Source organism: Ranitomeya variabilis, chromosome 3 (genome assembly GCF_051348905.1).
Source record: "Ranitomeya variabilis isolate aRanVar5 chromosome 3, aRanVar5.hap1, whole genome shotgun sequence".
Taxonomy (NCBI): Eukaryota; Metazoa; Chordata; class Amphibia; order Anura; family Dendrobatidae; genus Ranitomeya; species Ranitomeya variabilis.
In genome coordinates, this window is record NC_135234.1 from 635,665,141 (window position 1) to 635,809,319 (window position 144,179).

A 144,179-nucleotide genomic window follows, 5' to 3' on the forward strand; every position below is an offset into this window, starting at 1 on the left:
ACCAAAGGCACCCATATACATTATGCAATGCAGCTCTACCCACCTAAAGTGGCGGATGTTAAATTAACCGCTGTGGCAACAGAAGCACCAGAGGTGGAAATAAACTGGGTGAGAATGTGGTTTAACTCGTCGCCTGTCGAGGTCTCCTGGGTCTCCACCAAGAAGTCTGTGGCGGTGATGATCGGCCGAGATGGAAGATGTGGGTTGAAGAGAGAAGGTTGGCTGATATCTACTCAAGAGCCTGGTTGAAAGGTTCGAATGTTTTGCCACAGAGGATGCACAGACTATGAGGCGTGTCCTAGAATTTCATATGGAATGGGGGTCCGGGTTCCTGGAGGGAAAGGGGACTACAGATCGGGTATATGTGAACCGCAGTATGATAAAGAGGAAGTAACTTCCGCCATGGCCTCACAGTTTGAATCCCGGAGAGGTGGTAGACTTTATAACACTATGGTGCCGCAAGGGACCACCGGGGCTGGTGTGGCCCATCACGACCAGCGAAGTTGAGAGCTGGGAAGAAGAGATCGCCCAGAATAAATGGCTGTAAGCATAATTCGACCCAGGAACTGAGCTACTCTTCCAAACTCCCAATACCAGGCATTATGGGGCACAAGGGGGTTAATTGATTATTGTACACTTTTGGAAGTGAATGATATATCGGGATAATAGGAAATTGGACAATTAAATCCTTCGATAAAATGGTTGCTATTACACAAAAATTAACACCCTCTTTAAGAAGAGCTTTTAATTTGATTTGAAATTTGAGAGTGGGATCGAAGCTCAGTTCCTTGTATACAGTATGGTCCTGCAACATAGTATAATAAAACTGTTTATATAATCCCGAATTAAAGAGAACCAGTCAGCAGGATTTTGCTAAGTAACCTGCATGCATTGTAATGTTGCTGCTGTTATAGTGATTAAAATGATACCTGGGGTGAAGAAATCCGTCATAGAAGTTTTCAGTTAATGAGATGCCCATGGTCCATGGCAGGACTGTAGGCAGAGTCTTATCTTCCTACTCTAATCCAGAGAAACCAAGTCATGAACTGCCCACAGGCCGCCCCAAAACAAAAGCATGTTCCTCTTCATAGAGAGAGACAGACATAGGCAAAGAGAGACAGACACAGAGACAGACACAGAGAGAGAAATGTTTTTAGAACATTTTTGAAGGTTGATTTTTCTTCTATCGATTAATTTTCATGCTGCACTGCTGTGTCTCGTGCTTTGGACTTTTGAGTGGCTGAGCTGACTTTTTTTCCTGCATTTTCCATCACCATCTATAACTGAACTCTAATCACTTGTATGTTCTGCAGGACTGGTATCAACCACTATATGGTCACCGTATGGTGGTAATATCAGTCTTGGTTTTAGTATAGATTTATTTTCGGTAGCTGTGCAGTCATCTGCTGATGTTCCCCTGTATCCACAATTAGGCTCTGCCACTGTAGTTGCAATCAGAGTTACTGATTAGGGTCCCATTCAGATGTTTCTCCCACCCCTGAACTGAACCCCTAGCTATGCCTCTGGGAGGAAGCCACTCTCCCCGGCAACCTGGGAGAAATTAATGAAGGCCCGCAAAAGTCCTTCTGGGAGGCTGTAAAGAATAAGAGGAGCCAAGTGTTTTGGGAAGAAGCCCCCAACTTTCAGCCTGTTTCCTAAAGTGGTTGATAGGCCATTTTTGAAAAAAAAAAGGGAGGAACCCCCCTTACAAGAAGGCTGGAGACTAGATATGAGCAAATATCATTGCATCCCTCCTTATTCAGCTCGCTAATAGAGTTTACCCAATAGTTGCAGTGTGAACCTGGATACTGGATCACTCCCGATATCAGGTGTCCGGCGCCTCAGCTGCATGTGTAGCGGCTGTGTGACAGTCACAACACACAGGCTCTCCATGCATGTGTTGTGACTGTCACACAGCCTTGACACATGCAGCTGCAGCGCCGGACACCTGATTATCGGGAGCGATCCAGGTATCCGGGTTCAAGCTGCAGCTATTCGGTAAGCTCTATTAGTGATCCAAAAAAGGAGAGAGCCGAAGATATTCGCTCATGTCTACTGGAGACCAGTTGGGTCTCAGGGAAGTAAGATTGGGGCATCATGCCTTCCTTTGTTTGAAAAAAAAAAAAAAATAAGGAATGTACAACCCTCACTGGCTGGTAGGCCGGTGTTTTGTTTTTGAAAGGACTCTTGAAGGACTGTTTGAAAAAAATAAAAATAAAAATCTCATGGTCTGATACCCTCAATAAAAGAGACTGTGAGTTTTGTGGACTCTTATGTTTCCGGGTTCCTTATCCAGAAGGACTAGACTGTGTTTCTATCTTACCGGGGCCTTTAACCTAGATGTTCAGTGAATATTGTCACTGAGATATCCATATTGTATGCACTAACTTTTTTCTTATAGGTCTAAGGTGGCCAAGGGCGACCATCATTAAGAAATGGAGAAATGTGGTGGTGGAGAGGGTAACGTTGCACCTCTATGAAAACTCCTGTTACTTTTAATGTATGGACAATGTACTGTTTTTATGTGTTGTCCTCCTGTAGGCTGTAGATCCTGCTAGTCAGGCATGTGGCGGTTAACTGTAGGGCCAGCCCACGGTTGGGGAGTAGTATTAAGGATCTGTGGGTTAGTTTCAGGTCTTGGGTAGTCTGAGTAGGGAAGAAGGAAGAAGAAAGGACACTCAGAAAAAGGTGAATCATCACTGGGTGTTTTTTTTGTGGGTGAAGAAAGCAATAAACAGGAGAAAGAGCAAGAAAATCTCAACAGTGGCAGTGTTCTTCTGCAAACAGACACTTGAGGGGGTTGAGCATATAGCCAGGAATTTTAGAAGGGTCCCCAAGGGGACTTTAGGGAACTAACTTGTTTTGGCCAGGCGGCCTTGGGAGCTGTGAACAAAGAGAGACATAGTCAGCAAGACTTGGGCATACTCAGTAAGGTGACAGCCAGAGGTGCGTCTTTACGTGATTCCCAAGAACTGGGCTGAAGTGTAGTGGCCACTGGGAAAAGCACAGCTTTAAGTGGTGATATACTGAGTAAGGATAGAGGTCCCCGACTTAATTTGCAATGCACCAACTGTGACACTGTTCATGTCTACTGCAAGTGTACCACTGTATTGTACAGAACATGATAACTGCATATCCTATTAGATGTATGCAAGCCGGATTGTTACTAAAAAGGACTTTATTTTTATGAACTAGTGTGGTTTCCTTATCTTGGGGTCGAAGGGAAATGATGCCACTCAAATCGTGGCAGGGCTGAACTGGCAGCTTAATTCCTTTATTTGGCCAGCTGAAAGAGATTATCAAAGACTATTTTTTTTACTATAGGCAAAAGACCTAACAAGTAGGTAGTTGCTATCTACCTGCCCATTATGCCTGCCACCGATCTCTGCTAGCACAGAGGGGTCACAGACCGCTGCTGCTGGTGATTCAACAGCTTACGCTTCTCTTCGGCTCTGCTCTGTTGATGGGGTATGACTGCTGATGTCATGTTCATTGACAGCCGCCTTCCCATTGCCTAACTGCATAGAGCCAGCTGTCAATCAGCATGACATTGGCAGTCAAGCCCCATTGACAGAGCAGAACAGAAGAGGAAGAGCTGCTTTGTCGCCGTGAAGTAGCTGAATCGCCAGCAGGAGCACTCAATGACCGCTTTGTGCCAACGCTGCCTAGAACGGGTAGGCAGTTAGTAACTACTTTCCGGTTAGTTTTTAGGCACATGGTGAAAAAAAAAATATTCCCAGATAACCACTTTACATGAGTTGTCAAGTTAGGAGAACCCTTTTCAAATGATGTCAAATACTTGGTTGGAGCAGCGACAGTGTTTCTTGCTCCCGCAACAGGTGAGTGACTTTGATGACATTTCATCCACAAGTGCCTGCTAGCATACAAGCATAGCTGGAAAGTATCATGTACCTGTTTCTGCAACTCATCAGTGCTTTGTGTAAGGGAGAGATAGCTGTGTAACTCATTTAAATACTCAAGCCATCTCCTTCTCTGTTACAGTCAATGCATAGAAAAGATGAAAAGATGGGGGCTGGCTAAGCTTTTCAAATTAGCCGGTCAGCCAGCCCCCTTCAGAGAGGAAGAGGACTAGAACTCCAGCGCCTCCTATTGGATGTAGCAATTCTAAATATCAATATCAACCCTATACCAAGGCCTCATCAATTAGGATAAAAAGCTAAGCCTGACACTCCAATTTAGACACATTTCAGGGAGTTTGATAGTAGAGAAGTTCAGCTCTATGGCAGGAGAGACAGTCTGGGAGGCCTATGGTCAGAATTGGTAACCATATCTACAGGTTAGCAAAAATAACACAAAGTCAATGAAGAATGACCTACAGCCATTCAGAAGTTTAGAAGGGGGTAGGAATGATTTGTAAGCGGTATAAAATGTAGAGTGACACGTTCAATTTCAGCACTTCTTTCCCCAGTAAACTAAAGATTGAGTGTTTGATACCAGGGGTACAAGCATAATCAGACTTCTTATGCCAATTTATGTCTGGGGCATCACCAAATCTCATCATGGACTTAACTGCTGATGGCACACAGATCTACATCTATGGACCAGATATCACCTCCCTACTAACCAGAATCCCTCAATGTCTGTCCACTATTTCATCCTTCTTCTCCGCTAGATTTCTGAAACTTAACATGGACAAAACAGAATTCATCATCTTTCCCCGTCTCACGCAACCCCCCCAACGAACCTAACCATTACAGTAAATGGCTGCCCACTCTCCCCAGTCCCACAAGCTCGCTGCCTCGGGGTAATCCTTGACGCTGATCTCTCCTTCAAACCACATATCCAAGCCCTTTCCACTTCCTGCCGACTTCAACTCAAAAATATTTCACGAATCCGTACATTCCTCAACCAAGAATCTGCAAAAACCCTAGTCCATGCCCTCATCATCTCTCGCCTTGACTACTGCAACCTCCTGCTCTGTGGCCTCCCCTCAAACACTCTCGCACCCCTCCAATCTATTCTAAACTCTGCTGCCCGACTAATCCACCTGTCCCCCCGCTATTCCCCGGCCTCTCCCCTCTGTCAATCCCTTCACTGGCTCCCCATTGCCCAGAGACTCCACTACAAAAGCCTAACCATGACGTACAAAGCCATCCACAACCTGTCTCCTCCATACATCTGTGACCTCGTCTCCTGGTACTTACCTACACGCAACCTCCGATCCTCACAAGATCTCCTTCTCTACTCCCCTCTTATCTCCTCTTCCCACAATCATATACAAGATTTCTCTCGCGTATCACCCCTACTCTGGAACCCTCTACCACAACACATCAGACTCTCGCCTACCATCGAAATCTTCAAAAGGAACCTGAAGACCCACCTCTTCCGACAAGCCTACTACCTGCAGTAACCACCGATCGACCAAACCGGTCATGCACCAAACCGCTGCATGACCAGCTCTATCCTCACCTACTGTATTCTCACCCATCCCTTGTAGATTGTGAGCCTTCGCGGGCAGGGTCCTCACTCCTCCTGTACCAGTTATGACTTGTATTGTTTAAGATTATTGTACTTGTTTTTATTATGTATACCCCTCCTCACATGTAAAGCGCCATGGAATAAATGGCGCTATAACAATAAATAATAATAATAATAACTGCAGTTGTTGAGGTTACATGAATGGTGGAAACCAAGATTCAGTTATGTGTGCATCCTTGTAAACAGTTCAATTATTTTACAAGTTCACTCCACCACAGTCATGTAATTCATCTTGTCTTTCTTTCTATTAGCTATTAGGAAACACCCTTCCTTTCGCACCTCAGATAATTACTATGAAATGCACACGTCCTCCCACGGATATCAGTTTATTAGCAGAAATGAAAAATAATTATTTACAGCCAGGCTGGACAACCAGTACGCTCTTGAAATGGTGACACCTCCACTGCTGCTCCATTAACATGACAAAGGAGAATCCTGGAGCTGGCACCCACCTTAAAGGGAATCTGCAGTGAGATCAGTGCGGCCATCACAAATCACACTGGTAACTCCTTCATGTAAAATATTCTCTGGGGGAAGAGTTATCTTCCTGGCACCATCTTCCCCAGAGCCTGGAAAAGGTCCTAGTGATAAAAGACGGTTTATTAACAAGGCATCTGATATGAGGCATATAGTGAAGACTTTTTTGAACAGTGTATAACCTGTTTGCTCATAATAATAGTTTAGGAAAGGTCAAATATGGTGACAGATTTCAATTAATTTCAGTGCCAAAAGGAGTCCTGCTTCTGGTTTTGAGCCTTATTTACAATACTTTCAAAGTCCAAAAAATGCTGTTTCTTATTGTAGATCTACAAGGGTTTTAAATGCAGCAAATATTCTAGGTGCAAAATTCATTGTGTCTTATATTACCAAAATTGTAGATGCGGTTTTGCAAAATCTCATCAACACAATGCGGAGAAAACTTGTAGCCTAAACAAATTAAACATGTGTTCGTTAATTATATGAATTACAGTGGCATGTAAACTTTGGGCACCCTTGGTCAAAATTACTGTTATTGTAAACAGTTAAAGGGAACCTGTCACCCCCAAAATCGATGGTGAGGTAAGCTCACCTTCATCAGGGGCTTATCTACAGCATTCTGTAATGCTGTAGATAAGCCCCCGATGTTACCTGAAAGAGGAGAAAAAGAGGTTATAATATACTCACCCAGGGGCGGTCCCGCTGCGGTCCCCCGCCAAATGGGTGTCTCAGGTCCGGTACAGCGCCTCCCATCTTCATTCCATAACGTCCTCTTCTCGTCTCCGTGCCGTGGCTTCGGCGCAGGCGTACTTTGTCTGCCCGGTTGAGGGCAGAGCAAAGTACTGCAGTGCGCAGGCGCCGGGCCTCTCTGACCTTACCGGCGCCTGTGCACTGCAGTACTTTGCTCTGCCCTCAACAGGACAGACAAAGTACGCCTGCGCCTGAGCAGCAGCGTGAAGACCAGAAGAGGACATCATGGAATGAAGATGGGAGGCGCTGTACCGGACCTGAGACGCCCATCGGAGCGTATAATCTAACGTCTTTTTCTCCTCTTTCAGGTAACATCGGCGGCTTATCTACAGCATTCTGTAATGCTGTAGAAAAGCCCCTCATAGAAAAAATTACCGCACACTCAATATTGGTATAATACAGAAAAAGGTTTATGCCAATTTTATTCAGGAAAAACAAAATGATAGTTCGCCACAGTGATAGAGTAGAACCCGACGTTTCGACCCTCCCGGGTCTTATTCATGGGGTTACTCTAGTCCTTAGGAATGTATGTATACAAGGTGGCAGTAGTAGACGAGGACCAAACGATCCCTGATACAGAGAGCAAAACCTTAGAAAAAGGCCAGTTAGGGCTGTTATCCCAAAGAACTTGTTCAGAAGGGGTCGCAAGCCTCCCCTCTGGAACGTGCAGCAAGGCGCGGGATGCGCCGCTTACCCCACATAGGACCCACACCAGGTCCATGAAATATACGACTCCTTCTGAACAAGTTCTTTGGGATAACAGCCCTAACTGGCCTTTTTCTAAGGTTTTGCTCTCTGTATCAGGGATCGTTTGGTCCTCGTCTACTACTGCCACCTTGTATACATACATTCCTAAGGACTAGAGTAACCCCATGAATAAGACCCGGGAGGGTCGAAACGTCGGGTTCTACTCTATCACTGTGGCGAACTATCATTTTGTTTTTCCTGAATAAAATTGGCATAAACCTTTTTCTGCATCATACCAATATTGAGTGTGCGGTAATTTTTTCTATGTTAGACTTGACCACATGGTCAGTTTACCAGCACCTCACTATCCCACGACCTGAGTGCACACCATTTTCCCTATTCTCAGTAGAAAAGCCCCTGACGCCGGTGAGCTTACCTCACCATCGATTTTGGGGGTGACAGGTTCGCTTTAAGCTGTTGAAAATTAAATGATCTCTCAAAGGCCTAAAGTTAAAGATGACACATTTCCTTTTTATTTTGGGCAAAAAAATGTCATTTTTTACATTTTAAAAATTACAAAAAAGAAAATGGGCATATGCAAAAGTTTGGGCACCCCTTCAGATTTGTGTGCTCCAATAACTTTGACCAAGGTTCCAGACATTACTTAGCGTGTTTGGGTTATAGCTTGTTAACTACCATCATTAGGAAAGGCCAGCTGATGTAAATTTCCCAGCCTTATATAAAACCCAGTCTCCTTTAACCTTGTCCCAAAACCAGCAGCCATGGGTTCTTCCAAGCAACTGCACAGCACTCTGAAAATGGTGCAGGAGAAGGCTATAAGAAGATAGCAAAGCATTTTCAAGTTGCCCTTTCCTCAGTTCGAAATGTAATTAAGAAATTGCAGTAAACAGAAACAGTGGAGGTCAAGATAAGGTCTGGAAGACCAAGCAAAATTTCAGTGAGAACTGCTTGTAGGATAACTAGAGAGGCAAATCAGAACCCCTGCTTGACTGCAAAAGACCTTCAGAAAGATTTAGCAGACTTGGGAGTTGCGGTACATTGTTCTACTGTTCAGAGACACCTGCACAAATATGGCCTTCATGGAAGAGTCATCAGAAGAAAGCCTCTCCTGCGTCCTCACTATAAAATTCAAAGTCAGAAGTATGCAAAAGAACATCTAAACAAGCCTGATGCATTTTGGAAATAAGTCCTGTGGACCGATAAGGTTAAAAAAGAATTCTTTGGCCACAATGATCAAAAGGTATCTGTGGAGAAAAAAGGGCACAGAATTTCAGGAAAAGAACAGCTCGCCGACAAGTATGGGGATGGATCAATCATGAATTGGGATTGTATTGCAGCGAATGGCACAGGGAACATTTCACGGGTAGACGGAAGAATGGATTCAATGAAATTTCAATAGTGATGAGCGAATATACTCGTTACTCCAGATTTCCCGAGCACGCTCGGGTGACCTCTGAGTATTTTTTAGCGCTCGGAGATTTAGTTTTCATCGCCGCAGCTGAATGATTTACATCTGTTAGCCAGCTTGATTACATGTGGGGGTTCCCTAGCAACCAGGCAACCCCCACATGTACTTATGCTGGCTAACAGATGTAAATCATTCAGCTGCAGCGATGAAAACTAAATTTCCGAGCACTAAAAAATATTCGGAGGACCCCCGAGCGTGCCCGGGAAATCTGGAGTAACGAGTATATTCGCTCATCACTAAATTTCAACAAATTCTTGATGAAAACATAACACCATCTGTAAAAAAGTTGAAGTTGAAAAGAGGATGGCTTCAAAAATGGAAAATGATCCTAAACACGTCACAATCTACAATAGACAACCTCAAAAGGCGCAAGCTGAAGGTTTTACAATGGCCCTCCCAGTCCCCTGATGTGAACATCATTGAAAATATGTGGTCAGACCCCAAAATAGCTGTGCATGTAGGATAGCCCAGGAGTCTCACAGAACTGGAAGAATTTTCCAAGGAAGAATGGATGAAAATCCCTCAAAACAAGAATTGAAAGACTCTTATCTGGCTACAAAAAAAGAGTTTACAAGCTGTGATACCTGCAAAAGGGGGAGCTACTAGGTACTAAAATACAGAAAAATCTTTAAATGAGAAGGTGTGTCCAAACTTTTGGTCTGTACTGTATATAGTACAGACCAAAAGTTTGGACACACCTTCTCATTTAAAGATTTTTCTGCATTTTCATGACTATGAGAATTGTACATTCACTCTGAAAGCATCAAAACTATGAAGCAACACATGTGGAATTATATACTTAACAAAAAAGTGTGAAACAACTGAAATTATGTCTTATATTCTAGGTTCTTCAAAGTAGCCACCTTTTGCTTTGATGACTGCTTTGCATACTCTTGGCATTCTCTTGATGAGCTTCAAGAGGTAGTCACTGAGAATGGTTTTCACTTCACAGGAGTGCCCTGTCAGGTTTAATAAGTGGGATTTCTTGCCTTATAAATGGTGTTGGGACCATCAGTTGTGTTGAGCAGAAGTCTGGTGGATACACAGCTGATAGTCCTACTGAATAGACTGTTAGAATTTGTATTATGGCAAGAAAAAAGCAGCTAAGTAAAGAAAAATGAGTGGCCATCTGTTGTGAACTCTATTTTTAGGCTCCCTCTAGTGGTCACAAGCGGTACTGTGTAGTGTTGTCTTTCTGCAGGTTGGCTGCATCAGCTGGTTCGTTATCCTTGGTTGGTTTCCTATTTAACTCACCTGGATACTCAGTTCCTTGCCTGCTCTCAATGTATTCAGTGCTCTTCAGATTCCTTGTGATTACCTTGCTCCCAGCCTCTCCAAGACAAGCTAAGTTTTTGTCTGCTCATTTTTTGATTATCAGCATTCATCATGTTTTTTGTCCAGCTTGCTAAGATGTGATCTCCTCGCTTGCTGGTTGCTCTAGGGGACTGAGTTTCTCCCCCCACACCGTTAGTTGGTGCGGGGGTTCTTGAAATCTCAGTGTGGATATTTTGTAAGGGTTTTTTGCTGACCGCACAGACCCCTTTACTATTTTCTGCTATCTAGTATTAGTGGGCCTCATTTGCTGAATCTGTTTTCACCCCTGTGTATGTGCCTTCCTCTTACCTCACTGTTATTATTTGTTGGGGGCTTCTATATCTTTGGGGATTATTTCTCTGGAGGCAAGAGAGGTCTTCCTTTCTCTCTAGGGGTAGTTAGTTCCTCAGGCTGGCTCGAGACGTCTAGGATTTTTTAGGCACGTTCACCGGCTACTTCTAGTGTGTTTGGATAGGTTCAGATTTGCGGTCAGTCCAGTTTGCCACCTCCCTAGAGCTTGTCCTATGTTTGTTACTTAGCTGGAGTAATTCGTGATCCTCAACCACTAAGGATCATAACAGCCATCATTACTTTAAGAAATGAAGGTCAGTCAGTCCGAAAAATTGGGAAAACTTTGAAAGTGTCCCCAAGTGCAGTGGCAAAAACCATCAAGCGCTACAAAGAAACTGGCTCACATGAGGACTGCCCCAGGAAAGGAAGACCAAGAGTCACCTCTGCTTCTGAAGATAAGTGTATTCGAGTCACCGGCCTCAGAAATCGCAGGTTAACAGCAGCTCAGATTAGAGACCAGGTGAATGCCACACAGAGTTCTAGCAGCAGACACATCTCTACAACAACTGTTTAGAGAAGACTTTGTGCAGCCGGCCTTCATGGTAAAATAGCTGCTAGGAAACCACTGTTAAGGACAGGCAACAAGCAGAAGAGACTTGTTTGGGCTAAAGAACACAAGGAACGGACATTAGACCAGTGGAAATCTGTGCTTTGGTCTGATGAGTCCAAATTTGAGATCTTTGGTTCCAACCACCGTGTCTTTGTGCGACGCAGAAAAGGTGAATGGATGGACTCTACATGCCTGGCTCCAGCCGCGAAGCATGGAGGAGGAGATGTGATGGTGTGGGGGTGCTTTGCTGGTGACACTGTTGGGGATTTATTCAAAATTGAAGGCATACTGAACCAGCATGGCTGCCACAGCATCTTGCAGTGGCATGCTATTCCATCCGGTTTGCGTTTAGTTGGACCATCAGTTATTTTTCAACAGGACAATGACCCCAAACACACCTCCAGGCTGTGTAAGGGCTATTTGACCAAGAAGGAGAGTGATGGGGTGCTACGCCAGATGACCTGGCCTCCACAGGTCACCAGACCTGAACCCAATCGAGATGGTTTGGGGTGAGCTGGACCGCAGAGTGAAGGCAAAAGGGCCAACAAGTGCTAAGCATCTCTGGGAAATCCTTCAAGATTGTTGGAAGACCATTCCCGGTGACTACCTCTTGAAGCTCATCAAGAGAATGCCTAGAGTGTGCAAAAGCACTCATCAAAGCAAAAGGTGGCTACTTTGAAGAACCTAGAATATAAGACATAATTTCAGTTGTTTCACACTTTTTTTAAGCATATAATTCCACATGTGTTAATTCATAGTTTTGATGCCTTCAGTGTGAATGTACAATTTTCATAGTCATGAAAATACAGAAAAATCTTTAAAGGGAGGGTGCCGTGATTTTAGTTTTTGTATTAATAATTATTGATTATACAATCAATTATTTTTAATACAAAAGTAAATGTACCTCTTTCATACTTTTTTATTCACTTTTACATTCACCACTGGAGGCCGCCATTTTCATTAGTGTGGGTGTAAGTGTCTGGGCACGACACTTGCACACCTCACTTATGGCAGCCATGGACATAGGAGCCAACGGTCAGGCTCCGACCGCATCTCCTGCCTCTCAGCTGTGACTTGGCCACGCCCACTGAGCTGCCACGTCACAGCTGTGAGAGGAGATCGCGGCCATTTTGTTTATTTCCCTCTGCCATCGCACACACAGCTCAGTGCGTGCGATGGCAGAAGCTGCTGCTGGTAGAAGCTGCTGCCGAGGGTCCAGGGTAAATATCTGCAGCGAGGAGCTGTGATTGCAGCCTGTACTTAGTATTACATTACAGGCTGCAATCACTGCCGACCTGTTCAGAGCAGAGCAGGGAGATCGTCACACTGCTCTGCCCTGAACATGACTCAGCACTTCCTGGTAGAGGAAAGAAGGTAAGTACAGCGATTTTATTTTCTTATGCATCTACCACTGCTACCAGCCCCTATATACCACCTAGCACTGCCTGCCCCTATATACCACTGCCTGCCTCTGTATACCACTGCCTGCCTGCCTCTGTATACCACTGCCTGCCTGCCTCTGTATACCACTACCTGCCTGCCTGCCTCTGTATACCACTGTCTGCCTGCCTCTGTATACCACTGCCTGCCTCTGTATACCACTGCCTGCCTCTGTATACCACTGCCTGCCTGCCTCTGTATACCACTGCTACCTGCCTGCCTGCCTCTGTATACCACTGTCTGCCTGCCTCTGTATACCACTGCCTGCCTCTGTATACCACTGTCTGCCTGCCTCTGTATACCACTGTCTGCCTGCCTCTGTATACCACTGCCTGCCTGCCTCTGTATACCACTGCTACCTGCCTGCCTGCCTCTGTATACCACTGCCTGCCTCTGTATACCACTGTCTGCCTGCCTCTGTATACCACTGCCTGCCTCTGTATACCACTGCCTGCCTCTGTATACCACTGTCTGCCTGCCTCTGTATACCACTGCCTGCCTCTGTATACCACTGCCTGCCTGCCTCTGTATACCACTGCCTGCCTCTGTATACCACTCTCTGCCTGCCTCTGTATACCACTCTCTGCCTGCCTCTGTATACCACTGCCTGCCTGCCTCTGTATAGCACTGCCTGCCTGCCTCTGTATACCACTGCCTGCCTGCCTCTGTATACCACTGCCTGCCTGCCTCTGTATACCACTGCCTGCCTGCCTCTGTATACCACTGCCTGCCTGCCTCTGTATACCACTGCCTGCCTGCCTTCTGTATACCACTATCTGCCTCTATATACCACTGCTACCTGCCTCTATATACACCTACCACTGCTACCTCTGTCCTGGGTAGCTAATCCTGTCCCGTGTACTGTGTCCTCAGCAGTCAGTATCACACAGGACAGGATTAGATACACGGCTCAGCAGTCGGTATCACATAGGACAGGATTAGATACACGGCTCAGCAGTCGGTATCACACATGACAGGATTAGATACACGGCTCAGCAGTCGGTGTCACACATGACAGGATTAGATACACGGCTCAGCAGTCGGTATCACACAGGACAGGATTAGATACACGGCTCAGCAGTCGGTATCACACAGGACAGGATTAGATACACGGCTCAGTAGTCGGTATCACAGGACAGGATTAGATACACGGCTCAGTAGTCGGTATCCCACAGGACAGGATTAGATACACGGCTCAGTAGTCGGTATCACACAGGACAGGATTAGATACACGGCTCAGTAGTCGGTATCACAGGACAGGATTAGATACACGGCTCAGCAGTCGGTATCACAGGACAGGATTAGATACACGGCTCAGCAGTCGGTATCACAGGACAGGATTAGATACACGGCTCAGCTGTCGGTATCACACAGGACAGGATTAGATATACAGCTCAGCTGTCGGTATCACACAGGCCAGGATTAGATACACGGCTCAGCAGTCAGTATCTAATCCTCTCCTATGCACTCCTCTCCCCCCTGCGTGTCTTTCCTCAATGTGGTTTATTATTTTTGTTGTGGGAGATGAGGGAGTCGAGGATTATGCGTTCGGTATGGTTTAAAAAAGATTAATAAAGGACTTTATTCTGGCCGAGTCTTTATTTACAATACAACTATAGGATTAGTAATGGATGGGTGCCTTATAGACGCCTCTCCATTACTAAGCCGTGGGCTTGATGTCACCGGACAATATGGAGGTGACATTAACCCCACAAATATGAACCCCACTTGCTACCGCTACAGGGTAAGTGGAAATTGCCAGGCAAAGCGCCAGAAAAGGCGCATGTAAAAGGCGGCTGAGAGATGATGTTTTTAGCCTGGGGGGGGGGGGGGACAGTATCCATGGCCCCTTCCTAGGCTATTAATGTCAGCCCGCAGCTGTCTGCATAATATTTGATGGTTATTAATTATAAGGGGGCCCCACGTCTTTTTTGGGGGGGGTGTCCTCCATTTTAATAGCCAGTAAAGGCTATAAGTATACAGTTGCGAGCGTGTGAGTGTGAGCACACCCTCCCACCCACAGACCAGTACACTGCTGTCCTGAAATACTGTGCTCCTGTCACCCTGCTCCTTCCACCATACGTCTCTCACCTCCCTAGAGCAGCACAATACCATATGGATGACGTATAATGCCGATATATATATATATATATATATATATATATATATATATATATATATATATCACATATACTCCCATAAAGACCACACATTATGCCGGGATATTATAATACATACACTCACCGGCCACTTTATTAGGTACACCTGTCCAACTTCTTGTTAACACTTAATTTCTAATCAGCCAATCACATGGCGGCAACTCAGTGCATTTAGGCATGTAGACATGGTCAAGACAATCTCCTGCAGTTCAAACCGAGCATCAGTATGGGGAAGAAAGGTGATTTGAGTGCCTTTGAACGTGGCATGGTTGTTGGTGCCAGAAGGGCTGGTCTGAGTATTTCAGAAACTGCTGATCTACTGGGATTTTCACGCACAACCATCTCTAGGGTTTACAGAGAATGGTCCGAAAAAGAAAAAAAATCCAGTGAGCGGCAGTTCTGTGGGCGGAAATGCCTTGTTGATGCCAGAGGTCAGAGGAGAATGGGCAGACTGGTTCGAGCTGATAGAAAGGCAACAGTGACTCAAATCGCCACCCGTTACAACCAAGGTAGGCCTAAGAGCATCTCTGAACGCACAGTGCGTCGAACTTTGAGGCAGATGGGCTACAGCAGCAGAAGACCACACCGGGTACCACTCCTTTCAGCTAAGAACAGGAAACTGAGGCTACAATTTGTACAAGCTCATCGAAATTGGACAGTAGAAGATTGGAAAAACGTTGCTTGGTCTGATGAGTCTCGATTTCTGCTGCGACATTCGGATGGTAGGGTCAGAATTTGGCGTAAACAACATGAAAGCATGGATCCATCCTGCCTTGTATGGAGCATCTTTGGGATGTGCAGCCGACAAATCTGCGGCAACTGTGTGATGCCATCATGTCAATATGGACCAAAATCTCTGAGGAATGCTTCCAGCACCTTGTTGAATCTATGCCACGAAGAATTGAGGCAGTTCTGAAGGCAAAAGGGGGTCCAACCCGTTACTAGCATGGTGTACCTAATAAAGTGGCCGGTGAGTGTATATAATATCACACATTATGCCGCCACGTATTGTGTGATCTATGTGACGGTATTATATGTGATCTATATGGCAATATTATGTTTGCTCAGTGTTGTGGAATGATGTAAAAACTATATGACGGTGGTATATGAGAACTATATTGTGGGATTATGTGTGATCTATGTGGAAGTACTAGGTGAGAATTATATGGCGGTATTATTTGTGATCTATATGGTGGTATGTGAGAACTGTATGACAGTATTGTGTGATCTATTTGATAGTATTGTGTGTGATGTATATGGCGGTATTATGTGTGATCACTATGGCAGTATTATCTTCAGAAAGCGGACCCATTCTATGGTGGTTCTGGCTGAGCACCTGCACACGGGTCTGGGGTAATTGAGGGGCAGCATGACCTCCAGTTAGGTGCAGTCAGGGCTGGTGAGGTAGCTGAAGAGAGGGGTCTCATTTTTATCATTACTCTATGGCTACATTTCCTTCCCAGCGTCACCCCGGACTGCTCCTGTCGTCTCACTTTCACACATCGCCAGGACAGGATGGAGAAGACAGGATCTGAGGAGGGGAATGGGGTCTGCATGCAAAGTCTGGATCAGAACAGGCCATCAATCCACAGAAATGTTTCCTGGATTTCTGTGGAGCAGATGGTCCATCCATGTGTATAAAAGACAGCGCTCTATGTACAATCCCTGGCTGCTCTGCGCACTGAACATGGTGCCCCCTCCATAGACCAGCACACTGCTCTCCTGAAATACTCTGTGCTGCTGTCACCCTGCTCCCTCCACCACATATCTCCCAGAATCCTTGCTGCCTGCCATCCTCGGTGACAGTCTACTTGTCAGTACAAGGCTGCCGTCACACATTCAGTATTTGGTCAGTATTTTACCTCAGTATTTGTAAGCAAAAACCAGGAGTGGGTGATAAATGCAGAAGTGATGCATATGTTTCTATTATACTTTTCCTCTATTTGTTCCACTCCTGGTTTTGGCTTACAAATACTGATGTAAAATAGTGACCAAATACTGATAGTGTGACGGCAGCCTTACTCTGCAGTCACCAACAAAATGGCTGCTCACTGTGTTCCTGAATCCTCTCATCCCTTAGCAAACACATAGAAGGGAAGAAGAGGAGACATCACACACGTCAGCAGACTCCGCCCATAATTACTGCAGTGCTGTACTGTGAGCTAGTTGTACACTAGGTTTTTCTGAAATTTCAGCAGCTGCTCCCCCTAGTGTTTAAAAGTGGAAATTCCAAAACTTTTCAAATTATTTTTCATATTTTACTAAATTATAAACAAATGAAAATATTTTTTAAGAAAATTTAAACATTAATTCTTTACATTTTTACAATTGCTGTAAAAAAATTTTTTTTTATGGCACCTTCCCTTTAAATGAGGTGTGTCCAAACTTTTGGTCTGTACTGTGTGTATATATATATATATATATATATATATATATATATATATATATATATAATTTGCCCAAAATGTGTAATCTTTGACTTTAGGCCTTTTAGAAATCATTTAATCTTCAACTTGCTTAACTGTTCACAACAGCAATTTTTACATGCCACGGTATGTGTCTTCCTAACTAGTGATGAGTGAGTATACTCGTTGCTTGAGATTTCCCGAGCACGCTTGGGTGACCTCCGGGTATTTTTTAGTGCTCGGAGATTGTTTTCTTTGTTGCAGCTGAATGATTTACATCTGTTAGCCAGCATAAGTACATGTGGGGGTTGCCTGGTTGCTAGGAAATCCCCACATGTACTTATGCTGGCTAACAGATGTAAATCATTCAGCTGCGGTGAAGAAAACGAAATCTCCGAGCACTAAAAAATACTCGGAGGACACCCGAGCGTGCTCGAGAAATCTGGAGTAACGAGTATATTCGCTCATCACTATTCTTAACTACTTATACGAAGTGCTCCTCACCACCAATATTAAACTGTAGTTAAAGCACCAGGTCAAGTCTGTGATCATGGGTCTATATCGCCACCTAGTGATAATAATACGCAAGAACTATCAACACAACCATCCTGGCCTGGGTAGTTAGGCTGAGGCGCTGATTGTGCCATTAACTCCTTTACCCCCAAGGGTGGTTTGCACGTTAATGACTGGGCCAATTTTTACAATTCTGACCACTGTCCCTTTATGAGGATATAACTCTGGAACGCTTCAACGGATCCTGATGATTCTGACATTGTTTTCTTATGACATATTGTACTTCATGATAGTGGTAAAATTTATTTGATATTACCTGCGTTTATTTGTGAAAAAAATGGAAATTTGACGAAAATTTTGAAAATTTCGCAATTTTCCCACTTTGAATTTTTATGCAATAAAATCACAGAGATATGTCACACAAAATACTTAATAAGTAACATTTCCCACATGTCTACTTTACATCAGCACAATTTTGGAACCAAAATTTTTTTTTGTTAGGGAGTTATAAGGGTTAAAAGTTGACCAGCAATTTCTCATTTTTACAACACCATTTTTTTTTTTAGGGACCACATCTCATTTGAAGTCATTTTGAGGGGTCTATATGACAGAAAATACCCAAGTGTGACACCATTCTAAAAACTGCACCCTTCAAGGTGCTCAAAACCACATTCAAGAAGTTTATTAACCCTTCAGGTGTTTCACAGGAATTTTTGGAATGTTTAAAAACAATTAACGTTTAACTTTTTTTCACAAAAAATTTACTTCAGCTCCAATTTGTTTTATTTTACCAAGGGTAACAGGAGAAATTGGACCCCAAAAGTTGTTGACCAATTTGTCTTGAGTACGCTGATACCCCATATGTGGGGGTAAACCACTGTTTGGGCGCATGGCAGAGCTCGGAAGGGAAGGAGCGCCATTTGACTTTTCAATGCAAAATTGGCTGGAATTGAGATCGGACGCCATGTCGCGTTTGGAGAGCCCCTGATGTGCCTAAACAATGGAAACCTCCCAATTCTAACTGAAACCCTAAGCCAAACACACCCCTAACCCTAATCCCAACCATAACCCTAACCACACCCCCAACCCTATTCACAACCGTAAATGTAATCCAAACCCTAACTTTAGCCCCAACCCTAACCCTAATGGGAAAATGAAAATAAATACATTTTTTAACATTTTATTATGTTTCCCTAACTAAGGAGATGATGAAGGGGGGTTTGATTTACTTTTATAGCGGATTTTTATGATTGGCAGCCGTCACACACAAACTCTTTTTATTGCAAAATAATTATTTTTTAGTATAAAAAATAATTATTTTTGCATCGCTTTATTCTGAGGACTGTAACTTTTTTACTTTTTTGTTGATGATGCTGTATGGCGGCTCTCTTTTTGCGGGACAATGGTACCATGGTTATTTATATCCGTCTTTTTGATCGCGTGTTATTCTACTCTTTGTTTGGCGGTATGATAAAGCGTTGTTTTTTGCTTTTTTTTTTTTTTACAGTGTTCACTGAAGGGGTTAACTAGTGGGACAGTTTTATAGGTCGCGTCGCTACGGACGTGGCGATACTAAATATGTGTACTTTTATTGTTTATTTATTAAAATAAATTTATTGGAACAATATTTTTTTTTTTTTTCCTTTATTTAGGTTTTTTTTTTTTTTTTTGTTACATTTTCACATTGCCCCGGGGGGGGGGGGGGGGGGGGGGCATCACAGTAAAGTGACAGATCGCTGATCTGACACTTTGCAGTGCACTGTGTCAGATCAGCGATCACACAGGCACTGCAGGGAGGCTTCCTGGCTCCTGCTCTGAGCAGGCGCTTGAAAGCCACCTACCTGCAGGACACGGAAGGCCCCCCGTGGCCATTTTGGATCCGGGCCTGCAGGGAGGACGGGGTAGGAGACCCTCGGAGCAACGCGATCACATCGCGTTGCTCCGAGGGTCTCAGGGAAGCACGCAGTGAGCCCTCTCCCTGTGCGATGCTTCCCTATGCCGCCGGAACGCTGCGATCATCTTTGAACGCAGTGTGCTGGGGGTTAATGTGCCATGAGCGGTCCGTGACCGCTCCTGGCACATAGTGCCAGATGTCAGCTGCGATAGTCAGCTGACACCCGGCCCCGATCGGCCGTGAGCGCGTCTGATCGGTGATGACACACTATCCCGTCAGTGGTCATACGGGCCTATACCACCTCGACGGGATAGTACGTCAGATGTCAGAAAGGGGTTATAATGCACTTGGGGCCGCGATGTATTTTCCAGATGGAAAAATGGCTGCATGTTACAGTTGCAGAGCCGTATATTAGGTTTTTAGACTATTTACTCACTACTGTGCTTTGTTGCTGAAGCTGAGATGTGCGGTTTGCACATAGCGCTTTTGTTGAGTCTGCATCCCAAGAGCCATAATGTGTTTAAGTTTTCAGCCAATGTAGCTAACACAATAAGGATTATGAGATGTAGTTTTTATTGGTAACATTTTGGGATTCATATTTATACAATTTCCATAAAATTTTTGTGAGTTGGGAAATAAAAGAGAAACAGCAAATGTAGCTGGTGGAGATACGAAAACGCAGTCCTGCATAAAAGTGTAGCTTTTTTCTGTGGGTTGTGATGATTGCAGCAGTATCAAATATGTTTAGGCCAGTGTTATGGTTACCCCAATGACCAGGGGAATAAAAATACAAAACGGACTAGCTCTCGGGTGATGGAAACTAAGGTCGACCGTGACCTGAACCTGACCCAACACTTACAGTAGCCGGGGGATGTACCTACGATGCCCTAGACACCACGCGCCAGCCGGAGATCTAACTACCCCTATAAGAGGAATATACAGGCCTGCCTTACCTCCAGTGAGGAACCCCAAAAGATGATAGTAGGCCCCCACAGATATTGACGGTGAGTTCAGAGGAAATGACATACGTAGGATGAACAGCAGATTTAGCACAGTGAGGTCCGCTTACTAGATAGCAGAAGGACAGGAAAGTGTTACTTCACGGTCGACCTAAAAATCACTATTCAAAAACACCATCCAGAAATTACTTTAAACTCCAGTGACAACTCATGCCACTGGAGTAGTAATTTTCTGTCCACAAGAGCTTCCAGCACTGAAGAGTCACATTGCAGATAGCTGGACAAAAATAGCAAAAACAAGAAACAAAATTCAACTTAGCTGAACTGGAACTTGAGGCAGGTGAAAGCAACAGAATGCTACTAGCACATTGTTGGCCGGCATATGACTAACAGCCAAGCAGCCTTAAATAGGAAACTCCCCTAGAGGGTGGCGACAGGTAATCAGAGATGGAGGAAGGCAATTAGGAGGCACTACCATAACAGACCACCGGGGGAGCCCACAAACCGAATTCACAACAGTACCCCCCCTTAAGGAGGGGGCACCGAACCCTCACCAGAACCACCAGGGCGATCTGGATGAGCACCATGAAATGCACGAACCAAATCAGGAGCATGAACATCGGATGCTGTCACCCAAGAATTATCCTCCTGGCCATAACCTTTCCACTTAACCAGATACTGAAGTCTCCGTCTGGAAACACGGGAGTCCAAGATCTTTTCCACCACATACTCCAATTCACCCTCAACCAACACAGGAGCAGGTGGATCAGCAGAAGGAACAACCGGTACCTCATACCTCCGCAATAATGACCGATGGAAAACATTATGGATATTAAAAGATGCTGGGAGGTCCAAACGAAAGGACACAGGATTAAGAACCTCCAGAATCCTATAAGGGCCGATAAACCGAGGCTTAAACTTAGGAGACGAGACCTTCATAGGAACAAATCGAGAAGACAGCCACACCAGGTCCCCAACACAAAGACGAGGACCAATACGCCGATGACGATTAGTGAACTGTTGAGTCTTCTCCTGGGACAACTTCAGATTGTCCACAACCTGTCCCCAAATCCGATGCATCCTATCAACCACAGCATCCACTCCAGGACAATCCGAAGACTCCAATTGACCGGACGAAAACCGAGGGTGAAACCCTGAATTACAAAAAAATGGAGAAACCAAAGTGGCAGAACTGGCCCGATTGTTAAGGGCAAACTCTGCCAAAGGCAAAAAGTCAAGCCAATCATCCTGATCAGCGGACACAAAACACCTCAAGTAAGTCTCCAAGGTCTGATTAGTACGCTCAGTCTGGCCATTAGTCTGAGGATGGAATGCAGACGAAAAAGACAAATCGATACCCATCCTGGCACAGAACGTCCGCCAAAATCTAGACACAAACTGAGTACCCCTGTCAGACACTATATTCTCAGGAATACCATGCAAACGCACCACATTCTGAAAAAATAGAGGAACCAACTCAGAGGAGGAGGGCAATTTGGGTAAAGGTACCAAATGAACCATCTTGGAAAAACGGTCACAAATCACCCAGATGACAGACATCCTACGAGAAACCGGAAGGTCAGAAATAAAGTCCATAGAGATGTGCGTCCAAGGCCTCTTAGGAATAGGCAAGGGCAACAACAACCCACTGGCCCTAGAACAGCAGGGCTTGGCCCGAGCACAAACATCACAAGACTGCACAAACATGCGCACATCTCGAGACAAAGAAGGCCACCAGAAGGACCTAGACACCAAATCCCTGGTGCCAAAAATTCCAGGATGACCTGTCAACGCGGAAGAATGAACCTCCGAGATAACTCTACTGGTCCAATCATCAGGAACAAACAGTCTACCAGGCGGACAGCGATCAGGCCTATCCACCTGAAACTCCTGCAAAGAACGCCGCAGGTCTGGGGAGACAGCTGACAAAATCACCCCATCCTTCAGGATGCCGGTAGGTTCGGAATCACCAGGCGAGTCAGGCTCAAAACTCCTAGAGAGGGCATCCGCCTTCACATTCTTGGACCCAGGCAGATATGACACCACAAAGTTAAATCGGGAGAAAAACAACGACCAGCGCGCCTGTCTAGGATTCAGACGCCTGGCCGACTCAAGATAAATTAGATTCTTGTGGTCAGTGAGGACCACCACCTGGTGTCTAGCACCCTCAAGCCAATGACGCCACTCCTCAAACGCCCACTTCATGGCCAGAAGTTCCCGATTTCCCACATCATAATTTCGCTCAGCGGGCGAAAACTTTCGGGAGAAAAACGCACATGGTCTCATTACTGAGCAGTCAGGATCTTTCTGAGACAAAACTGCACCTGCTCCGATCTCCGAAGCATCCACCTCAACCTGGAACGGAAGTAACACATCAGGTTGGCGCAACACAGGAGCGGAAGAAAAGCGGCGCTTAAGCTCTTGAAAGGCCTCCACAGCCGCAGAGGACCAATTAGCAACATCAGCACCCTTTTTGGTCAAATCAGTCAAAGGTTTAGCAATGGCAGAAAAACCCGCTATAAATCGGCGATAGAAATTAGCAAAACCCAAGAACTTTTGCAGACTCTTCAAAGAAGTAGGTTGCATCCAATCACAAATGGCCTGGACCTTGACAGGGTCCATCTCCATAGATGAAGGGGAAAAAATATATCCCAAAAAGGAAATTCTCTGAACTCCAAAACTACACTTTGAGCCCTTTACAAAAAGAGAATTAGCTCGCAAAACCTGAAAAACTCTCCTGACCTGTTGAACGTGAGATTCCCAGTCCTCCGAAAAAACAAGAATATCATCCAAATACACAATCATAAACTTATCCAGATATTCACGGAAAATATCGTGCATAAAGGACTGAAAAACGGAAGGGGCATTTGCGAGACCGAAAGGCATTACCAAATACTCAAAATGGCCTTCAGGCGTATTAAATGCGGTCTTCCACTCATCCCCCTGCCTAATCCGCACCAAATTATACGCACCACGTAGATCGATCTTAGTGAACCACTTAGCCCCCTTTATACGAGCAAACAGATCAGTCAGTAAAGGTAACGGGTACTGGTATTTAACTGTAATCTTATTCAAAAGTCGATAGTCGATACAAGGTCTCAATGAACCATCCTTTTTACCTACAAAGAAAAATCCTGCCCCTAGTGGAGACAACGAGGGGCGAATATGACCCTTTTCCAAGGATTCTCTGATATACTCCCGCATAGCAGTATGTTCGGGCACAGACAAATTAAACAAGCGACCCTTAGGAAACTTACTACCGGGGATCAATTCAATAGCGCAGTCACACTCTCTGTGAGGAGGAAGAGAATCAACTTTAGGCTCTTGAAAGACATCATAAAATTCTGACAGAAATGCTGGGATCTCAGAGGGAGTAGATGAAGAAATAGGAACCAAAGGTGCATCCCCATGAATACCCCGACATCCCCAGCTCAACACAGACATAGATTTCCAGTCCAAGACGGGATTATGAATCTGTAACCATGGTAATCCAAGCACTAAGACATCATGTAGGTTATATAATACAAGGAAACGAATAATCTCCTGATGGTCTGGGGTAAGACGCATAGTCACTTGTGTCCAATATTGTGGTTTATTGCTAGCCAAAGGTGTAGAACCAATACCCTTCAGGGGAATAGAAACCTCCAATGGCTCCAAATCAAACCCACAACGCTTGGCAAAGGACCAATCCATGAGACTCAGAGCGGCGCCAGAATCCACATAAGCATTCACAGTCACAGATGATAAGGTACAAATCAATGTCACGGACAAAAGAAATTTTGACTGCAAGGTACCTGTAGAAAAAGATTTATCAACCTTTTTATCAACCTTATTTATACGTTTAGAGCATTCTGAGATAACATGAGCTGGATCTCCACAGTAGAAGCACAATCCATTTTTGCGCCTGTAATTTTGACGTTCGCCTCTAGACAAAACACGATCGCATTGCATATGCTCCAATGCCTTTTCAGAGGTCACCGCCAAATGGTGCACAGGTCTTTGCTCAGAAGACACCGCCATATGGTGCACAGGTTTTTGCTCAGAAGATACCGCCATATGGTGCACAGATTTTTCCTCAGAAGACCCCGCCATATGGTGCACAGATTTGCGCTCCCGCAAACGCCGATCAATCTGGATAGCCAATTTCATGGCATCATTCAGACCTGCAGGCACAGGGAACCCCACCATGACATCCTTCACGGCATCAGAGAGACCTTCTCTGAAATTAGCTGCTAAAGCGCACTCATTCCATCTAGTAAGCACCGACCATTTACGGAATTTCTGGCAGTATATCTCAGCTTCATCTTGCCCTTGGGAAAGAGCTATCAAGGCTTTCTCAGCCAAAATCTCCAAATTAGGCTCTTCATAAAGCAACCCCAAAGCCTGAAAAAACGCATCTACATTTAACAACGCAGGATCCCCTGGCGATAATGCAAATGCCCAACTTTGTGGGTCGCCGCGCAGTAGAGAGATAACAATTTTAACTTGTTGAGTCTGATCACCAGCAGAGTGAGATCTCAGAGACAAAAACAATTTGCAATTTTCTCTGAAACTCAAAAACCGGGATCTGTCTCCGGTAAAGTATTCAGGCAGAGGAATCTTAGGTTCAGACATTGGAGCACGTATAACAAAATCTTGTAGGTTCTGTACTTTTGTCGCAAGGTTATTCAACCCTGCAACTAAACTCTGTGGATCCATATTCAAATGGGTGTAACCCAAGCATTCAGAGGTTAAGAGGAGAGGAAAAAAAAAGGCTGAAGACTGCAGTTTAAGCAAGGAATACAAATGATCAAACTAAGGTGCACTTTCAAACACAGAAAAAAAAAAAAAACCTTTTCTCCTCCTTCCTGCTTTAGTGCATATTTTAACACATAGATTTTTTACGGGCCGGCCAAACTGTTATGGTTACCCCAATGACCAGGGGAATAAAAATACAAAACGGACTAGCTCTCGGGTGATGGAAACTAAGGTCGACCGTGACCTGAACCTGACCCAACACTTACAGTAGCCGGGGGATGTACCTACGATGCCCTAGACACCACGCGCCAGCCGGAGATCTAACTACCCCTATAAGAGGAATATACAGGCCTGCCTTACCTCCAGTGAGGAACCCCAAAAGATGATAGTAGGCCCCCACAGATATTGACGGTGAGTTCAGAGGAAATGACATACGTAGGATGAACAGCAGATTTAGCACAGTGAGGTCCGCTTACTAGATAGCAGAAGGACAGGAAAGTGTTACTTCACGGTCGACCTAAAAATCACTATTCAAAAACACCATCCAGAAATTACTTTAAACTCCAGTGACAACTCATGCCACTGGAGTAGTAATTTTCTGTCCACAAGAGCTTCCAGCACTGAAGAGTCACATTGCAGATAGCTGGACAAAAATAGCAAAAACAAGAAACAAAATTCAACTTAGCTGAACTGGAACTTGAGGCAGGTGAAAGCAACAGAATGCTACTAGCACATTGTTGGCCGGCATATGACTAACAGCCAAGCAGCCTTAAATAGGAAACTCCCCTAGAGGGTGGCGACAGGTAATCAGAGATGGAGGAAGGCAATTAGGAGGCACTACCATAACAGACCACCGGGGGAGCCCACAAACCGAATTCACAACAGGCCAGGCCTACAGCCAGCTACGGATGCTAGTCCTAAGGAAGACTGTTAGGACACGTTCACACGTGGAGTATTTGAGTTTTTTACCTCAGTGTTTGCCAGAACCAGGAGTGGAACAATCATAGGAAAAGTATAATAGAAACACGTCACCACTTCTGTATTTATCACCCACTCCTGGCTTTGGCTTACACATACTGAGGTAAAAATCTCACCAACATTTGATCCCTAATAATTATAGATCTCTTAAGAGGAAAATCAGGCTCTCGACTCCCTTCAGAAACTTGCCAATTTACTCCTTGGTGTACAAAAACAGATGTATGAGCAAGAACAAGATTAGCTCACTCACTAAAAACCTTCTCTTGAAAGATGAGGAAATTCAAACTCTACAAGAAGTAACAAAACTTTATCTCCCAGACATTTCTACCTCAGCACCTGATCCGCCAATCCTTAAACTATTTCTGAACACAAAAGGAAAGGAAAACATGATAGCCAAAATAAATAAGAACCTTACCCAAACACAGGAGATCCCAGATTTCATAAAAAAATGTGAATTAGAACTAAATTATTATTATTATTTATTGTTATAGCGCCATTTATTCCATGGCGCTTTACATGTAAGGAGGGGTGTACAAAATAAAAACAAGTACAATAATCTAAACAATACAAGTATAACTGGTACAGGAGGAGAGAGGACCCTGCCCGCGAAGGCTCACAATCTACAAGGGATGGGTGAGAATACAGTAGGCGAGGATAGAGCTGATCGTGCAGCGGTTTGGTCGATCGGTGGTTACTGCAGGTTGTAGGCTTGTCGGAAGAGGTAGGTCTTCAGGTTCTTTTTGATGGTTTCGATGGTAGGTGAGAGTCTGATGTGTTGTGGTAGAGGGTTCCAGAGTAGGGGTGATACGCGAGAGAAATCTTGTATACGATTGTGGGAAGAGGAGATAAGAGGGGAGTAGAGAAGGAGATCTTGTGAGGATCGGAGGTTGCGTGTAGGAAAGTACCGGGAGACGAGGTCACAGATGTATGGAGGAGACAGGTTGTGGATGGCTTTGTACGTCATGGTTAGGGTTTTGTATTGGAGTCTCTGAGTAATGGGGAGCCAGTGAAGGGATTGACAGAGGGGAGAGGCCGGGGAATAGTGGGGGGACAGGTGGATTAGTCGGGCAGCAGAGTTTAGAATAGATTGGAGGGGTGTGAGAGTGTTAGGGGGAGGCCACAGAGCAGGAGGTTACAGTAGTCAAGGCGAGAGATGATGAGGGCATGGACTAGGGTTTTTGCAGATTCTTGGTTGAGGAATGTACGGATCCTTGAAATATTTTTGAGTTGAAGTCGGCAGGAAGTGGAAAGGGCTTGGATATGTGGTTTGAAGGAGAGATCAGCGTCAAGGATTACCCCGAGGCAGCGAGCTTGTGGGACTGGGGAGAGTGGGCAGCCATGTACTGTAATGGATAGGTTCGTTGGGGGGGTCGCGTGAGATGGGGGAAAGATAATGAATTCTGTTTTGTCCATGTTAAGTTTCAGAAATCTAGCAGAGAAGAAGGATGAAATAGCGGATAGACATTGAGGGATTCTGGTTAGTAGGGAGGTGATATCTGGTCCAGAGATGTAGATCTGTAAATACAACATTTCTCCCAGAAGAAATTCATACAATCTTCAAAAACATCAACTTCTTAACATCTTCAGTGAGATTCCAAGAGCTTAACTATAAACTCATATCAAGATGGTATAAAACACCTGACATATTGAATAAAATAGACAACTCAATCTCCCTTCTTTGCTGGAGATGCAAATTTTCTGGGAGAGAGTTAGAGAGCATATAAAGAAAACCTTAAACATAGACATCCCATTAACGTCAAGTTTCATTCTATTTAATCTGGATCCTTCACATTTACACTTTGAAAAAGGCTCACTGATACCTCACCTGCTGAACGCAGCTAAAATAATTATCGCAAGACATTGGAAAGATGTAGAAACCCCTACTTGCAAAGAATGGATAAAAGAATCCAACCAAATCGGTATATATGAGAAAATTAGACTTTCAGGATCTAAAAACCTAAAGACTCTAAACGCATGGATAGCCTGGTTGAACTCCTCAGAGGATCAACAAATAAGCAAAACTGGTAATCCTTGATTTCTGTCTCCCTACAAATTTCTTTTGTTATTCCCTTTTTTCTTTACATATAGTCTGTTCTGGAATGTTGATGCCTCGATTTGAGTTTGATCTCCCAAATCGCTTAGTTAATCTCTATATTTTAAGCATGATTTCTGACTCCCTACCCTTCCCTTTCCTTCCCATGTCCCTCCCCACAACTGCCCCTGGTTTTTTTTTTTAATAAATTCTACTTACAACCATTTTGGTTCGTAAATCCGCAGCCTTGTAGCGTTATCGTTGTGGTTTATTACGATTGTATTTATGTTTGTTTGTTTTTATATACTGTTACTATTTCTGAAAATATTTACCCTTTTTTTTTCCTTTCCTGTTATATTATTCAAATTTTCTAAATAGTGTATAAAAAAAAATCTCACCAACTACTGAACGTGGCCTTAGATTTCCATAGTAATCATCTTTGTCAAACACCTTACATGTCACAGTCACTACTGACCCTTGGATGTATGGGACTGTACCTTTTGAGAAGAGGTATTATATCCGGGCAAACACAATGGCCAGTTCCCAAAAATTCATTATGCTGGATATATTTGTCATGGTGCAGTGCTAACACCCTGGTCGTGATCGATATGTCACTCAGAATATTATGAGGTTATTGGTTTTTCACCCCAGCGCTACCTTTTGTGTGACGGGGAGTGCATGGTACGGCGAGTGGGCCACTGGTTTGAGCATTTCAGCTGTCTCGGTTGAAGAGCTGGAACAGCTAGAGCGCCGGATGTGGCCCGTGGGCCGCACTTTGCCCACGCCTGTTCTAAATAGGCATACAGTTCACAAATAAATATACTGTTACTGAACAAGTCTACAATACCAAAGCTAACATACCAATAATAAACCACATAAAGGGGATAAATACTGTCACACAAAGACCATAACATTGTCATCACATAGTCTGAATACAGGCTCCACCTGTGACAGGCATGTCGATTTGAACTGCCGGCCTCCTATAGGCCAGTGGCTTGTATAGCTATTGCGGTGCAGAGGGCTGGTGGCTCCCTGCTCCACAATATATTTCAAATAAATGTGCCTCAGATTATACACATCCATCTGAAAAAGGCACCGACAACGGTGGGCCGTTTTCCTCCACACTGCTAGTCACAAAGTCCGCCTGACCTAATAATGGAGATACCAGGTGAACTACGGTAATAAGAGGCTGCTCATACTGATGTCCTCCCAACTTTCTGGATGCTTAGTAGCTGCTATAACTGACTGTAGCTTCACAGCAGGACTGTACTGGCCAGTGGGCAATCCTAGCAAATGCCAGATGGGCCAATCTAGCAGTGAGCAGCATTGTCTACCACACTTCCTCAGGACACCGGTACACCTAACAGATGAGGCAGAGAACACACTCTGCGCTCCATGACTTAATACAACAGAACACAGGCTGCTTCTGACTGGCTGGAGGTTGGCGCCATGCTGGGGACATTAGGTGGTGCAATGGCATCACTGCATCCCACCACAAGCAACCACTATAGACAAGATAAAAAAGGCGACAGACACTACGACGATGGAAAGCTTGACTGTTTTTTTTGAGGGGGTAGGGATTTTCTTGGGAGGGGCTGTGGTGGACCATTGTACAGCATGCGAGGCTGTGTGGGGACCAATCCAGTGTGGGGACCATCACACTGTGTAGGGTGGTTGTGGTTGATCATCAGTATGTGGTAGGGTCACTTTGCTGAAGCATCACACGGTCTGGGGGGGGCTGTGTTGGACCTTCATATTGTATGGAAAGCTGGGGGGGGGGGCATCATAGTGTATATGGGTGGCTGTGTTGGACCATCATACTTGCAGCATGCCAAAGATATGTGTGTTATATTTAGCAGGGAGAGTTATGGATGCAAGTAGTGATCATGGTGATCTGGGCCAAATGGAAAAATTAATGACAACAATCATCAAGAACACCACTGGTGAGAACCTGTACCATATACACATATGGTCTGCAGTGCACTGGTGTAATACCGATGGCATCATTACATGGTCAATCTATGGTTGTCAGTATGGTGAAAGTTACAGTATACGCTGAGAATATTGTCTCTTGGTATTTGCTATACTGCAATATTATTGAGGGATTATATATAGCAGTAGGATTAGAAATATTAGTACTAAACCTTGATCTCCTCCTGGCAGCTAATTAGGAATTGAGACCCTCAGAGTCAGCATGAGCCCATGTTTTCAAATGCCAGGACTGAATTTTACTCCCAATCCATAGTATAGGTTATCTCCATGTGACAGCAGAAGAGGCTTCCTACTGGTCCCCAGGTCTATTACCATTTTAGGACGGGTTTCTGACAATATCCATGAGCGGGTGTCAAAAGAGGCAGATGGCTAAATAACTCGATCGACAGATGAGGACTCAGCTTCTGAGCAGGCATCAAAGTCAGAGAGCCGGCGTATGAGGTACCCGTACATCACATGTTGGTAAGGGGGTCAGGTGCTCACATACCTTTAGAAGCAAGCTGCAGGGGTCTGACCGCTCTCAACACAGGATGGCTGTGTATGGGGGGGGGGAAGCTGGAGAGAGCTGTCTACCAGATAATCATCTGAACTATCACGCAGCCAACAGCGAGAAGAATTGGAGGGCTTAATATTTTATTGCAATAAAATCGATCACACTGTGTATGTCACCACCATTGAGAAGTTACATAGTTATTAAGGTTGAAGGAAGACTATAAGTCCATCTAGTTCAACCCTAGCCTAACCCAGTGTACCCCAAGTCCGGTCCTCAAGAGCCACCAACAGGTCATGTTTTCAGGATTTCCTTAGTATTGCCCAGGTGATAATTGCAACACCTGGACAGGCAAGCATTCAATGACCTGCAATACTAAGGAAATCCTCAAAACGACCTGTTGGTGGCTCTTGAGGACCGGATTTGGGGAACACTAACCTAACCTAACATGCCCTAACATGTTGATCCAGAGGAAGGCAAAAAAAAACATGTGGCAAAGAGTAAGCTCCACACATTGGGGAAAAAAAATTCCTCCCCGACTCCACATACGGCAATCAGACTAATTCCCTGGATCAACGCCCTATCAAGGAATCTAGTGTATATACCCTGTAACATTATACTTTTCCAGAAAGGTATCCAGTCCCCTCTTAAATGTAAGTAATGAATCACTCATTACAACATCATGCGGCAGAGAGTTCCATAGTCTCACTGCTCTTACAGTAAAGAATCCGCGTCTGTTATTATGCTTAAACCTTCTTTCCTCCAGACGTAGAGGATGCCCCCTTGTCCCCGTCTCAAGTCTATGATTAAAAAGATCATCAGAAAGGTCTTTGTACTGTCCCCTCATATATTTATACATTAAAATAAGATCACCCCTTAGCCTTCGTTTTTCCAAACTAAATAGCCCCAAGTGTAATAACCTATCTTGGTATTGCAGACCCCCCAGTCCTCTAATAACCTTGGTCGCTCTTCTCTGCACCCGCTCCAGTTCAGCTATGCCTTTCTTATACACCGGAGACCAGAACTGTGCACAGTATTCTAAGTGTGGTTGAACTAGTGACTTGTATAGAGGTAAAATTATGTTCTCCTCATGAGCATCTATGCCTCTTTTAATGCATCCCATTATTTTATTTGCCTTTCTAGCAGCTGCCTGACACTGGCCACTGTATATGAGTTTGTCATCCACCCATACACCCAGGTCTTTTTCATTGACGGTTTTGCCCAGAGGTTTAGAATTAAGCATAGTTATACATCTTATTACTTCTACCCAAGTGCATGACCTTACATTTATCCCCATTAAAGCTCATTTGCCATTTATCAGCCCAAGCTTCTAGTTTAAATAAATCATCCTGTAATAAAAAATTGTCCTCCTCTGTATTGATTACCCTGCAGAGTTGTGTCGTCTGCAAATATTGAAATTCTACTCTGAATGCCCCCTACAAGGTCATTAATATGTTAAAAAGAAGAGGGCCCAATACTGACCCCTGTGGTACCCCACTGCTAACCGCAACCCAGTCCGAGTGTGCTCCATTAATAACCACTCTTTGTTTCCTATCCCTGAGCCAACTCTCAACCCACTTACACATATTTTCCCCTATCCCCATTATTCTCATTTTATGTATCAACCTTTTCTGTGGCACCGTATCAAAAGCTTTTTAAAAGTCCATATACACTACATCTACTGGGTTCCCTTGGTCCAGTCCGGAACTTACCTCTTCATAGAAGCTGATCAAATTAGTCTGACATGAACGGTCCCTAGTAAACCCATGCTGATACTGGGTCTGACTCATGAGGTTATTCCTCTTCAGATACTCCAGTATAGCATCCCTTAGAATGCCCTCCAGGATTTTACCCACAGTAGAGGTTAAGCTTACTGGCCTATAATTTCCGAGTTCAGTTTTTGTCCCCTTTTTGAATATTGGCACCACATTTGCTATACGCCAGTCCTGTGGTACAGACCCTGTTATTATGGACTCTTTAAAGATTAAAAATAATGGTCTATCAATGACTGTACTTAATTCCTGCAGTACTCTGGGGTGTATCCCATCTGGGCCCGGAGATTTGTCAATTTTAGTGGTTTTTAGATGCCGCCGTACTTCCTGCTCGGCTAAGCAGGTGACATTTAATGGGGAATTTTTGTTATCACTGATCGTATTGTCTGCCATGGGATTTTCTTTTGTAAATACTGATGAAAAAAAGTCATTTAGCATATTGGCTTTTTCCTCATCCTCATCCACCATTTCACCCAGACTATTTTTAAGGGGGCCAACACAATCATTTTTTAGTTTCTTACTATTTATGTAGTTATAAAATATTTTGGGATTATTTTTACTCTCTGGCAATGAGTCTCTGTCTCAATTTTTGCTGCCTTGATTTGCTTTTTACAGAATTTAATTTTTTGTATTTATTTAATGCCTCATCACTACCTACTTCCTTTAATTCTCTAAAGGTACCGTCACACTCAGCAACTTTGCAACGAGAACGACAACAATCCGTGACGTTGCAGCGTCCTGGATAGCGATCTCGTTGTGTTTGACACGCAGCAGCGATCAGGATCCCGCTGTGATATCGCTGGTCGGAGCTAGAAGTCCAGAACTTTATTTCGTCGTCAGGTCGGCGTGTATCGTCATGTTTGACATCAAAAGCAACGATGTCAGCAATGTTTAACATGGAGCTAACAACCAGCGAGAACGATAAGTGAGTCGCCGTTACTTCACTGGATCGCTCCTGCATCGTTCTGGAGCTGCTGTGTTTGACGTCTCTGCAGCGACCTAAACAGCGATCGGCTCGTTGTCTATATCGCTGCAGCGTCGCTGAGTGTGACGGTACCTTAAATGCTTTCTTTTTGTCCCTTATTGCGCCCCTTACAGCTCTATTTAGCCATGTTGGTTTCCTCCTATTTCTAGTATGTTTATTCCCATACGGTATATACTGTGCACAGCTCCTATCCAGGATGCTAATAAACGTCTCCCCTTTTCTTTGTGTATTTTTATGTCTCAAGATATCGTCCCAGTTAATTACACCAAGATCATCTCTCATCCGTTGGAAATTTGCCATCCTGAAGTTTAGTTTCCGTGTAACCCCTCTACTACACATCTTATTAAAGGATACATGGCATGTTAAGGTAAGGAGGCTTATTCGCCGTGCAATGCTCCTCTGGGAAACATAATATGCAAATTGCCTCTTCTGAGAAAAAGAGGACTTAACTCTATAGCGCCACCTATTGGAAGTAGCGATCCTACAAGTCACAATCAACCCTTTAACGAGTCGTGCAATATGACTTAGGATAAAAGCCAAATCAGTATCTCAATTCGCAGACACGGTGTTTCGGGCTGTTGGCCCTCGTCAGTGCGAAGCATGAGAACTGATTTGGCTAGGTGAGAGTCTCTGGACTGGGGTCTAAGGGGTAACGTTTCTCCTTATGGAGAGTGACATACCAGCTCTGGTACTCCGTGCTCAGCACTGACGAGGGCCAACAGCCCGAAACACCTTCTAGCCATTTTCTTCCCCAGCACAGCTGCACCTTCCCCATTGAGGTGCAGCCCGTCCCTAGCGTAGAGCCTGTAGCCCACTGAGAAGTCGGCCCAGTTCTGCAGGAACCCAAACCCTTCCTTCCTACACCAATTCTTGAGCTATTTATTAACCTCCCTAATCTCTCGTTGCCTCTCTGGCGTGGCACAGGCAGTATTTCGGAAAATACCACGCTGGAGGTCCTTGCTTTCAGCCTAATTCCCTGAAATCATCTTTAAGGACCTTCCACCTACCTCTAACTTTGTCATTTGTGCCAATGTGCACCATGACCGCTGGGTCCTCACCAGCTCCTCCCAGTAATCTGCCCACCCGATCAGCGATGTGTCGGACTCGAGCGCCAGGTAGGCAGCACACCGTTCAATGATCCCTGTCTTTGAAAGATTGCCCTATCTGTTCCCCTAATAATTGAGTCCCCCACTACCAGCACCTGTCTGGCCTGCCCTGCTCTCCCATTTCCCTCCTTACTGGAGCAGTTACTCCTCCAGCTTTCAGAGGACATGCCTGGCTGCAGCAGTGCTATCACTGTACTGGCATCCCCCTCATCTGCCAACTTAGCAAACTTATGGGGGTGAGCCAGATCAGGACTAGCCTCCCTGGCACTCTTCCCTCTACCCCGCTTTCTGAATGTCACCCAGCTAGCTACATCACTGTCCTGCAGCTCCATCCTACCATCCCCCCCTCATCTATCCCATTGAGCGTCTGCTCAGTGAGCAGAAGACTCCTCTCCATATTGTCTATGGATCTCAGTGTTGCCAGCTGCACATTTAGATCCAGTATCTGGCTTTCAAATGCTCAACGTGCTCACATCTCGCACAGCAGTATGCACCCTCGACCGGCTGATCAAGGATTGCATACATGTGGCAAGATGTGCACTGGATGGCATTAACAATAGTGGAGCACATTTCCTAATGGGGATTGCACCAGACAAGAGTGTTAAATAAAAATAAATACAAAGTATTAATAAAACACAGACCGCAATTCAGTAATTCCTCCCTTGGAAACTCCCTGAATGCAAAGGCACTGAATCACAAGTCACACTTACTGCCGTTCACACTTACGCTCAGGTTACACTCAGCTCGCTCACACTCGCTAAGCTGAAGATTTAAAGATTTGTTTTTTTTCTTTTTCCCCTCTGCAGCAATCCACCTTGCTGTTCAATGCACTTCCAAAAAAGTATGCGTTAATAAGATGCGATTCCAAACATGCTAACAAGAAGCCTAAACAATGGGAATCCTTAGTGGATTTACCATCCTTACTTAATTTGTAAGAGCATTGACAAAAAATATTTTTATTGCACATAGGTAAAACAGCCATAAGGCTAGAATAGTTATGTTATACCAGATTATAGGGCTATAGTATATAGACACAAATTCCATATGTAAAGAAATTACTAGATGCAGTGGGCAAATCCATGATACTTAGATCAAAAATTATAAAGATATATTTTGCAAATTGTCTCGAGAGGAAGACGACGAACTCTAGTGCCACCTATTGGAAGTAGCAATCCTAACCTAACAGTCAACGTCGACCCTTTAACGAACCTTGTCACATGACTTAGGATGAGCCAAACCAGAATCTCAATTTGCAGACACTGTTTTGGGGTACTGCCTGTCGTCAGTGCAAAGTGGAGATCTAGTTTGGCTGAGAGGCGTCTGACCAGGTTTCAAGAAGTGTCGTTTCTCCTTGCGTAGTGACATGTTAAGCATGTCGAGGTGAGGAGACTTAAAGCCGCAATGCTCCTCTGAGAAATATGCAAATTGTCTCTTCAGAGAGGTAGAGGACTACAACTCTAGTGCCACCTATTGGAAGTAGCAATCCTAACATAATATTTTAAGTGATTTGACCATTTTTCTTTGGATCTAGTAACTATATTCCATATATAGTGTATGTCATCTTAATTTGACCAGAGGGCTAAAATATTTACCGTATTTTCTGGCGTATAAGACGACTTTTTAACCCCTGAAAATCTTCTTAAAAGTCGGGGGTCGTCTTACACGCCGGGTATCGCCTTGTACGCCGGGTGTATGTGGTGGAGTGGTCCTGATGACGACGAGGGGGCGTCTCACAGGAAAGTGAGTATCCCCCATTACCTCATCATAGCGCTGCAGCGTGGGGTCTCTGTGCTGGGAGCGGCGGCTGCTGTGCTGTGGGGCGGCAGCTCCTCTTCTGCAGTGTGGGGCCTCTGGTGCTGTGGGGCGGCGGCGTATCTTCATGCAGTCGGGGCTCCTCTGGCATCTCCTTAAAGCTCGGAGGCCCCGCGACCTGGCAGCTCCATCGGTACAATGCGATGGCCTCCGGGAAAATGGTCGCTGCTCAGATTCAGATCTCGTGTCCCGAGATTTCGGGACGAGATCTGAATCTGAGCATGCGCCGCCCCCAGCGGCCATTTTCCCGGAGACCACCGCATCGCACCTATTGAGCTGCCTCCGGGAAAATGGCCGCTGCTCAGATTCAGATCTCGTCTCCCGAGATCTCGGGACGAGATCTGAATCTGAGCAGCGGCCATTTTCCCGGAGGCCACCGCATTGTACCGATGGAGCTGCCAGCGCCGCGGGGCCTCCGAGCTTTAAGGAGATGCCGGAGGAGCCCCGACTACATGAAGATACGCCGCCGCCCCACAGCACCAGAGGCCCCACACTGCAGAAGAGGAGCCGCCGCCCCACAGCACAGCAGCCGCCGCTCCCAGCACAGAGACCCCACGCTGCAGCGCTATGATGAGGTAATGGGGGATACTCACTTTCCTGTGAGACGCCCCCTCGTCGTCATCAGGACCACTCCCCCCCCCCAAAAGGCACATATTCACCGGCCCTATAAGACGACATAGGGTGTATAAGAAGACCCCCGACTTTTAAGATTTTATATTTTAACTGGTAAAGTTGGGGGGTCGTCTTATACGCCCAGTCGTCTTATACGCCGGAAAATACGGTAACTGTGCAATAAAAATTTCTTAATCAGGTCTGACTTTTTAGGTTTGTCAGTATGTTACTGTGGAGTAGCCAATAGTGATTATTGGAATGCTATTGCATAATTTTCTATATGCCTAGAGGTCAGATAGTTTTATTGTTTGTTAGGGTATGTTTCCACGGGCATATTGCTTGAGATTTTTGCTGCAGATTACACACTACGTACAGCCGCAGCATCCAATCCACAGCGGTCAGGTGTTACAGCATAGTGGAGGGCATTTTATGAAATCCGGTCTCCACTATGTGCGCACTAACACGCAGCTGGCAGACCTGCGTATATGCACATGCGGGGCGTCTTTCTAGATCGCAGCATGTCCATTTATCTTGCGGAGACTCTCAGTCTCTGCAACATCAATAACAGTCTATGTATAGGATGCGGTGATTCCGCATGTGTTTAAGGAATCACCGTGCGTACAATAGGAGGCAGGGCTTTGGATGGAGCGCGCTATCAATACGCCTCGTAGACACAGCCTACGAGAACCATGCAGCAGACAAAAACCTCTTGGCTTACTGAGCTTCCTCTCCTAGTGGGACAGGAATGTGACTGACAGCAGTAACCAACGCATCCCCGCTGCTTCCATACTGACAGTGGGGGGCATACAACCAAAACGGACGTACACAGCCCAGCAGAAACCCCTTTAAAGTCGGAGTAACATAGTAGCGTTTTTCTTCTACTCAAATCGGTGATGTGATTAATACAAAGCGAACTAGAAAGGGCACATTCACTGATTTATAAATGTAAGAAATTGACGCAGATTAACTTTTTTTTGGACAGTTTATTGGACAAGATACATCTTAGCCAGTCTTCCTACATTGGTTTTGGAGGAGCTCTTGGAGGTGCACCCTAAAAAGAACAAAAAAAAAAAAAGCGTTAGAGACATTTCAAAACAATGAAAAATGTCAAGTAACATAGCAGAAAACCCAACTGGATAGGGTTGTAAAGGTTAAACCTGAGCTGCATCAAGTAAATTGTAATTTGACCTGAATAATAGCTAGGTGAAGCCCTAGCTTAAAATGTTAGTGAAAAGCACAAATGGTTAATACGAATTACACAACTTGCCATTTGTCCTGGTCATAAACTACAATCCTAAAGTTGGCTCATTTTGATGTCTGCGCTGCACTCACCATTAGATCAATAACCCTGCAAACTGCAATAATGTATGAAAACCAATAAAGACTGCAATTCCCCTGATCCTAGGCTTTCATGGCAAGTCCTCCATACACTTAGGCTACTTTCACACTAGTCCGTTGGTACGGATCGATGCAAACAGTCGGCCCGATGTACAGTGTGTTAATAACGTGGGCAGCAGATGCAGTCTTACAACGCATCCGCTGCCCAGTGCGATGAGCGGGGAGGAGGGGGCGGAGTTCCAGACGCACATGCGCGTTCGGAAAAAGCAGAACCGACGGACAAAAAAAACGTTGCATGGAACGTTTTTTTTTGTCCCGACGGACTGCAAAAACACAACGCATCCGTCGCACGACAGATGCGACGTGTGGCAATCCGTCGCTAATAAAAGTCTATGGAGAAAAAAACGCATCCTGCGGGCAACTTTGCAGGATGCGTTTTTTCTCCACAATGACGCATTGCAACGACGTTGCCCGACGCTAGTGTGAAAGTAGCCTTACACGCACCAGGGGAAGAAAGCCAGACTTGGGACAAGCTCAGTAGCACACATCCAAAACTCAATAGTTCCTTCACAAATTTCCAGAAATCAGTAAATTAATTTGCCCAGTGTCCTGAACCCAACGTTGCCCACAGATCAGGCAATGTAAGCCGAAAGGTCTGTAATGAGCACCTCTAAGTTTGTACATACCCTAAAGAACTTACAAAGACGTACAGCCCAATGGGCTAATATTACCAGCAATACTATGTAGATGGAATAGGTCACGTACTATAAATATTAGAACAGTATGAAAGTCACTACTGCAATGATAATGGCCTATAGCACAACAGTAGTGAAATGAAGATCTGATCACACCAAGATCATTCATTTATCTTTAGCAGAGCAATAATGGATCTGTTCAGTAGTATCTGAAGCAATTCTTGCTGACTTACTGTAGTATTCCGGACAACAAACTACAAACAGGAGCAGACGAGATCATCAAGCCTAAGGGTAAGGTTCCACGTTCCGGAATGCTGGAAAACTCGCTCTGCCGAAAGCGCTGCCCCTTCTATATGTGTTCATTGCACACATTCAAATCTCCACACCCCATTCATAGGGCCCTGTGATTTACTGTGTGGCGACACAGCGTCCCCGCAAGGTAAACGGAAATGCTGAGTTCTAAAAAGACGTGCCGCACGCATGTCCAGAAACGCAGGGCCGCCTGGTGTGTGTTCGCACGCATAGTGGAGACGGGATTTCATAAAATCCCCTCCACTATGCTGGAACATCTGGATGCTGCGGATCGAACGCTGTGGTTGTACGCAGCTAATCCGGATGTAATCCGGACAGTGGACACGCACCCTTAGGCTCTGTTCACCTATCACTAGCATACGTCTGTGCTTGGATCTACCGCGGGTCTGAACCAACTGCCTTATAAGCTATGCCAGGTATTGCGGTCTGAGCACAGGCTATACACGACAGATGTGAGAATCCAGACAATTACTTGCCCTTCAGGGTTCACTGCCAGCTTTATGTCACTGCCTCGGCCTTTCTTAGCATTGCTGACTTCACGATGACAACACTGCAGCCAATCATGGTAACTCTGCCTGTGTTGACTGTGGGTAGCAATAGAAATCCAGCCTTGGACCAGGGAGGGTAAGTAATAAAGATTTGTCTATAGCTAATGAAACCTATGAAAACATTTACTCAAAAGGGACAAGCCCCATACAGATCAACAACTGGTTATTACAGTGGGTGACAACACTACAATGCCATAAACCTGCCGAGCATGTGTCTCGTTTATTAATCTGGGACACATCTTGGCAGGTGTATGGGGGTGTGAAGTAGTGAGGGACGCTGGATAACCCCCCCCCTCTAACTGCTAAGAAAGTTCTTGACAGATTGAAACTTATGAGAAGAACATACCGCAGGCCTGAACCTTGGAGGTGGCGTACGATCCTTACGAGCTTCGCGGGAACGGTTTCTGACCACCTTGCTGTGAATGGCGCAGCTGACGCAGTAGTGCAGCTTCACGTACAGTTTGGGCAGAGCATAGGCTGGAAGAAAGGGGAAATATCAGTCCGACTCATTGTATAAAACACCAGAAACGTACAAGAATCAGCCAGACACTTACAGTCAAAGACACTGGCATCAGAGATGTCCCTGACAGCCGCAGCCTCCACGATATTCCTGATCACAAATTTCTTGATGGCCTTGTCCTTGGGCACGCAGCGGGCACAGTTTGTGCAGCGGATTGGCTGGACATGTCCGCGGCCCTTCTTGGCACGGCCGTTATTCCTCCTTTTCTTGGTCTGTGTGGGGAAAAAAAAGTGATTATATAGAGGTTGGGGGAAATAAAAAGCTGCTAGGACCTGCAGGCGCCGTCTCGTACGGCAAACATGCGCCCGTCAGAGATTACACTGGCAAAATAAGGAGCAATGGCACAAACTGATGGTAGAAAGGGGGAGCTAATGGATTACTGATCGCTCATCATGTGACTTCCGAGCAGATCAGGCCCAGATATCTAATGCACCGCAGCAAACATGGTGGACGACAGACAGGACACCAGAAATGGAAGGGGCTGGCCCGCTCCGGCGTGTTAGAGGTTAATCCAGTACATGGAGGCCTATGGCCACCGGCGGAGATATACAGCTGTATATGCGAGTACTGCGGCCGGAGCACGGCACTAATCCAGTGCTAGGGCGGGAGGGACCGTGGCAGCGGCTTTCCTAAGATGTCAGCGTGCGGGCCGCGGCTCAGGGAGGATACGAGACAGGGAGGGAGGACACAACACACAACGGATAAAGCGGGCAGATAACACACAACCACGCGGCTCCCAGCCATGCCGGACACCGCCGCGCTGCCTCACCATCTTGGATTTCAAAGCCTGAAAAGAGGACCGGAAACCGCTGTGTATTCCTTATAAAGCCGATCCCTCCGCGGCGGACGTGATGTACTGTGCTGAGACGTGCTGTGATTTGTCAAGCATTATAAACCCCGCCCATTGAAGAGGAAGAATCAGGTTCTGGCCTGTGGTACTATATTCTGAGCTTCGCGGATGTATCAACTGATCTAGCGACTCGAAGGAACTAGCTGAAAGTTCATGGGTATGCGCATGCGTGCTAGTAGCCGCAGCACTCGGTGAGGTAGAGGCTGGGTGTTGTCGGAACAGCGCTGCCTTGGGAAATAAATGTCGCACAGTGTTACTGAAGCCTTGTACACTCAGTCAGTAGCTATACTCATTTTAGTTGGTATTTTCCACACTTTCCCACTGTGCACATGACTGCTGCTAAGGCTAAGTTCACATTTGCGTATATGTATATCATCTGCATACACAAATGCATGTTTACGCAGCTTTTTTTATGTGCATCAGCTTACGCATGATGGCAAAAAAACCACCGTGTGTGCATGTGTTTGTATGCTTGTTTTGCCTGCGTTTGCAACAATTCAAGTACTTTTATACCAGAAATCTGCTTAAATTGGCCCAAAAAAGGATCTAGAAGAGATTTTTTTTCTGTAGGAAGAAACTGGTCTATATTATTTCACTCAAGAGGTGGCAACATGGTAAACCAAGTCTAGCATGTGCCTATGAGGGCGCCGATCAAAATGGCGTGGCTCACGTGAAAGATTTGGTGCATTTTTTCACTTGCACATCTAGGTTTATGCTAATCGCTAGCCTGCAGTGGTAAACCCAGCCCGTTCGTTTTTAGTCATTAACCTCTTCCTCTGCAGCCAAGTTTGGTCACGTTCAATACTATCAGTATTTGGTCAGTATTTTACCTCAGTATGTGTAAGCCAAAACCAGGAGAGGAACAATCAGAGGAAAAGTATAATAGAAACACATCACCACTTCTGCATTTATCACCCACTCCTGGTTTTGGCTTACACATACTGATGTAAAATACTGACCAACTACTGATTGTAGTACTAGGCCACGGTCACACTTTTACTCTAGTAGAATTAGGGTATGTGCACACGCTGCGGATCCGCAGCAGTTTCCCATGAGTTTACAGTACCATGTAAACCTATGGGAAACGAAATCCGCAGTGCACATGCTGCAGAAAAAAACGCGTGGAAATTTTCCGCAGCATGTCAATTGTTTGTGCGGATTCCGCTGCGGGTTTCCACCTGCTCCAATAGAAATCTGCAGGTGAAAACCGCACTAGAAACCTGATAAATCCGCAGTAAAAACTTCCGCATTGTGGGCACATGGCCTTAGAGTTCCCAGTCACGCTTGTTCCCATTTGTCCGTCTGTGCAGGACCAGACACAGACGTCAGAGGGCCCCTGTGCACGAACATTATATGGGCCCTGTGCAGTCCAATAGCTCATCATAATGCACAAGAACACCTCCGTTGGAGCTGGATGTGACCCTTACCTTTGCAGCCACTGTCTGCATAGGTTGCAATAGTATGTCCGCCCTTGCAACTGTGTAAATGTGCAGTCGCTCACCCAACAAGCAAGCAAAATGTTCGATTATAGGGTAAGCAGATCACTTATGAAAAAAAACTACTGATATTTGCAGTACATCACCAGTATAAATAGGGAACGTGCTGCTGATAATGACAACATATGGAGACAGCTATAGTATTAACCCCTTAGTGACAGAGCCAATTTGGTACTTAATGACCGAGCCAATTTTTAGAATTCTGACCACTGTCACTTTATGAGGTTATAACTCTGGAACGCTTTAGCGGATCCCGCTGATTCTGAGATTTTTTTTTCGTGACATATTGTACTTCATGTTAGTGGTAACATTTCTTCGATATTACTTGAGATTATTTATGAAAAAAATGGAAATATGGTGAAAATTTTGCAATTTTCTGTTTGGGCACCCATCAGGGCTCGGAAGGGAAGGAGCGCCGCTTGGAATGCAGACTTTGATGGGATGGTCTGCGGGCGTCATGTTGCATTTGCAGAGCTCCTGATGTACCTAAACAGTAGAAACCCCCCACAAGTGACCCCATTTTGGAAACTAGACCCCCCAAAGAGCTTATCTAGATGTATGGTGAGCACTATGAACCCCCATCTGCTTCACAGAAGTTTATAATGTAGAGCCATGAAAATAAAAAAAAATCATTTTTTCCACAAAAATGATCTTTTCACCCCCAAATTTTTACTTTCATAAGGGTAACAGGAGAAATTGGACCCCATAAGTTGTCCAATTTATTCCAAGTACGCTGATTCCCCATATGTGGGGGTAAACCACTGTTTGGGTGCACGACAGAGCTCCGAAGGGAGGGAGCACCATTTGACTTTTTGAGTGCAAAATTGGCTGTGGCGTTTAGAGACCCCCTGATGTACCTAAACAGTGGAAACCCCCCCAATTCTAACTCCAACCCTAACCCCAACACACCCCTAACCCTAATCCCAACCCGATCCATAATCCTAATCACAACCCTAACCCCCAAAACACCCCTAACCCTAATCCCAAAGCTAACCATAACCCTAATCAAAACCCTAAACCCAACACACCCCTAATCCTAATCTCAACCCTAACCTCAAAACCTAACCCTAATCCCAATACACCCCTAACCCTAACCTTAACCCTAATCCCAAACCTAACCCTAATCCCAAATGTAACCCTAATCCAAACCCTAATCCCAACTCTAACCCTAACTTTAGCCCCAACCCTAACTTTAGCCCTAAACCTAGCCCCAACCCTAACCCTAGCTCTAACCGTAATCCTAGCTCTAACCCTAGCCCTAACCCAAAGGCTATGTGCACATGTTGCGGATTTTGCTGCGGATCCGTAGTGTTTCCGCAGCTGCGGGTCTGGAGCAGTTTCCCATGAGTTTACAGTACAATGTAAACTTATGGGAAACATAAAACGCTGTGCCCATGCTGCGGAAAAAAACGCACGGAAATGCAGCGGTTTACATTCCGCAGCATGTCAATTCTGCGGATTCCGCAGCGGTTTTACACCTGCTCCATAATAGAAAACCGCAGGTGTAAAACCGCAGGGGAATCCGCACAAAAACCGCGGTACTTCTGCGATAAATCCGCAGGAAAAATGCAGCGTTTTGGCCCTGCGGATTTATCAAATCAGCAGCTGAAAAATCCGCAGAGAACCATTCTACGTGTGCACATATCCTAACCCTACCCCTAATTGGAAAATAGAAATACATACATTTTTTTAATTTTATTATTTTTTCCTTGCTAAGGGGGTGATAAAGGAATGGGGGGGGGGTTATTTACTATTTTTTTTAAATTTTGATCACTGTGATAGGATCTCACAGTGACCAAAATAAAACAAGAGGAAGAATCTTCCTCTGCCGGCCGGCAGATCATGGCGGGCGCACTGCGCATGCGCCCGCCATTTTCTTACCAGAGCAAGAAGCCAGCGGCCAGCAGAAGAAGCAGGAGGACCCAGGGACACCGGTAAGTATAACAGGGTCCCCGAATCCCCTTATTTCTCGGTCCTCTGATGTGCGATCACATCAGAGGACAGAGAATGACATCGCTTTTTTTTTTTGCGGTCGCCGGTAAACAGTTAATTACCGGCGATCGCAAAACATCATGTTCTTTGGGGTCTCGGCTACCCCCGGCAGCCGAGACCCCAAAGATCTTCCGGGCGGCGGGCGCACTGCGCATGCGCCCGCCGTTTTTTTTCCCGGTAAAAGATGGTGGCGCCCATCGGGAGCCACGAGGAGAATCGGGGGAGATAGGTGAGTATCAGGGGGCGATCGGGGACCCCATTTCTCTGTCCTCCGATGTGCGATCACATCGGAGGACAGAGAAATTAAATGGCACATCGCGTGTTTTTTTTTTGTTGCGACCGCCGGTAAACGGTTAATTACTGGCGATCGCAACTCGGGGGTCGGTAAAAACCCCCCGAATCATGTTCTCTGGGGTCTCGGCTACCCCCGGCAACCGAGACCCCAGAGAAAATCCGACTCTGGGGGGCGCTATTCACTTTTTCCACAGCGCCGTTAATTAACGGCGCTGTGGTTTAAGTACCCTTAGCTGCCGCCGTTAAAAGGCGTATCGGCGGTCGTTAAGGGGTTAATGATGGCCTGCGCCTGTCAGTGCTCGCTGTTCTGTGTAAACAGCCTGGTAAAAGAGCGCCAATGGACTTGTTAGACGATCGGCGCTCGTTAACGGTGCATTATTAGGCAGAAATCTGCACCACTACATTCTGCAGTAAAATAGAAGAGTAAAGAAACAGAACATAATAAATTACATATGTTTTATTTATAACAGATCTTCAGCCAGAACAATACAAAACATACAGTATCTCCATTACACAAATGTTTACTTACACTATGTTACAGATACAAAAATGCTTTGCAGCAACTTTTTTTTATTTTTATTTTTTTAAGCAAGATTATCCTCACAAACAAAAGGGAAGAAAGTAAAAATCAAAGAGAACCCAGTGGCTGGAATAAGAATGAAAATTGGAAATATTGCACTAGCTTCTGAAATGGTTGGAACAAAGGAAGGACAATTTGGGAAACGTTATTCTATTAGTTATATGTAGTCACTGTTGATTTTGAGTTCAGCATTTTAGATTCTCATAGTTGCCCCTTAAAAAGCCCTTTTTCATTAAGTCACATTTTATTTGTCCCTTTTAGGCTAGGTTCACATTGCGTTAGGGCAATCCGTTTAGCGCTAGCGGATTGCGCTAACGCAATGTTTTTTTCGGGGCCGCGTTTAGGGGTCGCGTTAACGTCCCCGCTCTCGCAGATCCCCGATCTGCGAGAGCGGGGAACGGACTTCGGGCGCGCCGTGGACGCTGCAAGCAGCGTCCGCGCCGCGTCACAAAAGAACGGCACATCGCCAGCGCGAGTCGAAAAAGGCACGCGCTAGCGATGCGCTACAGGCGAAATTTACATTGCTGTCAATGGGTGCTCTAACGGACCCGTTGCACGGCGTTAATTGCGACATTTTCGCCGTGCAAAGCTGTCCGTTAGCGTGCACACATTAACGCAATGTGAACCTAGCCTTAGTTATGTTTAAAAGAATAAAGTGTTGGCAAAGGCACCTGACCAACTAGAAAAACAAAACCATATTTCAGTAGATGAAAAACACCCAGAATAAACTATATGCTGCCAAAAGTAGGATTGTAAAACTTCCATTTAAAGGTCTTCAATAGTGATGAGCGAATATACTCGTTACTCGAGATTTCTCGAGCACGCTCGGGGGTCCTCAGAGTATTTTTTAGTGCTCGGAGATTTAGTTTTTATTGCCGTAGCTGAATGATTTACATCTGTTAGCCAGCTTGATTACATGTGGGGATTCTCTAGCAACCAGGCAAACCCCACATGTACTTATGCTGGCTATCAGATTTAAATAATTCAGCTGCGGCAAGAAAAACTAAATCTCCGAGCACTAAAAAATACTGGGAGGACCCCCGAGCGTGCTCTAGAAATCTCGAGTAACGAGTATATTCGCTCATCACTAGTCTTCAGTCCTCATACTTGGGGTGCATTCAGAAGTCCGTGCAAATCAGTCTGAGATCAGACCACAATGCACGGACTGGAGTGACCACGGATCTCACAGAGCATGACACCTTCTTATATTTCTATGAAGTTGTGAAACTCGGGTCGGGAGACCCACAGCCAGTCTGTGCATTGTGGCTATGAAGTTGTTACGCTTGGGTTAGACCCACAGCCAGTCCACGATTTGCGGATATGAGGTTTTTACGCTTGGATCGGTAGACCCACAGCCAGTCCACGCATTGTGGTCCGATCTCACACCGATTTGCAAGAATGTCTGAATTAGAATAGATCACCAGTAACAGATCAGTGGTGGTCCGACTCTCTGCACCCCCACCAATCATCTTTGGACAGATGTAAACTGTGTACCGAGAGGAACAGCACAGCTTTGTGTACCTTTAGTGGCTGTTGGCAACAACTGTACCACAGGTCCATGTAGCCAAGCTGCAGATCCTGGCAGCGGTCACAGACAGTGTACAGAGCTGGGCTGTTGTGCTTCATACAATTTACATCCAGCCGCAGCGAATAATAGATCTGTGTGGATGACAAGTGTCAGACAGCCGCTGATCTGACAATAATGAACTATCCTAAAAATAGCTAATATCAAAGTAGTAGGCAACTCCTTTAAGATGTTATATGATTTTAACATGAAAATCCCCTGTAGCAGCCTCTGAAAACACCTGAACCTGAGGGTATGTTTCCACGTTCAAGAAACGCAGCGTGTTTGACGCTGCGCAGAGCCGCAGCGTCAAACACACAGCGTCCAGATGTTACAGCATAGTGGAGGGGATTTTATGAAATCCCGTCTCCACTATGCGTGGTAACATGCACCCGGCGGCCCTGCTATACCGGACATGCGGCGCGTCTTTTTAGATCGCAGCATGTCCGTTTACCTTGCGGCGACGCTGCACCGCCGCAAGGTAAATCACAGGGCCCTATGTGTGGGGTGCGATGATGCCGGATGTGTGCAATGAACACATCCGGCATCATCGCGTCACAGAAGGGGGCGGAGCAGGTTTGCCGCTCCGTCCAAACCGCCGGCCATCCTGAAGGTGGACACGTACCCTTAGTGTTTTTTTTTGACAAGTGTAGACTCCTCCTTTAATCGAAGGACTGAAATTTTATCCTAAAGCAACACTTATAGATTTACTTATATTTCCTTTGAAGAATCCAGATATATTTCAAAAACAAAGAACTTGAGCCAACTTCAAATTCACGATTTTTGCTCCCGACATCCTTCTGCAGAACACAAGCTTTCACTTACAGCAGCCAATAGTACAAACTGTAACCCAATAATGATTGGTCTGGTCTAGAAAACGGACCAGAAAACCACCTCTATAGTACTAACTGACCACTTTAAAAAGATTGGTTTGATAGAGGTATTAATTTAGGATAGTGTGGTACTGCTACAGATAAAAATGTGCATGACTAGTGGATTATCCTACAAGTAAGGTTAGAGCTTGAATCGGCCCTAGGCTGAATCATCCGAGATACAGTACTGGCTATATAAATAGTATTAACACTGCTGAGGTCAACTGCTGGTTGAAGTTGTGATTGAAAGGATGGAAGACTTCAATTGGAGGATCTACGGCTACATTAAAAAAAAGTTAATGAGCAGGACAGCATACTAATGCTGAATCCATTAATTATTGTAGCCAACCTAAGCTCAAGCCCTATGTGTCTGTGCTAATCGATGGGAATTCTTGATTGGTGTTAGGATAGGTAGGGCATCAGAATTAGGCTGGTGTCCCACTTGCAACTGCAGCACAAGTCTCTCGCCTCAATACCGGGCACTACCGCCAGCGGTTTGGACCGGAGCGTTCAGCTGCATAAAAATACATGCAGCCACACACTCCGGTCCCGAGTGCTGGCGGCAGCGTCGGGTATTGAGGCGAGTTTCTCACATTGCAGGTGCAAGTGTGACACCGGCCTTAAGATAATCCTCTGGGAGAATGAACCAAAACACCCCGACTTATTTTGTAAACATAATGCAAACCCTTTAATTTTAGAATGATTGATCAGCTATCTTACATGGATTGCGGAGTCTCAACCATTGCCTAATGGCAGAGGGGAAGACTTCGGCTATGTTAGACTTGAACATGCTTTATCTTTAGTGTTCACAGGACATAAGCAGATGCGCTGACTGAGCAAGTCTATGTAGAAGACAGTTGGGAATTGTTCTGTGAACAGTAATTGAAGGTGGATGGCCACCGTTATTACCTCACTATTAATAATATCAATATAGAGTGTCCAGATTATCATGAAAAATTATCATCTATCCACTGATCCCAAAAATGGCCTCTTAAATACCCCCATCAGAATGAAGCGGCAGCAGACATGGACGGTCATTGCTCCATTAGGACGGTCAATTCTTCATTACAGAGACTTACTCTCAGGATCAATGGAGGTCCCAGCAGTTGTACCCTCACCGATGAGCACATTAACACATACGCTTTAGAAAGATGATCACTTTAAATGTTGCAAATAACCATTTAAGGGTGGTTACACACAGATTTGAATAATGCTGTCTGAAAGCATCCTATGGATGGAGGCTACACAGCGCCTTTGGCTGCATGACCTGTGACACAGCCCAAGAATGCTATGTGGTGGAACCTGCTGAATTACATATGTGACTGGGTGATGAAACTAAAACAATTGTTTCAAACAGTTTTTTGGTTAGCAGCTAGATAAATGAATGAAAGAAAAATAAAACACAATCAGTAAAGCAAAATATCTGCAACGTTTTCTCCACTTTTTAAGTAGTTCTAAATAGTGAAATGTTGTCTGAAATTAGAATTACACTTCAACTTAAAGCGTACCTTACCATTCAGTAGTCTCCCATTCCTCGCTGACAGACTTACACTATAACATCTGTCAGCAGTAAGTAATGCAGTAGACAGAAGCCATGGAGGGGGGGAAATAAAACTGCAGCTTCTCTCTCTGGGAATCTTCATTCTGTAACAGGCGACGAATAGCAAAAGTGGGGAAACAGACTGGCTTAAGGTACCGTCACACTAAACGACTTACCAACGATCACAACCAGCGATAGGACCTGGCCGTGTTCGTTGGTAAGTCGTTGTGTGGTCGCTGGGGAGCTGTCAGACAGCTCTCTCCAGCGACCAACAATCAGGGGAACGACTTCGGCATCGTTGAAACTGTCTTCAACGATGCCGAAGTCCCCCTGCAGCACCCGGGTAACCAGGGTAAACATCGGGTTACTAAGTGCAGGGCCGCGCTTAGTAAGAGCTTCCCTGCACTGAATGTGTCAGCGCCGGCAGTAACAGCGGTGACGTCACCGCTGTGCTCTGCTTTACGGCCGGCGCTGACACAGTCAGTGCATGGAAGCTCTTGGCAGCAGCGCGTGCAATAGCAGCGCTCCTGCCGAAAGCAGTTTTAACCCTGTGGACGCCGGGGGACGTGACAGACATCAGAATGTGAGTATGTACTGTTTGTTTGTTTTTTAACTTTTACAATGGTAACCAGGGTAAATATCGGGTTACTAAGCGCGGCCCTGCGCTTAGTAACCCGATATTTACCCTGGTTACAAGTGAACACATCGCTGGATCGGCGTCACACACGCCGATCCAGCGATGACAGCGGGTGATCAGCGACCAAAAAATGGTCCTGATCCTTCCCCAACGACCAACAATCTCCCAGCAGGGGCCTGATCGTTGGTCGCTGTCACACATAACGAGATCGTTAGCGGGATCGTTGCTACGTCACCAAAAGCGTGACGTTGCAACGATATCGTTAACGATATCGTTATGTGTGACTCAGCCTTAAGGGCTTTTTCAGACGTGACTGTTTTTTTGTTGTACGGAGAAAAAAATGGCCCAAGTTTCATCAGTGTGCTTCATCAGAGTTTGGGCAGTTTGTTCAGAGTTTTCACACGGATGGCATTTGAGTGCTGTCCGAATTTTTCACAGATCCATAGACTTGCATTGTCGAGTTTGAGCTGACACTGGATCAATATTGGACAAGTCTCCATGCTTTCGTGCGGATGACTCGGTTCAAGGGAAAAAAACAAACAAAAACAATCGGACATGTGGCCTACTCCATAGACCATCCATAGGTACGAGTGCTATACATGAAAAACACAAATAGCACTTATATCAGAAAAACGGACGTATAAATGAGCCCTTAGAGTGACTGTGTACAGCATTAAACCATTTAAAAAAGGCAAGGAAAACCAAGCAAATTTGCAGATTGGAAACTACTGTGTATAATGTACTACTGCCGTCTGAGCTGTGGGTTTTGTAAAGAGGTGCGCTTTAAAAGTTGAAGTGCAATCTGATGGCATTTTGCTATTGGAAACCCCCCCCCTTCCTCTTAGCTGGACTCTAAAAGCTAATGGGAACGTCATTTTACATTATTACTAAGTCAGGTCAACTGACTGCCATTTACATGAGATAAAGACGATTATTCCAGAGGTGTTCTGTGTTATTTAATTTATTAAAACAAATATAAAAACATCCTTTGGTTTTAAAACTGGGAATGAACCCAGTGAAAGGAATTACCGTAGATTTATTCTTGGGAGGGATTTGTTGTTTGCACCATAGAGATCACTTAGCTGCTGGAGATTAGGTAACAGCATGTATCACAAAGTATAAAATACACAAGACTCAAGTTACATAACAAATTGAAAGAAAGTTATATGAAAGATAATGGGCAGGACAAACCAAAGAAGACAAACCAAAGAAGACTTTTAGTAGTCTCAGCCATGGCACGTGATGACAGATCCAACAGGACATCTTTAACGAAGAACAAAAAATGGTTTTAAAACACAGTTTTATATTTCACAACTTTGTTTGTTTTTTTTTTTTACTGATTCCGGATCACTGATGCATAAATCATATGGCGGTATGAAGCCCATGTTACCTGGGAACACTGTAAAGCTATCAAGACACACGTTTCAGATGGCAAACTAAACAAATGATGGATAAAAACAAGTGTGTGATGCTGTAGAGCAGTACAGAGAAACTATGGGTAGGAAGTCACAAGAAATAACTGTAAAATGGGAATTTTCTTAAAATGTTTAGTGCAAATTTCATCTAAGGGCTTCACTTTTGTTTCTTTTTCAGGCACCAGGCTTGATATACTACTTCCCCCCCCCCACACCAAAAAACCCCACAAAAACACATAGGTCATGTAAAAAGACTTACAGTCTAATACAAATGAACCAGAGTTATAATCACAGATTCTCAAATGATGGGTGGCTTCAAAGGGAACCTGTGAGCACGTTTTTGCATATGGAAGCAGAGGTGTGGCTATAAAGGCGCTTATCCCCCAATAAAAAGAAATCTAGCATAGACGCCATATGCAAAATAAAATGTAAGTGCACCGGCGGCATGTCAGCGCACTTGGGCAGATTCTTCCAGCTGCACTGACACACCCACAATGCACTTCCAGCTGATTTGCATATGGCTTCTACACTTGATTTCTCGTGACGGGCATATCGGATTCCAACAAAAAAAGGGGACCTTTTTTATTGGGGAACATGCACCATCACAGTGGTACCACTACTTCCCTATGTAAAAATATGCTGACAGGTTCCCTTTAAAGAGTAACTCCCCGCAATACACAATACTGTCCTGTTTAACCAAGTTTCTTCTATGTCTCAATAAAGTGAAAGACTTAATTTCTTAAAACTGGCCAGTGCTATGGTTCTCCAACTAGATTGCCAGAGTGCAGAAGGCACTTGTACGATATGATCATAAATAGATTGACTGGTAATAGTGGGAGATTTTGCAAAAAAAAAAAAAGGAATATACAAATCGAAATCCTGGAATCTAGCTGTCTATGAAATACTTGTGTATTTCTACAACCTTTTTGCACACCTTGTCAGACAAGCCGATAGACACTTTATGCAGCATAGCCCTTGCCAATGGCAGACCATAAACATATCCTGATACATGGACAAGTTAAAGGTTTCCAGCACAGGCTGTTTTGGCCATAAGGAGGTTGGTGTCTCATTGGTTATATAGAAATTCCACCTTTAGAGCCATTATCAAACCAAAATAATATAAAGAGGACAGCATAAATAAAAAACACCCCGTAGCCTACTAAAGCACCTCCTGTAAATACCTAGAGGGGATGAGCATGTGAACATCTCCGTACTTGCCCTTTAAATCATTTAGCAGAGTGCAGACTTCCATTTGTTGTAAAGCGGCCTGAGTCTGCTGATGATTCTGCAGGGCAGGTAGGATCGGGGCCGAACGCTCCAGAGAAAACTATTTAGCTTTATAAACTTTGTAAAAAGACTGAAATTCCCTAATGAACTCTGGAACGAGGACCTTTTAACACTTTTTTTTCTTTACTGAAAAAGTAGCCTGTCACCCGATTGTGGGCAGCACAAATCAGCTTGGCTGCAGGATAGCAGCCAGGTATATTTCACTGTGAAACACTCAGCATTTCATAGAAAGTATACTTTAAAGTTGCTGCTGCAGGCCACTACCAGGTCTCTCCCTTATGTACACACAACGAAGAGACCTGTCAATCACCTGCAGCAGTGCTGGGAAGAGCCTAGCGGGCATGGAGCAGGACTAGTCTGGTCTATGGCTATAGTCACCGGCAAGTATATTTTCTCTGAACAACGGAGCATTGCAGAAAAAAATATATATACCTTACTGCAATTGTGCAGCCAGGCTCCGATTCATGCTACCCATGGTTTGGGCACCATGAATCAAGTGACATGTACTCTTTAAACAAAAATATTGCCATTTTGTAATTCGTTTTTTGGGGAGTCAAGGGTTCTGAAGTCCTGTGTACAGGTGAAATTTAGCTTTAAGAGGCAAAATTGTGATTGGATGTTGTCAGGTTAAAGCACAAAACCTTTCCTTCTTGGTTTTGTTTGGCAAAATGCTTCCCTACTTTATCCTGAAGGGATTCAATTATTTTCTTGACCCTTATTATACAGGTCCCACCCGAACGTGGCCTTGCTTTTAGGTGCAGGTAAGCTGCAAACCGTCTATTTGCACTCATATGACATGAAATATTAAAATATTTATGGGGTAAGAATTGTTTTTTCCCCCCCATTTGTCTACAGTGAGTGACTATTTAAGTTATTAATTTATATATGTGAGAAATTATGTGCAGAACAAACCGGGTTCGTAAAGTAGAAAAGGAAAGTGCATGGAAGTTATAGTCTGGTACAGAACAAATTACCTACAAACATGGTGGTCAAAAAAGTAAACCATAAGAATACAAAAGGGGACATAACATAGCAATAAACCTTGCTCTGCTAGATACAAGACTGCAGCCAAGACTAGCAGGAAAGGGACAAAATAAATACACAAGGAAACTATACAGGAAGATTGACAATAAGACTAAGCTACAACGCAAAGATTGGACAACTTACATTTGATAGCAAATTTGTTTCTTTCCACCTGCTCAAAACCCTTTAAAATAGTCCATCAGTCAGTGCAAAGAGTAGGGAAAAAAATCAGAATGAAGGAAAAAATAAAAGGGGACTTCATTCTGTAAGGGGCGTTGAGGGCGACTATTATTTTCAATAACCAAACAGTCTTATTAAGGTGCTACAGTTGCCCATTAACATTAGAAGCATTGTGTCTTCAAAGATGTTAAGTTTACCAGTAGAAGACCATACTATGATAACGAAATGCCAAGAGCTAGAAAAGGCGACCTTAGCTACAACTCCCAATACCTGTAACAGCTACTAAGAGCTTTAGTTCTCTCATAAGTGGGGTGGCAAGTGGTGGCTGGTTACTATATGCCACTAACTCGTGTTGACCACCGGCAATGCTAAGGGTACCCCACCCAAAGGCAACAAGGCGCTGTAAGTGCATTTGCCAAAGTTATCTATGTTCCCCAAACATCAAGCCCCAGTAGTGCTTTACTACTCTTGCTTCAGTCCGTAAATCTTCACACAGTGACACATCCAGCACTAGATTTGCATTTGTAGGTCACGGAGAACATAATTTTTCATCTCCAATCACAAATTACAGTAGTGCCAAATTAAATTATGAAATGAACACGAAAAAAGGAACATTTAAAAAGTGCTTAAATTTTCTGGGCTCCACCCATTTTCTTCACCAAAAAAAAAAAAAAAAAAAAACAACCTTGTAAAAGGATTTGAATCTAGAAAAATCAGATGGCGACCATCCACCAGCTTCATGGTGTGACGCATCTCTGAGCTTTTCTCTTTTAGAGAAGGGAAGGGAGGGCAAGTTCAGTTCCCCCTACTCCACTATTAAACTTTGTGCTCTCCTCTTACAATATGGGATGAGAACTCGTACCGGTCCTGACTGTGATAGCCACAAATATTGCACTCAAAAGGGTCTCTGAAGCCATGGCATCCCATGTGGATAGTGAACATGACATGGTCCAGGAAGAGGACACGGCAGTGCTCACACTTGAATACCTTCACTTGCTCACCATCCTCTCCCAGTACCCGCAGGGTTTCCTTGGCAGTGCCAGGTCCAGAGCGGGAAGGATTTACCACACCTGGTTCAGGTGGCCTCTGGTCCTCTTTGGCATAAGCCGGGCTCTGCCGGCTGCTGGTGGCTTGAGAGCCTCTCTCTTCATGGTTGCTTTCGGTGTCTGTGGTTGAGTCCTGGCAGCCATTAGTAGGGGAAGCTCCATGCTCAGTCCGTCCTCTGTAATGAATCTGTGTCACATCTGGGATGTCTTCATGGCCCTCTGCTGCTTCACGGTTTCCTGGCATGTCTGGCCGTCCTGACATAGGCTGTAGCTGGGTGTACACTGAGCTAATGACTGGCGTTATTTCTGAGATGCAGTTTGTGGGTGGCAAGCGCATTGGACCTCCAACAAAAGCTAATGGATTTCCATATGATGGGTCAAGAGGGTGGTGAGGAACCATCTCTATGTCCTTCTCAAAACTAGAGTTCATGTCATATGGAAGATCAGCAAGGCTAAGCCGCACCTGTTTCTCCCCTGAAAAGACAAGAAAATACAAAGGATAAGATACATTACCAACTGGGGCAAGAAAACTAGCCAAATACACATTTAGGTTTTTATGTCGTATAAGCTTATATGTCATATTGCTATTTTGAGAAAGGTAGGTGAGGAAAATGGACAGCGGATCATAAGCGAAAGCATAATAATCTGATGTCTTATTCCAGAGAAATCCACGTGTCTCTTAGGCTATGTGCACACGTTCAGGATTTCTTGCAGAAATTTCCTGAGCAAAACCGGACATTTTCTGCAAGAAATCCGCATGCGTTTGAGTGTTTTTACCGCGTTTTTGGTGTGTTTTTTTGCGGATTTTTCCGGAGGTTCCCAATGCAATAATATAGTGGGAAATCCGCAAAATTAATGAACATGCTGCGTTTTTTACCGCGATGCTTTTTTTTCGCGGAAAAAAAAGCATCATGTGCACAAAAATTGCGGAATGCATTCTAAATAATGGGATGCATAATGTATGTGTTTTTATAGCGAAAAAAAAACGCGAAAAATCTGCAACGTGTGCACACAGCCTTAATATAAATCAATGAGCTGTTAAGATCTATGGGTTAGACACAGATCTGCATGAGAATCTGCCTCCCAAGCTTATTTACATCAATGGAAGTGTTAGGCTATGTTTCCAAGGGGCGCATTGTTTGAGTTTTTGCTGCGGATTGGACACTTCGTACAGCCGCAGCGTCCAGATGTTACACCATAGTGGAGGGGATTTTATGAAATCCCGTCTCCACTATGTGTACAAACACGCAGGAGGCAGACCTGCGTAACCAGACATGCGGCGCGTCTTTATAGACCACAGCAGGTCTATCTTGCGGAGACGCTCAGTCTCTGCAAGATAAATAACACAGTCTATGTATAGGGTGTGCTGCGTCCAAAGCGTTGCCAATACGCCCCGTGGACACATAGCCTTACCAGTGTGAGACATGTAATGATCAGCAGTCTGCTCTCCTGATCTTACTGCAGAGTTGTGAGTTGATTACAACTAACACAGTACAGCAGAGCTGAACTCTAATTACAGCTCATTTACATATTAAGAAAAATGTGGATATCTCTGAAATAAGACATTGGATCACAGATATTATGGTACTATTATTTCAGTTTCCTATGACCTGCATGCCCATATAGTTGGAGGGTTCATCCAACTGACAGATTCCCTTTAAAGCTTTTAAGTATTTGCTATGGTCAGTGTCTATAACTTCACAAATAAGAAATATTGAGCAAAAGCACTAATTCATGGACAAAAGGAGTAGTAAAACCTCAAGAGTCAGAAGTGGTGGTGATGAACATGTGACATCATGAAAGGATTTGCTGCCTAAGGCCGGGGTCACACTTGCGTGTGTAATGCGAGAAACCCGCGCATCAATACGCGGCACTGCCGCCGACACTCGGGACCAGAGCGTGTGGCTACATAGAAATACATGCAGCCGACCGCTCGGGTCCCGAGTGTCGCACATTGATGCGCGAGTTTCTCACATTACACATACAAGTGTGACCCCGGCCTTGGGAGCTAAATAGCTTGTCACCGTGAATTCTACCGCATACCAGAAAAATGTTTATTTTTTAATAGGAAAAACACCACTGCGGTTATTGATGCAATAATGCGAGCCAAAGCCAGAAACTGATCCACCAGGGAGATAAGTCCTTCTTTTAGATTTCCAGTTCTGGCTTTGGTTTCTCATATGGCTCTATAAAGCTGTCAGTATAATTAGACCCCAAGCCTAGACAGAACTAGAATCCATAATACAGGCTCATAAATATGCTTGTCACAAACTGTCCTAATAGAGATGATCTGGACAACAAGTGAAGAACACGTGTAGGAAAAACAATTGTGAAGTCCTGGAATCAACATCTGGATTCATCCCAATGGTAATGCACCAAACCGGTATGAGCTCAGAGATATCCAATTGTACAACGTGCTCAGTTACAGTTCTGGATGCTTTATTTAAGGCGCACTTACAAGTTCTGACGGGTGATTTGGAAGTGTATGATCTCGTCTTAAAGCCACAGTAAAAAAAATACAAAAATAGGACAAATAGCAAACACAATGAACTTTTCTTTCCCTAACTGGACATTTTATTGTCTCCGTGACATCTCCTCTCTGTATGAGGTTATTACACTACTCGAATGTCATAGTGGTGCTAGAATGAAACATCCTACCTTAGGATTCACTGTAGTTTACAAAACATTCAAGTGAAATTTACTAAGTAAAATAAAGCTTTGGAAATGTCACAAGACATAGTACCGAGACCACAATGCCAATCAGCTTCTCAGCCTACAGCAGGAAAACATGGGATTTTTGGGGGGCTATCTAAATGACTTGCCACCAGATGGCCATACCAAGTCAGACATGGTCAGCATCGCGAGCAGCGTCCTCTCCTGCACAATTTACATGTGCTCTTACCCGCAAATTTCTGAGGTGTAGAGCGCTTGCGCTTTGTGAGGTTGCTCGCCAGCCGATCCATAAAAGACGGCGGGTCAGAGGAGTGGTGCATCAGGGCATCTGGTCCCAGATCCAGGTCTCGTATCTCCTCACCTGAAGGGAAAGGAGAGAAGAGATTGGGCCAATTGGTGCTAGCTAGTGTGATGTATCCATTGCCCAAGTACAGGCAAAGATTTCTATAGGACCTGCTGGGACATTAATGCGGCAATATATGAGCTACAGAGCAACGGTATTGCTGTAAAGCTCCAGGCTATGCAGCTTTAAAGGCTATGTACACACTTGCACATTTTTATTGTTCCTTTGCTTCCTGAAGGCAAAATTATGAAACTTTCTACATTTTTTTTTTTAATTAAAAATGTTCTACCACTTTGATGCTGCTGAGTGTCTGCTAGTCCTGTATCCGGCCGAATGCTCTACAAAAGTGTTATGAATCCATCAGAGCTCCTGTTTCTGACAGTTCTCTACTCGGCCTTCCTTTCAGAGGTAGCTGAAGGGAGGGTGAGGCCGCTGTACACAAATTTCACTTTGGCTAGAAAGGAAAGCAATCTACAGTCTCATGGAGAGCAGAGAAAAAGCAGCTGTATGTAAGGAGGAAAGCACAAGAGGAAATAAGTGCAGAATTGAAGCTGTGCTAATGAAGGCAGCAGCACTCCAGATAGACCGAGCTTATGTCCAACCTATATTACTGGAAGACACAATCTCACAAGAGAAAGATATGAACCTGCATATCAGGGGTCTGAAAATGAATGAACTTACCACTAATAATTTTTAATGCCAAAGTGGCCCATAGCCTTTAAAGGGGACCTGTCAACAGAACTAAAGTAACAGAACTAAAGTGGTCAGTTTTTGTTATTTTATTGCGGATTCTCCCTTAAGCATGCTATGTTTTTTTTTAATCCACCATATTGTTCCAGAGTTATGAGATTTTTTTTATTTGGTGCACATTTTTATGGTCTTTGAATAAAAGGGGGGCATGGCTGTTGACAGGTCCTCTTTAAAGGGAACCTACCACCATGAAAATGCAGTACAATTTGCAGGCAGCATCATATAGAGCAAGGGGAGCAGAGTAGATTAATACCTAATTTTCTAGTGAAGGATTCAGGATAACCTGTGATTTAATAATTTAAATATCTTCGTTTCAGGGCTTTTCAGTCCAGTGGGCGGTCCTATCAGTGACTGACAGCTATCTCTGTATGCACAGTGATACAAATAAAAGCTGTCAGTCACTGATTGGACCACCCACTGGACTGAAAAGCCCTGAAACAGAAGAGGTTTAAATCTTTTCTCACAAAACTATATATATCAATCTACTTAGTTCCCCCTGTTCTATAACTTGCTGCCTGCAGATTGAACTGTATTTTCATGGCAACAGTTTTTCTTTAAGAATTATTTTAGGCAACTTCATTAAAAAACTGTGTATTATAATGCCAGAGTTAGGACAGTTCCTTTTACACCCAAAAGGAATATGAATATTGTGAAAGGTGATTTTCCCACAACCTTCCTGCATGTATGGCCAGCAGAGTACAGTCTTTATGGTAGCCTATATTCTGTTATTGGGGTCTGTGGTAATGCAGCCCATTTGCAGCAATTAGGCGGATGTCTGGAGGCGGTGGGCTATGCTGATATGTAGAGCAGATTTTTATTTATGGATGATGATCTGCCTCTCTGTCATTCATTCTGTAAGCAAAATGTCAGTAGGCAAATGACAGAATGTTGGATCTCAGTCTGGTGATGCTGTCTACAGCTACATCATAAGGGTTATCAGGAACTATTGGGTTTTTGGCTTTTAGTTTCTAACTACCCACCTGTACTGCCCTGAAACCAAGTGTTCGTTCCGGCTCAGGAAATGATTCTCTGACTTCATTTGACCACAAGTAAACAAAGCAGCTCTTTCTCTTCTGCTCTGCTCTGTTGAAGTGACGTCACTACTGACATCATGCTGTCAGCCAGCTTGACATCAGCAGCGATACCCTGTCGACACAGCAGACCAGAAGAGAAGAAGCTGCTCCGCAGATGGGCTTCGTCAGAAACAGGAGAATGGCCAGGAAGAGCGGCCCGTTATGGCTCTGAGCCGGAAGAGGGCAAAACAAGCAGGTGATTAGCAACTACCATTTGGGAAACTGCTTAGCCCCATAGCCAAAAAAAAGCAAAAGTCCCATATAACCACTATAGAAACTTCCCAACTCTCCTATTTTTATATAGGAAGAGCATTTTCTCCTATCTGTCTCTTATCCTCTTGGATGTAAGAGCTAATTACTGCCAGGAACTCTCTCACTATGGAAGTCTGATGGCTCACGATGCAGAAAATCCATAACTTTTGTAGGTACACAGAATAAGTAAAGCCAAAAATGTAATCCTTAATGAACAATACACATAAAGTGCTAAATGGAATCTATCAGCAGGGTTTCACCCCCAACTTTCAAAGACAATCAGTAGCTTTACATAATCAGTCTGTCTCCTGAGAAATCAGTGTTTGAACCGATATGAAAATGAAGCTGTACATCTTAAGTCTGTCACTCCGGAATAGAGCTGGAGCGACAGAGGCTTCACATATACCATAGTCATTCAGTCTCATTTGCATATTAATTTAAATGCCGATTTTATCAGTAATAGAGGAACAGACTGGCCATGTAAAGATATTGCTGGAGTTACATGCACATATACATGTATGTATGCATGTATGTATATAGAGAGAGAGAGTAAAATCCTGCTGCCAGGGCAGGGCAAAGTACTGCAGTGCGCAGGCGCCGGACAGGTCAGAGAGGCCCGGCGCCTGCGCACTGCAGTACTTTGCTCTGCCCTCAACAGGGCAAACAAAGTACGCCTGCGCCGGGGCCGCGACGTAAAGACCCGAAGAGGACGTCATGGAACGAACATGGGAGGCGCCGGAGCGGACCGGAGACACCCATCCGACCTGACCGCACCGGGACCGCCCCTGGGGGAGTATAATCTAACGTCTTTTTCTCCTCTTTCAGGTAACATCGGGGGTTATCTACAGCATTACAGAATGCTGTAGATAAGCCCCTGATGCCGGTGAGCTTACCTCACCAGCCATTTTGGGGGTGACAGGTTCCCTTTAAATGAGAGGAAAACAAAACCAAATTTGTTTGAGGAAAATGGAAAAAAATTTGAGTCCAGCTCAACAGGACTGGATTTTATTTTTATTTTTCAAAAGAAAATATAGTGCATACAAAAGAAAAAATTACATAGTCGACGCGTTTTGATTGCCCTAGGCAGTCTTACTCATGACTCAAATTTGTGTGAACACACACACACACACATATATACCGTATTTTCCGGCGTATAAGACGACTTTTTAACCCCCGAAAATCTTCTTAAAAGTCGGGGGTCGTCTTATACGCCGGGAATCGTCTTGTACGCCGGTGTATATGGTGGGTGGGGAGGGGGAGTGATCCTGATGACGAGGGGGCGTCTCACAGGAAAGTGAGTAATCCCCATTACCTTATCCTAGCGGTGCAGCGTGGGGGTGTCAGTGCTGGGAGCGGCTGTGTTCTGGTGCGGCGGCTCCTCTTCTGTGTGGGGCCTCTGTGCTGTGGGGTGGCGGCGGCAGCGGCGTATCTTTATCCAGTTGGGGCTCCTCCGGCATCTCCTTAGCCCTGGAGGCCCCGCCGCAACTCCATCGGTGCAATGTGGTGGCCTCCGGGAAAATGGCCGCTGCTCAGATTCAGATCTCGTGTCCCGAGATTTCGGGACGAGATCTGAATCTGAGCAGCGGCCATTTTCCCGGAGGCCACCGCATCGCACCTATTGAGCTGCCTCCGGGAAAATGGCCGCTGCATTGCACCGATGGAGTTGCGGCGGTGCCTCCAGGGCTAAGGAGATGCCGGAGGAGCCCCAACTGGATAAAGATATGCCGCCGCCACCGCCACCCCACAGCACAGAGGCCCCACACAGAAGAGGAGCCGCCGCACCAGAGCACAGCAGCCGCCGCACCAGAGCACAGCAGCCGCCGCCGCCACTCCCAGCACTGAGACCCCCACGCTGCACCGCTACGATAAGGTAATGGGGGATACTCACTTTCCTGTGAGACGCCCCCTCGTCATCAGGATCACTCCCTCCCCCCCCCAAAAGGCACATATTCACCGGCCCTATAAGACGACATAGGGTGTATAAGAAGACCCCCGACTTTTAAGAAGATTTTATATTTTAACTGGTAAAGTTGGGGGGTCGTCTTATACGCCCAGTCGTCTTATACGCCGGAAAATACGGTATATATATATATATATATATACGTGTATATATATATATATATATATATATATATATATATATATATGTATATATATGTATATATATATACATATATATATATACACACACACACATGCTGTATATATACAGTTATATGAAAATTATTGTACTAACAGAAAATGTGCAATCTGCATTCAAACAAAATTTGACAGGTGCATAAGTATGGGCACCCTTATCTTTTTCTTGTTTTAAATACTCCTACCTACTTTTTACTGACTTACTAAAGCACTTTTTTTGGTTTTGTAACCTCATTGAGCTTTGAACTTCATAGCCAGGTGTATGCAATCATGAGAAAAGCTACTTAAAGTGGCCACTTGCAAGTTGAATCTCCTCTGAAGAGTGGCATCATGGGCTACTCAAAACAACTGTCAAATGATATGAAAACAAAGATTATTCAACATAGTTGTTCAGGGGAAGGATACAAAAAGCTGTCTAAGAGATTTAACCTGTCAATTTCCACTGCGAGGAAATGGAAGAACACAGGTACAGTTCTTGTTAAGGCCAGAAGTGGCAGGCCAAGAAAAACATCAGAAAGGCAGAGAAGAAGAATGGTGAGATCAGTCAAGGACAATCCTCAGACCACCTCCAGAGAGCTGCAGCATCAACTTGCTGCAGATGGTGTCACTGTGCATCGGTCAACTATACAACGCACTTTGCACAAGGAGAAGCTGTATGGGAGAGTGATGCGAAAGAAGCCGTTTCTGCAAGCACGCCACAAACCGAGTCGGCTGAGGTATACAAAAGCACATTTGGAGAAGCTAATTTCTTTTTGGAAGAAGGTCCTGTGGACTGATGAAACCAAGATTAAGTTGTTTGGTCATACAAAAAGACGTTATGCATGGCGGCAAAAAAACATAGCATTCCAAGAAAAACACTTGCTACCCACAGTAAAATTTGGTGGAGGTTCCATCATGCTTTGGGGCTGTGTGGCCAATGCCGGCACCGGGAATCTTGTTAAAGTTGAGGGACGCATGGATTCCTCTCAGTATCAGCAGATTCTTGACAATAATGTTCATGAATCAGTGACAAAGTTGAAGTTACGCAGGGGATGGATCTTTCAGCAAGACAATGATCCAAAACACAGCTCCAAATCTACTCAGGCATTCATGCAGAGGAACAGTTACACTGTTCTGGAATGGCCATCCCAGTCCCCAGACCTGAATATCATTGAACATCTGAGATCATTTGAAGAGGGCTGTCCATGCTTGGCGACCATCAAACTTAACTGAACTGGAATTGTTTTGTAAAGAGGAATGGTCAAAAATACCTTCATCCAGGATCCAGGAACTCATTAAAAGCTACAGGAAGCGACAAGAGGTTGTTATTTTTGCAAAAGGAGGATCTACTAAATATTAATGTCACTTTTCTGGTGAGGTGCCCATACTTATGCACCTGTCAAATTTTATTTGAATGCAGATTGTACATTTTCTGTTAGTACAATAAACCTCATTTCAAGGCAGAAACATTACTGTGTCCAACAGTTATTAGATATATAAAACTGAAATAGCTGTTGCAAAAAAAACAATTTTTATAAAACATTAAGCTTAAGATTAATATGGGTGTCCAAACTTTTTCATATAACTGTGTATATATATATATATATATATATATATATATATATATATATATATATATATATATATATATATATATATATATATACACTGTGTTCTAAATTATTATGCACAAAGAGTTTAGGAGTGATAAGGTTAGAATTTTTTTGTCATTTAAACTCATTGATGGTGATGTGTGTCGGGGCTCTTTATATCACTGAAAGCAATTGCAGATACCTGTGCAAATTAGTTTGGCAGGTGTGTCCAAATAAAGGCAAGACTACTTAAGAAGGCTGTTCCACATTATTAAGCAGCCTACATTTTTTGCCAAAATGGGAAAGAAAAAGGATGTGTGGGCTGCTGAGAAGCAACAAATTGTGGAGTATTTAGGTCAAGGCATGACTACAATCAACATTGCCAAGACACTTCATCGTGATCATCGCACAATCAGGAAGTATGTAGCTGATTCCCAGCACACACGTGTGCGTGCTGATGAGGACAAATTGAGGACTCTTTCCAACAGGCAATTGTGTAAGGTTAAAACAGCAGCTGCAAAAATGCCTTGTCATAGCAGCAGACAAGTTTTTGAAGCTGCTGGTGCCTCCATCATCCCCAGAACAAGATGCAGGGTCCTTCAGAGGTTTGCAGCTGTGCGTAAGCCATCCTGTCGACCACCTCTATCCACTGCACACAAGCAGAAACGGCTCCAGTGGGCCAAACGATACATGAAGACTGACTTCCAAACTGTTTTGTTCACCGATGAGTGCCGTGCAACGCTCGATGGTCCAGATGGATGGAGTGGAGGATGGCTGGTTGATGGACACCCCATGAAAACACGGCTAAGGCGCCAACAAGGAGGAGGTGGAGTAATGTTTTGGGCTGGAATCATGGGGAGAGAGATTGTCGGCCCCTTTATGATCCCTGAAGGGGTAAAGATGAACTCCATAATCTATGTGGAGTTTCTAAAACAACACTTCCTGCCATGGTTCAAGAGGAAGAACCGTGCTTTCCGCAGCAAGATCATTTTCATGCATGATAATGCACCGTCTCATGCTGCAAAAAACACATCTGCATCTCTGGCTGCTATGGGCATAAAAGAGGACAAACTTATGGTGTGGCCACCATCTTCCCCTGACCTCAACCCCATTGAGAACCTCTGGAGCATCATCAAAAGGAGTGTCTATGATGGCGGGAGGCAGTTCACATCTAAGCAACAGCTCTGGGAAGGTATTCTGTCCACACGCAAAACAATTGAAGCAGAAACCATCCAAAAACTGACAAATTCAATGGACGAGAGAGTTCAGAAGCTTCTTTCAAACAAGGGGTCCTATGTGCAAATGTAACATCACCTAGAATAAAGTTCTCACCTGAAAACTGTTTGATTTCATTTTGTAATAAGCTGATAATGCTTATAACTTCATAATTGACCATTTTTTTTGTTCAAAATAAAAAAAAGGTTGAAAACTCTTAATAATTTAGAACATGCATTTTGAGTGTTTATTTATTTTTAAAATATACTGTTTTCATAGGCAGTTTGTTCCAAAACATTGCAATTATACTAGAATAGTAGATGACTGGAAAATAACAATGACTGCAATTCAGATAGGTAATTTTGAGAAAATATAAGGAAATATTACTTGCCTAATAATTTGGAACACAGTGCATATATATGTATATATATATGTATATATATTCCATGTTCCAAGAAAAACAGGTTACAGCACTCACCGATCCTTTTAGTACTTTTTCAAACATTATTACAATCTTCACGGCTCGGGGGTGCAGGAGAAGGAGTCTGTAGGCATAGACAACGGCCGTTTCGCGCCTGGTATGGCGCTTCCACGGGTCAGTCATTGACCCTTGGAAGCGCCATGCCAGGCGCAAAACGGCCGTCGTCTATGCCTTCACACCCCCGAGCCGTGAAGATTGCAACAATGTTTGAAAAAGTACTAAAAGGATCGGTGAGTGCTGTAACCTGTTTTTCTTGGAACATGGACTGCATCTTTGTTATATTCGGTTCAAGCACCCGGGATCAGCACGTTAGCCCATATCCGCAAACAGGTATGCTCAACATATGACTCAGACTTATTGGCGGTGCTGTCTATTGCTATTTTCTTTCGACTTAATAGATTATATATTTTTTTTATTAGACACCAGAAAATCTCCTACTGAATGCAAAGGGTCTCAATGTATGTTTGATATCCATAATGTCACACCAAGCAATACAAAGTTGACTGCTTTTGTGGCAAAATTTAAGTTACCCTTCATTTTCAGGTTAATTTGGGAATATCTATAGGATTGATATCAGGGCCCTGACTAGGCCAAGCCTTTCATTGTTGATAAGGATGTGATTGAGTCAAGCCGCGTTTTATGAAGGAGACCCCTGGTTACAGGGCATACACTTAAGATGCCACACACATTAGAAACATTGTTTGGCCAACAGGCATCTCAGCCGTCTGCCATACACAGGAACGCTCATGTTCTCTATGAGAAAGCCCCAGACAGACATCTCTGCCGGCAGCTTATCTCAGGGAAAACAAAGTGGTTGACAGCCCAAAAATCAGACATCTCTACCAAAAGTCAATTACCCGATGCCCATGTACATTATAGTAAGGATATTGGGGAGTTCAGCCAACATTAGTCTAAAGTGTATGGCGGCCTTTAGGATGATTGTAAGCTTCCCTCACTAGCTAGGATTGCTGGATAGAGCATTTTAAAGTGACCGAGGTAAGGGGGCGATTCTGCATCATAACAAGCACAATGCTGATTACACTGCATTAGCAGGTATCTGCCAGGACGTGTGCACCATGGGCTGGCACTGCACATCCGTTATTCATTAGTACCGCTCAAAAGCACTTGGCCCCCCTGACTAGGAGCGCTACAGTCCAGTAACTCCGTCTCTAAAGCAGTAGTGCGCATGTATGACCACGATCTATGGATCTACTGATCCCTCCATTGTTATTATGGCTGGGGGTCCCTCTGCTCGGAACACATATAGTCATACATTTACCACCCATCCTGGTAAGTGATACATCATGATACGAGGTCTTACTCACCTGGATGTGCAGAGAGGTGCTGGCCTTCATTGCTGAGGCTCTGTAAGTAGTTGTGGCAGCGCTCCTTGTGTTCCTCCAGTGTATTCTGCTGCTTGTAGCTGCGGCCGCAGTAGTTGCACTTGTAGGGCTTGCCGACTGTGGGGGAGGAGACTGGAAAAAATGAAAAATAGAGCCTGCCCATAAAATAGAGATATGTGTCCTATAAGCTTTAAGTAGAGAGGGAGAGAGTAAGTAAGAAAGGCTAATTTCAGAAATAAAAAATAAAAAGATTTATGGCTTGTTTTGTATTCAACTTGTAAAGTTATGTAATATACTATAAAATGAAAATGCTTAAAAAAATAACTAACAGATTATAATGTGAAAATGCAAGATTCCCATTGGCATGCATCTGTAAATCAGGAAAATAGCAAAATAGGAAGGAGAGAATTCCTAGCATTCAGAGGTATCACAGTGCCGCAACGGCCCCACACATAAACCAACATGCATTGTGACAGGACTACAGAGACCTTCACAAGGGGTGGCCACAATTAAAGAGGCATCCCATGACAAAGTACAAGGGCTCTGAAAGGTTAGTACAATTTTTCTTTACTGCCTTTTTAACTACTTTGCATGTTTCTTCACCAAAAAAACAAGTTACTTCTAATCTATGTTTTTCCCATCTTTATACTCCATTTAGCACCACTTTTGATTGGATGGGCCACTGGCTAAGCATGGCTACAGTTATTTTTCAGCTAGTGTCCTTCTCCCTATGGCAGCTGTAAAGGTTTGTTCCCCAGTGAGTCTTGTTTTTCCAAGCAAAGGCCTTCAATGGAGTCAGATGTAAAAGATATCGTACTTGCTTGCTCATAAGTAGTGATGAGCGAATATACTCGTTAGTCGAGATTTCTCGAGCACGCTCGGGGGTCCTCCGAGTATTTTTTAGTGCTCGGAGATTTAGTTTTCATCGCCGCAGCTGAATGATTTACATCTGTTAGCCAGCATAAGTACATGTGGGGGTTGCCTGGTTGCTAGGGAATCCCCACATGTAATCAAGCAAGCTAACAGATGTAAATCATTCAGCTGCGGCAAGAAAAACTAAATCTCCGAGAACCAAAAAGTACTTGGAGGACCCTGGAGCATGCTCGAGAAATCTCGGGTAACGAGTATATTCGCTCATCACTACTCATAAGGCAAATCACAAAAGCAGTCTCCTCAGCCATCCATATGAAGCTGTGCTATTGTGAAGCTTCTGGTCCCTCTCTGACAAGTAGGGCAAAATAAATAAATATATGATTAATTATTCTTGATCTGTAAACTAAATATACATTTTTTATCGAAAAAAAAAAAATTGGGAGGGAGAAAAAACCCCTTTAAAAACATTTAGTACAGAAAACACATGTACTGTTGAGAAAATCACACACACACAGTTATAATAAATGATACCAACCTATCATACACCAGCCATATGAACGGAATCTGTGGCCAATATGACGGCACACACTGTGAACACCTCTGGATGCTAGAACCAATGTGATAGTGGAGTGTGGAGAAATTGAGGACAGTGTGTAGTCAATAGTTCAGGCACACTCACCAGCGTGTGTGCGCAGGTGACCTGTTAATGCGTCCCGCCGACGGCAAGCGTAGTTACAGAAGGGGCACTTGAAAGGCTTCTCACCCGAATGCAGCTTGATGTGCCGCAAGAGGTTCCCCTTCTGGGTAAAGGAGGCACCACACTGGTTACAGTGAAATGGCCGCTCACCTGAAACAGCATCAAACATAAAGTCCCCGCTGAGTGCTGCAACACAACAGCAAGCTGGTTAGTATCTCATTGCCACATGGAGCGAAGGCCCATCAGTCTCTGACCACTTCTCTACAAGGCCTGCCTACATCAGTACGGACTGCTGCAAACATAGGACAAGGCAGTGCGGACACATCGCCCGCGGGTATCGGACCACGTCAGTTCTAGGCTGAGCGGCACCATGGCAGCTGGTCTGATAACCAGGGCTTTACAAGAATACAGAGCAGGTCAGTGTGAACGACCACTGACCATCCTCTCCAGACACGGCTTCTCTACCCCTCTGTATTCAGAAACTCACACCACTTTTTTATTTTTATAGGTTTTTTTTTTTAATTACTCCCATGTTCATGTATTTAGTGTCAAAATATTCATGACTAGTACAAAAAAATATTGTGGAGAAAAAAGGCTCCTAACCAGCTGGCAGTGACTTTATTCCATGTAATCAGGCTCACCCGTGTGGCTTCTTTTATGCACCATCAGCACATTCGGGCCAATGCAGACCATCCCACAAATGTCACACTTCAGCTTGCCATTGGGGAGGCGGATGCCTCCTGGAGAATGGGGATCCTGGCCATCGCAGTACCCAAGTGGCTCGACCAGCGAGTCATCAGGCATGGCCCCATCGTCTTTCTCACTTAGTCGGTCTTCATGGTTGAGAAGACGGTGAGATTCATCATCACTGTACATTTCTACTTTTATAGAGTTTGCTGTGAAGGAAAAACCAAAAATAAATATACATTACTGTAATCGACTAGTTGTAGAAAAACAGGGATCTCGCACTGCCTCCACTTACATGATGTGCGTGATAATAATTTTATTTCTACAGTGCCAACATATTCCGCAGCACTTTACATTTTAGAGGGGACTTGTAAAGCCCATAATAATAATAATCACATATATCAACAGATCCCAAGAGGAATGAGGGCCCCGCTCACAAGCTTACAATCTAAGAGGAAATAGGGGAGACACGAGAGGTGGACGGTAACAATTGCTTTTATTGTATGGTCCGGCCATCAATGTAATAAATCGGGTGTTCATGTAATGCTGCATGAGCCAGTACCCAACGAGTATGTGTAAAAGTACAGACAGAGGGCTAATAACTGCATAAAGGGTGTGAGAACAGGTGATACGAGGGGCCTGGTATTGAAAATGTTAAAATGACAAAACAGGGGCAGTTAGATAAATACATTGCGGTGGTAGACCAGTCTGAAGAAATGTGTTTTAGGGCACGCTCACTGATAAAACTAACTAGATGGTGACCACCAGGAAATAGTCCAATAGTAATAAAGGAGAAAATGGGGCACTCACCACTGTGCGTGAAAATAAGATTTATTTGTGGTTCCAAACAGAGATTGTGGAGACAACATGGAGGAGAGACGGTTCGCGTGTAAGTCACACTTTCCCCTGATCCAACCGGAGTTGGCTGGGAGCAAGCATGACGTATGTGCAAACAGCTGTCAGCCATGTTGTCTCCACAACCTTTTTGGAACCACAAATAAGTCTTATTTTAACGCACAGTGGTGAGTGCCCCATTTTCTCCATACCTTACACTATATTATAGCATTGTGTGGTGTGCTCTGATGATGATGTAAAGGTCCGTCATGGAAGAGGTTAATTAAGAGTAGTAGAGCATGGACCATGAAATATATTTTACAGTAGCAAAATTACATTCAATAATAACTGTAAAGTCAAAATGTATGGTATTTTCAATCTATTAAATCCTCAGATAATGGGTAAGAAAGAAGCATACAGTTGTAGCAAAAGTATTGACACCCCTGCAATTCTGTCAGATAATACTCAGTTTCTTGCTGAAAATGTTATTGTTATCTTCATTTAATTTGTCTTAAATGAAAAAACATAAAAAGAATTTTCCTAAAGCCAAATTGGATATAATTCTACACCAAACATAAAAAAAGTGGTGGACAAAAGTATTGGCACTGTTCGAAAAATCATGTGATGCTTCTCTAATTAACAGCACCTGTAACTTACCTGTGGCACCTAACAGGTGTTGGCAATAACTAAATCACACTTGCAGCCAGTTGACATGGATTAAAGTTGACTCAACCTCTGTCCTGTGTCCTTGTGTGTACCACATTGAGCATGGAGAAAAGAAAGAAGACCAAAGAACTGTCTGAGGACTTGAGAAACCAAATTGTGAGGAAGCATGAGCAATCTCAAGGCTACAAGTCCATCTCCAGAGACCTGAATGTTCCTGTGTCTACCGTGCGCAGTGTCATCAAGAAGTTTAAAGCCCATGGCACTGTGGCTAACCTCCCTAGATGTGGACGGAAAAGAAAAATTGACAAGAGATTTCAACGCAAGATTGTGCGGATGTTGGATAAAGAACCTCGACTAACATCCTAACAAGTTCAAGCTGCCCTGCAGTCCGAGGGTACAACAGTGTCAACCCGTACTATCCGTCGGCGTCTGAATGAAAAGGGACTGTATGGTAGGAGACCCAGGAAGACCCCACTTCTTACCCCGTGACATAAAAAAAGCCAGGCTGGAGTTTGCCAAAACTTACCTGAAAAAGCCTAAAACGTTTTGGAAGAATGTTCTCTGGTCAGATGAGACAAAAGTAGAGCTTTTTGGGCAAAGGCATCAACATAGAGTTTACAGGAGAAAAAAAGAGGCATTCAAAGAAAAGAACACGGTCCCTACAGTCAAACATGGTGGAGGTTCCCTGATGTTTTGGGGTTGCTTTGCTGCCTCTGGCACTGGACTGCATGACCGTGTGCATGGCATTATGAAGTCTGATGACTACCAACAAATTTTGAAGCATAATGTAGGGCCCAGTGTGAGAAAGCTGGGTCTCCCTCAGAGGTCATGGGTCTTCCAGCGGGACAATGACCCAAAACACACTTCAAAAAGCACTAGAAAATGGTTTGAGAGAAAGCACTGGAGACTTCTAAGGTGGCCAGCAATGAGTCCAGACCTGAATCCCATAGAACACCTGTGGAGAGATCTAAAAATGGCAGTTTGGAGAAGGCACCCTTCAAATATCAGGGACCTGGAGCAGTTTGCCAAAGAAGAATGGTCTAAAATTCCAGCAGAGCATTGTAAGAAACTCATTAATGGTTACCGGAAGCGGTTGGTCGCAGTTATTTTGGCTAAAGGTTGTGCAACCAAGTATTAGGCTGAGGGTGCCAATACTTTTGTCTGGCCCATTTTTGGAGTTTTGTGTGAAATGATCAATGTTTTGCTTTTGCTTCATTCTCTTTTGTGTTTTTTCATTTAAGACAAATTAAATAAAGATAATACCAAAGAATTTGTGTTTGCAATCATTTTCAGGATGAAACTGAGTATTATCTGACAGAATTGCAGGGGTGTCAATACTTTTGGCCACAACTGTATTATTAACCCCTTCATGACCCAGCCTATTTTGGCCTTAATGACCTTGCCATTTTTTGCAATTCTGACCAGTGTCCCTTTATGAGGTAATAACTCAGGAACGCTTCAACGGATCCTTGCGGTTCTGAGATTGTTTTTTCGTGACATATTGGGCTTCATGTTAGTGGTAAATTTAGGTCGATAATTTCTGAGTTTATTTGTGAAAAAAACGGAAATTTGGCAAAAATGTTGAAATTGTCGCAATTTTCACATTTTTAATTTTTATTCTGTTAAACCAGAGAGTTATGTGACACAAAATAGTTAATAAATAGCATTTCCCACATGTCTACTTTACATCAGCACAATTTTGGAAACAAATTTTTATTTTGCTAGGAAGTTATAAGGGTTAAAATTTGACCAGTGATTTCTCATTTTTACAACAAAATTTACAAAACCATTTTTTTTAGGGACCACCTCACATTTGAAGTCAGTTTGAGGGTTCTATATGGCTGAAAATACCCAAAAGTGACACCATTCTAAAAACTGCACCCCTCAAGGTGCTCAAAACCACATTCAAGAAGTTTATTAACCCTTCAGGTGTTTCACAGCAGCAGAAGCAACATGGAGGGGAAAAATTAACATTTAACTTTTTAGTCACAAAAATGATCTTTTCGCAACAATTTTTTTATTTTCCCAAGGGTAAAAGGAGAAACTGGACCACGAATGTTGTTGTCCAATTTGTCCTGAGTACGCTGATACCTCATATGTGGGGGTAAACCACTGTTTGGGCGCACGGCAGGGCTCGGAAGGGAAGGAGCGCCATTTGACTTCTTGAATGAAAAATTGGCTCCAATCTTTAGCGGACACCATGTCGCGTTTGGAGAGCCCCCGTGTGCCTAAACATTGGAGCTCCCCCACAAGTGACCCCATTTTGGAAACTAGACCCCCCCAAGGAACTTATCTAGAAGCATAGTGAGCACTTTAAACCCCCAGGTGCTTCACAACTTAATCCGTAAAAATGAAAAAGTACTTTTTTTTCACACAAAATTTCTTTTAGCCTCAATTTTTTCATTTTCACATGGGCAACAGGATAAAATGGATCCTAAAATTGGTTGGGCAATTTCTCCTGAGTATGCCAATACCTCATATGTGGGGGTAAACTACTGTTTGGGCACATGGTAAGGCTCGGAAGGGAAGGCGCGCCATTTGACTTTTTGAATGGAAAATTAGCTCCAATCGTTAGTGGACGCCATGTCGCGTTTGGAGAGCCCCTGTGTGCCTAAACATTGGAGCTCCCCTACAAGTGACCCCATTTCGGAAACTAGACCCCCCAAGAAACTAATCTAGATGCATAGTGAGCACTTAAAACCCCCAGGTGCTTCACAGAAGTTTATAACGCAGAGCCATGAAAATAAAAAATTATTTTTCTTTCCTCAAAAATGATTTTTTAACCCAAAATTTTTTATTTTCCCAAGGGTAACAGGAGAAATTGGACCCCAAAAGTTGTTGTCCAGTTTCTCCTGAGTACGCTGATACCCCATATGTGGGGGTAAACCACTGTTTGGGCACATGCCGGGGCTCGGAAGGGAAGTAGTGACAATTTGGAATGCAGACTTTGATGGAATGGTCTGCGGGAATCATGTTACGTTTGCAGAGCCCCTGATGTGCCTAAACAGTAGAAACCCCCCACAAGTGACCCCATTTTGGAAACTAGACCCCCCAAGGAACTTATCTAGATGTGTGGTGAGCACGTTCAACCCCCAAGTGCTTCACAGAAGTTTACAACGCAGAGCCGTGAAAATAAAAAATCATTTTTCTTTCCTCAAAAAAGATGTTTTAGCAAGCAATTGTTTATTTTCACAAGGGTAGCAGGAGAAATTGGACCCCAATATTTGTTGCCCAGTTTGTTGTGAATATGCTGGTACCCCATATGTGGGGGTAAACCACTGTTTGGGCGCACGTCAGGGCTTGGAAGGGAAGTAGTGACATTTGAAATGCAGACTTTGATGGAATGGTCTGCGGGCGTCACGTTGCATTTGCAGAGCCCCTGATGTGCCTAAACAGTAGAAACCCCCCCTAAGTGACCCCATTTTGGAAACTAGACCCCCCCAAAGAACTTATCTAGATGTGTGGTGAGCACGTTCAACCCCCAAGTGCTTCACAGAAGTTTACAACGCAGAGCCGTGAAAATTAAAAATCATTTTTCTGTCCTCAAAAAAGATGTTTTAGCAAGCAATTTTTTTTTCACAAGGGTAGCAGGAGAAATTGGACCCCAATATTTGTTGCCCAGTTTGTTGTGAGTATGCTGGTACCCCATATGTGGGGGTAAACCACTGTTTGGGCGCACGTCAGGGCTTGGAAGGGAAGTAGTGACATTTGAAATGCAGACTTTGATGGAATGGTCTGCGGGCGTCACGTTGCATTTGCAGAGCCCCTGATGTGCCTAAACAGTAGAAACACCCCACAAGTGACCCCATTTTGGAAACTAGACCCCCGAAGGAACTTATCTAGATGTGTGGTGAGCACTTTCAACCCCCAAGTGCTTCACATAAGTTTATAACGTAGAGCCATGAAAATAAAAAATAATTGTTCTTTCCTCAAAAATTATGTTTTAGCAAGTAATTTTTTTATTTTTGCAAGGGTAACAGGAGAAATTGGACCCCAATAGTTGTTGCCCAGTTTGTCCTGAGTACGCTGGTATCCCATATGTGGGGGTAAACCACTGTTTGGGCGCACGTCGGGGCTTGGAAGGGAGGGCGCACCATTTGACTTTTTGAACGCAAGATTGGCTGGAATCAATGGTGGCGCCATGTTGCGTTTGGAGACCCCTGATGTGCCTAAACAGTGGAAACCCCTCAATTCTAACTTCAACACTAACCCCAACACACCCCTAACCCTAATCCCAACTGTAGCCATAACCCTAATCACAACCCTAACCCCAACACACCCCTAACCACAACCCTAACCCCAACACACCCGTAACCCTAACCCTAATCCCAACCCTACCCACAACTGTAACCCCAACACAACCCTAACCCTATCCTTAACCCTAACCACAAGCCTAATCTTAACCCTATTTCCAACCCTAGCCCTAATTCCAACCCTAAGGGTACCGTCTCACATAACGATTTACCAACGTTCACGACCAGCGATACGACCTGGCCGTGATCGTTGGAAAGTCGTTGTGTGGTCGCTGGGGAGCTGTCACACAGACCGCTCTCCAGCGACCAACGATGCCAAGGTCCCGGGTAACCAGGGTAAACATCGGGTTACTAAGCGCAGGGCCGCGCTTAGTAACCCGATGTTTACCGTGGTTACCAGCGTAAAAGTAAAAAAAAAAAACCGTACATACTCACATTTCGGTGTCCTTCAGGTCCCTTGCCGTCTGCTTCCCGCTCTGACTGAGTGCCGCCGTACAGTGAGAGCAGAGCGCAGCGGTGACGTCACTGCTGTGCTGTGCTCTTACTTTCCGGCCGGCAGACAGTCAGAGCGGGAAGCAGACGGCAAGGGACCTGAAGGACACCGAAATGTGAGTATGTACGGTTTTATTTTTTTTACTTTTACGCTGGTAACCACGGTAAACATCGGGTTACTAAGCGCGGCCCTGCGCTTAGTAACCCGATGTTTACCCTGGTTACAAGCGAACGCATCGCTGGATCGCTGTCACAACGATCCAGCGATGACAGCGGGAGATCCAGCGACGAAAGAAAGTTCCAAACGATCTGCTACGACATATGATTCTCAGCAGGGTCCCTGATCGCTGCTGCGTGTCAGACACAGCGATATCGTATGGATATCGCTGGAACGTCACGGATCGTACCGTCGTAGCGATCAAAGTGCCACTGTGAGACGGTACCCTAACTCTAATTCCAACCCTAACCCTAAGGCTATGTGCCCACGTTGCGGATTCGTGTGAGATTTTTCTGCACGATTTTTGAAAAATCCGCAGGTAAAAGGCACTGCTTTTTACCTGCAGATTTACAGCAGATTTCCAGTGTTTTTTTGTGCGGATTTCACCTGCGGATTCCTATTGAGGAACAGGTGTAAAACGCTGCGGAATCCGCACAAAGAATTGACATGCTGCGGAAAATACAACGCAGCGTTTCTGCACGGAATTTTCCGCACCATGGGCACAGCGGATTTGGTTTTCCATAGGTGTACATGGTACTGTAAACCTGATGGAAAACTGCAACGAATTCGCAGCGGCCAATCCGCTGCGGATCCGCAGCCAAATCTGCTGCGGATCCGCGGCCAATCCGCTGCGGATCCGCAGCCAAATCCGCACATGCCATAACCCTAACCCTACCCCTAACCCTACCCGTAACCCTAACCCTACCCCTAACCCTAACCCTAGTGGAAAACGAAAAAAAAAATAAAAAAATATTTTCTTTATTTTATTATTCTCCCTACCTATGGGGGTGATAAAGGGGGGGGGGGTATTTATTATTTTTTTTATTTTGATCGCTGTGATAGAACCTACCACAGCGATCAAAATGTACTTGTAAGGAATCTGCCGGCTGGCAGATTCGGCGGGCGCACTGAGCATGCGCCCGCCATATTGGAAGATGGCGGCGCCCAGCGAGGAGACGTACGGACACCGGGAGGATCGGTAAGTATGAAGGGGTGGTGGATTGGAGCACAGGGGGGGTGATCGGACCACAGGGGGGGTGAATTCAAACAAGGAGGGAGCGGACAGGAGGACGGGGGAGCCGGCAGGCGGACGGAGGGGACCGGACCCCATAACGGAGGACTGGGGGGGCGATCGGTGGGTGTGTGGGGGGGGGTCACTTAATATTTCCAGCCATGGCCGATGATATTGCAGCATCGGCCATGGCTGGATTGTAATATTTCACCATTTTTTTAGGTGAAATATTACAAATCGCTCTGATTGGCAGTTTCACTTTCAACAGCCAATCAGAGCGATCGTAGCCACGGGGGGGTGAAGCCACCCCCCCTGGGCTGAAGCACCACTCCCCTGTCTCTGCAGATCGGGTAAAATGGGAGTTAACCCCTTCACCTGATCTGCAGGGACGCGATCATTCCATGACGCATACGCTGCGTCATAGGTCGGATTGGCACAGACTTTCATGACGCAGCGCATGCGTCAAAGGTCGGGAAGGGGTTAATGCTGCGGATACAGTTTATGGGGTTATATGTGGAAGGAAATCTTGGCAGAATTGAGACAATATGCATTTCCTGATATGCTTCAGCTTCCGGTTGCCAGAAACTGGAAAGTATTTGCCAGTTAATACATGAGGACTGTCCTACCTTAACACTACATCTCCTCCCTCATTTCTTTCTATCGCCCTCTGTTCTAAAACTGACCTAAGACATCCTCTATAATCCGAACCTCTCACCTCCGTCTCCAAGACTTCTCCCGTGCTGCGCCAGTTCTCTGGAATGCACTACCCCAAACCACCCAACCGTGAACTAGCACCCATGTTTTTAACCCCTTCAAGTCGCGGCCCTTTTTCGTTTTTGCGTTTTCGTTTTTCACTTCCCTCCTTCCCAGAGCCATAACTTTTTTATTTTTCCGTCAATATGGTCAGGTGAGGGCTTATTTTTTGCGGGACGAGTTGTACTTTTGAACGACACCATTGGTTTTACCATGTCTTTTACTAGAATACGGGAAAAAAATTCCAAGTGCGGTGAAATTGCAAAAAAGTGCAATCCCACACTTGTTTTTTGTTTGGCTTTTTTGCTAGGTACATTAAATGCTAAAACTGACCTGCCATTATGATTCTCCAGGTCATTACGAATTCATAGACACCAAACATGTCTAGGTTATTTTTTATCCAAGTGGTGAAAAAAAACTTCAAAACTTTGCTTAAAAAAAAAAAAAAAAGTGCCATTTTCTGATACCCGTAGCGTCTCCATTTTTCGTGATCTGGGGTCGGGTGAGGGCTTATTTTTTGTGTGCCGAGCTGACGTTTTTAATAATATCACTTTTGTGCAGATACGTTCTTTTGATCGCCCGTTATTGCATTTTAATGCAATGTCGCGGCAACCGGAAAAACGTAATTCTGGCTTTTCGATTTTTTTTTTCGCTACGCTGTTTAGCGATCAGGTTAATGCTTTTTTTTTATTGATAGACCGGGCGATTCTGAACGCGGCGATACCAAATACGTGTAGGTTTGATTTTTTTTTTTATTGTTTTATTTAGGATGGGGCGAAAGGGGGGTGATTTAAACTTTTATATATTTTTTCATATTTTTAAAAACATTTTTTTTTACTTGGGCCATGATTCAATAGCCTCCATGGGAGGCTAGAAGCTGGCACAACTCGATTGGCTCAGCTACATAGCAGCGATCATGAGATCGCTGCTATGTAGCTGAATTGCAGGTGTGCTGTGAGCGCCGACCATAGGGGGGCGCTCACAGCAGGCCGGCATTAGTAACCATAGAGGTCTCAAGGACCTCTATGGTTACCATCCTGATGCATCACCGACCCCCGATCATGTGACAGGGGTCGGCGATGACGTCAATTCCGGCCGCGCCGGTTAAATGCCGCTGTCTGCGTTTGACAGCGGCATTTAACAGGTTAATAGCGGCGGGTGAATAGCGATTTCACCCGCCGCTATTGCGTGCACATGTCAGCTGTACAAAACAGCTGACATGTCGCGACTCTGATGTGGGCTCAGTGCCGGAGCCCACATCAAAGGGGGAGACACGACATGTGCAGTACATGTACGGCGCATGTCGTGAAGGGGTTAATTGTGCTTTAAAAACACATTTCTGTAAGCAAGCCTATCACCACATCTCGCTAACCTAACTCTCCCCTGTTCCCTCCTTCTAAACATTATTCAGAATCTGCTCCCTCCTATTCATCTGTCTCCACAGCCTCCGTGCACATGATAACTGCACTTAAACACGCTGGCTGATGAGCGGGTCGTGCAGCTTTATACGAAAATCCCGATTTATTAGAATGGCTGGACCTGATGTAACAAGCACTTTTCACCTACTGTGTCCCCCCTCCGATTGTAAGATTGCGAGCAGGACCCTCACTCCTAAAGTAACTGTTTACACTGTCTCATCTTGTATTGAATTTATTGTCTGTACATGTCCCCTCTTAATTGTAAAGCACTGCGGAATATGTTGGCGCTATATACTGTAAATAAAAATGATTATTGTGGCTAAGATAATACACTTACCACTAAGTGAGCGCCTTGGGGACGAGTGTCTGCTGTTTGGTGTGCTGACAGTGGGTCCAATCAATGCTTCGGAGAAATCCTTTTCCAGAGATGAGTCTCCTGCTGCAGTGTCAAGAAAAACATTGTTAAAGGGAATCGGTCAGCAGGTTTGTGCTATGAAATCTGAAGACCACATGCGGTAAAGGCTAAAACACAGATTTCAGTGATGCCTCTCTTATCAAGCTCCATGGTTTTGTTTGCTTACAATGATTGTTTTTGCACCAGGAGATTGCTGGGCCTCAGCAGTGCGTGCATGCTTGTCCCTCCTGTGATAAGCAGCTCACTGACTATGGACATTGTATATACACATCCTGGTGTGGGCAGGGGCAGCTTTCTCAGCTCTGCTGCATTGCTAAATCTAAGAACTACGATTGTGTGAGAACGACTGCACCCAGTAAACTAAGTGACACATTGCTGGACTCAGGGTCTCTTTCTCTACATCATGCTGCTTTCAGGTGAGGTAGCAAAAGCCTGCTGACAGACTCCTTTTAATACACAGGTCATGGTAGGAGTGAGGTCTGGTGAGCACCAGACACTTGGAACAAAGCCTGAGCACTAGACAGTCAGTAGACATACATAAGCACCAGATAATGACCACTTAGGCCAACTGCACAGACTGGGGATTTGATGCAAATTATCCTTTCTGTAATCTAATCTTCCGCATGGAAATCTGCACGTGGTAATGGCGGACTTTGGTTGCTATTTTGATGATAATTTCACCCCTTTGCATTACAAGAGTGAAGCCCGCAATGAATTCTGCACACATACTTGACATATTGCTGCTTTTAAAAGCTGCACAGCAGGTCAATCTATGTGGGCAAATACTTCCATAATGTGTAGATGAGATTTGTAAAATATCATTAGCTTAGCTGGTGCCATATTACACAGCACACAAATCCACCCAGCATATAGATTATTTACACGCAAGACACTTGTTACATAAATTCCAGACCCTGAAATCTATTTCAATGGGTGTGAATGGGGTTGTGCCCGCAGCGTGTCCAAGGATTTCTACAACCTTCATGGAAAAAAGGGACACTAACAACTCATTTTCCACCTAATAAAATCCCCGATTGCTTTTTTTGCCTTTTCATCCTACCTGTTAGCCATTAACTAACGGTATCCAAGTTCACTCAGAGTTGCTCCGAGCTTTGCAGATGATTGATGTCAGCACAGCACGTGATAATGAAGCGGTGAAGCAATGATGGGGGATATACCTGTATGCACTATGTCACCTACTATACAAGCAACTGATGTTATCAAAAATACCAAAGGATTCACTCTCACAAAACAAACATTACAGCCAACAGTTTTCACTTTCCAACAAGCCTTCACAATCCTCTAGAAATAGGTAACCTCATTTATCCCACAGCTGTAGCAAAGGCTGAGCATGTATTAGGGAAAGACAGGAGGCAGCCTGTGGCCAAACACTTCTTAGGCCATGTTCACATTTTTCTTCACAGTAGATTTAAAGGGAACCTGTCACCCCAAAAATCGAAGATGAGCTAAGCCCACCAGCATCAGGGGCTTATCTACAGCATTCTGTAATGCTGTAGATAAGCCCCCGATGTTACCTGAAAGATGAGAAAAAGAGGTTAGATTATACTCACCCTGGGGCGGTCCCGGTACGATGGGCGTCGCGGTCCGGTCCGGGGCCTCCCATCTTCTTACGATGACGTCCTCTTCTTGTCTTCACGCTGCAGCTCCGGTGCAGGCGTACTTTGTCTGCCGTGTTGAGGGCAGAGCAAAGTACTGCAGTGCGCAGGCGCCGGGAAAGGTCAGAGAGGCCCAGCGCCTGCGCACTGCAGTACTTTGCTCTGCCCTTAACAGGGAGATAAAGTACGCCTGCACCGGAGCTGCAGCGTGAAGACAAGAAGAGGACGTCATCGTAAGAAGATGGGACGCCCCGGACCGGACAGCGACGCCCATCGTACCGGGACCGCCCCTGGATGAGTATAATCTAACCTCTTTTTCTCATCTTTCAGGATACATCAGGGGCTTATCTACAGCATTCCAGAATACATTACAGAATGCTGTAGATAAGCCCCTGATGCTGGTGGGCTTAGCTCACCTTCGATTTTGGGAGTGACAGGTTCCCTTTAAAACTTCTTCAATAACAGACTATTAAGGTGGTCCCCGCAAAGAAACTGCGTTGGGTGGACACACTCCGATTTCTACCGTGGATTCCACGTTGCGTGTATGTATTCTCACAGTGGCTTAAATCCACTTTTGATAAATAGAGGACTAGGAAGCTACCAGTTTGCTGCCATTGAAATCTATTCATAAGCAGCAAAGAAAATTCTTGAAAATTGTAAAAAAACGGAGGTGCAAAATGTTTTGACAACGTCATGGTTTATACTGGGATTAATTGGGTATTCCGGTCTGTAGCACCTACGCAGGATGGCCCAGAAACGCCTTCTATACACAGATCTTCCTGACATGGCCAATTTTCATTATTTGTGGTTTATTCTCCCATTGGCATAGCTGTATGAGGGCTTGTTCTTTTATGGGATAAGTTGGCGATTTGAATGACATCCTTCCCTGTACAATATATTGTACTGAAAAAAAAAATCCAGAAAAGGATGGCCGAGATGGGAATATCTGTGTCTATGCACTTTATAATCATGGCAAAAAGCACTAATCTCAAGGGAACAAATCAGGAGACTCTTTAAAATAATTTAAACAGAATCAGGAAGTCACCATTTTGCTGATCGTATCTTTACTAACTTGAGATTTTAATTTACTTTTTTCTCATGAGAAAAAAAAAAAATTGGGAACAAATCTTAGAAGTGAAAAAAAGGAAAGAATATTCCCAAAGAAACAGTTTGTGGATGTTGGGTTTCCTCCCATGGGAATTGTTCCCATTTTTAGTGTTGGCATAATGTACTGTAACCGGCTTTGTGATCATACATTTCACCATCAAATTAACCTTGTTTTTTTAATGCATTCATTATATCTGTGTTTGTTTGTGCCTCCTTCAGCCATCTCTCCTGACCTCCATATATACCTCTGCACGCTCAGATGGCCAAAGCATGCATGTGTTCGGGTATGCTCATGTGAGAGAATAGGACTGATTATACTAATGTCTCTGTCGGAGTGTGATCCTAATGTTACCTTAGGGTACTGTCACACTCTGCGACTTTCCAACGATCACGACCTGGCCGTGATCGTTGCAAAGTCGTTGTGTGATCGCTGGGGAGCTGTCACACAGACCGCTCTCCAGCGACCAACGATGCCGAGGTCCCGGGTAACCAGGGTAAACATCGGGTTACTAAGCGCAGGGCCGCGCTTAGTAACCCGATGTTTACCCTGGTTACCAGCGTAAAAGTAAAAAAAAAAAAACCGTACATACTCACATTCCGGTGTCCTTCAGGTCCCTCGCAGTCTGCTTCCCGCTCTGACTGAGTGCCGCCGTAAAGTGAAAGCAGATCACAGCGGTGACGTCACCGGAATGTGAGTATGTACGGTTTGTTTTTTTTAACTTTTACGCTGGTAACCAGGGTAAAACATCGGGTTACTAAGCGCGGCCCTGCGCTTAGTAACCCGATGTTTACCCTGGTTACAAGCGAACGCATCGCTGGATCGCTGTCACACACACAACGATCCAGCGATGACAGCGGGAGATCCAGCGACGAAAGAAAGTTTCAAACGATCTGCTACGACGTACGATTCTCAGCAGGGTCCCTGATCGCTGCTGCGTGTCAGACACAGCGATATCGTATGGATATCGCTGGAACGTCACGGATTGTACCGTCGTAGCGACCAAAGTGCCACTGTGAGACGGTACCCTTAGTGTGATCAGATTCCATTACAGGAGAGAATTGCCACAGGGGTGAAGAAAACGGAGAACTTACTTTCTCCATTGTCTCTGTGCCTGCGGTAATTAAAATGCACTGGGGTGACATCTGAGGGCAGTCCGATGTTTACCACGCACCCATAGACTTGTCTGGGTGCGCATGATCCGATCATCAGATGCACCCGCAGCATGCTGCATTTGTTTTCTCACGAGAATCAGCACGAGACAAAGAAGAAAAACAAAATTGCAGATCTGCACTGCCCCATAGAATAACATTGGGCCAAGTGCTATCCGATAAAACATCGATAGCACTCGGTCGTGTTATACTCCAGTGTGAGCGAGCTCCTATGCAAGGAACAAAAGGATCGGGCATTGATATTGACAAATGGTTACACAAAAATCAAAGAATGCCATTTATATTGTATGATGAAAATCATACAAAAAAAAAATAAAACCAAAAATTATTCTCTTTTTCTCATTTTCTCCCTTAATTAGATAATAAAAGCTTTATGCTATATACACTAAAATCATGCATAAACTGAAAAATACAACTCGACCCTGTAAAACATTCCCCAATATACTTCCATCGAAAGAAATAATAAGAAAAGTTATGACTCTAAAGGCAAACATTAGAAAAAATAATCAAAGCAAAAATCCTGGGATAAATTTGTTAGAAATAATTTGCACATACCAGACATATAAGATCGGCCATTATAGTCATCAATTTCCATTTTTGATTGATATCTCTGAAATAAGAAAAGAAAGAAGTTTTGTACAGAAATAATTCATATATGCGGTTCAAATTGTCTCTTCAGAGAGGAAGAGGACTAGAACTCTAGTGCCACCTAGTGGAAGCAGCAATCCTAACAGTCAATGTCGACCCTTTAAAGGGAACCTGTCACCCCCCCAGGCGTTTCTAACTAAAAGAGCCATCTTGTGCAGCACTAATGCTGCATTCTGACAGGGTGGCTCTTTTAATTATTGTTCGTTGCACTGCAGAAAGACCGTAATCGCTTTTGAATTTGGTCCCTCATACCTTCAAATCGTCAGGGGGCTGGTCTTTCTCCCCTCATCCAGACACAACACAGCCGTCACTCTGCAAGAAGGGCGCCGCCTCCTCGGCGTTATTCAGTTGTCCCGGCGCCTGCGCTGTCATATTCTGCCTTGGGCATGCACAGTTTGCGCTGCCAGACCACTGACATCACTTGATGTTTTGTTTACTGCGCCTGCATGCACGCACGGCCCGAAAGACCTGCCCCTGGACGATTTGAAGGTATGAGGAACCAAATTCAAAACCGATTATTTCTGCAGTGCAACGAACAATAACTAAAAGAGCCACCTTGTCAGAATGCAGCATTAGTGCTGCACAAGATGGCTCTTTTAGTTACAAACGCCTGAGGGGAGTGACAGGTTCCCTTTAAAAGGGGTCATCCAGTACAGCAAATCAGCGGCCACTTCGCTCTCACTGCATTCTGACAAATCACTTACACCCGGAGGAAGTGAACACTGCTGTTCTCTTATTTCCTCCAGATGTACAGTACAGACCAAAAATTTGGACACACCTTCTCATTTAAAGATTTTTCTGTATTTTCATGACTATGAAAATTTTACATTCACATTGAAGGCATCAAAACTATGAATTAACACATGTGGAATTATATACTTAACAAAAAAGTGTGAAACAACTGAAATGTCTTATATTCTAGGTTCTTCAAAGTAGCCACCTTTTGCTTTGATGACTGCTTTGCACACTCTTGGCATTCTCTTGATGAGCTTCAAGAGGTAGTCACCAGGAATGGTTTTCACTTCACAGGTGTGCCCTGTCAGGTTTAATAAGTGGGATTTCTTGCCTTACAAATGGGGTTGTGACCATCAGTTGTGTTGTGTAGAAGTCTGGTGGATGCACAGCTGATAGTCCTACTGAATACACTGTTAGAATTTGTATTATGGCAAGAAAAAAGTAGCTAAGTAAAGAAAAACGAGTGGCCATCATTACTTTAAGAAATGAAGGTCAGTCAGTCCGAAAAATTGGGAAAACTTTGAAAGTGTCCCCAAGTGCACTGGCAAAAACCATCAAGCGCTACAAAGAAACTGGCTCACATGAGGACCGCCCCAAGAAAGGAAGACCAAGAGTCACCTCTGCTTCTGAGGATAAGCTTATCCGAGTCACCAGCCTCAGAAATCGCAGGTTAACAGCAGCTGAAATTAGAGACCAGGTCAATGCCACACAGAGTTCTAGCAGCAGACACATCTCTACAACAACTGTTAAGAGGAGACTTTGTGCAGCCGGCCTTCTTGGTAAAATGGCCGCTAGGAAACCACTGCTAATGACAGGCAACAAGCAGAAGAGACTTGTTTGGGCTAAAGAACACAAGGAATGGACATTAGACCAGTGGAAATCTGTGCTTTGGTCCAGGAGTCCAAATTTGAGATCTTTGGTTCCAACCACCGTGCCTTTGTGCGATGCAGAAAAGGTGAACGGATGGACTCTACATGCCTGGTTCCCACCGTGAAGCATGGAGGAGGAGGTGTGATGGTGTGGGGGTGCTTTGCTGGTGACACTGTTGGGGATTTATTCAAAATTGAAGGCATACTGAACCAGAATGGCTGCCACAGCATCTTGCAGCGGCATGCTATTTCATCCAGTTTGCGTTTAGTTGGACCATCAATTATTTTTCAACAGGACAATGACCCCAAACACACCTCCAGGCTGTGTAAGGACTATTTGGCCAAGGAGAGTGATGGGGTGCTACACCAGATGACCTGGCCTCCACAGTCACCAGACCTCAACCCAATCGAGATGGTTTGGGGTGAGCTGGACCACAGAGTGAAGGCAAAAGGGCCAACAAGTGCTAAGCATCTCTGGGAACTCCTTCAAGATTGTTGGAAGACCATTCCCGGTGACTACCTCTTGAAGCTCATCAAGAGAATGTCAAGAGTGTGCAAAGCAGTCATCAAAGCAAAAGGTGGCTACTTTGAAGAGCCTAGAATATAAGACATAATTTCAGTTGTTTCACACTTTTTTGTTAAGTATATAATTCCACATGTGTTAATTCATAGTTTTGATGCCTTCAGTGTGAATGTACAATTTTCATAGTCAAGAAAATACAGAAAAATCTTTAAATGAGAAGGTGTGTCCGAACTTTTGGTCTGTACTGTATGTGATACATCTGAAGGCGGCAAGAGTGAAGTGGCCGCTGATTGGCTGCAGGGCTCGTATGATGCATGTCTTAAGGCTCTTTAGTTTGTATATTGACTTCTTGGATACCTCTGATGGGTGGCAGTAATTTTTTAATTTCTTGGCAAGAGCCAATTTGGATTAATGTCAGTGTCATGTCACCAATAGCAAGATTTCACTGACATGACACGATAGATTCAAAAATGCATTAAACCCAAGGGATACTTAAAGGGGTTTCACCCACATCCAGAAAAACCCATAAAACACCATTCATTTGTTGGTAATAAACTGTGCCCATATAGCGGTATTTTCAGAAAGTGGAACATCCTCTTAATTGTACTATTGGCAACTCACTCCATGTGAGGAACGTGAAAAAGTAAAGGCAAGCAAAACAGCACTTCATAGTTTGGGGTGACATGGTATATAACATGGCAGAATATGAGACTTGTACCCGCGGTGAATATTAGACGTGTAGAACTGGCGTTTGAAAGAGGATGATGACAAACTGTGAATCCCTAAACACAAGGGGGAGCTATAGATCCTCTCTAATGTGTAGTGGCACAGTCTGTAACTGGAAGGACTGGGCACAAGAAAGCTAATGCATTGGATACCTGTTTCTTTCATAAAACTTCCTTTTTATAAGCTTGGGCTCATATACATATCCAGACAGCTTGTGGATATTTGGTAGAAACATATTCTGCATTAATTTTGCCTGTTAAATAGTCAGAAAAAAAAAAGTTTGGAAAAAAAATAGCGTAGCTTTTAAAGTGGTATTCACATCTACAAGATCCTATCTCAATATGCAGTAGGTGTAATAATAATAATGTTAGCAAATACCTCCAATCAGAAATGTAGTATAGCTCTTCTGATTCACTCTGTTGCTTACCCCATGTGCAGGAGCTTAGGTTTCCATAATTATGGCCACTAACAGCTGTCACTATATGAATGGTCATAACCATGGATACCTAAGCTACTGCAATGTCCTGCACATGGGGAAAGCAATATCGCTCATTAGAAGAACTATACTACTGTCACAATCCTGCCAGTCACAGAATCGTAGGGATTAGTGATGAGCGAATATACTCGTTGCTTGGGTGGACTCCGAGTATTTGTTAGTGTTCGGAGATTTAGTTTTTCGTGCCGCAGCTAGATGATTTGTGACTACTAGACAGCTTGATTACATGTGGGGATTCCCTAGCAACCAGGCAACCCCCACATGTACTCAGGCTGGCTAACAGATGTAAATCATTTAGCTGAATCAACAAACTAAATCTCCGAACACTAACAAATACTCGGAGACCACCCGAGCAACGAGTATATTCGCTCATCACTAGTAGGGATGTACTGTACTGAGCGATAGCTTAGATGCCCTGTAGAATGCAGGGGCGTGCTGGGCTGTCAGTATTGTGAGTGACAGCTGAGCTGCCCATTTAGGTCAGGCCTGCTGGGTTCCGTCCAGGCGTCTCCCATTTTGAATGACCGCCTGGCTATTTAGTTAGTTAGCTGACAATGGTCAGATCATTGCCAGTCATAGCTTTAGCTCAGTGGTATGTGTGCACCTTGTTCTCTAGTGTTCTGTTATTCTAATTTTTTGCTACCCGACTTTAGACCTTGCCTTTGACCATCCGTTTGCCAAGCCCCTTTGTCTCGATCTGCTAACTCCCCGGAATTCTGATCTCGGACTAATACCTGTTTACTCCATTGTCTTTCCCCTTTGTTTATGACAAACTCTCTTGGTATTTGACCCCGGACCTCTTGACTTCCCAGCCTCACGTCACAGAAGTGACGTTTACAAGCATCACAACTGCATTTCTATTTGAGGTATTTGCTAATATTATTATGACTACACCTCCTACATACTGGGATAGGACCTTGGTGATGGGAATACCCCATTAAATTATCAATGTGGCTGTGATGTGCAATTGTAGGGTCTAGATGGGCTGCGTTTATTGCCAGGGTATCCTTAGTGTATAAATGCCATCACACAACTATGCCATTATTATTGAACTATGACCTAGGCGATGAATCAGATTTTTCTACAAAATAATTCAGTACCAGGAATAAAATGAAAGAACAAGACAGTGTCATACAACAGAGAAACAAAAGTGCTGTAAGAAATGACCCAATTTATCATGATGCCTCACCCAGGAGATAAGTGATTAATAATCGGAATCAGATAATCGCGTCTGACCTCTCCTTATTCCATACAAAGTTTGGCTATTGGAATGTCAATTCTGAAATCGAATATCTTATTAATTGGTTCAAAAACACAGAAAAATAAAAATTCACTTTTTGGTAAGTAGTTATTACAGCTTCATGACCTCCGTCTATTACTGCTGTTTTCACTTTCAACCTCTTCATGTCCAGGGCAAAAGGTCTCCTGCAGTAGAAGGTTCACAATAGATACAAAATGCTGTGCGCAGAAGTTGCTGCAGCTTTTTGTTTGTACTCACTCGGTGTATCAAAACCCCAGTTCCAAAGAAAAGTTGTCACAATGTGTAAAAAGTAAAGAAAACAAGAATTCAATGATTTGGAAATCTCTTATAGCTATATTTTATTCACAGCAGGACACAGATCAGAAGGTGAAAGTTAGACATGTTTCCACATCCTTTGAAAAAAAAAATCAACTCATTTAGAAATTGATGGCAGCCACACATCTCATAAAAACTTAGGACAGGGTTAACAAAAAGTCTGGAAAAGTAAGTGGTGCTAATGAAAAACAACGGGAGGGTTAATATTTAACCATGACTGTGTATAAAAAGAGCATGTTAGAGAGGCAGAGTCACTCAGAAGCAAAGATAGTCAGAGATTCACTAATCTGTGAACAACTGCATCAATTGTGAGACTGTTTCAGAAAATTTTCCACAATGTAAAATTGCAAAGAGTTTGAAAATTCCACCATCTACAGAATACAAGATCATCAAAAGCTTCTACAGAAATCAATCTGCACAAAGGACAAGGTCTATGGTGAATATTGGATGCTTGTGATCTATGGGTCTCAGGTGGCTCTGCGGACTGAAGAGGAGAGGGACCATCCAGCTTGTTAGCACACAGTTCAAAAGCCTGCACCTCTGATGGTATGGGGCTGCATTACTGCCTATGGCACGGGAAGCTTACACAATTGGAAAGGCACTAGCAGTGCTGAGCATCATATAGAGGTTTTACAACAATATCCAGACAATGTACTATATATTTTGAAGAAAGCCTTGCCTGTCAAAAATGCATGTGTGATTCAAGCCTACAAGGGATTTTTATGGTTTGTACAAAAAGTCAAAATCACAACATTTTTGTTTTTTAATTAAACATTTGTTTTTCCTTTTAAAAAAAAAAAAAAGCTTTAGTAACTGAGTATATTGATATTAAGTTTTGTAGGGAAAAGACAGTACATATTCTAATATCCCCTGCTTCATTCTGGCTCAGGAGTCCTATGGGTAGTCCTTTTCATTGACTTATGTTCCGGGATAATTGTGCATACAGAGATTAATGTCAATCTCTAAATAGGACTGTCCTCTGGACTCCTAAACCCAGAAAGATCATGGACTATACTTGAAGGAAATATTTTCTCAACACCTCAATCTGCTCCGTTCTTTCTACTCGGACAGGATTTACGGTACACAAGATTGTTTCTGAATTCCATTTATATTATATTCACAAAATAGTGTATAACAGTTAATATTATAAAGTATCACTGTGAATAACATGTACTCCTGGTTATTGCAAAAATCAATGGCTACAGCCTAAATTCATACAACCAAAAGAACAAGCAAAATATCCATGTGGCTACACTGCCAGAGGAGACTGAGCATCTGCACACGTCTGTGACTTGTCAGAGGACCGACTCCTTTCTCATATACGAAAAAAGGATATTTCCATCTCAGGAAGTGATGTCATTTCGCCAAGATATGACATCATTTAATTATCACCGGGTACCCACCGTCTGGGACCCCGACTAAACCGACAATAAAGAAGCTTCAGTACTCAGGCCACCGGGGTAGCAGGGAACACCTCTTCATTCTAAGGACTGGAGGGAGTTCTAGATATCAGACATCAATAATAAAATCGATAGTCCTGCTTAAAGGTAACCTGTCATCGGAGTCCTGCCATCCAAACCATAAGAATCAGGGTCTGGCTGTATGATTGCAGCGTTGCATAAAATATAAGCCTTAATGATCTTTTCCCAATGTAGCTTGATGTGATTGACAGGTCTCCCCAGTGAGTGTGACCAGCAAAAGACCTGTCAATCACCTAGAGCGGGGGAAAACCAAGAGAATAAACAAGGTCTGATAGGTGAAAAACCAGGAGAAAAACAGAACCTATAAAATGTAGCTTTTATTGTATTTAATCTAAAAAGCTCAAACAATCAACATAAAGGTGAGTAGGTCAGGTCAGGGTCACACATAGTCCCATCTATGGACAAAGATACATATATTTATCAAAGAAATATAAGGGAACAGAAAATAGTCCACGGTTTCCCTACGTAACAGCGGAGGTTGGCACCCTAGGGGGAACGTAATGGCACCCACTCCACGTGGACTAACGCTGCCTGACTCTTAAAGGGAGTCCATCACCAAGACCCATTAAAGTGATTAACTGCAATACAAAGTCTCTGACCGGACAATGTAATCTTTATATGACTATCTCAGTGGGTGCCATGTGGAATATTGGACTGTCCTTGGATGGATCTTTAAAACGTACTTTCCCAAAAACTTCGGGAGTTGCAGAGGAAATATACCTGATTGCAAGGCTCTGAATCACGCTGCCTGTGGTTTGGGCAGTATAAATAAAGTGACCAAAATAATCCTAACTGCAAGAAGATCATTAAAGGCTTCTTCTCACATATATAAGTTAACTCCGATCCAAAGGATAAATCATAGTTTGCTGATCAATGGAAGTGCACCCAACCTAGCCCCCACCGATCCCAAGAATGGCGCTTTCAGAGTCCTGTCAGCATGCAGCAGTGACCGGACAGACACATCACAAGTCCACACTATTAGGTCTCTTTCACGCGTCAGTGTCTCCAGTACGTGTGGTGACAGTTTTCACACGTACCAGAGACACGTACACACATAGACCTATTCCAATAAATGGGTCTGTGCATGTCAGTGTGTTTCCATGGACTGTGTGTCCGTGGGCAAAACACAATGACATGTCCGTTTTTAACTGTCAGCACGGATGGCAAAATGTTCAGCACACGTGCACAGAGAACACACATCAGCAGCGGGGAAGAAGTGCTAATGTAAGCGCTGTTCCCCGGCGGCTGGTGCTGAAGCCGGCTGTCATCATTCTCTCCTGCTCTGCCGGCGCCAGGAGGAGAATGCTGAGCATTATATTAAAGTCTGAACAACAGCAGGTGGTGGTTTTTGGGACTCTTACCCCCATCATCCGACACCTGCTGCCGCTAATAACAGTGACAGTAGGGGCGGATGAACGGGGTATTCCATAGTCCCCAGCTGCAATCTATGGAAATGAATGAAAAACCCAAAGTGGGTTCCCCCCCCCCAATTTTTCATTAATTTATTTCCTTAGATCGCAGCCGGCGGCTGTGGAATACCCCGATCATCCGCTCCTGCTGTCACTGTTATTAGCGGCAGCAGGTGTGGGATAATCTTTATTTTTAATAATCTTTATTTTTATATAGCGCTAACATATTCCGCAGCGCTTTACAGTTTGAACACATTATCATCGCTGTCCCCGTTGGGGCTAACAATCTAGGTTCCCTATCAGTATGTCTTTGGAATGGGGGTAAGAGTACCAAAAGCCTCCACCTGCTGTTGTTCAGTCTTTAATTTAACGCTCAGCATTCTCCTCTTGGCGCTGGCAGAGCAGGAGAGAATGATGAGAGCCGGCTTCAGCACCAGCCGCCGGGGAACAGTGCCTACTGTAGCGCTTCTTCCCTGGCGGCCGTCCGTGTGGTACTGATGAAACACACGCTTGCCACACGTAGTGCACACACAGACATCTTTGGTACCGGAAATAAACGGACGTGTGAAACCGGCCTTACTGGTACTGTCGGAAAAGCCAAGTGCAGCACTCCGCCATCTCCGAAGGATCCATAGACAATGAATGGCGCAGTAGTGCGGAGCTCACTCTCTGGTTCGGTGGGGGCTCCACTTGTCGGACCCCTACAGATCAGTAAGTTATCAGCTATCTTATCAATAGATAACTTCTAAGGCTGCATTCACACATCTGTGAGAAAATTTCTCTCATGCGTCACTTGCTCTGTCTCCGAGTTGCTTCAGTTTTTGTATCTTTCTCATCTGTGCCGGGAAGCATAACGATGTTAGACTGCAGATTAACCCCATATCTGCAGGTTTATAGTCGTATTTCTGATGACAGGATGCCTTTAATTTGTTTTATATATATTCCTAAACTATTGGCCGAGTCTGAGAAGCAAAACGGATGAGAATAGTTCATGCTCTGAGTCTCGAGGACTAGAAAGAAAAAAAGATTTTAAAACTGGTGTGTGTGTGTATGTGTCAATGAATCTCTGAGTCGGTGTTCTGCCAAATAAAAAAAAGAGACCGCACACAGATGTGTGACCGTAGGTAGGATATCCCTTCCAGGCTCAGGCCTCACACTGGAGCCAGTGTTTCCTCGGATAGAACATTACCTAGAGATCTTGTTCCAACCATGATGGAATAAACACGAAGTCTCATGGGACCCCCTCTGCACGACTCTTTCTAAGTTTGGTATTCAGATGTCTGAGGGTCCAGGCCGATGTCTGTGCGAGCTCGGAGTCCTCCACGCACTAGGGGTGAGCTGATGTTTGGTACATCCTATTGTAGTGTATGGGGCTCTTCACTCGTCCAGGTATAGATGCAGACCAAGTGGTCACGGAGTCACCGACATGTTCCCACTCTCGAATCAAACTCTCCAATGCAAATCTATGGGTCCGTGAAAAAAAAAAAAGATCCAACAGCACTCGGATGACATCTGTTTGTTGTCTAATTTTCACTGACTGACAGGAGAAGATTGAAAAACCTCCATTTTTTTTTTATCCAAGAAAACGTGTGGGAACAAAGTCCAAACTCTGATGAAAAACACTGATGAGTCTCGGGCAGATTTTTGCATACAAGAATTATCGCTGAGGTCTGCCTGAGCCTGCGGGGCACCCCTGGGTGCAGGCATGAGTGCGGCATTGCCGAGATGGCACGTACAGCATGGAGACGGCCCCTATCTAAAATAAGTATCCACAGAGCAGACGTCTCTCCCCCCACGGGGATCATCTGCTAGCACAAAGCAAAGGTGCAAAAGTGACCAGCTACAGAGGGGTCGCAACCTGAACGCTGCCGCCCCTGTAACATCCGTATACCCTGATAGGACGTATAAGCAATGGCAGCTTGGGCGGTGCAGCTGTTCTGTAAAACATGCAGAGCGTCTCATCAGACACCGGACAGCACAGAACTGACAATGACCCCAATGCTCCAGGAGGGCCAGCAGCACGCCTCACCCCCTGCAGTACCACCCTCGGCCATATGTAGAGGGGGCGCTCGTGTGCGCGGAGTCATGTGAGGACAGGGGCTCAGGGCCACAGGTTGCTGCCTGCTAGGAGCCCCCGGTATAAGGGCAGACATCACGGCTCCGCACCATCCAGGACTGCCAGACACAAAAACACAGCTGCCGACCACCACCGGTCAGAGATCTCACGCCGAGGGCCGGCTCAGCGGTCACACACAGCGAATGGGTTAATCGAAACAGAGACTAGTAATGTCCTGGCTGCCCGGGTGCTCCGCTCGGCGCTCACCTTCCTGGGCTTCTCCTTCTCCAGGAGCTTCATTCACGCCCTGCTACTCTACCAACGCTGAGCCGTGGAGTCTTCCTGCCGCCCGCTACGGGGCCCGCGGTGTCCGGCGGCGACTTTACCGGAGCTGAACCGGCCCCGGCGACAACTTCCGGGGCAGCTGCCAGGCGACAGGGAAGGAAGACGAGCGCAGAGCAAGAACTGATGGTCAGACAGGAGCAGACGAGCGGGGAACGGATCGAGCGGTCGATGCATGTGCAATAGCGCTCTGCTGCTCATAGCGGCCGCAGCGACCTCAGGTGGTGGATGTGTGTGTGGCGGCTCCGTGCTTCACACAACTAGTGAGGCCGGATAGGGCTAGTGAAGAGGGGCCGGATAGGGCTAGTGATGCTGGACAGGGCTCTGTAGAGGGTCGGACGTGTCTAGTGAAGAGGGGCCGGATAGGGCTAGTGAAGAGGGGCCGGATAGGGCTAGTGATGCTGGACTGGGCTCTGTAGAGGGTCGGACGGGTCTAGTGATGCTGGACAGGGCTCTGTAGAGGGTCGGACGGGGCTAGTGAAGAGGGGCCGGATAGGGCTAGTGAAGAGGGGCCGGATAGGGCTAGTGATGCTGGACAGAGCTAGTGAAGAGGGTCGGACGGGGCTAGTGAGGCTGGACAGGGCTCTGTAGAGGGTCGGACGGGGCTAGTGATGCTGGACAGGGCTCTGTAGAGGGTCGGACGGGGCTAGTGAAGAGGGGCCGAATATGGCTAGTGATGCTGGATAGGGCTCTGTAGAGGGTCGGACGGGGCTAGTGAAGAGGGGCCGGATAGGGCTAGTGATGCTGTACAGGGCTCTGTAGAGGGTCGGACGGGTCTAGTGAAGAGGGGCCGAATAGGGCTAGTGAAGAGGGGCCGAATAGGGCTAGTGAAGAGGGGCCGGATAGGGCTAGTGAAGAGGGGCCGGATAGGGCTAGTGAAGAGGGGCCGGATAGGGCTAGTGAAGAGGGGCCGGATAGGGCTAGTGATGCTGGACAGGGCTCTGTAGAGGGTCGGACGGGGCTAGTGAGGCTGGACAGGGCTCTGTAGAGGATCGGACGGGGCTAGTGAAGCTGGACAGAGCTCTGTAGAGGGGCCGGACGGGGCTAGTGATTCTGGACAGGGCTCTGTAGAGGGTCCTGACAGCCAGGGATAGTGATGCTGGACAGGGCTCTGTAGAGGGTCGGACGGGGCTAGTGATGCTGGACAGGGCTCTGTAGAGGGTCGGACGGGGCTAGTGATGCTGGATAGGGCTCTGTAGAGGGTCGGACAGGGCTAGTGAAGAGGGGCCGGATAGGGTTAGTGATGCTGGACAGGGCTCTGTAGAGGGTCGGACGGGTCTAGTGAAGAGGGGCCGGATAGGGCTAGTGAAGAGGGGCCGGATAGGGCTAGTGATGCTGGACAGAGCTAGTGAAGAGGGTCGGACGGGGCTAGTGAGGCTGGACAGGGCTCTGTAGAGGGTCGGACGGGGCTAGTGATGCTGGACAGGGCTCTGTAGAGGGTCGGACGGGTCTAGTGATGCTGGACAGGGCTCTGTAGAGGGTCGGACGGGGCTAGTGAAGAGGGGCCGGATAGGGTTAGTGATGCTGGACAGGGCTCTGTAGAGGGTCGGACGGGTCTAGTGATGCTGGACAGGGCTCTGTAGAGGGTCGGACGGGGCTAGTGAAGAGGGGCCGGATAGGGTTAGTGATGCTGGACAGGGCTCTGTAGAGGGTCGGACGGGTCTAGTGAAGAGGGGCCGGATAGGGCTAGTGATGCTGGACAGAGCTAGTGAAGAGGGTCGGACGGGGCTAGTGAGGCTGGACAGGGCTCTGTAGAGGGTCGGACGGGGCTAGTGATGCTGGACAGGGCTCTGTAGAGGGTCGGACGGGGCTAGTGATGCTGGACAGGGCTCTGTAGAGGGTCGGACGGGTCTAGTGATGCTGGACAGGGCTCTGTAGAGGGTCGGACGGGGCTAGTGAAGAGGGGCCGGATAGGGCTAGTGATGCTGGACAGGGCTCTGTAGAGGGTCGGACGGGGCTAGTGAAGAGGGGCCGGATAGGGCTAGTGATGCTGGACAGGGCTCTGTAGAGGGTCGGACGTGTCTAGTGAAGAGGGGCCGGATAGGGCTAGTGAAGAGGGGCCGGATAGGGCTAGTGATGCTGGACTGGGCTCTGTAGAGGGTCGGACGGGTCTAGTGATGCTGGACAGGGCTCTGTAGAGGGTCGGACGGGGCTAGTGAAGAGGGGCCGGATAGGGCTAGTGATGCTGGATAGGGCTCTGTAGAGGGTCGGACGGGTCTAGTGAAGAGGGGCCGGATAGGGCTAGTGAAGAGGGGCCGGATAGGGCTAGTGATGCTGGACAGAGCTAGTGAAGAGGGTCGGACGGGGCTAGTGAGGCTGGACAGGGCTCTGTAGAGGGTCGGACGGGGCTAGTGATGCTGGACAGGGCTCTGTAGAGGGTCGGACGGGGCTAGTGAAGAGGGGCCGAATAGGGCTAGTGATGCTGGATAGGGCTCTGTAGAGGGTCGGACGGGGCTAGTGAAGAGGGGCCGGATAGGGCTAGTGATGCTGTACAGGGCTCTGTAGAGGGTCGGACGGGTCTAGTGAAGAGGGGCCGAATAGGGCTAGTGAAGAGGGGCCGGATAGGGCTAGTGAAGAGGGGCCGGATAGGGCTAGTGATGCTGTACAGGGCTCTGTAGAGGGTCGGACGGGTCTAGTGAAGAGGGGCCGAATAGGGCTAGTGAAGAGGGGCCGAATAGGGCTAGTGAAGAGGGGCCGGATAGGGCTAGTGAAGAGGGGCCGGATAGGGCTAGTGAAGAGGGGCCGGATAGGGCTAGTGAAGAGGGGCCGGATAGGGCTAGTGATGCTGGACAGGGCTCTGTAGAGGGTCGGACGGGGCTAGTGAGGCTGGACAGGGCTCTGTAGAGGATCGGACGGGGCTAGTGAAGCTGGACAGAGCTCTGTAGAGGGGCCGGACGGGGCTAGTGATTCTGGACAGGGCTCTGTAGAGGGTCCTGACAGCCAGGGATAGTGATGCTGGACAGGGCTCTGTAGAGGGTCGGACGGGGCTAGTGATGCTGGACAGGGCTCTGTAGAGGGTCGGACGGGGCTAGTGATGCTGGATAGGGCTCTGTAGAGGGTCGGACAGGGCTAGTGATGCTGGACAGGGCTCTGTAGAGGGTCGGACGGGGCTAGTGAGGCTGGACAGGGCTCTGTAGAGGGTCGCACGGGGCTAGTGATGCTGGACAGGGCTCTGTAGAGGGTCGGACGGGGCTAGTGAAGAGGGGCCGGATAGGGTTAGTGATGCTGGACAGGGCTCTGTAGAGGGTCGGACGGGTCTAGTGAAGAGGGGCCGGATAGGGCTAGTGAAGAGGGGCCGGATAGGGCTAGTGATGCTGGACAGAGCTAGTGAAGAGGGTCGGACGGGGCTAGTGAGGCTGGACAGGGCTCTGTAGAGGGTCGGACGGGGCTAGTGATGCTGGACAGGGCTCTGTAGAGGGTCGGACGGGTCTAGTGATGCTGGACAGGGCTCTGTAGAGGGTCGGACGGGGCTAGTGAAGAGGGGCCGGATAGGGTTAGTGATGCTGGACAGGGCTCTGTAGAGGGTCGGACGGGTCTAGTGATGCTGGACAGGGCTCTGTAGAGGGTCGGACGGGGCTAGTGAAGAGGGGCCGGATAGGGTTAGTGATGCTGGACAGGGCTCTGTAGAGGGTCGGACGGGTCTAGTGAAGAGGGGCCGGATAGGGCTAGTGATGCTGGACAGAGCTAGTGAAGAGGGTCGGACGGGGCTAGTGAGGCTGGACAGGGCTCTGTAGAGGGTCGGACGGGGCTAGTGATGCTGGACAGGGCTCTGTAGAGGGTCGGACGGGGCTAGTGATGCTGGACAGGGCTCTGTAGAGGGTCGGACGGGTCTAGTGATGCTGGACAGGGCTCTGTAGAGGGTCGGACGGGGCTAGTGAAGAGGGGCCGGATAGGGCTAGTGATGCTGTACAGGGCTCTGTAGAGGGTCGGACGGGTCTAGTGAAGAGGGGCCGAATAGGGCTAGTGAAGAGGGGCCGGATAGGGCTAGTGATGCTGTACAGGGCTCTGTAGAGGGTCGGACGGGTCTAGTGAAGAGGGGCCGAATAGGGCTAGTGAAGAGGGGCCGAATAGGGCTAGTGAAGAGGGGCCGGATAGGGCTAGTGAAGAGGGGCCGGATAGGGCTAGTGAAGAGGGGCCGGATAGGGCTAGTGATGCTGGACAGGGCTCTGTAGAGGGTCGGACGGGGCTAGTGAGGCTGGACAGGGCTCTGTAGAGGGTCGGACGGGGCTAGTGAAGCTGGATAGAGCTCTGTAGAGGGGCCGGACGGGGCTAGTGATTCTGGACAGGGCTCTGTAGAGGGTCCTGACAGCCAGGGATAGTGATGCTGGACAGGGCTCTGTAGAGGGTCGGACGGGGCTAGTGATGCTGGACAGGGCTCTGTAGAGGGTCGGACGGGGCTAGTGATGCTGGATAGGGCTCTGTAGAGGGTCGGACAGGGCTAGTGATGCTGGACAGGGCTCTGTAGAGGGTCGGACGGGGCTAGTGAGGCTGGACAGGGCTCTGTAGAGGGTCGGACGGGGCTAGTGATGCTGGACAGGGCTCTGTAGAGGGTCGGACGGGGCTAGTGAAGAGGGGCCGGATAGGGTTAGTGATGCTGGACAGGGCTCTGTAGAGGGTCGGACGGGTCTAGTGAAGAGGGGCCGGATAGGGCTAGTGAAGAGGGGCCGGATAGGGCTAGTGATGCTGGACAGAGCTAGTGAAGAGGGTCGGACGGGGCTAGTGAGGCTGGACAGGGCTCTGTAGAGGGTCGGACGGGGCTAGTGATGCTGGACAGGGCTCTGTAGAGGGTCGGACGGGGCTAGTGATGCTGGACAGGGCTCTGTAGAGGGTCGGACGGGGCTAGTGAGGCTGGACAGGGCTCTGTAGAGGATCGGACGGGGCTAGTGAAGCTGGACAGAGCTCTGTAGAGGGGCCGGACGGGGCTAGTGATTCTGGACAGGGCTCTGTAGAGGGTCCTGACAGCCAGGGATAGTGATGCTGGACAGGGCTCTGTAGAGGGTCGGACGGGGCTAGTGATGCTGGACAGGGCTCTGTAGAGGGTCGGACGGGGCTAGTGATGCTGGATAGGGCTCTGTAGAGGGTCGGACAGGGCTAGTGATGCTGGACAGGGCTCTGTAGAGGGTCGGACGGGGCTAGTGAGGCTGGACAGGGCTCTGTAGAGGGTCGCACGGGGCTAGTGATGCTGGACAGGGCTCTGTAGAGGGTCGGACGGGGCTAGTGAAGAGGGGCCGGATAGGGTTAGTGATGCTGGACAGGGCTCTGTAGAGGGTCGGACGGGTCTAGTGAAGAGGGGCCGGATAGGGCTAGTGAAGAGGGGCCGGATAGGGCTAGTGATGCTGGACAGAGCTAGTGAAGAGGGTCGGACGGGGCTAGTGAGGCTGGACAGGGCTCTGTAGAGGGTCGGACGGGGCTAGTGATGCTGGACAGGGCTCTGTAGAGGGTCGGACGGGTCTAGTGATGCTGGACAGGGCTCTGTAGAGGGTCGGACGGGGCTAGTGAAGAGGGGCCGGATAGGGTTAGTGATGCTGGACAGGGCTCTGTAGAGGGTCGGACGGGTCTAGTGATGCTGGACAGGGCTCTGTAGAGGGTCGGACGGGGCTAGTGAAGAGGGGCCGGATAGGGTTAGTGATGCTGGACAGGGCTCTGTAGAGGGTCGGACGGGTCTAGTGAAGAGGGGCCGGATAGGGCTAGTGATGCTGGACAGAGCTAGTGAAGAGGGTCGGACGGGGCTAGTGAGGCTGGACAGGGCTCTGTAGAGGGTCGGACGGGGCTAGTGATGCTGGACAGGGCTCTGTAGAGGGTCGGACGGGGCTAGTGATGCTGGACAGGGCTCTGTAGAGGGTCGGACGGGTCTAGTGATGCTGGACAGGGCTCTGTAGAGGGTCGGACGGGGCTAGTGAAGAGGGGCCGGATAGGGCTAGTGATGCTGGACAGGGCTCTGTAGAGGGTCGGACGGGGCTAGTGAAGAGGGGCCGGATAGGGCTAGTGATGCTGGACAGGGCTCTGTAGAGGGTCGGACGTGTCTAGTGAAGAGGGGCCGGATAGGGCTAGTGAAGAGGGGCCGGATAGGGCTAGTGATGCTGGACTGGGCTCTGTAGAGGGTCGGACGGGTCTAGTGATGCTGGACAGGGCTCTGTAGAGGGTCGGACGGGGCTAGTGAAGAGGGGCCGGATAGGGCTAGTGATGCTGGATAGGGCTCTGTAGAGGGTCGGACGGGTCTAGTGAAGAGGGGCCGGATAGGGCTAGTGAAGAGGGGCCGGATAGGGCTAGTGATGCTGGACAGAGCTAGTGAAGAGGGTCGGACGGGGCTAGTGAGGCTGGACAGGGCTCTGTAGAGGGTCGGACGGGGCTAGTGATGCTGGACAGGGCTCTGTAGAGGGTCGGACGGGGCTAGTGAAGAGGGGCCGAATAGGGCTAGTGATGCTGGATAGGGCTCTGTAGAGGGTCGGACGGGGCTAGTGAAGAGGGGCCGGATAGGGCTAGTGATGCTGTACAGGGCTCTGTAGAGGGTCGGACGGGTCTAGTGAAGAGGGGCCGAATAGGGCTAGTGAAGAGGGGCCGGATAGGGCTAGTGAAGAGGGGCCGGATAGGGCTAGTGATGCTGTACAGGGCTCTGTAGAGGGTCGGACGGGTCTAGTGAAGAGGGGCCGAATAGGGCTAGTGAAGAGGGGCCGAATAGGGCTAGTGAAGAGGGGCCGGATAGGGCTAGTGAAGAGGGGCCGGATAGGGCTAGTGAAGAGGGGCCGGATAGGGCTAGTGAAGAGGGGCCGGATAGGGCTAGTGATGCTGGACAGGGCTCTGTAGAGGGTCGGACGGGGCTAGTGAGGCTGGACAGGGCTCTGTAGAGGATCGGACGGGGCTAGTGAAGCTGGACAGAGCTCTGTAGAGGGGCCGGACGGGGCTAGTGATTCTGGACAGGGCTCTGTAGAGGGTCCTGACAGCCAGGGATAGTGATGCTGGACAGGGCTCTGTAGAGGGTCGGACGGGGCTAGTGATGCTGGACAGGGCTCTGTAGAGGGTCGGACGGGGCTAGTGATGCTGGATAGGGCTCTGTAGAGGGTCGGACAGGGCTAGTGATGCTGGACAGGGCTCTGTAGAGGGTCGGACGGGGCTAGTGAGGCTGGACAGGGCTCTGTAGAGGGTCGCACGGGGCTAGTGATGCTGGACAGGGCTCTGTAGAGGGTCGGACGGGGCTAGTGAAGAGGGGCCGGATAGGGTTAGTGATGCTGGACAGGGCTCTGTAGAGGGTCGGACGGGTCTAGTGAAGAGGGGCCGGATAGGGCTAGTGAAGAGGGGCCGGATAGGGCTAGTGATGCTGGACAGAGCTAGTGAAGAGGGTCGGACGGGGCTAGTGAGGCTGGACAGGGCTCTGTAGAGGGTCGGACGGGGCTAGTGATGCTGGACAGGGCTCTGTAGAGGGTCGGACGGGTCTAGTGATGCTGGACAGGGCTCTGTAGAGGGTCGGACGGGGCTAGTGAAGAGGGGCCGGATAGGGTTAGTGATGCTGGACAGGGCTCTGTAGAGGGTCGGACGGGTCTAGTGATGCTGGACAGGGCTCTGTAGAGGGTCGGACGGGGCTAGTGAAGAGGGGCCGGATAGGGTTAGTGATGCTGGACAGGGCTCTGTAGAGGGTCGGACGGGTCTAGTGAAGAGGGGCCGGATAGGGCTAGTGATGCTGGACAGAGCTAGTGAAGAGGGTCGGACGGGGCTAGTGAGGCTGGACAGGGCTCTGTAGAGGGTCGGACGGGGCTAGTGATGCTGGACAGGGCTCTGTAGAGGGTCGGACGGGGCTAGTGATGCTGGACAGGGCTCTGTAGAGGGTCGGACGGGTCTAGTGATGCTGGACAGGGCTCTGTAGAGGGTCGGACGGGGCTAGTGAAGAGGGGCCGGATAGGGCTAGTGATGCTGTACAGGGCTCTGTAGAGGGTCGGACGGGTCTAGTGAAGAGGGGCCGAATAGGGCTAGTGAAGAGGGGCCGGATAGGGCTAGTGATGCTGTACAGGGCTCTGTAGAGGGTCGGACGGGTCTAGTGAAGAGGGGCCGAATAGGGCTAGTGAAGAGGGGCCGAATAGGGCTAGTGAAGAGGGGCCGGATAGGGCTAGTGAAGAGGGGCCGGATAGGGCTAGTGAAGAGGGGCCGGATAGGGCTAGTGATGCTGGACAGGGCTCTGTAGAGGGTCGGACGGGGCTAGTGAGGCTGGACAGGGCTCTGTAGAGGGTCGGACGGGGCTAGTGAAGCTGGATAGAGCTCTGTAGAGGGGCCGGACGGGGCTAGTGATTCTGGACAGGGCTCTGTAGAGGGTCCTGACAGCCAGGGATAGTGATGCTGGACAGGGCTCTGTAGAGGGTCGGACGGGGCTAGTGATGCTGGACAGGGCTCTGTAGAGGGTCGGACGGGGCTAGTGATGCTGGATAGGGCTCTGTAGAGGGTCGGACAGGGCTAGTGATGCTGGACAGGGCTCTGTAGAGGGTCGGACGGGGCTAGTGAGGCTGGACAGGGCTCTGTAGAGGGTCGGACGGGGCTAGTGAGGCTGGACAGGGCTCTGTAGAGGGTCGGACGGGGCTAGTGAAGAGGGGCCGGATAGGGTTAGTGATGCTGGACAGGGCTCTGTAGAGGGTCGGACGGGTCTAGTGAAGAGGGGCCGGATAGGGCTAGTGAAGAGGGGCCGGATAGGGCTAGTGATGCTGGACAGAGCTAGTGAAGAGGGTCGGACGGGGCTAGTGAGGCTGGACAGGGCTCTGTAGAGGGTCGGACGGGGCTAGTGATGCTGGACAGGGCTCTGTAGAGGGTCGGACGGGGCTAGTGATGCTGGACAGGGCTCTGTAGAGGGTCGGACGGGTCTAGTGATGCTGGACAGGGCTCTGTAGAGGGTCGGACGGGGCTAGTGAAGAGGGGCCGGATAGGGCTAGTGATGCTGTACAGGGCTCTGTAGAGGGTCGGACGGGTCTAGTGAAGAGGGGCCGAATAGGGCTAGTGAAGAGGGGCCGGATAGGGCTAGTGATGCTGTACAGGGCTCTGTAGAGGGTTGGACGGGTCTAGTGAAGAGGGGCCGAATAGGGCTAGTGAAGAGGGGCCGAATAGGGCTAGTGAAGAGGGGCCGGATAGGGCTAGTGAAGAGGGGCCGGATAGGGCTAGTGAAGAGGGGCCTGATAGGGCTAGTGAAGAGGGGCCGGATAGGGCTAGTGATGCTGGACAGGGCTCTGTAGAGGGTCGGACGGGGCTAGTGAGGCTGGACAGGGCTCTGTAGAGGGTCGGACGGGGCTAGTGAAGCTGGAAAGAGCTCTGTAGAGGGGCCGGACGGGGCTAGTGATTCTGGACAGGGCTCTGTAGAGGGTCCTGACAGCCAGGGATAGTGATGCTGGACAGGGCTCTGTAGAGGGTCGGACGGGGCTAGTGATGCTGGACAGGGCTCTGTAGAGGGTCGGACGGGGCTAGTGATGCTGGATAGGGCTCTGTAGAGGGTCGGACAGGGCTAGTGATGCTGGACAGGGCTCTGTAGAGGGTCGGACGGGGCTAGTGATGCTGGATAGGGCTCTGTAGAGGGTCGGACGGGGCTAGTGATGCTGGATAGGGCTCTGTAGAGGGTCGGACAGGGCTAGTGATGCTGTACAGGGCTCTGTAGAGGGTCGGACGGGGCTAGTGATGCTGGACAGGGCTCTGTAGAGGGTCGGACGGGGCTAGTGATGCTGGATAGGGCTCTGTAGAGGGTCGGACAGGGCTAGTGATGCTGGACAGGGCTCTGTAGAGGGTCGGACGGGGCTAGTGAGGCTGGACAGGGCTCTGTAGAGGGTCGGACGGGGCTAGTGATGCTGGACAGGGCTCTGTAGAGGGTCGGACGGGGCTAGTGAAGAGGGGCCGGATAGGGTTAGTGATGCTGGACAGGGCTCTGTAGAGGGTCGGACGGGTCTAGTGAAGAGGGGCCGGATAGGGCTATTGAAGAGGGGCCGGATAGGGCTAGTGATGCTGGACAGAGCTAGTGAAGAGGGTCGGACGGGGCTAGTGAGGCTGGACAGGGCTCTGTAGAGGGTCGGACGGGGCTAGTGATGCTGGACAGGGCTCTGTAGAGGGTCGGACGGGTCTAGTGATGCTGGACAGGGCTCTGTAGAGGGTCGGACGGGGCTAGTGAAGAGGGGCCGGATAGGGTTAGTGATGCTGGACAGGGCTCTGTAGAGGGTCGGACGGGTCTAGTGATGCTGGACAGGGCTCTGTAGAGGGTCGGACGGGGCTAGTGAAGAGGGGACGGATAGGGTTAGTGATGCTGGACAGGGCTCTGTAGAGGGTCGGACGGGTCTAGTGAAGAGGGGCCGGATAGGGCTAGTGATGCTGGACAGAGCTAGTGAAGAGGGTCGGACGGGGCTAGTGAGGCTGGACAGGGCTCTGTAGAGGGTCGGACGGGGCTAGTGATGCTGGACAGGGCTCTGTAGAGGGTCGGACGGGGCTAGTGATGCTGGACAGGGCTCTGTAGAGGGTCGGACGGGTCTAGTGATGCTGGACAGGGCTCTGTAGAGGGTCGGACGGGGCTAGTGAAGAGGGGCCGGATAGGGCTAGTGATGCTGTACAGGGCTCTGTAGAGGGTCGGACGGGTCTAGTGAAGAGGGGCCGAATAGGGCTAGTGAAGAGGGGCCGAATAGGGCTAGTGAAGAGGGGCCGGATAGGGCTAGTGAAGAGGGGCCGGATAGGGCTAGTGAAGAGGGGCCGGATAGGGCTAGTGATGCTGGACAGGGCTCTGTAGAGGGTCGGACGGGGCTAGTGAGGCTGGACAGGGCTCTGTAGAGGGTCGGACGGGGCTAGTGAAGCTGGACAGAGCTCTGTAGAGGGGCCGGACAGGGCTAGTGATTCTGGACAGGGCTCTGTAGAGGGTCCTGACAGCCAGGGATAGTGATGCTGGACAGGGCTCTGTAGAGGGTCGGACGGGGCTAGTGATGCTGGACAGGGCTCTGTAGAGGGTCGGACGGGGCTAGTGATGCTGGACAGGGCTCTGTAGAGGGTCGGACGGGGCTAGTGATGCTGGACAGGGCTCTGTAGAGGGGCCGGACGGGGCTAGTGATGCTGGACAGGGCTCTGTAGAGGGTCGGACGGGGCTAGTGATGCTGGACAGAGCTCTGTAGAGGGTCGGACGGGGCTAGTGAGGCTGGACAGGGCTCTGTAGAGGGTCGGACGGGGCTAGTGATGCTGGACAGGGCTCTGTAGAGGGTCGGACGGGGCTAGTGATGCTGGACAGGGCTCTGTAGAGGGGCCGGACGGGGCTAGTGATGCTGGACAGGGCTCTGTAGAGGGTCGGACGGGGCTAGTGAGGCTGGACAGGGCTCTGTAGAGGGTCGGACGGGGCTAGTGATGCTGGACAGGGCTCTGTAGAGGGTCGGACGGGGCTAGTGATGCTGGACAGGGCTCTGTAGAGGGGCCGGACGGGGCTAGTGATGCTGGACAGGGCTCTGTAGAGGGTCGGACGGGGCTAGTGATGCTGGACAGAGCTCTGTAGAGGGGCCGGACAGGGTTAGTGATGCTGGACAGGGCTCTGTAGAGGGTCGGACGGGGCTAGTGATGCTGGACAGGGCTCTGTAGAGGGGCCGGACAGGGATAGTGAAGCTGGACAGAGCTCTGTAGAGGGTCGGACAGGGCTAGTGATGCTGGACAGGGCTCTGTAGAGGGTCGGACGGAGCTAGTGATGCTGGACAGGGCTCTGTAGAGGGTCGGACGGGGCTAGTGAGGCTGGACAGGGCTCTGTAGAGGGTCGGACGGAGCTAGTGATGCTGGACAGGGCTCTGTAGAGGGTCGGACGGGGCTAGTGAAGCTGGACAGAGCTCTGTAGAGGGGCCGGACGGGGCTAGTGATGCTGGACAGAGCTAGTGAAGAGGGGCCGAACGGGGCTAGTGATTCTGGACAGGGCTCTGTAGAGGGTCCTGACAGCCAGGGATAGTGATGCTGGACAGGGCTCTGTAGAGGGTCGGACGGGGCTAGTGATGCTGGACAGGGCTCTGTAGAGGGTCGGACGGGGCTAGTGATGCTGGATAGGGCTCTGTAGAGGGTCGGACAGGGCTAGTGATGCTGGACAGGGCTCTGTAGAGGGTCGGACGGGGCTAGTGAGGCTGGACAGGGCTCTGTAGAGGGTCGGACGGGGCTAGTGATGCTGGACAGGGCTCTGTAGAGGGTCGGACGGGGCTAGTGATGCTGGACAGGGCTCTGTAGAGGGGCCGGACGGGGCTAGTGATGCTGGACAGGGCTCTGTAGAGGGTCGGACGGGGCTAGTGATGCTGGACAGAGCTCTGTAGAGGGGCCGGACAGGGTTAGTGATGCTGGACAGGGCTCTGTAGAGGGTCGGACGGGGCTAGTGATGCTGGACAGGGCTCTGTAGAGGGGCCGGACAGGGATAGTGAAGCTGGACAGAGCTCTGTAGAGGGTCGGACAGGGCTAGTGATGCTGGACAGGGCTCTGTAGAGGGGCCGGACAGGGATAGTGAAGCTGGACAGAGCTCTGTAGAGGGTCGGACAGGGCTAGTGATGCTGGACAGGGCTCTGTAGAGGGGCCGGACAGGGATAGTGAAGCTGGACAGAGCTCTGTAGAGGGTCCACACGGGGCTAGTAATGCTGAACAGGGCTCTGTAGAGGGTCGCACGGGGCTAGTGATGCTGGACAGGGCTCTGTAGAGGGTCCGGACTGGGCTAGTGATGCTGGACAGGGCTCTGTAGAGGGTCGGACGGGCTAGTGATGCTGGCCAGGGCTCTGTAGAGGGGCCGGACAGGGATAGTGTAGCTGGACAGGGCTCTGTTGAGGGTCCGGACGGGGCTAGTGATGCTGGACAGGGCTCTGTAGAGGGTCCGGACGGGGCTAGTGATGCTGGACAGGGCTCTGTAGAGGGTTGGACGGGGCTAGTGATGCTGGACAGGGCTCTGTAGAGGGGCCGGACGGGGCTAGTGATGCTGGACAGGGCTCTGTAGAGGGGCCGGTGCAGTTGTGACAGCTGTCCATTGCTTTTAGTCAAAGGCAACAACTTTTTAGTATTTTTTGCAGTAAGATTTTTATATGTAACATTGTAAACACTCAATAAAGTACTTCCTCTTATGTGACACGTTTATTCCTGTAGTGCTGGTTCACACATGCATATGCTATATTAGGATAGGGTCACACAATTGTTTTCCCCAGAAAATCAGACCGATTTTACTGATCAGAGTGTGACCCAATTTTCTACGATGAGAATTTAAAAAAAATAAACTCTCCAGTCTGTCAGTGAAAATCAGACTGCACTCAGATGGTATCAGAGTGCAGTTCAATTTTTTCCATGGAGACAATGACATGAATGGCATTCAGCCATTTTTTTCCTCAGACCAACTCAATCCAAGTAAAAAAATCAGACATGTGCACGGCCCCATAGAATAACATGGGGATGAGAGCTATCCATCGAAACTACAGATATAATTTGTCCGATTTTTACGGTCATGTGCATGACAAAGCTGGAATGGGCTACAAAACCGTAAGTAAGACGCTGGGTGAGAAGGAGACAATTGTTGGTGCATTAGTAAGAAAATGGAAGAAATACAAAATGACTGTCAATTGACATTCATCTGGGGAACAATGCAAAATCTCACCTCGTGGGGTATTCTTGATTATGAGGAAGGTGAGAGATCAGCCTAAAACTACACGGTGATAACTTGTTAATAATCTCAAGGCAGCTGGGACCACAGTCACCAAGAAAAACAACTTTAACACATTATGCTGTAAAAGTTTAAAATCCTGCAGTGCCCGCAAGGTCCCCCTACTCAAGAATGCACATGTGCAGGCCCATCTGAAGTTTGCCAGTGAACACCTGGATGATTCTGTGAGTGACTGGGAGAAGGTGCTGTGGTCAGATGAGACAAAAATTGGGGTCTTTGGCATTAACTCACCTTGCCGTGTTTGGAGGAAATGCTGCCTATGACCCAGAGAACATCGCCCCCACTGTCAAGCATGGAGGTGGAAACATTATGTTTTGGAGGTGTTTGTCTGCTAAGGGCACAGGACTACTTCACCGCATCAATGGGAGAATCGATGGAGCCATGTACCATAAAATCCTCAGTGACAACCTCCTTCCCACCGCCAGGACATTAAAAATGGGTCGTGGCTGGGTCTTCCAGCAAGACAATGACCCAAAATATACAGCCAAGGCAACAAAGGAGTGGCTCAAAAAGAAGCACATTAAGGTCATGGAGTGGCCTAGCCAGTCTCCAGACCTTAATCCCATAGAAAACTTATGGAGGGAGTTGAAGCTCCGAGTTGCCAAGCGACAGCCTCAAAATCTTAATGAATTAGAGATGATCTGAAAAGAGGAGTGGACCAAAATTCCTCCTGACATGTACGCAAACCTCATCATCAACTCCAAAAAAGTATTCAGTCTTGTTTGCCAGAGGGCTCAAATACTTATTTTTCACTGCAAAATGCAAATAAATTTATAAAATTTACACAATGTGATTTTCTGGGCTTTATTTTTTATATTTTATCTCTCAATGTTAAAATTAACCTACCCTTTAAATTAGAGACTGTTCATGTTTCTGTCAGTGGGCAAACTTACAATATATATATATATATAATTGTCTAAGGGTTTTTCTGTCTGTCTGTCCCGTTTATTAATTTGCTGATTGGTCGAGGCTGCCTGGGCCTCGACCAATCAGCGACGGGCACAGTATCGACGTAGAAATCCCGCGTCTCTGATTGGTCGAGGCCGCCAATCATACAATTGTATCATACAATTATTAGGTTCTGTAGAAGGACGTAGATCTGGGGATTTATTATGATGGAATATAGGCTGAACTGGATGGACAAATGTCTTTTTTCGGCCTTACTAACTATGTAACTATGTAACCCACACAAGTGGCTCAGGTAGTGCAGCTCATCCAGGATGGCACATCAATGCGAGCTGTGGCAAGAAGGTTTGCTGTGTTTGTCAGTGTAGTGTCCAGAAGCTGGAGGCGCTACCAGGAGACAGGCCAGTACACCAGGAGACGTGGAGGGGGCCGTAGGAGGGCAACAACCCAGCAGCAGGACCGCTACCTCAGCCTTTGTGCAAGGAGGAGCACTGCCAGAGCCCTGCAAAATGACCTCCAGCAGTCCACAAATGTGCGTGTGTCTGCACAAATGGTTAGAAACCGACTCCATGAGGATGGTCTGAGGGCTCAATATCCACAGATGGGGTTGTTCTCACAGCCCAACACCGTGCAGGACGCTTGGCATTTGCCACAGAACACCAGGATTGGCAAATTCGCCACTGGTGCCCTGTGCTCTTCACAGATGAAAGCAGATTCACACTGAGCACATGTGACAGCCGTGACAGAGTCTGGAAACGCCGTGGAGAGCGATCTGCTGCCTGAAATATCCTTCAGCATGACCGGTTTGGCAGTGCGTCAATAATGGTGTGGGGTGGCATTTCTTTAGAAGGCCGCACAGCCCTCCATGTGCTCGCCAGAGGTAACTTGACTGCCATTAGGTACCGAGATGAGATCCTCAGACCCTTTGTGAGACCATATGCTGGTGCGGTTGGCCCTGTGTTCTTCCTAATGCAGGACAAAAGCAGACCTCATGTGGCTGGAGTGTGTCAGAAGTTCCTGCAGGATGAAGGCATTGAAGCTATGGACTGGCCCACCCGTTCCTCAGACCTGAATCTGATTGAACACATCTGGGACAACATGTCTCGCACCATCCACCAACGTCACTTTGCACCACAGACTGTCCAGGAGTTGGCGGATGCTTTAGTCCAGATCTGGGAGGAGATCTGTTATGACCCCAATGGCGAGGGTCTCAGAGAAACAAGTAAGTCTGCGACGTACAAAAATCCAGCTCATAGGGCAGTGGTAACTGGGTTGACCATATGTCTACTCCTAACGCCAACACTAGCAGTAGCCGGGGAACATGCCTACATTGGTCGCTAGATGTCTCGCGCCAGCCGGAGGACTAACTACCCCTAGAAGAGGAAAACAAAGACCTCTCTTGCCTCCAGAGAATAGACCCCAAAAGTAGGATAGTAGCCCCCCACAAATAATAACGGTGAGGTAAGAGGAAATGACAAACACAGAGATGAACTAGATTTTAGCAAAGAGAGGCCCACTTACTAATAGCAGAATGTAGTAAGATAACTTATATGGTCAACAAAAACCCTATCAAAATCCACGCTGGAGATTCAAGAACCCCCAAACCGTCTAACGGCCCGGGGGGAGAACACCAGCCACCCTAGAGCTTCCAGCAAGGTCAGGAAACAGATTAAATACAAGCTGGACAAAAATGCAAACCAAAAACAAATAGCAAAAAGCAAGAAAGCAGACTTAGCTTAATCAAGCAGGAACCAGGATCAGTAGACAAGAGCACTACAGATTAGCTCTGATATCAACGTTGCCAGGCATTGAACTGAAGGTCCAGGGAGCTTATATAGCAACACCCCTGACCTAACGACCCAGGTGAGCATACAAGGGATGAATGACATACCCAGAGTCAAATCACTAGTAGCCACTAGAGGGAGCCAAAAGGTAAATTCACAACAGTACCCCCCCCTTAATGAGGGGTCACCGAACCCTCACCAAGACCACCAGGGCGATCAGGATGAGCGGCGTGAAAGGCACGAACTAAATCGGCCGCATGCACATCAGAGGCGACCACCCAGGAATTATCCTCCTGACCATAGCCCTTCCACTTGACCAGGTACTGAAGCCTCCGCCTGGAGAGACGAGAATCTAAGATCTTCTCCACCACGTACTCCAACTCGCCCTCAACCAACACCGGAGCAGGAGGCTCAGCAGAAGGAACCACAGGCACAACGTACCGCCGCAACAAGGACCTATGAAATACGTTGTGGATGGCAAACGACACCGGAAGATCCAGGCGAAAGGATACAGGATTAATGATTTCCAATATCTTGTAAGGACCAATGAAGCGAGGCTTAAATTTGGGAGAGGAGACCTTCATAGGAACAAATCGAGAAGACAGCCATACCAAATTCCCAACGCGAAGTCGGGGACCCACACCGCGGCGGCGGTTGGCAAAACGCTGAGCCTTCTCCTGTGACAACTTCAAGTTGTCCACCACATGCCCCCAGATCCGCTGCAACCTATCCACCACGGAATCCACCCCAGGACAGTCAGAAGGCTCCACATGTCCCGAGGAAAAACGAGGATGGAAACCAGAGTTGCAGAAAAATGGCGAAACCAAGGTGGCGGAACTAGCCCGATTATTAAGGGCAAATTCAGCCAACGGCAAGAAGGTCACCCAATCATCCTGATCAGAAGAGACAAAACACCTCAAATAAGCTTCCAGAGTCTGATTAGTTCGCTCCGTTTGTCCGTTAGTCTGGGGATGGAAAGCGGATGAAAACGACAACTCAATGCCCATCCTACCACAAAAGGATCGCCAGAACCTGGAAACAAACTGGGATCCTCTGTCCGACACAATATTCTCAGGAATGCCGTGCAAACGAACCACGTTCTGGAAGAACACAGGAACCAGATCAGAAGAGGAGGGCAGCTTAGGCAAAGGAACCAAATGGACCATCTTGGAGAAATGGTCACATATCACCCAGATGACAGACATGCCTTGAGACACCGGAAGATCAGAAATGAAATCCATAGAGATGTGTGTCCAAGGTCTCTTCGGGACAGGCAAGGGCAAGAGCAACCCGCTGGCACGAGAGCAGCAAGGCTTAGCTCGAGCACAAGTACCACAGGACTGTACAAATGACCGCACATCCCTTGACAAGGAAGGCCACCAAAAGGACCTGGCCACCAGATCTCTGGTGCCAAAAATTCCCGGGTGCCCTGCCAACACCGAGGAATGAACCTCGGAAATGACTCTGCTGGTCCATCTAGCAGGAACAAACAATCTGTCAGGTGGACAAGAGTCAGGCCTACCAGCCTGAAATCTCTGCAACACACGTCGCAGATCTGGAGAAATAGCAGACACGATAACTCCTTCCTTAAGAATACCCACAGGTTCAGCGACTCCAGGAGCATCAGGCACAAAGCTCCTAGACAGAGCATCGGCCTTCACATTCTTAGAACCTGGTAAATACGAGACCACAAAGTCAAAACGGGAGAAAAACAATGACCAGCGGGCCTGTCTAGGATTCAGGCGTTTAGCAGACTCGAGATACATCAGATTTTTGTGATCAGTCAAGACCACCACACGATGCTTAGCACCCTCGAGCCAATGACGCCACTCCTCAAATGCCCACTTCATGGCCAACAACTCCCGATTGCCCACATCATAATTTCGCTCTGCCGGCGAAAACTTCCTAGAGAAAAAGGCACAAGGTCTCATAGTAGAGCAACCAGGGCCTCTCTGCGACAAAACGGCCCCTGCCCCAATCTCCGAAGCATCCACCTCAACCTGAAAGGGAAGTGAGATGTCAGGCTGGCACAAAACAGGCGCCGAAGTAAACCGGCGTTTTAACTCCTGGAAAGCCTCCACGGCAGCAGGAGCCCAGTTAGCTACATCAGAGCCTTTCTTGGTCATATCCGTCAGCGGTTTAACAACGCTAGAGAAATTTGCGATAAAACGACGGTAGAAGTTAGCAAAACCCAAGAACTTCTGAAGACTCTTAACTGACGAGGGTTGAGTCCAATCATGAATAGCTCGGACCTTGACTGGATCCATCTCCACAGCAGAAGGGGAAAAAATGAACCCCAAAAAGGGAACCTTCTGTACACCAAAGAGACACTTTGAGCCTTTTACAAACAAAGAATTTTCACGCAGAATCTCAAAAACCATCCTGACCTGCTCCACATGCGAGTCCCAATCATCAGAAAAAACCAGAATATCGTCCAGATAAACAATCAAAAATTTATCCAGATACTTCCGGAAAATGTCATGCATGAAGGACTGAAAAACTGAAGGTGCATTAGAGAGACCGAATGGCATCACCAAGTACTCAAAATGACCTTCGGGCGTATTGAATGCGGTTTTCCATTCATCGCCCTGCCTAATGCGCACAAGGTTGTACGCACCACGAAGGTCTATCTTGGTGAACCACTTGGCACCTTTAATCCGGGCAAACAAATCTGACAACAGCGGCAAAGGATACTGAAATTTGACAGTGATCTTATTTAAAAGCCGATAGTCAATACAAGGCCTCAAAGATCCGTCCTTTTTGGCCACAAAAAAGAATCCCGCACCAAGAGGGGAAGAAGAAGGACGGATATGCCCCTTCTCAAGAGACTCCTTGATATATGAACGCATCGCGGTATGTTCAGCTACCGACAGATTAAACAGTCTCCCCTTAGGAAACTTACTGCCAGGAATCAAATCTATTGCACAGTCACATTCCCTATGAGGAGGCAGTGCACTGGACTTAGACTCGCTGAAGACATCCTGATAATCAGACAAATACGCCGGAACTTCCGAAGGCGTAGAAGAAGCAATAGACAAGGGCAGGGAATCTCCATGAATTCCATGGCAGCCCCAACTTGACATTGACATAGCCTTCCAGTCCAAGACTGGATTATGGGTCTGTAACCATGGCAAACCCAAAACAATCAAATCATGCATTTTATGCAGAACAAGAAAACGTATTACCTCCCGATGTTCGGGAGTCATGCACATGGTAACCTGTGTCCAAAACTGCGGTTTATTTTTTGCCAATGGCGTAGAATCAATACCCCTAAGAGGGATAGGATTTTCCAATGGCTCAAGAACAAATCCGCAGCGCTTGGCAAATGACAGATCCATAAGGCTCAGGGCAGCACCTGAGTCCACAAACGCCATGACAGGATACGATGACAGTGAGCAAATCAAAGTTACAGATAGAATAAATTTAGGTTGCAAATTACCAATGGCGACCGGACTAACAACCTTAGTAAGACGTTTAGAGCATGCTGAGATAACATATGTAGAATCACCACAGTAGTAACACAAGCCATTCTGGCATCTATGAATTTTCCGCTCATTTCTAGTCAGAATTCTATCACATTGCATTAAATCAGGTGCCTGTTCAGACAACACCATGAGGGAATTAGCGGTTTTGCGCTCCCGCAACCGCCGGTCGATTTGAATAGCCAGGGCCATAGAATCATTCAGACCTGTGGGAATGGGAAAACCCACCATCACATTCTTAATGGCTTCAGAAAGGCCATTTCTAAAATTAGCAGCCAATGCACACTCGTTCCACTGGGTCAGCACGGACCATTTCCGAAATTTTTGGCAATACACTTCAGCCTCGTCCTGGCCCTGAGACATAGCCAGCAAGGCCTTTTCTGCCTGAATCTCAAGATTGGGTTCCTCATAAAGCAAACCGAGCGCCAGAAAAAACGCATCAATGTCAGCCAATGCCGGATCTCCTGGCGCCAGCGAGAAGGCCCAATCCTGAGGGTCGCCCCGTAAAAAAGAAATAACAATTTTTACTTGCTGAGCGGAGTCTCCAGATGAACAGGGTTTCAGGGACAAAAACAATTTACAATTATTCCTGAAATTTCTAAATTTAAATCGGTCTCCGGAAAACGGTTCAGGAATCGGTATCTTAGGTTCTGACATAGGACTTCTGATAACATAATCTTGTATGCCCTGCACACGAGCAGCAAGCTGGTCCACACTTGTAATCAAGGTCTGGACATTCATGTCTGCAGCAAACACAAGCCACTCAGAGGTAAAGGGGAAAAGAAAAAAAAAATGAGAGAGAGAAAAAAAAACTCAGAACATTCTTTCTTATAATCCCGCTTCTGCAATGCATTTAACATTTAATACTGGCCATGCAAACTGTTATGACCCCAATGGCGAGGGTCTCAGAGAAACAAGTAAGTCTGCGACGTACAAAAATCCAGCTCATAGGGCAGTGGTAACTGGGTTGACCATATATCTACTCCTAACGCCAACACTAGCAGTAGCCGGGGAACATGCCTACGTTGGTCGCTAGATGTCTCGCGCCAGCCGGAGGACTAACTACCCCTAGAAGAGGAAAACAAAGACCTCTCTTGCCTCCAGAGAATAGACCCCAAAAGTAGGATAGTAGCCTCCCACAAATAATAACGGTGAGGTAAGAGGAAATGACAAACACAGAGATGAACTAGATTTTAGCAAAGAGAGGCCCACTTACTAATAGCAGAATGTAGTAAGATAACTTATATGGTCAACAAAAACCCTATCAAAATCCACGCTGGAGATTCAAGAACCCCCGAACCGTCTAACGGCCCGGGGGGAGAACACCAGCCACCCTAGAGCTTCCAGCAAGGTCAGGAAACAGATTAAATACAAGCTGGACAAAAATGCAAACCAAAAACAAATAGCAAAAAGCAAGAAAGCAGACTTAGCTTAATCAAGCAGGAACCAGGATCAGTAGACAAGAGCACTACAGATTAGCTCTGATATCAACGTTGCCAGGCATTGAACTGAAGGTCCAGGGAGCTTATATAGCAACACCCCTGACCTAACGACCCAGGTGAGCATACAAGGGATGAATGACATACCCAGAGTCAAATCACTAGTAGCCACTAGAGGGAGCCAAAAGGTAAATTCACAACAGAGATCCCTCAGGAGACCATCCGCCGCCTCATCAGGAGCATGCCCAGGCGTTGTAGGGAGGTCATAAAGGCACATGGAGGCTACACACACTACTGAGCATCATTTCCTTGTCTTGAGACATTTCCACTGAAGTTGGATCAGCCTGTAATTTGATTGTCCACTTTGATTTTGAGTATCATTCCAAATCCAGACCTCCATGGGATATTAATTTTGATTTACATTGATCATTTTTTATGTTTTACTGTTCTCAACACATTCCACTATGCAATGAATAAAGATTTGCAACTGAAATATTTCATTCAGTGATATCTAGGATGTGGTATTTTAGTGTTCCCTTTATTTTTTTGAGCAGTGTATATATACACTGCTCAAAAAAATAAAGGGAACACTTAAACAGCAGAAAATAACTCGAAGTAAATCAAACTTTTGTAAAATCAAACTCTCCACTTAGGAAGCAGCAATGATTGACAATCATTTTCACATGCTGTTGTGCAAATGGAATAGACAACAGATGGAAATTATTGGCAATTATCAAGACACACTCAAAGGAGTGGTTCTGCAGGTGGGGACCACAGACCACATCTCAGTACCAATGCTTTCTGGCTGATGTTTTGGTCACTTTTGAATGTTGGTTGTGCTTTCACACTCATGGTAGCATGAGACGGACTTTACAACCCACACAAGTGACTCAGGTAGTGCAGCTCATCCATGATGGCACATCAATGCGAGCTGTGGCAAGAAGGTTTGCTGTGTCCATCAGCGTAGTGTCCAGAGGCTGGAGGCGCTACCAGAAGACAGGCCAGTACACCAGGAGACATGGAGGGGTCCGTAGGAGGGCAACAACCCAGCAGCAGGACTACTATCTCAGGCTTTGTGCAAGGATGAACAGAAGGAGCATGGCCAGAGCCCTGCAAAATGACCTCTAGCAGGCCACAAATGTGCATGTGTCTGCACAAATGGTTAGAAACCGACTCCATGAGGATGGTCTGAGTGCCCGACGTCTGCTTGGCATTTGCCACAGAACACCAGGATTGACAAATTCGCCACTGGCGCCCTGTGCTCTTCACAGATGAAAGCAGGTTCACACTGAGCACATGTGACAGACCTGACAGAGTCTGGAGACACCATGGAGAGCGATCGGCTGCTTGCAACATCCTTCGGCATGACCGGTTTGGCAGTGGGTCAGCAATGGTGTGGGTGGCATTTCTTTGGAGGGCCACACAGCCCTCCATGTGCTCGCCAGAGGTAGCCTGACTGCCATTAGGTACCGAGATGAGATCCTCAGACCCCTTGTGAGACCATATGCTGGTGCAGTTGGCCATAGGTTCCTCCCAATGCAGGACCTCATGTGGCTGGAGTGTGTCAGCAGTTCCTGCAAGATGAAGGCATTTAAGCTATGGACAGGCCCGCCCGTTCCCCAGACCTGAATCCGATTGAACAAATTTGGGACATCATATCTCGCACCATCCATCAACGTCACGTTGCACCACAGACTGTCCAGGAGTTGGCGGATGCTTTAGTCAAGGTTTGGGAGGAGATCCCTCAGGAGACCATCCGCTGCCTCATCAGGAGCATGCCCAGGCATTGTAGGGAGATCATACAGGCACGTAGAAGCCACACACACTACTGAGCATCATTTCCTTGTCTTGAGGCATTTCCACTGAAGTTGGATCAACCTGTAACTTCATTTTCCACTTTGATTTTGAGCATCATTCCAACTCCAGAACAAAACAAGAGAACACCACTCTGAAAATGTGAGCATATAAAAAGGCAAACTTTTATTGATATACCAATGATAACAACATTTAAAATGGTATAATACCAAATTCCACAAGATGAACCGCCAAAATAACAATGATTAACAAAGGCACATATCCATTACAATGCACAATGATAGTATATCACATGACCTTATCAATATCATATAAAAAAAAACAGGATACAGTGCAAATATGACCAAATAACATACGGCCCCTTAAATGCAAAAGAACCCCCCGGGGTTAGAGATATAAACAATGCCTGTTCCAACACAGGGTGAAGAGAGGTTTGTCCTAAAGGCTAAATAGCCAGTACTATAGGGTGAAAGTATGTTCGGCACCTGTATGCCTATGAACAAAACAGACTGCCTGCCTGAATCGGCGGTATAAGGCCCGAACCTATATCAAATTGAATGCGGATCCACAAGATACCCCAATCTGGCAATGCAATTACCATAATAAGAAAGTGTATCCGGGTCCTGGGTCCAGCCATGTAGAACACCCAAAGGTAATGAGGCAAAACCACCAGGGGGACAGAGCGCCGAGAGGCAAGGATCAGCGTGGGGAAAAGACCCTACGCGTGTCGCCGTTACACGGACGGCTTCGTCAGGGGAAGAATACTAAAAGCAATCAATGCGGGTTTAAATACCTTTTAATGTGGTAAGGTAACAAGCGAGACACGCCAGGAGCCGGAGCCGGAAGTGACACAGGTGGGGCGGAAGAGTATGCAGTGGCAGACATCTCTGCCAGCACTACACAATGCGCGTGCGCCGGAGATCTCCAGCGCAGCGCATCATGTACTTAATGTGGAACCGAGGTGATAAGGCTCGCAAAATAAGAGGACTAAGAGTATGCTATAATAGCGATATTTAATAGAGCCAAACCCATATGGGCCAAGGGGGAACCGAACCACAGACAGAACATAGGAACAAGAAACAAAGACCACAAACAAGAGGGCACACATTGGGGAATAGACACAACACATCATGACCAGACAGGGGTATAAAGGCGTGACGAGTGTACAAGCAGATATGTAACTGGCCACCACATGAAAGTATGACCTGCAAACACAAAAGCCATTATAAGGAGATCAACACGAACTTACATGAATGCATATTGTATCCATTTATTGAACAGTGCAAAACAGTTAAATGGCAACTCAGAGTATTTATAAAGGAAACTATGTACACAATTGTACATAAAAGTCATTCAAGAAAGAGCCCAAAAGGTAAAAATCCACATGCCAGGAACACAGGAGACATAACCCTAGAGACCAAGATGGTAAGAACCGACTAGGAAAGGAATGATGGAATGAAAATATGATAGTCCCTAAGCAAAAAAGCCCACAGAGTAAGGCAGGGACACATTGCAGACCACACCAAAAATATACAGAATGAGACCCCTAAGGGAAACGGTGGTGAACCATGCCGGCAAAAAAGGGGGGATATTGGCGCAAAAGGAGTCTAATAAAAACGGTATGAGCCCTACAAAAGATGGACTAAGCCATTTAGAGGTTATTATCCAATAGCCTACGGCAATGCTAGGTTTGTCACTCCTATTGAAGAAGAACAATCCCTGCAGCCTATATAAACTCATGATGAGCAAGGTATAGTGCGAATAGGCCGCACACATAACCAAAACGCACTCACACCCTAAACACGAGTGTGAACGTGCACTATGTGGTTTCACATTCCTTGCTGATTTCAGCATGAGGCATGCACATCTTGTCTAACTAAAGTCCCATAATCCACACGAACGTATAACATCCTGGTTGGTCTTGTCTTGCTTCTTCATCTCAAACATCCCTCTATCCAAGCTTGCATAGGTGAGTGCTGATGGCCCTCTAAAGAACCTTGACCATGCTGTACTCCATGCATCAAAAGATGTAAATACCGTCCAGAGGCCAACAGAGATATACAGATGTAGAAACCAGTCCCGAAGACCACCTGAAAAGGACATGTAAAACAAATAATCATTTATTTAACCCCTTAGTGACGGAGCCAAATTTTTTAAACCTGACCAGTGTCACTTTATGTGGTAATAACTCTGGAACGCTTCAACAAATCCCAGTGAATTTGATACTGTTTTTTCGTGACACATTATACTTTATGATAATGATAAATTTAGGTCGATATGTTTTGTGTGTAGTTATAAAAAAAAATCAGAAATTTGAGAAAAATGTAAAAAAAATTAGCAATTTTCAAACTTTGAATGATTATACCTTTAATCCAGATAGTCATACCACAGCAAAACATTAATAAATAACATTTCCCTCATGTCAGCTTTACATCAGCACCATTTATAAAATGTTCTTTTATTTTGTTAGTATTGTAGGAGGTTTAAAATTGTAGCAGTAATTTTTCATTTTTTCAAGGAAATTTACAAAATTTATTTTTTTAGGGACTTAGCCATGTTTGAAGTGCCTTTATGGGTCCCATATATTTGGAAACCCCCAAAAGTGATACAATTTTAAAAACAGCACCCCCTGACATATTGAAAACTGCTGTCAGGTAATTTATTCACCCTTCAGTTGCTTTTCAGGAATTAATGCAAAGTGACATGACAGAAATGAAAAAGTGAATTTTTACCACCTAAATGCCTCTAACTTCTGAACAGGTTACAACACCCCGCAGACTCTTAGGCCGCTATTTGGTCATGAATTGCCAATCGCAAACATCAGGACCACAAAATCATGGTCTGAGGGCACCAATTGGGATTAGGAGGAAGCCCCCACAGTCTGTTAACCATTTATAATGATGTAGTCACTATTGAAAGCAGCATCTAAGGGGTTAAACAGATTTGGACGGTGCAAACACTGATCGTGGCTGATGCAGCAAGTTGTCAGCTATAGTGTACAGCCGACAGCTGCTGGATTGTCACCTGTATGGGGAGGCTATTCTCTTATATCTCAGGTCAGTTAAAAGACGTATTGGCGGTCATTAAGGGGTTAATTCACCCCAAAAAGTCTGTGAAAAGGAGATCCTCATTTATGCCAGAGGGAGCTATAGAATGTAACAAAAAAATCCAAGGGGCTTCTGCTTGCAGAAGTTATTTTCAAGCGGTCCACCTCTGCCCGAACCACGGATGTGCTCCAGACCCACTACCCTGGTGCCTGCATGCCTGCCCGCATAATGTGATAAAAAATGGGATGCCACTGTAGTCAGAACTTTGTCCTTACGGGAGTCGGCAGACGTATTGATGGTAGAAAAATGTTTCTGTATGCGTCGGCGCAGCTCTTGGGACGTCTGTCCCACGTACACAAGTGGACAAGGGCAGATAATAGCATAGATAACATTTGTAGTCTTACAATTGATGTAAGTCTTCAGCCCATGCTTGGTCTGATCGGTGGGATTACAGAAATTATCCCTAACGGGATACATGTACTGGCAGATGTTACAATCACCGCAGGGAAAGGAGCCCCTAAGTGAGATACCCCTATTCAGTTTTGTAGTAGGCCTGACATAGTGGCTTCTAGTAAGAATATCTCTTAAATTGGGTGCCCTCCTCGCGGTTATCAAAGGCCGTTCACTGACAATCTGCGATGTCGCCAAATCTGTTGTGAGGATACCCCAGTGTTTCTGCAGAATGTGTCTTACCTTGGACCAATGGGTGTTATATCCAGTGATGAAACGAACAAATTTATCAGGTGGTTTCTTTTTTGGCTCCAAGAGGGAAACTTGTGACTGAAGATTAGCTCTCTGGTATGCTTGGGAGATGCACTTGTTAGGATAGGTCCTCCTTTTAAATCTCATAGTCAGATCATGTGCTTCCTTTTGAACGTCTTCATCCAGTGTGCAGTTCCTCCTTGTTCTTAAGAATTGTCCAACGGGAATACCCTTCTTCGTGTGGAATGGGTGGAAACTATGGTACTTGTTGTGAATTCTGCTCTTGGGCTCCCTCCGGTGGTTATAAGTGGTAGCGCTGCTGTCTCTGGATCGCAGCATTCATCAGGTGTGTCCACTTTTTGCAATTCTGACTGGGCTATTTAGTCTTGCTTGACCCTTTAGTCAGTGCCAGTTGTCCATTGTTCCTGGAGGATTCACACCCCTGCCTGGTCTCTCCTGCTTTGCTGTTCATTTCAACAAAGATAAGTTCTGGCCTTGATTTTTGCTGTCCACATGCTGTGGGCCTTATTGTTCAGTTCTTTTCCATGTTTTTGTCTTGTCCAGCTTGGTCTGTATAAGGATTTGTTTAGCCAAGCTGGTATCTCTGGAGATGCAGATATACCCTCCATATCTTTAGTTAGATGTGGAGATTTGGTATTTTCTGTGGTGGATATTTTCTAGTGTTTTAATACTGACCGCATAGTACTCTGTCCTATCCTTTCTATTTAGCTAGAAGTGGCCTCCTTTGCTAAATTCTGATTTCAGTCTGTGTATGTTTTTTCCCTCTCCTCTCACAGCCAATATTTGTGGGGGGCTGTCTATCCTTTGGGGATTTTCTCTGAGGCAAGATAGTTTTCCCTTTTCTATCTCTAGGGGTAATTAATCCTCCGGCTGTGTCGAGATGTCTAGGGAGTGAAAGGTACATTCCACGGCTACTTCTAGTTGCGGTGTTAAGTTCAGGGTCTGCGTTCAGTACAGGTACCACCTTCTCCAGAGTACGTCTCATGCTGCTCTTAGGCCACCAGATCATAACAGTACAACTGGCCAACAATGAGTTATCCTCATCTCAGAAGAAGGGAAGTGCTGAGCCATTTTTTTTTTCTGTAGTCTGTTGTGTGTTTTTTTTCCCTCTTTACCTCTGGGTGGCTCAGGAGTTTGGCGCTGGCATGGATGTTCAGGAATTGGCTTCTCGTGTGGATCAACTTGCTGCTAGAGTACAGGGTATTTCCGATTATATCGTTCAGACTCTGGTTTTAGAGCCTAGAATTCCAACTCCTGATTTGTTTTTTGGGGACAGGTCCAAATTTTTGAGCTTTAAAAATAACTGTAAACTGTTTTTTGCTCTGAAACCCCGTTCCTCTGGTGATCCCATCCAGCAGGTTAAAATTGTTATATCTCTGCTGCGTGGTGACCCCCAGGATTGGGCATTTGCCCTGGAACCTGGGAATCCGGCTTTGCTTAATGTAGACACCTTTTTCCAGGCGCTTGGGTTATTGTATGATGAACCTAATTCAGTGGATCATGCTGAGAAGACCTTGTTGGCCCTATGTCAGGGTCAAGAAGCGGCAGAATCATATTGCCAGAAATTTATAAAATGGTCTGTGCTGACTAAATGGAATGAGGATGGCTTGGCGGCAATTTTCAGAAAGGGTCTTTCTGAATCCGTTAAAGATGTTATGGTGGGGTTCCCCACGCCTGCTGGTCTGAGTGATTCTATGTCTCTGGCCATTCAGATTGATCGGCGCTTGCGCAAGCGCAGAGTTGTGCACACTATGGCATTGTCTTCCGAGCGGAGTCCTGAGCCTATGCAGTGTAATAGGATTGTGTCTAGAGCTGAACGACAAGGATTCAGACGTCAGAATAGGTTGTGTTTTTACTGCGGCAATTCTGCTCATGTTATTTCTGATTGCCCTAAGCGTACCAAGAGAATTGCTAGTTCTGTTACCATCAGTACTGTACAACCTAAATTTCTGTTATCTGTGACCCTGATCTGCTCATTATCGTCATTTTCTGTCATGGCATTTGTGGATTCAGGCGCCGCTCTAAACTTAATGGACTTAGAATTTGCCAGACGTTGTGGTTTCCCCTTGCAGCCTTTGCAGAGTCCTATTCCTTTGAGGGGCATTGATGCTACACCGTTGGCTAAAAATAAACCTCAGTTTTGGACACAGCTGACCATGTGCATGGCGCCAGCCCATCAGGAAGATTGTCGTTTTCTGGTGTTGCATAATTTGCATGATGGTATTGTGCTGGGTTTCCCATGGTTACAGGTGCATAATCCAGTATTAGATTGGAAATCTATGTCTGTTACTAGTTGGGGTTGTCAGGGGGTTCATGGTGACGTTCCTTTGATGTCAATTGCCTCCTCCCCCTCTTCTGAAATTCCTGAGTTTTTGTCAGATTTCCAGGATGTATTCAGTGAGCCCAAGTCCAGTTCCCTTCCACCGCATAGGGACTGTGATTGTGCTATTGACTTGATTCCAGGCTGTAAGTTCCCTAAGGGCCGACTTTTCAACCTGTCTGTGCCAGAACATACCGCCATGCGGAGCTATGTTGAGGAGTCTTTGGAGAAGGGGCATATTCGGCCATCTTCTTCACCATTGGGAGCAGGGTTTTTTTTTGTTGCCAAGAAGGATGGCTCCTTGAGACCCTGTATTGATTATCGCCTCTTGAATAAGATCACGGTCAAATTCCAATACCCTTTGCCTTTGCTTTCTGATCTGTTTGCCAGGATTAAGGGGGCTAGTTGGTTTACTAAGATTGACCTTCGAGGGGCATATAATCTTGTTCGTATTAAGCAGGGTGACGAATGAAAAACTGCGTTTAATACGCCCGAAGGCCATTTTGAATACCTTGTGATGCCATTCGGACTCTCTAATGCTCCATCTGTGCTTCAGTCCTTCATGCATGATATATTTCGGAATTATCTTGATAAATTCATGATTGTATATTTGGATGATATTTTGATTTTTTCAGATGATTGGGAGTCTCATGTGAAACAGGTCAGGATAGTATTTCAGATCCTTCGTGATAATGCCTTGTTTGTGAAGGGGTCTAAGTGCCTCTTTGGAGTACAGAAGATTTCTTTTTTGGGCTTCATTTTTTCTCCCTCATCTATAGAAATGGATCCGGTTAAGGTTCAGGCCATTCATGATTGGATCCAGCCCACATCCGTGAAGAGCCTTCAGAAATTTTTGGGCTTTGCTAATTTTTATCGCCGTTTCATTGCCAACTTCTCCAGTGTGGTTAAACCTCTGACCGATTTGGCGCTGATGTGACGAATTGGTCCTCTGCGGCTGTTTCTGCCTTTCAGGAGCTTAAACGCCGATTTATTTCTGCCCCTGTGTTGCGTCAGCCGGATGTTTCTCTTCCTTTTCAGGTTGAGGTTGACGCTTCTGAGATTGGGGCAGGGGCCGTTTTGTCTCAGAGGAATTCTGATGGTTCCTTGATGAAACCGTGTGCCTTCTTTTCTCGAACGTTTTCGCCTGCGGAACGCAATTATGATGTCGGCAATCGTGAGTTGTTGGCTATGAAGTGGGCATTTGAGGAGTGGCGACATTGGCTTGAGGGGGCCAAGCACCGTATTGTGGTCTTGACCGATCATAAGAATCTGATTTACCTCGAGTCTGCCAAAAGGCTGAATCCTAGACAGGTCCGATGGTCCCTGTTTTTCTCCCGTTTTGATTTTGTGGTCTCGTATCTTCCGGGTTCTAAGAATGTTAAGGCTGATGCCCTCTCTAGGAGCTTTTTGCCTGATTCTCCTGGGGTCCTTGAGCCGGTCGGCATTTTGAAGGAAGGGGTGATTCTTTCTGCCATCTCCCCTGATTTACGACGGGTTCTTCAGGAATTTCAGGCTGATAAACCTGACCGCTGTCCAGTGGGGAAACTGTTTGTTCCTGACAGATGGACTAGTAAAGTGATTTCTGAGGTTCATTGTTCTGTGTTGGCTGGTCATCCTGGGATTTTTGGTACCAGAGATTTGGTTGGTAGGTCCTTTTGGTGGCCTTCTTTGTCACGGGATGTGCGTTCTTTTGTGCAGTCCTGTGGGACTTGTGCGCGGGCCAAGCCTTGCTGTTCCTGCGCTAGTGGGTTGCTTTTGCCTTTGCCGGTCCCTGAGAGGCCTTGGACGCATATTTCTTTGGATTTTATTTCGGATCTTCCGGTTTCCCAGAGGATGTCGGTTATCTGGGTGGTTTGTGACCGGTTTTCTAAGATGGTTCATTTGGTACCTTTGCCTAAATTGCCTTCCTCTTCTGATTTGGTTCCGTTGTTTTTTCAGCATGTGGTTCGTTTGCATGGCATTCCGGAGAATATTGTGTCCGATAGAGGTTTCCAGTTTGTTTCTAGGTTTTGGCGGGCCTTTTGTGCTAGGCTGGGCATTGATTTGTCTTTTTCTTCCGCATTTCATCCTCAGACAAATGGCCAAACCGAGTGAACTAATCAGACTTTGGAAACTTATTTGAGATGCTTTGTGTCTGCTGATCAGGATGATTGGGTGGCTTTCTTGCCATTGGCCGAGTTTGCCCTTAATAATCGGGCTAGTTCTGCTACCTTGGTTTCACCCTTCTTTTGTAACTCTGGATTTCATCCTCGTTTTTCTTCAGGGCAGGTTGAGCCTTCTGATTGTCCTGGGGTGGACTCTGTGGTTGACAGGTTGCAGCAAATTTGGGCTCATGTTGTTGACAATTTGGTGTTGTCTCAGGAGGGGGCTCAGCGTTTTGCTAACCGTCATCGGTGTGTTGGTTCCCGGCTTCGGGTTGGGGATTTGGTCTGGTTGTCTTCCCGTCATGTTCCTATGAAGGTTTCTTCCCCTAAGTTTAAGCCTTGGTTTATTGGCCCTTATAGGATTTCTGAGGTTATCAATCCAGTGACTTTTCGTTTGGCCCTTCCAGCCTCTTTTTCCATCCATAATGTTTTTCATAGATCTTTGTTGCGGAAATATGTGGTGCCCGTTGTTCCCTGTTGATCCTCCTGCCCCGGTGTTGATTGATGGGGAGTTGGAGTATGTGGTTGAGAAGATTTTGGATTCTCATTTTTCGAGGCGGAAGCTTCAGTATTTTGTCAAATGGAAGGGTTATGGCCAGGAGGATAATTCTTGGGTTGTTGCCCCCGATGTTCATGCTGAGGATTTGGTTCGTGCCTTTCATTTGGCTCGTCCGGATCGGCCTGGGGGCTCTGGTGAGGGTTCGGTGACCCCTCCTCAAGGGGGGGGTACTGTTGTGAATTCTGCTCTTGGGCTCCCTCCGGTGGTTATAAGTGGTAGCGCTGCTGTCTCTGGATCGCAGCATTCATCAGGTGTGTCCACTTTTTGCAATTCTGACTGGGCTATTTAGTCTTGCTTCACCCTTTAGTCAGTGCCAGTTGTCCATTGTTCCTGGAGGATTCACATCCCTGCCTGGTCTCTCCTGCTTTGCTGTTCATTTCAACAAAGATAAGTTCTGGCCTTGATTTTTGCTGTCCACATGCTGTGGGCCTTATTGTTCAGTTCTTTTCCATGTTTTTGTCTTGTCCAGCTTGGTCTGTATAAGGATTTGTTTAGCCAAGCTGGTATCTCTGGAGATGCAGATATACCCTCCATATCTTTAGTTAGATGTGGAGATTTTGTATTTTCTGTGGTGGATATTTTCTAGTGTTTTAATGCTGACCGCATAGTACTCTGTCCTATCCTTTCTATTTAGCTAGAAGTGGTCTCCTTTGCTAAATTCTGATTTCAGTCTGTGTATGTTTTTTCCCTCTCCTCTCACAGTCAATATTTGTGGGGGGCTGTCTATCCTTTGGGGATTTTCTCTGAGGCAAGATAGTTTTCCCTTTTCTATCTCTAGGGGTAATTAGTCCTCCGGCTGTGTCGAGATGTCTAGGGAGTGAAAGGTACATTCCACGGCTACTTCTAGTTGCGGTGTTAAGTTTAGGGTCTGCGTTCAGTACAGGTACCACCTTCTCCAGAGTACGTCTCATGCTGCTCTTAGGCCACCAGATCATAACAGGTACTCCAGTAAATTGTTTGTGGCTGTAGGCTTGCGATATAAGCAAGTGGACAAGGTGCCATCTCGACATACCACATTGAGGTCCAGGAAACTCACTGAAGAGGAAGAACATGAGGAGGTAAAAAAAATGTTAAACGGATTATCATTGAGTGAGTTTATGAAGGTCCCAACCTCATCCTGGGAGCCTGTCCATACAAAAAATACAGAATCGATGTATCTGAACCAACATCGTACCTTGGATTGATACCACATGGAGTTGTAGATGATAGTATACTCCCACCACCCCAAGAAGAGGTTTGCCAGGGCTGGGGCACAGCGGGCCCCCATTGCCACGCCGGAGACTTGGAGGTAAAAGTTCCTATCAAATAAAAAGAAGTTATGTCTGAGGATGAAATCAAGGAGGTCCACAATAAACGAGTCATGCATCCTATCAGAATTTTGTTGTAAATCAAGAAAGAAAAGTACTGCTTGTAAACCATGATCATGGTCAATATTTGAGTATAGAGACTCAACATCACAAGTCACCATAATCTCACCCTGAGCAAGGGTGATACCCTGTAAGGATGAAATAAAGTGTGATGAGTCTCTAATGTATGACGGAAGTTCCAATACCAGTGGCTGTAGAAAGAAGTCAATGTAAGTACAGGCCTTCTCACAAAGACTCCCTATGCTTGAAACAATAGGGCGTCCGGGCGGCCTGTGGATGTCTTTGTGTATTTTGGGTAAGATATAAAACGTTGATATGGTAGGATGTTTAACCCAAATGAAGTCCCGTTCCCCTGTGTTGATGATGCCCAATTCCAAGGCTCTGTCAATCAATGTTCTTAATTTGGTAGAATACACGCCCGTAGGATCTGACGGAAGTCTTCGGTAAAATCTAGGATTATCAAGTTGTCTATGTGCTTCTTCTACATAGAAATCATGGGGCCAAAGTACAATATTGCCCCCCCTTATCCGCTTCACGTATGATGAAGTCATTCCAACTCCAGACCTCCATGGGATGTTAGTTGTGATTTACGTCGATCATTTTTAGGTTTTATTGTTCTCAACACATTCCACTATGTAATGAATTGCAACAGGAATATTTCATTCAGTGATATCTAGGATGTGGGATTTTAGTGTTTCCTTTATTTTTTTGAGCAGTGTATATGTATATATATATATATATATATATATATATATATATATATATATATACCAAATAGAAAAAAGAAGGCAGCACTCCAAGTCCTTTCCCAGGTAAAAAACGTGTGTAGTTTATTCAACCCACATCTCTGTGCGACGTTTCGGCCCACACTGAGCCTTTCTCAAGCAGTGGGTGGTACTAACAATTGTGTTTTTATAGGCATCATCTACAATCGTTTGCATATTATAATAGCCATTAATTCATACATACATAATTTCTTACAACATCTACAAAAAATACAAAAAATCCTCAGTGCAATTTTTATACTTTAAAATGCAATGTGCTGAAGTGCTAATAAAATCATGATTCTTCACAGTTACTTTCTCTTATTTATGAAGTGCTCTTATAATTGCTTCCTTAGTAAACATATACCACGTGCTATTTATATCCGTGATAATTTATATCTCTTAAACTGCCGCGTACAGGTCAAGCCACATGGAGGACACTGTATCTGCCATTACCGGCGTTCTATCATACCTACTGCGCATGTCCTGAAATCATTCCGCCCTGTCATATGTTGTCAGCCAATCACAATACAAATGCGGCTTATTTTCTTTTGCGCTTGCGCACTATCATTCTGTCAGTGTAGTAGCGCCATCTTGGATGTGGCTATATGTCTTCTTATGCGCCCAGCTTGTATATACCTGTACAGCTTAGTTGCACAGCGGTACGCATATAATATGATAATATCATCAGTCAGTCATGCATTTTTAGTTGTGTATTTTTTTTAAAAAAGGATCATAGATACTTAATGGCTTAATGACTTTAGCTTCCACTCTGACTCAACGGACGGCACCTTCTTCAGGCTGTCTCCGTTAGCCAATGTACCTCCAAATTGATGTATAGCCTTTCCAGACCATAACATCACTATTAGAGGATTCATATAAGTGAATACAGGTCCTTCTAAAAAAATTAGCATATAGTGTTAAATTTCATTATTTACCATAATGTAATGATTACAATTAAACTTTCATATATTATAGATTCATTATCCACCAACTGAAATTTGTCAGGTCTTTTATTGTTTTAATACTGATGATTTTGGCCTACAACTCCTGATAACCCAAAAAACCTGTCTCAATAAATTAGCATATTTCACACGTCCAATCAAATAAAAGTGTTTTTTAATAACAAACCAAAAAACCAACAAATAATAATGTTCAGTTATGCACTCAATACTTGGTCGGGAATCCTTTGGCAGAAATGACTGCTTCAATGCGGCGTGGCATGGAGGCAATCAGCCTGTGACACTGCTGAGATGTTATGGAGGCCAAGGATGCTTCAATAGCGGCCTTAAGCTCATCCAGAGTGTTGGGTCTTGCGTCTCTCAACTTTCTCTTCACAATATCCCACAGATTCTCTATGGGGTTCAGGTCAGGAGAGTTGGCAGGCCAATTGAGCACAGTAATACCATGGTCAGTAAACCATTTACCAGTGGTTTTGGCACTGTGAGCAGGTGCCAGGTCGTGCTGAAAAATGAAATCTTCATCTCCATAAAGCATTTCAGACGATGGAAGCATGAAGTGCTCCAAAATCTCCTGATAGCTAGCTGCATTGACCCTGCCCTTGATGAAACACAGTGGACCAACACCAGCAGCTGACATGGCACCCCACACCATCACTGACTGTGGGTACTTGACACTGGACTTCAGGCATTTTGGCATTTCCTTCTCCCAAGTCTTCCTCCAGACTCTGGCACCTTGATTTCCGAATGACATGCAAAATTTGCTTTCATCAGAAAAAAGTACTTGGGACCACTTAGCAACAGTCCAGTGCTGCTTCTCTGTAGCCCAGGTCAGGCGCTTCTGCCGCTGTTTATGGTTCAAAAGTGGCTTTACCTGGGGAATGCGGCACCTGTAGCCCATTTCCTGCACACGCCTGTGCACGGTGGCTCTGGATGTTTCCACACCAGACTCAGTCCACTGCTTCCTCAGGTTCCGGTCACCTCTTCTCGTTGTACAGCGTTTTCTGCCACATTGTTTCCTTCCAACAGACTTACCATTGAGGTGCCTTGATACAGCACTCTGGGAACAGCCTATTTGTTGAGAAATTTCTTTCTGGGTCTTACCCTCTTGCTTGAGGGTGTCAATGATGGCCTTCTTGACATCTGTCAGGTCGCTAGTCTTACCCATGATGGGGGTTTTGAGTAATGAACCAGGCAGGGAGTTTTTAAAAGCTCCAGGTATCTTTTGCATGTGTTTAGAGTTAATTAGTTGATTCAGAAGATTAGGGTAATAGGTCGTTTAGAGAACCTTTTCTTGATATGCTAATTTATTGAGACAGGTTTTTTGGGTTATCAGGAGTTGTATGCCAAAATCATCAGTATTAAAACAATAAAAGACCTGACAAATTTCAGTTGGTGGATAATGAATCTATAATATATGAAAGTTTAATTGTAATCATTACATTATGGTAAATAATGAAATTTAACACTATATGCTAATTTTTTGAGAAGGACCTGTATATCTATTGCCAGGTATCTACCTACCTTATACAACAAACTCTCATATGCGGCTAACTTTTTCTATGCACTTACTTTATTAAATTAGTAAATCATTGTTACTGGCCAACAGGTATGACATATTAATTAGAAAAAAAATTAAGAAAAACGTTTTTTCAAAGAAAAAAGAAGAAAAACACAATAAACATAAAAAAAAATATATATTCCATCCTCCATGTGATTATTCCATCCGCCGGCAGGCTGAAGATTACATGCAAGTTGCTAGGCGTAACGATATCACTAGGATAAATAAAAAATAAAAAATAGTACCACCCACTGCTTGACAAAGGCTCAGTGTGAGCCGAAACGTCGCACAGAGATGTGGGTTGAATAAACTACACACGTTTTTTACCTTGGAAAGGACTTGGAGTGCTGCCTTCTTCTTTCTATTTGGTATACATTTTGGATAGATGAGTGGACCATTCTATCCAGGAGGCCAGGCACCCACTGGTGAGCATTGTGCTGTTCCAGTTTTTCTTTATCTATTTTTGTCTGGAAATGTGTGCACAATTTATAATATAAAAACTTATTTTGTATAATCTACAATTTTTTGCTCTACAAGCCATTTTTTTGTTCCTTGGATGGAAGCACCATGGAACTAGGAGTCTTTAATTATACACCTGAGGAGGAGGAGCGAATCCTTGGGGGCATTGATGGAGAAGCAATTTTTCTAAAGACACCTTCCACATTGGAATTGAAACGCAAGTATGAAAGTGATGTGAAACGTCTTGTGAATTTGCAGCTACATATGATGACTTTGGGGCAATACTATAAAGAAGGTAAAATCCCTAGGGGATTGAGATCGGGTATACGCCCAAATTTATTCCAAGGTAATGCAGCATATTGTGCACGTTTTGTCATGATATCAAACAAATATGCTATGGATACAATTTTGCTCAACATTGACTTTTTGCAAACTGAAATTAAGAAATTACAACTGAATATTGGGTAATCTGAGTGTAAAATACAAACACTATTAACAGTTGAAGAGTGGAATATGTTTAAAGAGAAAGTGGATAAGGAGGGTGTAAAATTGCGCAATGACTTGGAAGAAATTAAAAGGAGAAAGTGGAGTAGAGATTTGGAGGACTATGAAACAGGACATATACACATGGCAAAAAGAAAATAGCAAACCCATTTGGAAAAAAAAGTGGTTTTTGGAACAATCATAGAAGTGGTGATAATGGGAGACTGATATTGTTTCCTATAGACCAGGACAATGTAATGGAAGGACAACCAAGCGCAAGAGAAGAAGGGGTAAACGTCACCATCGGTACCAAAAGAAAACCAGAAAAAAACAGGTCACAGCAGCAGAGACAAGCAACTTCCAAGAAGAAGGATCAGAACTCGTGATAAACATTTCTAATAAGGTATTAACCCCGTCACAGGTTTCAATATTGAGTAGAGGACTGTCTTTTGCCCCTTGTGCACATACTAATTGGTTCGATTTACAAATGGATCTGGAGAGATTTTTTAGGTCAATAAAATTGAAAGAATGGTTTCAGGATAAGAATGTAATGAGCAAAGTAGGATATAGTGAATTTGATTCCAAGAATATGGAATTGAGAAAAAGTAGTGACTTTATACCACCTATAAATTCCACAATTATAGATGCCTTTGAGAAAGTAGTGAGAAGGGATATTAAGCAAATTAGGGATGGGGTTTCAGATAAGTTTAAACATCCTAATGTAACAAGGGAGGAATTCAAGGCATTACAGGAACTTGTCCATGATGACGACATCATAATAAAACCCGCGGATAAGGGTGGTGCTGTCGTCATCATGGACAGGTCAAAATACATTGCAGAAATAAATCGGTAATTGAGAGATGAGAATGTATATAAAAAATTGGATAGCGACCCCAAATTTAAAATAATGGGGGAAATTAATAACTGTCTACAAGAAGCATTGAAAAACAAAATCATAGATCAAGAATTAATGGATTACCTGTCTATAGAATTCCCCAGAACCCCGGTACTATATATAACCCCTAAAATCCACAAATCATTGACTGACCCTCCGGGGCGACCAATAGTGTCAGGGGTGGACTCGGTATTCAGTAGAATAGGCACTTTCTTAGACAAAATTCTTAACCCCATTGCTAAAAACTCAAAATCATATATCAAAGATACCACTGATTTCTTAAATAAACTAGAATCAATACGATTGAAGGATGAAGTGATTTTGGCATCATTTGATGTCATTTCACTCTATACCTCAATTGAACATAGTTCTGGACTAAGAGCAGTTGATAAAAAGCTAAATACAATTGAGATATCTGTGGCAGGTAAAGCATTTGTAATAGAATTGTTGGAAATAATTTTAAGGCAGAGGTACTTCTTATTTGGTGATATCTTTTATTCACAACACTGAGGTACAACGATGGGGGCCAATATGGCCCCCACATATGCAAATCTTGTCATGAGTATCCTGGAGGAGGACCTCGTCTATGTGTCCCACCACTTTCAGCATGTGCGGGTGTGGTGGAGATACATAGACGATGTCTTCCTCCTATGGAGTGGTACAGAGAAAGAACTAGAGGATCTTCACCAGTACTTGAATGAAATAGATGAGACCATCAAATTTACATTGATCTTCTCCAGGTCCAGTATACAATTTTTGGATGTCTCTGTCAAACAGAACAATGGAGATTTGACAACTACTTTATTTGTCAAAGAAACTGACAAAAATAATCTCCTAACTTACGACAGCCAACACCCTCGCAGTATGGTGAGGTCTATACCCCTTAACCAACTGCTAAGGGTACATAGGATTGTAAAAGAAGATAGGGAGATAAAAGGTGTCATAGATACCTTAGCAAAGAATTTTTTGAACAGGGGATACCCACAGGAAATGATAAACATCGCTAAATGTACAGTTTTGAATAAAGATCGAAAGGAATTACTTGGAAGGAATGGCCAGAAAAAGAAAAAAACACTAACTAGAATACCATGTGTGATGACATATACTGAGGAAAGTGGAAATATAGCAGGGATTATTAGAAGGCACTGGGGAATGCTGGGCAATTGTTTACCAGGAATAAAAGAATTCAGGGAGCCCCCATTGTTTTCATATCGTAGGGGCAGAAATATTAAAGATTATGTAGTAAAATCAGATATTGGCCCCTTAAAAAATCCTTGCCAGACCACGATTACCGGGGTGAGCCAGAAAGGCTGTTTCCCTTGCCTGTCTTGCGTGAATTGTACATACATGTTAAAGGGTTCCACGTTCAAACATCCAGATACGGGTAAGGAATATGCAATTAATTAGAGGGGGGACAGAGTATGCCTGTTGAAAAGACAAGAACTTAGATGGATCTATGAACTCAATACTTTGAAACCCAAAGGACTCAATGTGGAATTTAAATTCCATCCTAGTATGTATTAGCCCCGTAAGGGTATAACTAGGAATCAGATGTATATGGACTCCTGGACAAAAAGTTTTGGGGCACGATGCGTAAATGAACTTTGTTATTCTGGTATAGTGCTCCAATTTTAATTTTGTTTTATTTTTTATTTATCCTAGTGATATCGTTACGCCTAGCAACTTGCATGTAATCTTCAGCCTGCCGGCGGATGGAATAACCACATGGAGGATGAAATATATTTTTTTATGTTTATTGTGTTTTTCTTCTTTTTTCATTGAAAAAAAGTTTTTCTTAATTTTTTTTCTAAATAATATGTCATACCTGTCAGCCAGTAACAATGATTTACTAATTTAATAAAGTAAGTGCATAGAAAAAGTTAGCCGCATATGAGAGTTTGTTGTATAAGGTAGGTAGATACCTGGCAATAGATATATTCACTTATATGGATCTTCTAATAGTGATGTTATGGTCTGGAAAGGCTATACATCAATTTGGAGGTACATTGGCTAACGGAGACAGCCTGAAGAAGGTGCCGTCCGTTGAGTCAGAGTGGAAGCTAAAGTCATTAAGCCATTAAGTATCTACGATCCTTTTTTTAAAAAATACACAACTAAAAATGCATGACTGACTGATGATATTATCATATTATATGCGTACCGCTGTGCAACTAAGCTGTACAGGTATATACAAGCTGGGCGCATAAGAAGACATATAGCCACATCCAAGATGGCGCTACTACACTGACAGAATGATAGTGCGCAAGCGCAAAAGAAAATAAGCCGCATTTGTATTGTGATTGGCCGACAACATATGACAGGGCGGAATGATTTCAGGACATGCGCAGTAGGTATGATAGAACGCCGATAATGCCAGATACAGCGTCCTCCATGTGGCTTGACCTGTACGCGGCAGGGTAAGAGATATAAATTATCACGGATATAAATAGCACGTGGTATATGTTTACTAAGGAAGCAATTATAAGAGCACTTCATAAATAAGAGAAAGTAACTGTGAAGAATCATGATTTTATTAGCACTTCAGCACATTGCACTTTAAAGTATAAAAATTGCACTGAGGATATTTTGTATTTTTTGTAGATGTTGTAAGAAATTATGTATGTATGAATTAATGGCTATTATAATATGCAAATGATTGTAGATGATGCCTATAAAAACACAATTGTTAGTACCACCCACTGCTTGAGAAAGGCTCAGTGTGGGCCGAAACGTCGCACAGAGATGTGGGTTGAATAAACTACACACGTTTTTTACCTTGGAAAGGACTTGGAGTGCTGCCTTCTTTTTTCTATTTGGTATACATTTTGGATAGATGAGTGGACCATTCTATCCAGGAGGCCAGGCACCCACCGGTGAGCATTGTGCTGTTCCAGTTTTTATATATATATATATATATATATATATATATATATATATATATATATATCCTGTATATATATATATACAGTACAGACCAAAAGTTTGGACACACCTTATCATTTAAAGATTTTTCTGTATTTTCATGACTATGAAAATTGTACGTTTACACTGAAGGCATCAAAACTATGAATGAATTAACACATGTGGAATTATATACTTAACAAAAAGGTGTGAAACAACTGAAATTATGTCTTATATTCTAGGTTCTTCAAAGTAGCCAAATTTTGATTTGATAACTGCTTTGCACACTCTTGGCATTCTCTTGATGAGCTTCAAGAGGTAGTCACTGGGAATGGTCTTCCAACAATCTTGAAGGAGTTCCCAGAGATGCTTAGCACTTGTTGGCCCTTTTGCCTTCACTCTGCGGTCCAGCTCACCCCAAACCATCTCGATTGGGTTCAGATGTGGTGACTGTGGAGGCCAGGTCATCTGGCGTAGCACCCCATCACTCTCTTTGTTGGTCAAATAGCCCTTACACAACCTGGAGGTGTGTTTGGGGTCATTGTCCTGTTGAAAAATAAATGATGGTCCAACTAAACACAAACCGGATGGAATAGCATGCCGCTGCAAGATGCTGTGGTAGCCATGCTGGTTCAGTATGCCTTCAATTTTGAATAAATCCCCAAAAGTGTCACCAGCAAAGCACCCCCACACCATCACACCTCCTCCTCCATGCTTCACGGTGGGAACCAGGCATGTAGAGTCCATCCGTTCACCTTTTCTGCGTCGCACAAAGACATGGTGGTTGGAACCAAAAATCTCAAATTTGGACTCATCAGACCAAAGCACAGATTTCCACTGGTCTAATGTCCATTCCTTGTGTTCTTTAGCCCAAACAAGTCTCTTCTGCTTGTTGCCTGTCCTTAGCAGTGGTTTCCTAGCAGCTATTTTACCATGAAGGCCTGCTGCACAAAGTCTCCTCTTAACAGTTGTTGTAGAGATGTGTCTGCTGCTAGAACTCTGTGCGCATTGACCTTGTCTCTAATCTGAGCTCCTGTTAACCTGCGATTTCTGAGGCTGGTGACTCGGATAAACTTATCTTCAGAAGCAGAGGTGACTTTTGGTCTTCCTTTCCTGGGGCGGTCCTCATGTGAGCCAGTTTCTTTGTAGCACATGATGGTTTTTGCAACTGTACTTGGGGACACTTTCAAAGTTTGCCCAAGTTTTCGGACTGACTGACCTTCATTTCTTAAAGTAATGATGGCCACTCATTTTTCTTTACTTAGCTGCTTTTTTCTTGCCATAATACAAATTCTAACAGTCTATTCAGTAGGACTATCAGATGTGTATCCACCAGACTTCTGCACAACACAACTGATGGTCCCAACCCCATTTATAAGGCAAGAAATCCCACTTATTAAACCTGACAGGGCACACCTGTGAATTGAAAACCATTCCCGGTGACTGCCTCTTGAAGCTCATCAAGAGAATGCCAAGAGTGTGCAAAGCAGTCATCAAAGCAAAAGGTGGCTACTTTGATGAACCTAGAATATAAGACATAATTTCAGTTGTTTCACACTTTTTTGTTAAGTAAATAATTCCACATGTGTTAATTCATAGTTTTGATGCCTTCAGTGTGAATGTACAATTTTCATAGTCATAAAAATACAGAAAAATCTTTAAATGAGAAGGTGTGTCCAAACTTTTGGTATATATATATATATTTTGTATATATATATACAGCTCTGGCAAAAATTAAGAGACCACTGCACAGTTTTCTAAAAATCGCCATCTTTACATGTCTGACAGCCATTCCTTTCCTGTGTCAGTTTAATTCCTAACAGAGTACACCTCATTCTACTTAATTTGCTTCTGATTAGGTGATCACCTGAACCAAATCTTATTTAATGAGGGAAAGTATGAAAAACACTGCTGTGCTGTTCACAATCCTCTTGCAATAGGACAAGCTGGATGGCAAAACAAGTGCTAGGAATAGCCCAAAAGTAATTTGAATGAAAAAATAACTTAGAACCATGCCAAAGGAATGAAAAGTCTTGAGTGAGGAAAAGAGGGCCTCAATTCTGGCTTTACTAGCAGAGGGATACAGTGAGCGTCATGTTGCCTCCATCCTTAAAATTTATAAGACGACAGTCCATTACAACAAGGTCAATGTTATGATCTGGTGGCCTAGGAGCAACATGGGACGTACTCTGGAGAAGGTGGTACCTGTACTGACCGCAGACCCTGAACTTAACACCGCAACTAGAAGTAGCCGTGGAATGTACCTATCGCTCCCTAGACATCTCGACACAGCCGGAGGACTAATTACCCCTAGAGATAGAAAAGGGAAAACTATCTTGCCTCAGAGAAAATCCCCAAAGGATAGACAGCCCCCCACAAATATTGACTGTGAGAGGAGAGGGAAATAACATACAAAGACTGAAATCAGGATTTAGCAAAGGAGGCCACTCTAGCTAAATAGAAAGGATAGGACAGAGTACTATGCGGTCAGTATTAAAACTGTTATGATCTGGTGGCCTAAGAGCAGCATGAGACGTACTCTGGAGAAGGTGGTACCTGTACTGACCGCAGACCCTGAACTTAACACCGCAACTAGAAGTAGCCGTGGAATGTACCTAGCGCTCCCTAGACATCTCGACACAGCCGGAGGACTAATTACCCCTAGAGATAGAAAAGGGAAAACTATCTTGCCTCAGAGAAAATCCCCAAAGGATAGACAGCCCCCCACAAATATTGACTGTGAGAGGAGAGGGAAAAAACATACACAGACTGAAATGAGAATTTAGCAAAGGAGGCCACTTCTAGCTAAATAGAAAGGATAGGACAGAGTACTATGCGGTCAGTATTAAAACACTAGAAATATCCACCACAGAAAATACAAAATCTCCACAGCTAACTAAAGATATGGAGGGTATATCTGCATCTCCAGAGATACCAGCTTGGCTAAACAAATCCTTATACAGACCAAGCTGGACAAGACAAAAACATGGAAAAGAACTGAACAATAAGGCCACAGCATGTGGACAGCAAAAATCAAGGCCAGAACTTATCTTTGATGAAATGAACTGCAAAGCAGAAGAGACCAGGCAGGGATGTGAATCCTCCAGGAACAATGGACAACTGGCACTCACTAAAGGGTGAAGCAAGACTAAATAGCCCAGTCAAAATTGCAAAAAGTGAACACACCTGATAAATGCTGCGATTCAGAGACAGCAGCGCTACCACTTACAACCACCGGAGGGAGCCCAAGAGCAGAATTCACAACAGTACCCCCCCCTTGAGGAGGGGTCACCGAACCCTCACCAGAGCCCCCAGGCCGATCCAGACGAGCCAAATGAAAGGCACGAACCAAATCATCAGCATGAACATCGGAGGCAACAACCCAAGAATTATCCTCCTGGCCATAACCCTTCCATTTGACAAGATACTGAAGCTTCCGCCTCGAAAAACGAGAATCCAAAATCTTTTCAACCACATACTCCAACTCCCCATCAATCAACACCGGGGCAGGAGGATCAACAGAGGGAACAACGGGCACCACATATTTCCGCAACAAAGATCTATGAAAAACATTATGGATGGAAAAAGAGGCTGGAAGGGCCAAACGAAAAGACACTGGATTGATAATCTCAGAAATCCTATAAGGGCCAATAAACCGAGGCTTAAACTTAGGGGAAGAAACCTTCATAGGGACATGACGGGAAGACAACCAGACCAAATCCCCAACCCGAAGCCGGGAACCAACACACCGACGACGGTTAGCAAAACGCTGAGCCCCCTCCTGAGACAACACCAAATTGTCAACAACATGAGCCCAAATTTGCTGCAACCTGTCAACCACAGAGTCCACCCCAGGACAATCAGAAGGCTCAACCTGCCCCGAAGAAAAACGAGGATGAAAACCAGAGTTACAAAAGAAGGGTGAAACCAAGGTAGCAGAACTAGCCCGATTATTAAAGGGAACCTGTCACCACGTTTTTGGAAGATGGGATAAAAATAGCGTTAAATAGGGGCAGAGGTGGGCGTTACATTAGAGTGTTTGTTATGCGTTTATTACCCACCTAAGTTGCCGAAATACCTTTGCAAAGTCTCCGTTTTCGCCTGTCAATCAGGCTGGTCTGGTCAGATGGGCGTGGTGTCTTCCCCCAGATCTTGTTTAGTTTTCCGTTGGTGGCGTAGTGGTGTGCGCATGCCCAAGGTCCCGAATCCTCTGCCAGGGGATTTCAAAGAGCGCGGTGTCCGTTATTGCATTGGTGATCGGTGGGCGCGGCCATCTTCCTTTGGCCGCGCGTGCGCAGAAGCGGCGCTCTGCTTGCCGCGGCGCTCTGCTGGCCGCGGCTTCAGGAAAATGGCCGCCGCGATATCCATCTGCGCACGCGCGGCATCCCGCGGCCATTTTCCTGATGCCGCGGCCAGCAGAGCGCCGCTTCTGCGCACGCGCGGCCAAAGGAAGATGGCCGCGCCCACCGATCACCAATGCAATAACGAACACCGCGCTCTTTGAAATCCCCTGGCAGAGGATTCGGGACCTTGGGCATGCGCACACCACTACGCCACCAACGGAAAACTACGCAAAATCTGGGGGAAGACAACGCCCATCTGACCAGACTAGCCTGATTGACAGGCGAAAACGGAGACTTTGCAAAGGTATTTCGGCAACTTAGGTGGGTAATAAACGCATAACAAACACACTAATGTAACGCCCACCTCTGCCCCTATTTAACGCTATTTTTATCCCATCTTCCAAAAACATGGTGACAGGTTCCCTTTAAGGGTAAACTCGGCCAATGGCAAGAAAGCCACCCAATCATCCTGATCAGCAGACACAAAGCATCTCAAATAAGTTTCCAAAGTCTGATTAGTTCGCTCGGTTTGGCCATTTGTCTGAGGATGAAATGCGGAAGAAAAAGACAAATCAATGCCCAGCCTAGCACAAAAGGCCCGCCAAAACCTAGAAACAAACTGGGAACCTCTATCGGACACAATATTCTCCGGAATGCCATGCAAACGAACCACATGCTGAAAAAACAACGGAACCAAATCAGAAGAGGAAGGCAACTTAGGCAAAGGTACCAAATGAACCATCTTAGAAAACCGGTCACAAACCACCCAGATAACTGACATCCTCTGGGAAACCGGAAGATCCGAAATAAAATCCATAGAAATATGCGTCCAAGGCCTCTCAGGGACCGGCAAAGGCAAAAGCAACCCACTAGCGTGGGAACAGCAAGGCTTGGCCCGCGCACAAGTCCCACAGGACTGCACAAAAGAACGCACATCCCGTGACAAAGAAGGCCACCAAAAGGACCTACCAACCAAATCTCTGGTACCAAAAATCCCAGGATGACCAGCTAACACAGAACAATGAACCTCCGAAATCACTTTACTAGTCCATCTGTCAGGAACAAACAATTTCCCCACTGGACAGCGGTCAGGTTTATCAGCCTGAAATTCCTGAAGAACCCATCGTAAATCAGGGGAGATGGCAGAAAAAATCACCCCTTCCTTCAGAATACCGACCGGCTCAAGGACCCCAGGAGAATCAGGCAAAAAGCTCCTAGAGAGGGCATCAGCCTTAACATTCTTAGAACCCGGAAGATACGAGACCACAAAATCAAAACGAGAGAAAAACAGGGACCAAAGGGCCTGTCTAGGATTCAGCCGTTTGGCAGACTCGAGATAAATCAGATTCTTATGATCGGTCAAGACCACAATACGGTGCTTGGCCCCCTCAAGCCAATGTCGCCACTCCTCAAATGCCCACTTCATAGCCAACAACTCACGATTGCCGACATCATAATTGCGTTCCGCAGGCGAAAACTTTCGAGAAAAGAAGGCACACGGTTTCATCAAGGAACCATCAGAATTCCTGTGAGACAAAACGGCCCCTGCCCCAATCTCAGAAGCGTCAACCTCAACCTGAAAAGGAAGAGAAACATCCGGCTGACGCAACACAGGGGCAGAAGTAAATCGGCGTCTAAGCTCCTGAAAGGCAGAAACAGCCGCAGAGGACCAATTCGTCACATCAGCGCCTTTCTTCGTCAAATCGGTCAGGGGTTTAACCACACTGGAGAAGTTGGCAATGAAACGGCGATAAAAATTAGCAAAGCCCAAAAATTTCTGAAGGCTCTTCACGGATGTGGGCTGGATACAATCATGAATGGCCTGAACCTTAACCGGATCCATTTCTATAGATGAGGGAGAAAAAATGAAGCCCAAAAAAGAAATCTTCTGTACTCCAAAGAGGCACTTAGACCCCTTCACAAACAAGGCATTATCACGAAGGATCTGAAATACCATCCTGACTTGTTTCACATGAGACTCCCAATCATCTGAAAAAATCTAAATATCATCCAAATATAGAATCATGAATTTATCAAGATAATTCCGAAATATATCATGCATGAAGGACTGAAACACAGATGGAGCATTAGAGAGTCCGAATGGCATCACAAGGTATTCAAAATGGCCTTCAGGCGTATTAAACGCAGTTTTCCATTCGTCACCCTGCTTAATACGAACAAGATTATATGCCCCTCGAAGGTCAATCTTAGTAAACCAACTAGCCCCCTTAATCCTAGCAAACAGATCAGAAAGCAAAGACAAAGGGTATTGGAATTTGACCGTGATCTTATTCAAGAGGCGATAATCAGTACAGGGTCTCAAGGAGCCATCTTTTTTGGCAACAAAAAAAAAACCTGCTCCCAATGGTGAAGAAGATGGCCGAATATGCCCCTTCTCCAAGGGCTCCTTAACATAGCTCCGCATGGTGGTATGTTCTGGCACAGACAGGTTGAAAAGTCGGCTTTTAGGGAACTTACAGCCTGGAATCAAGTCAATAGCACAATCACAGTCCCTATGCGGTGGAAGGGACCTGGACTTGGGCTCATTGAATACATCCTGGAAATCTGACAAAATTTCAGGAATTTCAGAAGAGGGGGAGGAGGCAATTGACATCAAAGGAACGTCACCATGAACCCCCTGACAACCCCAAATAGTCACAGACATAGATTTCCAATCTAATACCGGATTATGCACCTGTAACCATGGGAAACTGTTGTGAATTCCGCTCTTGGGCTCCCTCCGGTGGTTGTAAGTGGCACTTTTGTGAGTTCTGCTCTTGGGCTCCCTCCGGTGGTTTTGAGTGGAACTGCTGCTCCTTGGATTTAGCAGTCAGCAGCTGCTTCCACTGATCGTCTTTCTGACTCGGCTATTTATCCTGGCTCTATCCTTCAGCCTGGGCCAGTTGTCAATGGTTCCTGGTTGGATTCACATCTCTGCTTGGATTTCCCTGATATTCTGACCAGTTCAGCAAAGATAAGTCCTTGCTTGTTCTTTTGCTGTCCACATATTGTGGACTTACTCGTTCAGCTCTTTCTATGTTTTTTCTTGTCCAGCTTGTCAATATGGATTTATTCAGTTAAGCTGGAAGCTCTGGGAAGCAGATTTACCCTCCACACCTTTAGTCAGGTGTGGAGATTTTTGTAAACTCTGTGGTGGATTTTTCTAGTTTTTTATACTGACTGCACAGTATTCTGTCCTGTTCTATATATCTAGCTAGACTGGCCTCCTTTGCTACATTCTGATTTAATTCTGCGCATGTCATTTCCCTCTCCACTCACAGTCAATATTTGTGGGGGGCTGCCTTTCCTTTGGGGATTTTCTCTGAGGCAAGATAGCTTTCCTGTTTCCATCTTTAGGGGTAGTTAGTCCTCCGGCTGTGATGAGGTGTCTAGGGAGTGACAGGAACATCCCACGGCTACTTCTAGTGTTGTGATAAGCTCAGAAACTGTGGTTAGTACAGGTACCACCTCCTCCAGAGCTCATCCCATGTTGCTCCTAAACCACCAGTTCATAACAGTACAACTGGCCAAAAATGAATTAAATGCATCTCAAAAGAAGGAAAAAAAGTTCTGAGCCATTTTTTTTTGCAGTCTGTTTTGTCTTTTTTTATCTCTTAATCTCTGGGTGGTTCAGGATTTTGGCGCTGGCATTGATGTTCAGGGTTTGTTTTCTCGTGTGGATCAACTTGCTGCAAGAGTACAGAGTATTCAAGATTATGTTGTCCAGACTCCGGCTTTAGAGCCTAAAATTCCAACTCCTGATTTGTTTTTTGGGGACAGATCTAAGTTTTTGAACTTTAAAAATAACTGCAAATTGTTTTTTGCTTTGAAACCCCGTTCCTCTGGTGATCCCATTCAGCAGGTTAAGATTGTCATCTCTCTGCTGCGTGGTGACCCTCAGGACTGGGCATTCTCCCTTGAATCAGGGAATCCGGCATTGCTTAATGTAGACACATTTTTTCAAGCGCTCGGATTATTGTATGACGAACCTAATTCTGTGGATCATGCAGAAAAAACCATGTTGGCCCTATGTCAGGGTCAGGAAGCGGCAGAATTATACTGCCAGAAATTTAGAAAATGGTCTGTGCTCACTAAATGGAATGAGGATGCGCTGGCAGCAATTTTCAGAAAGGGTCTTTCTGAAGCCCTTAAAGATGTTATGGTGGGGTTCCCCACACCCGCTGGTTTGAGTGAATCTATGTCTCTACAGGAAAGAAATATATCTTGGTACCGAATGCGGTACATTCTGGTATCCTCCATTTTGATACAGGAAAGAAATATATCTTGGTACCGGATGCGGTACCGGATGCGGTACTATGTCTCTAGCCATTCAGATTGATCGGCGCCTGCGCGAGCGCAAAGTTGTGCACCATATGGCAGTGTCCTCTGAGCGGAGTCCTGAGCCTATGCAATGTGATAGGATTTTGACTAGAGCAGAACGGCAGGGATTCAGACGTCAGAATAAGCTGTGTTTTTA

The 144,179-nt window shown here is 45.9% G+C and overlaps 2 protein-coding genes across 12 annotated transcripts; both read right to left on the reverse strand.

The window, feature by feature from the left end:
* Positions 1-37,966: 37,966 nt before the first annotated feature.
* Positions 37,967-41,327, reverse strand: RPS26 (ribosomal protein S26). 2 transcript variants are annotated; one of them, XM_077297543.1, is made up of 4 exons: positions 41,186-41,327; positions 40,451-40,628; positions 40,243-40,373; positions 37,967-38,054 (listed from the first exon to the last, which is right to left on the reverse strand). In XM_077297543.1, the coding sequence occupies exons 1-4, from the start codon at positions 41,186-41,188 to the stop codon at positions 38,019-38,021; spliced, it is 348 nt and encodes a 115-aa protein (XP_077153658.1). In that variant the 5' UTR covers positions 41,189-41,327; the 3' UTR covers positions 37,967-38,018. The 2 variants fall into 2 exon arrangements, with proteins under 2 accessions (XP_077153658.1, XP_077153657.1); XM_077297542.1 differs by lacking the exon at positions 41,186-41,327 and adding an exon at positions 41,140-41,175.
* A 9,855-nt stretch (positions 41,328-51,182) lies between these two features.
* Positions 51,183-94,212, reverse strand: IKZF4 (IKAROS family zinc finger 4). Of its 10 annotated transcripts, none has more exons than XM_077297560.1 (8): positions 94,029-94,212; positions 83,798-83,852; positions 79,272-79,373; positions 69,244-69,498; positions 68,585-68,752; positions 67,015-67,149; positions 58,095-58,226; positions 51,183-55,666 (listed from the first exon to the last, which is right to left on the reverse strand). In XM_077297560.1, exons 1-8 carry the CDS (start codon positions 94,059-94,061, stop codon positions 54,963-54,965), a joined length of 1,584 nt encoding a protein of 527 aa, XP_077153675.1. In that variant the 5' UTR covers positions 94,062-94,212; the 3' UTR covers positions 51,183-54,962. The 10 variants fall into 10 exon arrangements, with proteins under 10 accessions (XP_077153675.1, XP_077153674.1, XP_077153676.1 ...); XM_077297559.1 differs by having other exon boundaries at positions 67,015-67,164; XM_077297561.1 differs by having other exon boundaries at positions 67,015-67,164; positions 68,669-68,788.
* Between the last annotated feature and the right edge of the window lie 49,967 nt (positions 94,213-144,179).

Excerpts from the sequence above, each read along its gene's own strand:
- RPS26 (XM_077297542.1), bottom strand. The coding sequence starts at position 41,160 with ATGGCTGGGAGCCGCGTGGTT. Across the intron at positions 40,374-40,450 it reads TGATGCCAGTGTCTTTGACT|CCTATGCTCTGCCCAAACTG; the intron begins GTAAGTGTCTGG and ends CCTTTCTTCCAG. Across the intron at positions 38,055-40,242 it reads CTCCAAGGTTCAGGCCTGCG|GGTGCACCTCCAAGAGCTCC; the intron begins GTATGTTCTTCT and ends TGTTCTTTTTAG.
- IKZF4 (XM_077297557.1), bottom strand. The coding sequence starts at position 94,061 with ATGAAGCTCCTGGAGAAGGAGAAGCCCAGGAAG. Across the intron at positions 58,227-67,014 it reads GCACCTCTCTGCACATCCAG|GTGAGGAGATACGAGACCTG; the intron begins GTGAGTAAGACC and ends CTTTCCCTTCAG. Across the intron at positions 55,667-58,094 it reads TACACCTCAGAAATTTGCGG|GGGAGAAACAGGTGCGGCTT; the intron begins GTAAGAGCACAT and ends TTGTCTTTTCAG.